The 124,273-nt window shown below is 43.7% G+C and overlaps 1 protein-coding gene across 1 annotated transcript; it reads right to left on the bottom strand.

Annotated features, from left to right (window-relative positions):
• Positions 1-2,840: 2,840 nt before the first annotated feature.
• On the bottom strand, positions 2,841-96,786 carry LOC145339429 (signal transducer and activator of transcription 5A-like; the record flags this gene model as incomplete). Its single annotated transcript, XM_080183892.1, has 7 exons — positions 96,220-96,786; positions 20,399-20,539; positions 15,543-15,684; positions 13,193-13,288; positions 10,445-10,652; positions 8,716-8,816; positions 2,841-2,989 (listed from the first exon to the last, which is right to left on the bottom strand). Coding segments are annotated over exons 2-7 (821 nt in total), but the record flags the coding sequence as incomplete, so codon positions are not given.
• Between the last annotated feature and the right edge of the window lie 27,487 nt (positions 96,787-124,273).

Genomic DNA, 124,273 nt, shown 5'->3' with positions numbered 1-124,273 from the left:
GTGAAAAAAATCAGATCATGTTAATTATAAATCTTAAATGTTTATTTTTGAAACTAGGAATGACTATGGTTTCATTAGTCAGAACATTGAATACAGGAGTTGGGACATCTTATTGTACAAGACATTAATAAGGCCACACTTGGAATACTGTGTGCAATTCCGGTCACCCTATTATAGAAAGGATATTATTAAACTAGAAAGACTGCAGAAAAGATTTACTAGGATGCTACCGGGACTTGATGGTTTGAGTTATAAGGAGAGACTGGATAGACTGGAACTTTTTTCCCCTGGAGTGTAGGAGGCTGAGGGATCACGTTATAGTGGTCTATAAAATAAGGAGGGGAATAGATCAGCTAGATAGTTAATATCTTTCCCTAAAGGTAGGGGAGTCTAAAATTAGAGGGCATATGTTTAAGGTGAGAGATACACAAAAGTGTCGAGAGGGGCAATTTTTTCACACAGAGTGTAGTGTGTGTCTGGAACGAGCTGCCAGAGGTAGTAGTAGAGGCGGGTACAATTTTATCTTTTAAAAAGCATTTAGATAGTTACATGGGTAAGATGGGTATAGAGGGATATGGGGCAAACACGGGCAATTGGGATTAGCTTAAAAAAAAGACAGCATGGACAAGTTGGGCCGAGGAGCCTGTTTCCAAGCTGTAAACCTCTATGACTCTGCATATGTTGTCTCTTTAGCAAAAGCTACTAAATTTAATTCTAAATCAACTATGTTTTCAAATCACTAAAATTGCACTTTACAAAACCATCATTTATTTATGACATACTGAGAAGATCCAGGGGTAGATTTTGTAGTAAATAGCTCTGTTTACAACTGCCTCTCAACATGTTAGGAGAGAGCCACCATGGCTGGAACCAATACATTATTTTTAAGAATCAACCTGTTTTTTGTTTTCAAAAAACTGGACATTTAGCAAGATATATATTTAAAATGTATCTATATGAAGCTCTCACGTTGTCAAATTCTGCTCCACTACATTTAGATTCTACTCCATTACACAAAAGTGGCACATTGATTGATATCTTTTTTAAAAAACCATGACCAAATGTTTGGTTACACTGATTCTCCACACATGGAACTATTTCTTTTGATTAGGGATGTGTTGCAGTTATCTATAGGAACAGTGAAGTAATTTGAAATGCTGCCTGCTTAGAGAGAGGAGGACTCTCTCTTGCTATGTAGCTCAGCAAGGAATTCCAGTGACAGTTACTATAGTATTTCAATATTAAAACCTCTGATTACCGAAATAATTCTGCACCACCAGCTCCTGTATTAGTTTGTTGACGTGGTGTTTCTATCAAGAGTTAGTGCTTGCAAATTCGCAATCACAATAATAAACACTGGTATACCGATAGATAGCTCTGAAATGAACTCTCAATACATCAAATTACAAGATACCCAGCAAATTAAGACCTTTTCTGCTGCTGGTTCAGTCCCACTCACTTCGGCTGTCTTGCACCAAAATTCCATTCTATCAGGTTGCCTGCATTTGGTGCCAGTACAGTACCTGTAATCAGTTCTACATGTGCCCAAATATCAATGTTGTGAATTTAGTGGTTTCCCACTGTCCCCTTTGACTCTGTTGCCTATTCATTCAGGCTCCCCTCACGTGCTTCAGGCATAGCATAGGACCTGTATTTCTAAACTAAGTCAGCAAGACACCATGAGTTGGAACAGTTGGCATTGTGCCGTAATGTCGGTTCTCAATGCTGTTACTCCACTGGTTAACCTACAGCACAGCAATAGTACCGATTGCTTTAACTCCTGATCTCAAGTGGTTAGAATTCCCCAAAGGGAAGAGGAAAATTGCAAAGTCTATGACGACAAGTCAAAGGGGCAAGATCTGTTGAGTCAGAATAGGAGGCTACAACAAGGATGTTGGACCAAGTTTAGAAATACAGGTCCTATGCTGTGCCTGAAGCACGTGAGGGGAACCTGAAAGAAGTAGGCAACTGGGGCAATTGTGAAGAATGGGACTGGGCCACATTAAATTTTATTGAATATTCCGAAAGTCAATGTTGATTACCACACAGTCTCCACACAGACTTTAATCTGGCAAGGCACTCAATGCATAAATATTACAAACATAAAAAATACAAACATAGATATGGGCGGCACGGTAGCACAGTGGTTAGCACTGCTGCTTCAAAGCTCCAGGGATCTGGGTTCAATTCCTGGCTCTGGTCACCGTCTGTGTGGAGTTTGCACATTCTCCTGGTGTCTGCATGGGTTTTCTCCCACTGTCCAAAGATGTACGGGTTAGGTTGATTGGCTATGCCATAAAATGGAGCCTTAATGTCCCGAGATGTGTAGGTTAGAGGGATTAATGGATAAAATACGTTGGGATGTGGGGCTAGGGCCTGGGTGGGATTGTGTTTGGTGCAGACTCGATGGGCCGAAGGGCCTCTTTCCGCACTGAAGGGTTCTATGATTCTATGAAATTCTCCACTATATACAAGAACAAGGTTGAGGTTGTTCCTTAGCAAGTGACCCTTTTGTTTGCTCTGCAGTCAAGAGGCAAATTTGAAATAACATCTAAAAATACAGATTTTTAATAAAATAATCAACTACAGGCTCATTGTTCAACGGAAAGTGATTTGGTTAATACATGCATCAAATTTCTCAAGTTATTTCTAATTCTGCAACACTGACAAAGAAATAAACAATTCATCATTCAGCCAAAATTTCTACCAGTAATTATGAACAAGTCGTTATTTCCAGTGGTCAACTGTAATTCAGTGCATCTTAATTTGACATTTTGCGCCTACGTACCAATTTATTTATAAAATACTGCGCACCAAATGGACTGAATCTGGTTCCTCACCATTCCTGAAGTGACCCCAGGTTGTCCTCAAAGTAGGCACCATTTCCTGACAGCTGTAGTCGTCGTTTCCAGTCCTGAATCATATTCAGCACAAGGCCCTGGGCCTGTTCCAGAGAGCTCACCGCTTCCAAGATGCTGTAATTTCTCTTCTGTTAAAAAGCCATTCAAAAAACCCAAAAGATTCATTGTTAGCCTTAAGGCGCGTTTACCCTATTAAGTGGGTCCCAGGGAGCAACACTCAAACAACGTCTGTCTGCTCAACGTATTTTGTGTTTGCTCTCTCCACCAGCTGTTGGAGCCAAACCATAGGACAGAGGCCAATTTATCTGTTCATGGACAGACATCTTGTGTTGCAAGATCACAAGGGTCTCTATTTAACATTTAGTGCCAGGCGAAACAAATGTAAAAAGGGAGCTACCATTCAACATGCCCAGCTTTGTTGACATATGGCTGGGCAGAGGTCTTTTTTTGGATATTGACTGTGAAAACACTATAGCACATGAAACTCGTGAACTGCAAAGCAAAGCCAAAATAATAACACAAAATAAATCAGGAGGTAAATGATAATTGGGAGGCATGCATTCAGTGGTATTACAAATTGGTTCGAGACTTCCTCTCTCCCCCCAACCCCATTCAGTTTCCTCTTTATAGCAAGCCTAAATGAATAAAGGATTTAAACCCAATTTAGTTCACCGTCTCAGTCACCATGTGGCAATTTAATTCATAAACGTTTTGCAAAGTTTCTGCACAATTTTGTAAGAACTTTGGCATCATAGTGAGAGAGAGTTCCTGTGTTCTGGAATACTGCACTACTAATACAAAAGTAAGCATTAATTAGTAGTTCACAACCATTTTAGAGTTTCTTTATGTGTACCATCATTTCCCGTCTTCCCTGCTCCCCAATCATTAACATTTTCCAGCTTCACATTGGCATGGCAAGAGCTGTTATGACCTACAAAATTCCCCCTTTCCAACCACTTCCATTTTTGTAATGTGTCCCATCTGACGTAGTGCTAAACTGAAAATTCATTATCTAATTTTTCACTCAAGCATTTTCCAGCTCTAACATGCCTATCTCCATCCATACTTCCATCCTATTATAACTGAAATATTCAATTCATGCTTTCACCTCCAAGCTCAATTTCTCAAGCCCTTTCTTAGCAGCATCCAAGATTCTTTATCCCAATAGACACACACTAACTCATCCAAACATCTGACACAGCATCCTATCTTGGGCTAAGTCGGATTCATCCATCACCCTTGTCTCAATGACACACAATACACACACACATTATACACAATACATTGATTTCAGAATCCTCAACCTTTTTTAAAGATCCCTCAGGCATGGTCCCCACAGCCATGGACCTTGATACCTACAAAACCTCCTACAGCATAATGTTCAAGTTCACAACCTCAGTTCTTTGAACTGTAGCCTGTGATCCCTCCCATTTATGAATTTTTAGTTATTACAGTCCTACAGCTATTATCTTCCTGAACCACCCACCTTACTTTATCTCTCCTATTACAAAAAACTACTCTAATGCCTTCAGTATCTTCTCCTGTATGCAGCTTAATGTCTGCTGTCTTAACCAGCCCACCCATTTTGTGAAGTGCCTTGGGACGTTTCACTATATAAGGCGCCATATAAGTGCAAGTTTTTGGCTGCAATTGCCAATTCAGTGCATTATTACTGCATCACAGTAATACTAGATACTTAGAGTAATTATTTAAAAAATGTTCACGACAGGTTCAGTTCAATCAACAAAAGCTTTTGGATGGTTGCCTAATGCAGACATAGGACATTTATGCTACCGAGACAACTGAAAGTCTTCAGCGAAGCTTTGATCACAGAACTAACTCTGATGCCTAATTTTTAAAAAAATATCCCAGCACATCAAAAGGATCCTCATTTTAAATAACTGTATAATCAAATGAACTTAATCCAGTCGTCAATCTACATATCAGACTATTTGCAATTCTTTAAACTGCTACTAGTGACAGCAAGTCAATTCTCCCTGTGCATAGTCTTTTCACTTGTTCAAAGACACCATAATGTGCCAGTTTAAAATTGTTTCTCAACTTACACTTGTAAGCAGCTAAATACATTTTTGCCAGTTCAGTCCATTTACAGTTGCCACAATGCAAAAATATTAAAACACAAACAAGGAAATGTTTGGGACCATTCTGTACATCTAGAATAAGTGTCTAATCCTTTGGCAACTTGCAAAATCAATGAAAATCTGGACCTCACTCTGGATATTGTCTTTTACATCAGGTGATGCTGTTGTTACGAAACAGGATCAATTTAGGGACAGTATACGGGGAATTAGCAATGATAAGGGCATATAATAAAGTAGCACTTTAGACAATATCCAAATCCAATCTAGAACGGGATAAAGGTTTCGCTGCCATTGTAGGGGTCCCAAATAAAACAAGCCTGGGCAGACGATAATTCCAAGTGGATGTTTCATTAACAACATAAAACATACAAGGATTTAGCAGAATTTGCCAACCTTACTCAAAAGCTTGGTAAGGGAAGTAGGGAAAAAAAAAAATCACACTGAAACAGTAAAACCTGGGGCTGATCCACACGATTAGGGGAGATTAAAATTAAACTTTGCTCTGCATAATGTTTGTTTCATGTGGATACTGGATGTGAACTATATAAACATGTTGCTACTAGTATCCTTCATCTCACTGGAGGGCAAAACAGTTGTCATTTCTTTGCATAACATGTTTAAGAATTGATGTTATTGCCCCAAGCATTCTGGATCTTATCACAAGGTGACAACCCATGTTGGAAAGTGCAGGTGACACTCAGACTCAGCAATCATGAAACTTCATCAAATAGCTTATCTAGGCTCAAACTCAAAGAACGGGTGCTTGGGTGAAGAACTGGAGGGCAGAGGTTGTCAGTGGTGCTGTTTCTCAATGGGGACAGTATAAAGGGTTAAATGAGTCAATTCTTGGACTGTGTTATAAAGGAGATTTTCCCTTCTGGGGATGGACAGACAGAAAAAGATAAAAGAACAAATGTTTTTCATGAACAACTGCCACATAATGAAGGATTGTGCTTTTCAAAAAAACTATCTGATCAAAATAGGAAAGATTAAGCAGGTAGGTATGCAATTACCTCTACACTGCTGTCATTGACCACTCACAATGTAGCTAAGGGATGGGCTCATCCAAATCAGCAGCAGCTAGAGGATATAGCCAGTTTCCCAGATGCAAAACTTTATTTGCATAAATGAAAGTTTATAATGCTGCAGTCTTTCATTTGCGCTTGGCATGAACTTACAGCCAGTGAATTAGCCATCAGATACCCTTGGAAAACGCAGTGCAGTGTGCCAAATGGTAATTGGTATGGAGGCAAAGGCACCCACCACCATACCTCACACTTTAAATTTTCCCCTGCAGTCACCCAACAGAATTGCTGCCAGTGTAAACTTTCCTGGCAAATATGCTTGCTATGCAGTCACAAATTTACCAAGTAGTACTCAAAATCATTTCTTCCATTCAATAAGCAACTTTTCTTCCTAGACTGAAGATGTATTAAACTTCTTAATTAAGTTTTTCAATATATTGGCAAGAACAGAAAATAAAAGCACTTGCAACCATCCTCTGATGCCATGCATCATTCCAAGTCAAATCAAAGCACTGGTTGCCAATGCTACTCTAAAACAGGCGGTGTACTAAGGCAACCTGAAGCAATTAGCCGAGTGACTTTCCCTCTCTTCTAAGGCAAAGAACTCCCACCAGCTCAGACTCAGAAGCAGCTTTGACCGCTTACCAACAGAAGCATAAGTAGAAGTTGGCACGCAGTAAAGAAAATTCATGTAATTATATTGCGCCTTATCATTTCTCTCAGAAACGTCTCAAGGTTCTTCACATACAATGTTTTGCTTTGAAGTGCAGTGACTGTTCTGTAGGCAAATGCAGCAGCCATTTTGCGCACAGGAAGATCTCTCAAACAGCAATAAGGTGAACGACTTTTTGTTGGTGCTGCTTGCAGAGGAATATTGACCCAGGTCACCTGGAGAACTCCCTGATCTTTTACAAATAGTGCACTTACCTGAGTAGAAAGTTTGACCCAAAGAATGACTAGCAGTGTTCACTCAGTACTACTCTGGGATGTCAGTCAAGATTTTGTGCTCAAGTCCTTGGATGGAGTTTGAACCCAGAACATTTTGACTCAGAAGAGCTTGTGACCAAATGGCCAAGGTTCACATTGAGCAGGGGTGAGGTTTTTGATTGTTCAGAATCTGGATTTCAAAGTGGGGAACAATTTTTCTTCAATGGAAGATAATAATCATTTGTAAGCAAGGCTAAAACTTCTTTGGACACTAGCAATGCAAGCAAGTTAGTGTCACATTTTTGCCAAATAATCATGTACACAAGGCATTACATATTCATACTTTTATCAGCTTCAATCCAACAACTGGAGCCAACATCAGATGAATTAGATGAAAATCCTTGGTCAAACAAGTTGCTTCCACAAATTTGGCTACACGTAGACTGCTGAGTTCCAGTCAAAATAAGGGACTTGAGCAAGTATAACGCTGCAAATGTAAAAGTAGCAGTGATATTTAATACCACTTCATTCCCATTGTAACATTGACTTTACAGGAGGAGTTCCCTGAAAGCACAAAAGATAACTGCATATACAGAACCACATCTGTCGAAATTTGACTATTCTAGATGGTCTCTTAATGACATATTTTTCAAATTCTAAGACTGGAAATGGCAGTTTAGGAGAGTATCCCAGAACACAAGATGGTTAAACAATTGGTCTTAAATAAGCCTAGCATGCAGCATTCGACTTAGATGTCTAGAACATGAAGGCACACAACATTATATAAGGCACCTTGCAACAAATGGGGTAAGAGGGTGGTGGTGGTCAAGTTGACTCCAAAATAATACACCAAGCGCTGGGAAATTGGGACCAAGTCAGCCAAATAGTGCGTTACTTGAACAGGTCCACAATAATCAACAGGGGGCTGCTGGTTAATGGTATGTGAAGGGACAATCCTGCGATGAGAGGTGTACTTCTTCCAATTGTAGTTTCTGATAAACGTGCAAGTCAACAGTCTAGCAGATGGTTTTAACCAGAAAAACAGTTTTCTGTGCTGGTAAGCTGCCTGGAGTTAATTGGTTAAACTGGGTGGCATGGTGGGTGGCACAGTGGTCAACACTGCTGCCTCACAGCACCAGGGACCCAGGTTTGATTCCCGGCTTAGGTGACTGTGTCTCTGTGGAGTTTGCATTTTCTCCCTGTGTGGGCTTCCTCCAGCTGCTCTGGTTTCTCCCCACAGTCTAAAGATGTGTAGGTTAGATGGATTGGCCATTCTAAATTGTCCCTTAGTGTCCAAAGATGTATAGGTCAGGAGGATGAGCAGGGTTTCGGGGATAGGCAAGATGCTTTTTCAGAGAGATGATGCAGACCTGATGGGCTGAATGGCCTCCTTCTGCACTGTAGGGATTCTATGGATTCCAAAGCCCGTAAGCCTGGGCTTGTCACCCAACATTCACACTCTTTGGACTTGGATAAGTAATGTGTGTCCATGTAAGAGCAGTTGTACAAATCAGGCAAATGGAAACTCTACTTAAGGATTTCAGCAGCTTGGGTTGGAGACTCTTGAAACACATTGATGGGTATCCATGTATGATAAGATACTCAGGTGACCAAAAGCTCATCTCCATAGTTTGGTGGGAAGCAGGAGTACAGAGCAAGCATAAAAGTGCTCAACTACCATGACAATGACCACAACCTCCAGGAGAAGCCTCAGATCTCTTCACATTTTCAAGGAGTTATTCCATAAATATTTCCTTAGCTTGGCCAACTGCTTCCTTATACTAACAGAAGTCAGCTCACCCTTCTGTGATCGTCCCACGTACTCTTTTGCTGGCTTGTGTGTTCCTCCCTCTTGGTGTATTCTGGTAGCGAGCTACTTGCTTGCGGCAAGTGGTGCTGAGCTAAAATGAAAACAATACTTCACTAAGACTTCACTAAGAGCACAAACAATTCCTTCCTTTCGTTCATTCATCTAACTTGACTTCTCTGCGGCTAGAGAGTACTCTGCGCTTATGGCAACTGCTCAAGCACAACTGTCCCGTGCGAGTTTCCCTGCTGGGAAACAACACAGGACTAACGAGCGTGTAGCAAAATTGAGTCCAGCCCCGATCCATAGATCAACAGAGAGTGGGTGAGAGGGGAGAGCAGGGCGAGTGCAACAGCAAGAGGACAGACAGGTAGGGGAAATCGGACCGGGGGCTGGTTGGGGCGGTGCAACTGGGTGATGTGGAGTTGTGGCATAGGGTATGCAGCACAGTCTGACAGCAAGAGACAGAATCAGCGACACGTGCATATGTGAGATGAAAATAAGGGTATGCGCTTGAGAGGGCAAGGGACATGAGCGAGCTGGACAGGCTGCAAGGAGGAGAGATAGGTCCACAGCAAGGGAAAAATGGGTGTTCACATATGGAGGGTGCACACAACAAGAGACAAAGATGCAAAAGTAAGAATGGCACGCGTGCGAGTGGCTGGGGGTGCAAAAGTCAGTCAGAAAGGCATATACACACACAAACACAACAACATGGGCAACATACATGCGCCACAAAATAAATAGCTTAGAATGACATTGAACGACACTAGAACATCTTTTTGGATTCAACACTCAACGTGGATGATGCTTCCAGCCCACTGCATTTCAAACAGCGTAACAGGCTGGGAGACATCAGCAGAGGCCATTTAGCGGGCTCCTTGCTGGGCTCCATGGCCTCTGCCATCTCCAGGGACAGGATTTCCAAAAATTGGCGTGAAAGTGATTTAAATATTAAAACTTGTATTTGAATATTATTAGCAGACCCGGGACTGAAGAAAACAGCACGACTTACTCCAGTTTTCAAGCGAATTAGGTACTTAGAATTCTTTTTGGGTGAATTGGTCTTGACATGTCCATAAAATGCAGTAACATAAAAGCCAGAAGATGTTGAACTACATACTAAAACAGTTACATACAGGTCAGATATGAGGAAAATTGTCACACAGAGTAACGAACACATGGATTAGACAACTGAAAAGGACAGTAACGGAGACAAAAATGATGGAATCACTTTAGAAACACACACATGTTGCAATGGAGAACTGTGGGATCTTCATAAATTAATTAATGGCATTTAAAGTCTTTCCTTATTTTCAATGATTATGTGCTTAGAATGTTCCACCAGAAACAGTAACTGTCCTCTCTTTCCAGGTGTCAACAGGTCTCCTTTGTGTTTCTAGCACTATCTGTTGCTAACTGAAGTTCTGATGGAAGCACTACATCTTAGTAAACCAACTATCCAATAAAGAAATTCTGCTGAATTTATAGAATAAGTGGAATTTGAATAATGAAATTATATAATGATTTTCAGGAATTTTTCCAGATGTGAAATATTCTCATATGGAATGTAAAGAATTGGTTCATTCGATATTGCCAAATTGGATTTGACTTGCCAATTTAGCAAAAGTTAGCAAGGTAAGAAATTCACCTAGTCTTCAAATAAATTTTAGATTAGATTTGTTGGTACTTTGAACTTTGTACAAGCTGCTTCATACTCACACTGGTAACATGCTGCAAGCTGCTGCTGCTCCTGGTCAGAAACTTCATTCATTTGCTGAACGGTACTGCGGTACATCTGAATGGTCTTGATTGAGTCACTCAGCAGAGTGAGCTGCTGTAATATATTTGCATCTTCCTGCTTTATCCTTTTATTATTAGTGGCCAGAACAGGTTGGGCCGGTACATTGCCAGCTGATACAACACTGGCCTACAAAACAAAACGAGGCAAAATATCTAAGACTATGATCTAAAACTGGTTTAGTATTTACTCTAATTTGAACCATTTACTGGATGAATATGCACCTTTCATTTGTACTCCTTCCATGACAGTACAAGAATTATTATAAATTCTATCTTATAAATGCTCTTATTTGAATAACTGGGTTGACTTTCCCATACCTTGTGTGGCCAAATTCCCCCTCAACTCGATTTTCAAGTTTATTGATGACACCATCATAGTGGGTCGGATCTCAAACAATGACAAGACCGAGTACAGGAATGAGACAGAGAATCTGGTGAATTGGTGCGACAACAATAATCTCTCCCTCAATATCAACAAAACGAAGGAGATTGTCATTGACTTCAGGAAGCATAGTGGAGAACATGCCCCTGTCTACATCAACAGGGACAAACTAGAAATGGTAAAGAGCTTCAAATTTTTAGGTGTCCAGATCACCAACCCGTCCTGGTCCCCGCATGCCGATACTTAGTTAAGAAAGCCCACCGACACCTCTACTTTCTCAGAAGACTAAGGAAATTTGGTATGTCAGCTACAACTCTCACCAACTTTTACAGATGCACCATAGAAAGCATTCTTTCTGGTTGTATCACAGCTTGGTACAGCTCCTGCTCTGCCCAAGACCGCAAGGAACTACAAAAGGTCGTGAATGTAGCCCAATCCATCACGCAAACCAGCCTCCCATCCATTGACTCTGTCTACACTTCCCACTGTCTCGGCAAAGCAGCCAGCATAATTAAGGACCTCACGCACTCCAGACATTCTCTCTTCTGCCTTCTTCCATCTGGAGAAAGGCACAAAACCGAGGACACGTACCAACTGACTCAAGAACAGCTTCTTCCCTGCTGCCATCAGACTTTTGAATGCATTAAGTTGATCTTTCTTTATATCCTAGCTATGACTGTAACACTACATTCTGCACTCTCTCATTTCCTCCTCCACGAATGTCTTATAGTGCGCAAGAAACAATTCTTTTCACTGTATACTAATACATTTGACAATAACAAATTAAGTCAAAATGAAATACCAGGTCTCAGACGTAGCTTGGTTTGTTCTTTGGAATTAACCTTTTACTGATCAGCAACACTGTGCCAGTTCAAACATTCACCAGTCTGACTCTTAACATACATCCAAAAGTCAACAGTCCGTTGTGACAGCGTAATTTTGGCCTCTAAAAATCTGTTTCTTCTTCCTTTTGTGACGAACAACTTAACTTTCATTGAATCCCTACAGTGCAGAAGGAGGCCATTTGGCCCATCGAGTTTGCACTGATTCTCCGACAGAGCATCTTACCCATGCCCTATCTCTGTAACCCCACATATTTACCCCATTAATGCCCCTAACCTGCACATCTTTGAACATTAAGGGACAATTTAGCATGGCCAATCCGCCTAACCTACACATCTTTGGACTGTGGGAGGAAACTGGAGCACCTGGAGAAAATGTGCAGACCCCACGCAGACAGTCACCTGGGGCCAGAATTGAACTGGGTCCCTGGTGTTGTGAGGTCATAGTGCTACCTCACTGTGCCACCCCAATATTTGAATCTGCTCTTACGCCTAAGGAGACCTTATCACACACTCCTTCAGCAATACTTAAAAAAAACCACCATTTAACTTGTAAGCTTTTAAAGCCCCATTTCTGTTTCCCCTATTATAATCTTCTTGGTCTGTCTCTGTACTCTTATGCTCAGTGTTCTTTTAACTTTCCACTCATTCTGCCAAGTTCCAAATGCAGTCTTACAAGATCACCCTGTACCTTCAAGCTTTGAAAATCGAAACTCATTGCCCCATCTCGATAATCTGAGAGCGAATAGGGTACTATGCAGCCTCTCACACACTGTTAGAGCTTAGTGCATTAGAGAGATGGTCTTGTTTCTGGGGGCTGGAATTCTTCCATCTTTCATTGGAAGCAATGCGCTGACAGGCAAGATGGTTTAGGATGGACCAGCAGCAGAAAATGTACTGGTGCTATGTTCTGGTAAGTAGTTAAAAAAAAAATCAGCAGTGCCTGTATGTGCATACTAACTTTAAACACATCAGACATTGGTAAGTGGATGTGTTCCTACAGGGAGAGAGTAAGCATTTCATATTTAGCAAACAGTGGATTTCCCAGTACCTTGGCTTGGATACTCAAATATGAAGGTCAATCTCAGATATACCCGACTGACCAAAAAACATGCAATTCCTTCCTTCTGTAATTGCACCTCTAGATAGACTTGCAGCATAATTTTGTTACCTAATACACCGATCATAGAGTTAAATTCATATCTTGTTCAAAACTCGAAAGACCTTGCCAAGAATTTCCTCAGAGTGCTCCCGTTCTGCTCTCATAGCTGCTTCGATCATGCAGCCAATGACGTTAACAGGGTTTCTGCTGCACTCAGAAGTCGTCCTCAGCCCATAATTAATCAACAAATGGCTCAGGGTTTTTTTAAAAAAACATCTGCGTTTTATGCAAGTTTCGTGACTATTACAAGGATAGAGATTGAGAAAGCATTGCAAACTTACCTGAGTTTGCCGAAGCTCCTGGAATAATTGATTTTCCTGTATCAAGAGGTAATTCATAATATTCACTAGTTCTAATGGTTGCTGATCAAATCTTTCCTGTAATACAGTAAAATACGAATTGAAGTATTATTTTTAGCAAGCTGGCACAGTCTGCCACAGAAAATATAGTAATAAAAGAAAAAACATCAACATTGCTGGTCTATCAAAATTAGGCAGCTACAGTTGTATACTCTCAATGCACCACACACTGATGGCACAGTACCTTTCCAAACACCAGCTGATTTTCCCTGGCAGATTTTTACTTGTATTACAAATGGCGAGTCAAGACTAAGTAAATTGTTTAGGCGAGTAGTAGAGGACACAGATAATCAAAATAAACACATATACCCAAGCCTGGAAGTAGCTATGGAAAGAGAAACAGAGTTAACAGGCAAGATTTTCTGCACCTGCTGTGGCGAGCCAGCCAAAAGTCCATTAACTTCAGCACTGCTGGTAACTCCCTCTGTGGATGGGACTGGAAGATCTTGCCAAATGTTTTAGGTCATGGCCTTCCATCAGAGATAACTGGACCAAGGTGAGGCACGAGGAAAGAGGACAGGGAAGGAGATAGCAGAATGCAAGGAGGAGACAAGAAACCAAATCAAATGTCACGTGGCAGTTGTGGTGGGGGAAGAGTAGAAATTTTGTCAAGTGTGACAAAAGTAGGCAGTTGCTATTAGATATACATTTTATGTTTTGGTAGAATGTTTAAAATTTCAGCTTTATTCTACAGGCAGTTGTGTGTCTGGGAAACACTTAGCTCAAGGATTGTAAAAGCAAGTTAATTACTCATTTCAGTTAGGAATTTGTTACTTTGATAGACTTTTGTTTATACAAAAGATTCTTTGGCAAGTTGATTGACAGTGTCATTTCAACTGCCCGTTGAAGTGGTGGAGGCTGCCTCGCTAAATATTTTTAAAGACGCGGGTTGATGGGTTTTTGATAGGAGAGGGGATTAAGGGTTATGGGGAGAGGGCGGGAAAGTGGAACTGAGCAGCGACAGATCAGCCATGATCTTATTGAATGGCGGGGCAGGCTCGAAGGGCTGGATGGCCTACTCCTGCTCCTATTTCTTATGTTCTTATAATGCAGTTAGTGTGTAGAGCTAGGTCTGTAGCAGTGAAAACTAGTTAGATGCTGTGCAGGTCTGGTAAAATCAGAGGTATGTGCAGTTTGTTCCTGAGAACTCTGCAATATCTCTCCGAAAGCTTCAAGACTGTTAACATAAATTATAGCAAGTATGGCTGAGTTTGCCAACTGTATTTGTTTAAAAATGGTATGGATGTATGCATAAAAGGGGCTTATTTAGAAATGGAACAGTCATGAGCTAGAAAATACAGCTGCTTCATTTTGTTTTCAAAAAATGTTCAACTGTTAATGGTTAAGCCACTTCATTTGTTGGAATTATATTTAAACTGTGTTATTAAATAACATTTGTTTACTATAAAAGATCCCAGTTTTGTCAGTGGAATCACTCCTGGAGAGAAATAACATTCTCACATTTGTGCCAAAAGAAAAATTGTTGGGGCCTAGTCTGGCTTCCTAATATAAGTTAGGGTTCTGGTCCAGTACCCCAACACAAGTTAGTACTGATCTTAATTTGAGAGGAGTTTGGACAGTTAGCTTGGAAACTATAAGAGCAACAAAAACACAAATCAAGTCATCCTTAATAGTATGCACGCTGAGTGGAAACTATCAGCCATTGCTTCTCAGGGAAACTGCAAGCTATCTAACAATTCAAAATTACCTGGGCAGTTCTGCATTTGGAATTAATGCTTGCATAATAGAATTCATTATTGCAGATTCCTATCACAGAGCCACCTTCAGGTACAACAGATAAATATTTACACTTTTAAAAATGGATTTTCCCATGGACAGAGACTGACATAGGAGTTTTCAATGTATTTTGAAATGGAATCTGTGGCCCACTCATATTTTACTGCAGAGGATGGCCATGTTCCTGGCTAAAGACCAGCTGAATATATTTGAATATTCAAGTCTACCAGCACACAATCAGTGGTGATTAGGCATAGTTAGTATTGATGCCAAGCCAACAGTTCAGAGCCAATCAGTCCTTGCATACAATGTTATAACATTACCCAAAGATCCAAGCTCATGATGCTCCACTATCTGAGCACCAAGTATCAGGCAACACTGCGGAACATTGCAAGCAGATTGATTGCCCATCTTTTTAGATGAGAATGATGAAATGATTCTGGAAACCCAAGAAAATAACCACTTCATTATCCCATTATTATCCAAATCATGTTGAAACATAAAGCACCTTCTTTACTTATTTAATAAACCATACCTTCAGGAGAACAGCATATTCACTCAGCTTGCATTTCACTGAATAGGGCACACGACTTGACATTTTCTGTAATTCAGATACCATTGTGTCCAAGAGATTTCGAGCAAGGTTTTCATTGGTAGGGTTTATGGGAATGGAGTTCCTTAAAAAAGGAAATGAAACACAAATTGAAATACAAATGGAAACATTCATTTGGAAAGGAGACCGCCATGTTAATGTAGCACATTATCATTGCTGTTAATGAACATAAGAACATAAGAAATAGGAGCAGGAGTAGGCCATCTAGCCCTTCGAGCCTGCCCCACCATTCAATAAGATCATGGCTGATCTGTCGTGGCTCAGTTCCACATTCCCGCCCTCTCCCCATAACCCTTAATCCCCTCGCTTATCAAAAACCCATCAACCCGCGTCTTAAAAATATTTAGCGAGGCAGCCTCCACCATTTCAACGGGCAGAGAATTCCAGAGATTCACCACCCTTTGAGTGAAGAAGTTCCCCCTCAACTCCGTTCTGAACCGCAACCCCCCCCCCCCCCCCCCCCCCTTATCTTGAGGCTGTGCCCCCTAGTCCTACCGTCCTTTCTGAGCGGGAAGAGTCTCTCCACCTCTATCCTACCCATCCCATTCATCATCTTATATGTCTCAATGAGATCTCCCCTCATTCTTCTAAACTCTAACGAGTACAAGCCTAGTTTATTCAGCCTCTCCTCATAGCTCAACCCCCTCAACTCTGGTATCAGCCTAGTAAACCTCCTCTGCACTCCCTCCAAGGCCAAAATATCCTTGCATAAGTGCGGCGACCAAAACTGCACACAGTACTCCAGCTGCGGCCTCACCAATGCCCTATACAGCTGCAGCAAGACCTCCCTACTTTTATATTCAATCCCCCTCGCTATGAAGGCCAGCATCCCATTAGCCTTCCTGACCACCTGCTGCACCTGCAGGCTGGGTTTTTGCGACTCATGCACAAGGACCCCAAGGTCCCTTTGCACCGTCGCCTGCTGCAGTTTTTCGTCACGTAAGTAATAGTCCTTCCAAAATGCACATACACACCCTACACCCTCAGTTGCACAAGTCGACCAGCAAAAACTGACAGAATGGAGAAACACAGTAAGAAGTTTCACAACACCAGGTTAAAGTCCAACAGGTTTATTTGATAGTAAATGCCACTAGCTTTCAGGACGCTGTTCCTTTGTCAGGTGAGTGGAGAGTTCTGATCAGAAACAGGGCATATAAAGGCACACACAGTTTACAGAATACTGATTAGAATGTGAGTCTTTACAGCTAATCTGCTATTCAAGTCTTAAAGGTGCAGACAATGTGAGTGGAGATAGCATTAAGTATAGGTTAAAGAGATGTATTGTCCCCAGGCAGTACAGTAAGTGAGATTTTGCAAGTTCAGGCAAGTCATGGGGTTTACAGATAGTGTGACATGAACCCAAGACGCCAGTGAGGCCGTCCTCACGTGTGCGGAATTTGGCTATCAGTTTCTGCTCAGCGATTCTGCGCTGTCGTGTGTCGTGAAGGCCGAAGATCAGAGGCCGAATGCCCGTGACAGCTGAAGTGTTCCCCAACAGGAAGGGAACAGTCTTGCCTGGTGATTGTCGAGCGGTGTTCATTCATCCGTTGTTGTAGTGTTTGCATGGTCTCCCCAATGTACCATGCTTCGGGACATCCTTTCCTGCAACGTGTTAGGTAGACAACGTTGGCCGAGTTGCAGGAGTACGTACTGTGCACCTGGTGGATGGTGTTCTCACGTGAGATGATGGCATCCATCTCGATGATCCAGCACGTCTTGCAGAGGTTGCTGTGGCAGGATTGTGTGGTGTTGTGGTCCCTGTTCTCCTGAAGGCTGGGTAGCTTGCTGCGGACAACGGTCTGTTTGAGGTTGTGCGGTTGTTTGAAGGCAAGAAGCAGGGGTGTGGGGATGGCCCTGGCGAGATGTTCGTCTTCATCAATGACATGTTGAAGACTCCGGAGAAGATGTTGTAGCTTCTCCACTCTGGGGAAGTACTGGACGACAAAGGGTACTCTGTCCGCTGTGTCCCCGTGTTTGTCTTCTGAGGAGGTCGATACGATTTTTCGCTGTGGTGCTTCGGAGCTGTCGATCTATGAGTCGAACGCCATATCCTGTTCTTATGAGGGCATGTTTCAGCATCTAGAGGTGTCTATTGTGATCCTCCTCATCTGAGCAGATCCTGTGTATATGGAGGGCTTGTCCATAGGGGGTGGCTTTATGTCATACTATCTGTAAAAGGTTTCATGTCACACTATCTGTAACCCCTGTGACTTGCCTGAACTTGCAACATCTCACTTACTATAGTGTCTGGAGACAATACACATCTCTTTAACCTATGCTTAATGCTATCTCCATGCACATTGTCTGCACCTTTTAAGACTTGAACAACAGATTAGCTGTAAAGACTTGCATTCTAATCAGTATTCTGTAAACTGTGTGTGCCTTTATATGCCCGGTTTGTGATCAGAACTCCCCACTCACCTGACGAAGGAACAGCATTCTGAAAGCTTGTGGCGTTTACTATCAAATAAACCTGGTGCTGTGAGACTTCTTACTGTGTTTACCCCAATCCAACGCCGGCATCTCCACAGAACGGAGAAAAACAGAGTGATCAGACCCAGAGGAACACAAGTGAAACACAGGGTAGTGTTCACTCATTCTGGAGAGACTCTCAGCTCATGTGAAAAACAAATTTCATGAGCAATGGGAACAGCTTAAATGTGACAGCACAGACTATAATTGTCATGGAGTGGTGCCCAGCTGCAAGCATGTTTACTGTTGTTAGTCCTCTGCTAGCAAGGATGGTCTTTATCATTACAGGCACAGCCCTATTTAACTGTCATTTCAATCCTGACCACAAATATTTCCTGTTGCTGTTCTCTTTCAGAGTTTATAAAAGATACAGCGTCCAACACTTAGAATGGGTATGTTGGTGTTAACTCCCACTATAAAAGATTAGAATAGATACATAATGGACCTAAGGGCCTCTTTTTGTGCTGTAAAACTCTGACTATAGGTAGCAGGGACTATAATAATACATCTATTTGAACCATGTGAAATTATTTGAAAAACAGACCCAAGGAAATAGTTTGATTGGTGTGACAAACATGTACCCAAAGACCCCACAAAACCAAATTCCACAACACCATTGTACAGTAGATGAATAATTATAACTAGGTGTGCTGCATAATATACATAGTACCATTCTGAATGCTTGTTCCCCAGTAATTAATTTTCCAATATATATCAAACAGCAGAAGCAGGCAATTATACAGGCTAGGTACAGAGAATGCTAGGCAATCCTACAACCAAAAATCAGATCACATCTCTGCCACAGACTCCTACAATATTCTGGCTGTAGTGCTAAAGACCAGCATTCCATTCCTAGCTAACTCTTTTGCCAAACTGCTCCAGTACAGCTACACACAGGCATTCACATGACAATATGGAAAATTATGCAGGTATGTCCTGCCCCCACTAGTAAGAAATCTGATAACACCAGGTTTAAGTCCAACCAATTTATTTGATAATAAACGTGTTGTCAGACTTCTTACTGTGTTTACCCCAGTCCAATGCCGGCGTCTCCACATCCTGCCCCCACTAATCCAGTCTGGCCACTGCCTTATCAGCCTACTCTCAACCATCAGCAAGTGTTAGAAGGAGTTGTGCTATTACTAACCAGCATAAAGAGATTTCTGTTTCAAAAAACAAGACATACTGAACAGTTTCGCTCTCTTATACCTGGATATTGCATGTGTATATTTAATTAACAAGTTATCAACATTTAGTAACCAAGGAAATAAAACAATCCATGATCAAAAAAACACCTGTGCATGGTTTATTGATAAGTCAGATGAAAAACAAACAAAACGAGGTTAAAATTCACACAAACGCCTTGTGGGTTTGAGAACTGAGACAGTGTTGCAAAGGTTGTTTGGCATTTCACAGAGAGGTCTGGAGGCTTGTAGGGTTCAACATCCTTTCCACAGAAACAATCACTCCCTCCATCACCGATGCACAGTGGCAGCAGTGTCCTATCTACAAGATACACTGCAGGAATCTACCAAGGCTCCTTGGACTGCACCTTTCAAACCCACAACCACTAACTTCTAGAACAAGGCAGCAGACATGGAAATATCACCACCTGGAAGTTCCTCTCCAAGCCACATGCCATCCTGACTTGGAAATATATCCTGAAACTCCCTCCCTAACAGCACTGTGGGTGTACCTACACCACATGGACTGACTGATATCCAATAACAATCCTGAAACTCCCTCCCTAACAGCACTGTGGATGTACCTACACCACAAGGACCGTAGCAATTCAAGGTAGCTCGCCACCACTTCCTCAAGAGCAATTAGGGACGGGCAATAAATACTGGCATAACCAGTGACGTCCATATCCTATAAATGAACAAAATAACGCAAACTGCTTATTGGCAGCCCATAGCAATGTACATATCCAAGGTAGTGCTTCCATGTCAGCTCCTTCCAGATTCTACTCTGCCCAATCTGCTTTCCGTGAGCGGTACTGTTCTCCAGCCCTACATTAACCCTTGCTCTACCAAACATCTTTATCCTACATGCCCAACATTGTACTTCTGATGAGTAAATGAAAGCCAATTAATCACATCAGGATTCTGAAACAGTTGCATGTAGCTAGTGGCTGATGCATCGGAAAGCAGTGATTGCTTCATTATGAACAACTTTGAGGAGACCTACAAATATATGCAATAAAAAAACCTGCAAAAGCTGGAAATTTGGAATAAAAACAGAAAACAAACTAGAAACACTGATCAAGTGAGAGAGCCTGGACTGTTTCTGTTCCATTGACTAACCATGGCTGCTGCTCTATCCATTCAGCGAGATAGTGCCTGACTTCAATGGGGAATCGTTGAGCATACAAGGCATGAAACTGAGGAAGGAACTTTTGTAGTTTCACTATTTCACTCCAGAAAGCCATCCTTTATCTTTAGTACCTGAAACAAGAAAGATATATTCTGTTTAAAATATGTCTTACATACAGTTAAGGAGGAGGTAATTGACTCATAGCACATACACTTGCATTACCCAAGAATTGAACTTTGCAGGCTGAACAAATTCAGAATTTAGGCTATCAAGGAGCTCAAACTATCCACCAGTGACTTTATCCAGCAGAGAGAACAGTTAACATTTCAAATCGATATTGTCTTGTTATCACTCAAATATATCCAATGCAATACATATTGGAGCTGATGGGTACAGTTTTATTCCACTTTTACCGTGAAAATCTTTATACAGGCAAAGGCGGCACAGCAGCAAGTATTGCTGTCTCACAGCACCAGGGATCCAGGTTTGATCCCCGACTTGGGTCACTGTTTGTGCGGAGTCTGCACGTTCTCCCCGTTTGCGTGCAGGTTAGGTGTATTGGCTGTGCTAAATTCTCCTTCAGTGTACCCAAACAGGCGCCGGAGTGTAGCAACTACTGGAACTTTACAGTAACTTCATTGCAGTGTTAATGTAAGCCTACTTGTGACACTAATAAACTTTAAAACTTAAAGCTAGTCAAGACGGTGATTATGTCCACACTGAAGGAGCAACTGAAGTTCATAGAATGTATCCGTGGTAGCTGTTCATAGGCTGTATCCACGATAGCTTCCTTGAACAGTATGTAATGGAACCAACGAGGGAGCAAGCTATCCTCTATCTGGTCCTGTGTAATGAGACGGGAATAATTAATGATCTTACAGTTAGGGATCCTCCCGGAAGAAGCAATCACAGTACGGTTGAATTTAAAATACAGATGGAGCGTGAGGAGGTAAAATCCAATTCCAGTGTCTTATGCTTAAACAAAGGAGACTACAATGGGATGAGGGATGAGTTGGCTAAGGTAGACTGGAAGCAAAAGCTTTATGGTGGGACAATTGAGGAATAGTGGAGGACTTTCAAAGCGATGTTTCACAATGCTCAGCAGAAGTATAAACCAGTGATAAGGAAGAGCTATAGAAAGGGATAGCCATGGCTGATTACCTCTAAGGAAATAAAGGAAGATATCAAATTTAAAAGAAAATGCATAGAAAATGGCAAAAATTAGTGGAAAATCTTTAAAGGTCAACAGAAAGCCACAAAAAAACCTATATAAGAAAAGCAAGATGGATTAGGAGAGTAAATTAGCTCAGAATATAAAAACAGATATAACTACAAATATATAAAACGAAAGAGAGGGCTAAAGTAAACATTGGTCCTTTAGAGGATGAGAAGGGAGATGTCATAACTGGAAATGAGAAAATGGCTGAGGCATTGAACACGTATTTTGTGTCAAATCTTCACAGTGTAAGACACAAATAACATGCCAAAAATTGATGACAGGAAGGCTATGGCAGGTGAAGACCTAGAAACTATCACGAAAGAGGTAGGTATTGGGAAAGCTAATGGGGCTAAAGGTAGACAAGTCTCCTGGCCCTGATGGAATGCATCTCAGGGTATTAAAAGAGATGGTGGGAGAAAATAGCAAATGCACTAGGTGGTAATTTACCAAAATTCGCTGGACTCTGGGGTGGTTCCCACAGATTGGAAAACAGCAAATGTGACGCCACGGTTTAAAAAAGGAGGTAGACAAAAGGCGGGTAACTATAGGCTGGTTAGCTTAACTTCTGTAGTAGGGAAAATGCTTGAATCTATCATCAAGGAAGAAATAGTGAGACATCTGGATTTAAATTGTCCTATTGGTAAGGCGCAGCATGGGTTCACAAAGAGCAGGTCATGTTTGAACAATTGGTGGAATTCTTTGAAAACATTACGTACATGGTGGACAGTGGAGAACCTATGGATGTGGTGTATCTGGATTTCCAGAAGGCATTTGACAAGGTGCAGCACCAAAGACTGCTGCATAAGATAAAGATGCACAGCGTTACAGGTAATGTATTAGCATGGATAGAGGATTGGTTAACTAACAGGAAGCAAAGAGTGGGGGTAAATGGGTGTTTACCTGGTTGGCGATCAGTGACTAGTGGTGTGCCTCAGGGATCAGGTGTTGGGACCACAATTGTTTATGATTTACATAGGTGATTTGGAGTTGGGGACCAATGTAGACTGTCAAAATTCGCAGATGACACTAAGATGAGTGGCAGAGCAAAGTGAACATAAAGAACATAAGAAATAGGAGCAGGAATAGGCCATCTAGCCCTTCGAGCCTGCCCCGCCATGCAATAAGATCATGGCTGATCTGAAGGGGGTCAGTTCCACTTTCCTGCTTTCTCCCCATAACCCTTAATTCCCTTGTCTATCAGAAATCTATCTACCCGTGACTTAAATATATTCAACGAGGTAGCCTCCACCACTTCAACGGGCAGAGAATTCCAGAGATTCACCCCCTTTGAGTGAAGAAGTTCCTCCTCAACTCCGTTCTAAAGTGGCCCCCCCCCTAATTTTGAGACTGTGCCCTCTAGTTCTGTTTTCCTTTCTAAGCGGGAAGAATTTCTCTACCACTACCCTATCTAGCCCCTTCATTATCTTATATGTCTCTATAAGATCCCCCCTTAGCCTTCTAAACTCTAACAAGTACAGGCCCAGTCTATTCGATCTCTCCTCATAAGCTAATCCCCTCATCTCCGGTATCAGCCTGGTGAACCTCCTCTGCACTCCCTCCAAGGCCTATATATCCTTTCGCAAAATAAGGGGACCAAAATTGCACACAGTACTCCAGCTGCAGCCTCACCAGTACCCTGTATAGTTGCAGCAAGACCTCCCTGCTTTTATATTCTATCCCCCTCACTATAAAGGCCAGCATCCCATTCGCCTTCTTGATCACCTGCTGCACCTGCAGACTGGGTTTTTGCGATTCGTGCACAAGGACCCCCAGGTCCCTCTGCACAGTAGCATGCTGCAGCTTTTCACCCTTTAAATAATAATCCCTCCTACTATTTCTACCAAAGTAGATAACCTCACATTTGCTAACATTATACTCCATCTGCCAGGTCCTCGCCCACTCATTCAGCCTATCCAGATCTCTCTGCAGACTTTCTGCGCCCTCCGTGCAACTTGCTTTTCCACTCATCTTCGTGTCATCAGCAAATTTTGTTACCTACACTCAGCCCCCTCCTCCAGATCGTCTATGTAAATGGTAAACAGTTGAGGCCTCAGCACCAATCCCTGTGGCACTCCACTAGTCACCAACTGCCAACCAGAATAGCACCCATTTATTCCAACTCTCTGCTTCCTGTTAGATAACCAATCTTCAACCCACGCTAACACTTTACCCCCAATTCCGTGTACCCTAACCTTCTGCAGCAACCTTTTGTGAGGCACCTTATCAAACGCCTTCTGGAAATCTAAAAACACCACATCCACCGGTTCCCCTCTGTCTACTGCACTAGTCACATCCTCATAGAAATCCAATAAATTTGTTAAACACAACTTCCCCTTCATGAATCCGTGCTGCGTCTGCTCGAACAAACTGTTCTCTTCTAGGTGTCTTGCTATTTCTTCTTTGATGATGGATTCTAGCATTTTTCCAACTATGGACGTTAAGCTAACTGGCCTATAATTCCCTGCCTTTTGTCTGCTGCCTTTTTTAAACAGCAGCGTAACATTAGCTGTTTTCCAATTCTCCGGCACTTCTTCAGAGTCCAGCGAATTTTGATAAATAATTACTAAGGCATCCGCTATCACCTCTGCCATTTCTTTCAGAACCCTGGGATGCATTCCATCCGGTCCTGGGCCTTGTCTACCTTCAGTCCCATTAGTCTATCAAGCACTACCTCTCCAGTAACAGTAATTGCATTGAGGACCTCGTCTCCTACCATCCTTCTATCTTTAATATTTGGTAAGCTATTTGTGTCCTCCTCCGTGAAGACCGACACAAAAAACTTATTTAAAGCCGCAGCCATTTCCTCGTTACCCACCGCTAAATCCCCCTCTCATCCTCCAAGAGTCCGACATTCACTCTAGCCAGTCTCTTTTTCATAATATATTTGTAAAAACTTTTACTATCAATTTTTATATTTAGAGCTAGTTTAGCTTCATACTCTATCTTTCCTTTCTTCATCACCTTCTTACTCATTCTTTGTTGATTTTTAAATCTTTCCCAATCTTCTAATCGCCCACTATTTTTAGCCGCTCTGTATGCATCAGCTTTTAATTTAATACTCTCCTTTATTTCCTTCGATAACCACGGCTGGTTATCCCTTCTCTTACAGTCCTCCTTTACCAACGGAATATATTTCTGCTGAGTACCGAAAAATCCTCCACTGTTCCTCAGCTGTCCTACCAACCAATCTGCGCCCCCAATCTACATTCGCCTCTTCTTATTATACTCCCCTCTGTTCAAACAGTGTGCAGAGGAGGCTGAAAATCTGCAAAGGGATATAGATAGTCTCAGTGAGTGGGCAAAGGGTTTGACAGATGGAGTACAATGTTGGTAAATGTGAGGTCATCCATTTTGGTAGGAATAATAGCAAAATGGACTATTATTTAAATGGTAAAAAAATTGCAGCATGCTGCTGTGCAGAGGGATCTGGGTGTCCTTGTGCAAGAATCACAAGGAGTTGGTTTGCAGGTGCAGCAGGTAATTAAGAAGGCAAATGGAATTTTGTCCTTCATTGCTAGAGGGATGGAGTTAAAAACAGCGAGGTTATGTTGCAGCTGTATAAGGTGCTGGTGAGGCCACACCCAAGTACTGTGTACAGTTTTGGTCTCCTTACTTGAGAAAGGATATACAGGCACTGGAGGGGGTACAGAGGAGATTCACTGGGTTGATTCTGGAGTTGAGAGGGTTGGCTTATGAGGAGAGACTGAGTAGACTGAGGCTATACTCATTGGAATTCAGAAGAATGAGGGGAGATCTTACAAAAACATAAGATTATGAAAGGAATAAATAAGATAGAATCAGGGAAGTTATTTCCACTAGCAGGTGAAACTAGAACTAGGGGGCATAGCCTCAAAATAAGGAGAAGCAGATTTATGACTGAGTTGAGGAGGAACTTCTTCACACAAAAGGTTGTGAACCTGTGGAATTCCCTGCCCAGTTGAGGCTACCTCAGTGAATGTTTTTAAGGCAAGGATAGATAAATTTTTGAACAGTAAAGGAATTAAGGGTTATGGTGAGCGGGCGGGTAAGTGGAGCTGAGTCCATGAAAAGATGAGCCATGATCTTACTGAATGGCAGAGCAGGGCTCGAGGGGCCAGATGGCCCACTCCTGCTCCTAGTTCATCACAATAGCTGCAGACTGTTTTTGGAAACCATGTACAGTTGACTCCCAGGATACAATATCAGTGCGAGTATTTGAATAATATGTTGAGTGTACTGCAACAGAATATGTCACAAGTGTCGAGATAACAAGCACATGAAATGGTTTATAAATAGGAATGAGGATATGATGAGAATGAGGAACACAGTGTCCATTTATACAAAGGCTAACAAGCAGAGGGGCATCAAACCCATCAGTCTTGCATCATACATCTATGTATTTTCACAAGAGCCATAGTGGGCTATTGGAATCATCGTGCTTCTTCTCTGGTTTCCTTCAAGCCTCCGTCAGTTCATGTTTCAATGTTATCTACCCATTCTTCCTCTTCTGTTTTTACTCTCAATTTCACTTTCTATTGTTGTCAGGACAAGGACATTCTGTACTTGGCCATCTTTCTCTCTCTAACAGCACTTAACAACCATTTTGATTCTTGAAATTCTATTTGAACCCACTCATTTGTCTTTCTGTCCATCCAACTGATTTGAGTATCCTCATCCATATCTACATTTCAAAGGCAGCTATCCTTCTCTCATCCTGTTTCTTCAGAGTCCGATACTCGCATCCCTAGAAGTGCAACACGCCACATTAGTGACAGTACTAGATGTTTTTTCAGTTTCATAGTGATGCTTTTGGACTTCTAGACATTACTCAAGTCTTATGGCAGTAGCATATAAAATGGTGGAATTGATTATTGTGAGTAAACTCTGGGATTACTTCCATGATAATAATCCAGCAAATAATACCTAATGTAGACTGAAAGGGTGTCATCATAAGTGGTTTGTGGCAAGCATGATAAATTTGGACTTCCAACAAAAAAAGCATTTCACAAGCTTATACATAAAACTCCATAAATAATAACATGGTGAACATCAAGGCTAAACCTGGGAATAGGTAAGCACAAGAAGCAGCAGGTACTTGTTCCAGCATTCGCATCAGAGTTAAAGGGAATATAGAGTCATAGAGGTTTACAGCATGGAAACAGGCCCTTTGGCCCAACTTGTTCATGCTGCGCTTTTTTTAAAAACCACTAAGCTAATCCCAATTGCCCACATTTGGCCCATATCCCTCTATACCCATATTACCCATGTAACGATCTAAATGCTTTTTAAAAGACAAAATTGTACCTGCCTCTACTACTGCCCCTGGCAGCTTGTTCCAGACACTCACCACCACTCCCTCTCCGTGTGAAAGAATTTCCCCTCTGGACACTTTTGTATCTCTCCCCTCTCACCTTAAACCTATGCCCTCTAGTTTTAGATTCCCCTACCTTTGGGAAAAGATGTTGGCTATCTAGCAGATCTCATTATTTTATAAACCTCTATACGATTTCCCCTAAGTCTCCTACGCTCCAGGGGAAAAAAAGTCCTAGTTTATCCAGCCTCTCCTTATAATTCAAACCATCAAGTCCCGGCAGGAATATGTTGTGTCATTCCTACTGTTTTCTCTTGACATTCTCTTGACTTGGATCCAGGAGCTCAAAACAAACTGACCAAATTCATAAATGGTAACAGATTTGGAAACAAATTGAATTTCTCAAGCTTAAAATAATAAGAACTGGAGACCAAGTGATTCATCACAGAAATCTAAGCTGGGATTTTTCTCCCTCTCTGCAGCAGTGGTTTTGTAACTGGTCTGATAATTCTCTCCGATCCTTCAACTCCCACCATAGCAGTTTGAGAATTTGAATTCAGTTTTTAAAAATATCAAATAGTGTAAGAGCCTGTCAGATTGTTGTAAAAATACAATTACAGTAGTTTAATCAAGTCCTTTTTAAGGAAACCTCCCAGTCTTGCTCCCCTCCAGTCCACACTAATGTGATTAACTTAATTGCCTAGCAATTTAAGGGCAATTAGGGAAGACCAGCAATGCTCGTATTAGTTGCCGAAATCTTGCTGCTGTTCACACTGGTGGGATCTTGCGGTCCTACCAGTGGTGAGGAGTGCATTTAACAGGAAGCCCTGTTGACAATGGCGGGACCATAAGATCCCAAAGCCAACAAGTGGCGTGCTGTCACTGCTCCACATGCTGCAGAGAGGGAGAAAAATCCCACCCATAAGAATAAATAATAAGTTTTAAGATCTCATTTGAAAGCTATTAGAAGATTCCCTCAGTACTGCACTATTGTCAGCTTAGATTTCTGTGGTGAAACCCTGAAATGGGGCTTGAACCCATTACCTTTCTCTTGGGTGAGATTGCTCTGAATTAGATTGACAGACCTCTCCCTATTTACAACTAATCACTTGGTCTCCAATTCTTCGCAACATATTCCTACGAGGGCTTGATGGTTTGAGTTCTCAGGAGAGGCTGGATAAACTAGGACATTTTTCCCTGGAGCGTAGGAGACTTAGGGGAAATTGTATAGAGGTTTATAAAATAATTGACTCCAATGCATTGCAGCCCAAAATGGATTTTAAATTCTGAAGAGGAATTTGAACTCACATTCAGCAAGTCCAGTGACGTAGCCACTATATCACTATCCCTATTACCTGTTCAAGTGGATATAAAAAAATCCTACGGCACCGCTGGAAGAAAAGTAGGAAAATTGTTAATACCCCTCAATGAACACCCCAAAGCAGATAGCCTTATTGCTGTTTGCAGGGTCTTGCCATGTGTAAATTCTATGCCTTGTTGCCTACAATACAACTTCTAAAAAAGCAAATCATTAGCTGTTGGCTGTGACTGTGATGGGGCATCTTGAGGATGTGAAAGACACAAGGTCACTATAAATACAAGTTCATTCTTTTTAGTTGCATGAATGTTGCAAATCACAGCCTGCACATGGTGTTTTTGCTACTTTAAACAGGCTGCAACCCAGCCTGCACATGGTGTTTAAAGTAGCAAAAACTTCAGAAAGTTGCCACTGTGTTACACCAAAACAGAAGTTAAATTTAATATTTTCTGAATAAAAGCCAATACCATGTTATAAAAATTAAACTGTTTGTAAAATCATTTTAATTTGTGAAAGTGCACATTACAATAACCAAAGGTCCTGTTTATTTCAATCAGGTAAAGGCCAATATGCAGGTGACAATATATCTATTTGTAATATACATAAATGACTTGGAAGAGGGAGTATGTGGTGTGATCAGCAAGTTTGCAAATGACACTAAGATAGCTGGACTTACAGACGGCGAGGAGCAGTGTCAGGCAATACAGCAGGATACAGATAGGCTGGTATATTGGGCAGATAAATGGCAGATGGAATTTAATCTTGATAAATGTGAGGTGATGCATTTTGGAAGAAATAATGTAGGGGGGGTTATATGATAAAGGGTAGACCTGTTAAGAGTATAGAAACACAGCAGGACCTGGGGGTGCAAGTGCACAAGTCTTGTGGCAGTACAGGTGGAGAAGGTTGCGAAGAAAGCTTATGGTATGCTAGCCTTTATAGGAAGGGGTATAGACTACAAGAGCTGGTGTCTACTGTTGCAGTTGTATAGAACGTTGGTTAGACCGCATTTGGAGTACTGCGTCCAGTTTTGGTCGCCTTACTACCGGAAGGACGTGGAGACCCTGGGGAGAGTGCAGAGGAGGTTTACCAGGATGCTGCCTGGTATGGAAGGACTGGGTTATGAGGGAAGATTGGGCAAATTGGGGCTGTTTTCCTTAGGAAGACAGAGAATGAGGGAAGATCTAATAGAGGTGTATAAGATTATGAAGGGTATAGATAAACAGTGGTAAGCTTTTTCCTAGATTGGAAACAAATATTACGAGGGGCCACGGGCTTAGGGTGAAGGGGGTGAGGTATAATTTGGATATTAGAGGGAGGTTTTTCACACAGAGGATTGTGGGGGTATGGAATGCTCTGCCAAGTAGGGTGGCGGAAGCAGGCACGCTGGAGTTGTTTAAGGGATACTTAGATAGGCACATGAATGGAATAGAGATGGAGGAGACTGTTTTAAATGAGGATCAAGAGCCTTGGGACATCCATGGGAATCTATTGATTCCTATGGACCTTCCAACATATTTTCTGGCTCACTTGTTTTACTTTTGAGCTTCTGGGGATTCCCTTGAATGTTTGCATAAGATGTGCATGTTATTGATGTTTTTCTCTTTTAATCCACAGGTGCTTCGGTCCACCTTGTTGTCTAACAAGGGGTATAACGCGGTGGGTCGTGCAAGGGCTGCTCTTGGATGTTTCGAGAGTAGCCTAGTGCTTCACTTTGTTAGTGTATGCTTAAACTGGGCCAGCTGATGGGCACCACAACAGCTCAGTGACTATCACTGTTTGCTGTGCAGACACATGGATTTGGGCCAGTGTCTGTGGGAGTTTGCGCATTCTCCCCGTGCTTGCGTGGGTTTTCTCCGGGTGCTCCGGTTTCCTCCCACACCCCAAAGATGTGCTCTTAGGCCGATTGGTGTAACAAACCGTCCCTAAATTAGTCTCCCCTCAATCTGGTTTCCAATGTGGAGTGCCATAAGCGCAGACAAGGGTCATGGGTGGAAGAGGGGACTCACAATGTTGAAATGGCGGCGCGGGCTCATTGGGCCGAAGGGCCTATTTCCCGTGCTGTGTTGTTCTTTGAAAGTATAACATAGAGCTGTGCAAAGTGGGATTCAGGAAGATTTGGGGCACATCTGAGGAAAAAAAAGGAACTTTTTTTTTGAAAACTCTGAGGTTGTCAGTGACGACTTGTAAAACACTAAACTGTTTATGGCCTTTTCTTTTTAATTTTACAATAAAGGTTCATATTCAAAAGTCGTACAGCTGGAAGAAGAATTTAACTACCTTCATACAAATTGCTGCTAAAGTGGCAGTTTATAGTGAGGTAATGCAGTAAATATTGTGGGACAACGCACACATCCGTCAAGGGCATAAAAAAGGCGCAAATGACAGTCACACATGCATCACCATCCATGACACTCAATATGCGCATAAATGTCTGAAAATAGCAATAAAGCAAAACATATATAAAGAATCTCAACATGTATCTATTTGTAAAGGCATCAGTGAGCTGCTGCAAAGCCTAAATTTTGATACATTTAATGATTCGCAAACACCTATGTTTACCATTTTAACCATCATTGTGTAAGCAGAACTGAGTCTCAAAACTAAGTTGACTTAAAACATTCCTAATCAGACGAGTATGACTTGCTTGGACAGAGAGCATGAATTCTGATTTTAATGGATGGAAAGTCAGCTCCTGTTGTTCAAAGCCCTATTCTAGGTACAGCAAGCCATAAAAAACCTATATAAAAACAATCATTCTAAATGACACTTGGTCAAAGTTAAAACTAAATTCATCAGAAATTGACCGCAACAACATGAAACATTTTCCTATCTCAGGTCAATAACTTGTTGAAATCCAGCTCAGATCACAAGATCAAGCCCTTGTAAAAGTTGAAATAGAAATAAAAATAGAAATTGCTGCAAGAACACAGCAAAACAGTCAATATTTTGGCCTTGTATGAATGCAGAGGCCCTCCTCTTCCAGGGCCTCTACTGATCAAGCTCTTGCACAAGAACATGACAATGCTTTTTGTTGCACAGCGTATCAGCTAAATATCCCAAATCTCTAGTATAAAAGCAAAATACGTGGATGCTGGACAGCTGGAATAAAAATAAGTGCTGGGAAAACTCAGCATGTCTGTTGGCACTCATGGAGAGAGAAACAGAGTTAATGTTTCAAGTCCAATATGTCTCCTCTTCGAAATATATATATCCCAATAATTCTTTTTGTTTGCTTTTGCTATAACCTTTGGTGTTATGGTTATGGTGAACATCTCTAAATGACCAAAGTCTCATCTCTTAAACTAATTCAGAGCCCTGTTCATTATACACATGCTTGTCACTAACCCAACTTAATACCTAATATACATACCTGCATTCATCTACATTAAATATAATCTGCCAGATACCAGCCAGTTCTCTCCCTCACCCCTACCCAGATCAAGACTGCAATTATTTTTCCTCCTCATCGATTCTGTCAGCAGCACTAAACTTTGTGTCATTCGCACACTTGCAGACAGTACCATCAATCCTTCATCAGAACACATGCAGATTATGAAGAGCGACAGTCCCAAAACTACTCCCTGCAGAGCTTCACTTGCAATCAATTTCTTTGGATTGCTTCCAAAAATGCTGTTATCAATGATAAAGGCTGTTCTTCCTGTCCCTCATTTCCTCTATTAGGATCTCCAGGGAAGCAGAAGAAAAGTAGGAAGTAGCACTGTGTCTCGTCAGTCTTGCTATTTAGTCTTAAAGTTGTCAAATGTAAAACACAAACAGGGAATGCAACTGAAGTGGGGAAAATCACAAAGATGGGTACCTAACACACACACACTGGTGACCTGAGAAAGAGACATTAAGCAGGCACTGACTTTAGCACAGACAGTTATTTAAAGTTAAACATGCAGGAATCAGATACTGCAGGAAGCCAGTAAAGAGCTTGAGGCACTTTAAAGATAAGGACACACTCAGGACAATAAGGACTGATAAAGAGATTAGCCATAAATGGGAACGGAAATACCTAAATGTAGGAAAACCAATTACTGTACATATAGACCAAAACTAAGTCATTGATAGTCACTGATAGAGGAAATGTATCCATTCTATGAAACAATGCGATGTTAAATGCTAATGTCTGTATATGTCAAATTGTAACGATCCTACTCAACTACAACAATGCGTTAAATGGCTAATGTCCGGACTATCCATTGCCTGAAAGGTATAAAAATGACCAACTGCTATTGTATTATTGAGAAAGCAGCTGCCAAGTACCGCTGAGTACCAGAGCTTTCTCCCCAAAGGTTTGTGTCCGAAATAAAGCTGTACTTTTGAACCTCCAGCCTGACTCCGGTGGTAATTTTCCCACAACACAAACTCAAAAAGGTGCATTCTGGTTTTAAGTACACCACAAAAGGCATGCAATAAATTGTATGTCTCAAGCAAGCAGGCTGCAAAATTGAGCGCGAGAGAGAGAGAGCGAGAGAGCGCGAAATTGGGACCACAGACCATTAATGTAATTCATTAAATTATAATCAAGTTAAAATTACTCAAACCCGAACACCAAAGAAATCATTGGCCCTGTGTGTTAGCTGCCCGATTCCTGCTCTTAATCCAGGGCTGAGACATTAAGACTAAGGACTTTTTGAATGTTGGGGCTTCCCACCCTCCATCCCAGATGATACTGGCTGCTGTACTGCCACGTAACACTCCATGGACACCTGCCTCTCGGCTCAGGAGGAAGACTTGACTCAGAGCTGCAAGCCAGATTGGCTGGCGGCCTGATAACTCCAGCAGCTATAAACTTTGCTGGCAAGGTTATCGCTGATGGGCACAGGAGACCCCAAAAAATTGTTCCCCCACCTTTTCCGACAGTAGGTCACCCTGTAGAAACTGCCAATCTACCCACCTAACATGGACCTCCATGGGTATATAGTGGCAGCATGAGTCACTTAATTGGCCACTTAAGGGCCTCAATAGGCCCATGGCAGGCAATCCAATCCCCAGCTTGTTCTGAGCTAGGTCAAGGTCAGAGCAGCAGTTGGGGTGCTGCAATTGAACTCAGGTCCCTTAACCAAGAAAAAGAGACACATCAACCAGGGCTTTTGTCTTCTAATAGGATCCAGCGATCTCCTATTAACATGAAAAATGGCTACTTGGGTGAAGGAGCTGAGGCTGACAAATGCCCATGGTGCAGTTTAAGGAAAGATATTATTTCATTGGAGGCAGTACAGAGAAGGTTTGCTAGGAACCCGGTATGGAGGGGGCTGTCTTAGGAGGTAAAGGTTGGGACTCTACTCATTGGAATTTATAAGAATAAAAGACTTGATCCCATTGGAACACACAGGATTTTTAAGAGGCTTGACAGGGTAAATGCTGAGAGGATGTTTCCCCTCATGAGAGAGTCCAGGCCTAGAGGGTATCATCACAGAATAAACGGGTGTCAATTTAAGACTCAGATGAGAAGGAATTTCTTCTGAGGATTGTGCATCTTTGGAACTCGTTGCCACAGAGGGCTGTGGGGGCAGAGTCCTTGTGTGCATTTAAGGCTGAGCTAGATTTTAAGAGAATAGCCAGATAGATCAGAAAGGGAATTAAGGGTCATGGGAAAGTGGACATGAGGAATGTCGGATCAGCCATGATCCTACTAAAGGGCCTATTCCTGTTCCTATTTTTTATGATCTATCCTTACACAAGATGTTACAAAATTCTTCAGGGCATTTGATTTACTGCCATCTTCTACAGATATGCCAGCTTTAGAAACTTCTGTCCCACTCTTATTTCAGACTTCACCTCACTTGGGAACTAAAAACTTTCCTCCTCCTCTGTTTCTCAAGAATGGCATATTCATATTGTTGTTGAATTAAAAGAAATCTCAAAATTATTCAACTTATAACTGTAGTTTATTGTATTATCAGAGGATCTCTATTTAGATAAACTTGAGAGATAATTGCTTCTCCACCCACTCCCCCATTACCTACCTATTTCTCATTCAGTATGTGGGTGGCCCAACTAGAGAGGGGGTTAAACTTGACTTCCTCTTGGGAAATAAGGAAGTGAGGGATCACTTTGGGGCCAGTGACCACAATTCTATTGGTTTTTAAGATAGCCATGGAGAATGATAGGTCTGGCCCAAAAGTTAAAATTCTAAATTGGGGCAAGGCCAATTTTGATGGTAGCAAGCAAGGACTTTCAAAAGTTAATTGGGGGAGTCTGTGGGAAGGAAGAGGGATGTCTGGTAAGCGGGAGGCTTTCAAAAGTGTGTTAACTAGGGTTCAGGGGAAGCACATTCCTCTTAGAGTGAAAGGCAACGCTGGCAGAATTCAGGAACCCTGGATGACTCAGGATATTGAGGCCCTGGTCAAGAAGAAGAAAGAGGCACATGACATGCATAGGCAGCTGGGATCGTGAATCCCTTGAGGGATCCCTATAGTGGGTGGAGGAGTAGAATTAAGACAAAAATCAGGAGGGCAAAAAGAGGACATGAAATTGTTTTGGCAGATAAGGCAAAGGAGAATCCAAAGAGCTTTGATAAATACATAAAGGGCAAAAGAGTAACAAGGGAGAGAGTAGGGTCAACAAGGTCATCTATGTGCGAATCCACAAGAGATGGGTGAGATCCTAAATGAATATTTCTCATCAGTATTTACTGTTGAGAAAAGCATGGATGTTAGGGAACTTGGGAAAATAAATAGTGATGTCTTCAGAAGGAGCTGCTGGAATGCATCAAGGTAGATAAATCCCCAGGACCTGATGAAGTGTATCCCAGGACATTGTGGGAGGCTAGAGAGGAAATTGTGGGTCCCCTAGCAGGGATATTTGAATCACTGGCAGTCACAGGTGAGGTGACTGAAGATTGAAGAGTGGCAAATGTTGTGCCTTTGTTTAAAAAGGGCTGCAGGGAAAAGCCTGGGATCTACAGGCCAGTGAGCCTCACATCTGTGGTGGGTAAGTTGTTAGAAGGTATTTTGAGAGACAGAATCTACAGGTACTTAGAGATGCAAGGACTGATTAGGGACAGTCAGCATGGCTTTGTGAGTGGAAAATCATGCCTCATAAATTTAATTGAGTTTTTTGAAGGGGCAACCAAGAAGGTAGATGAGGGCAATGCAGTTGATGTTGTCTATATGGACTTTAGCAAGGCCTTTGACAAGGTACCACATATTAGGTTTTGCATGAGGTTAAATCTCACAGGATCCAGAGTGAGGTAGCTAAATGGATACAAAATTGGCTTGATGACAGAAGCCAGAGGGTGGTAGTACAGGACTATTTTTCAAACTGGAGATCTGTGACCAGTGGTGTGCCTCAGGGATCAGTGCTGGGTCCACTGTTATTTGTCATTTATATTAATGATTTGGATGAGAATATAGAAGGCATGGTTAGTAAGTTTGCAGATGACACCAAGATTGGTGGCATAGTGGACAGTGAAGAAAGTGATATTGGATTGCAACGGGATCTTGATCAATTGGGCCAGTGGGATGACGAATGCAGATGGAGTTTAATTTAGATAAGTACAAGGTGATGCATTTTGGCAGACTGAACCAGGGCAGGACTTACTCAGTTAATGGTAGGGCGCTGGGGAGAGTTACAGAACAAAGAGATCTAAGGGTGCAGGTTCATAGCTTCTTGAAAGTGGAGTCACAGGTGGACAGAGTGGTGAAGACGACATTCAGCATACTTGGTTTCATTAGTCACAGCACTGAATACAGGGATTGGGATGTTTTGTTGAAGTTGTACAAGACATTGATAAGGCCACACTTGGAATACTGTGTACCGTTCTGGTCATCCTATTATAGAAAGGATATTATTAAACTAGAAAAAGAGTGCAGAAGAGATTTACTAGGACGCTATCACTGACTTGATGGTTTGAGCTATAAGGAGAGGCAGAATAGACTGGGACTTCTTTCTCTGGAGCGTAGGAGGCTGAGGGGGTGATCTTATAGAGGTCTATAAAATAATGAGGGACATAAATCAGCTAGATAGTCAATATATTTTCCCAAAGGTAGGGGAGTCTAAAACTAGAGGGCATAGGTTTAAGGTGAGAGGGAAGAGATACAAAAGTGTCCAGAGAGGCAATTTTTTCACTCAGAGGGTGGTGAGTATCTGGAACGAGCTGCCAGAGGTAGAGGGGGGTACAATTTTGTCTTTTAAAAAGCATTTAGACAGTTACATGGGTAAGATGGGTATAGAGGGATATGGGCCAAATGCAGGCAATTGGGACTAGCTTAGAGGGTTTAAAAAAAAGGGTGGCATGGACAAGTTGGGCCGAAGGGCCTGTTTCCATGCTGTAAACCTCTATGACTCTATAAATTGGTACAGGTAAATACCAACCATCCTATTTATCTACCCTGATCTGAGGTGAAGATGGCAGTAACTATGCTGGACAACACATACCTCCATGTTAACCTTATTTCTGTACAACAGAAACATCTTTGGTGTTAGATTAGATTTTACACCTGTTCGTCGCACTTTGAGAAACTGTCCTAATATATAACAGTATATTAGGACAGAAATCAGTTGGTGCATGTGTGGTGAACTCTATTCCCTATAGAAAATAGGAGCAGGAGGAGGCCATTCGGCCCTTCGAGCCTGCTCCACCATTCATTATAATCATGGCTGATCATCCAACTCAATATCCTGATCCTACTTCCCCATATCCTTTGATTGCCTCGACTCCGAGAGCCATATCTAATAGCTTCTCGAAAACATTCAATGTTTTGGCCTTAACTATTTTTAGTAGTAGCAAATTCCATTGGCTGACTGCTCTCTGGGTGAAGAAATTTCTCCTCACCTCTGTGCTAAACAGTCCATCCTGTATCCTCAGACTGAGAGCCTGGTTCTGGCCACTCCCACCATCAGGAACATCCTTACAACTACCCTGTCTAGTCCTGTTAGAATTTATGGCTTTATATTAGATTCCGCCTCATTCTTTTGAGCCCCAGCAAATACAACCCTAACCACTTAATCTCTCCTTATACGCCAAGTCCCACTACCCAGGAAGTAGTCTGGTGAACCTTCTCTGCACTCCCTCTAGAGCAAAAGCATCCTTCCTCACATAAAGAGACCAAAGCAGCACACAATATTCCAGGTGTGGTTTCACCAAGGCCCTGTATAATTGCATCAAGACATCTCTGCTCCTGTATTTAAATTCTCTCACCATGAAGGCCAACATACCATTTGCCCTTTTTACTGCCTGTTGCACCTGAATGCTTACCTTCAGTGACTGGTGAACGAGGACACCAAGGTCTCGTTGCATGTTCCCCTCTCCTAATTTATGGCCAGATAGTAATCTGCCTTCCCATTTTTGCTACCAAGTAGATAATCTCATATCTACTGCCAATCATTTACCCATTCACTCAACTTGTCCAAATCACACTGAAGCATCTCTGCATCCTCCCACCCAGCTTTGTCTCATCTGCAAATTTGGAGATATTACATTTAGTTCCCTCATCTAAATCATTAATATCATGAATAGCTGGGGTCCTGGCACTGATCCCTATATATAAAAAGGAAGAGGCTGGCTAGGGTGAACGTTGGACCCTTAGAGGATGAGAGGGGGGACTTAGTGGTAGGGGATGGGGAAATGGCTGAGGTCTTGAATAACTTTTTTGTTTCGGTCTTCACGGAGGAGGATGTGAATAATTTGCCGGATGTTAGAGTTGGAAAGGTGGTAGGACTGGAGGGTCTCGATGACATTACTGTTACTAGAGAGGTGGTGCTCGACAGACTGGAGGGGCTGATTGTGGACAAGTCCCCAGGACCGGATGGAATGCATCTGAGGGTCCTGAAAGAAATGGCAGAGGTGATAGTGGATGCCTTGGTGGTTATTTTCCAAATGTCGCTGGATTCCGGGGAAGTGCCGGAAGATTGGAAAACAGCTAATGTTACGCCGTTGTTCAAGAAGGGTGCCAGGCAAAAGGCGGGGAATTATAGGCCTGTTATAGTTTAACGTCTGTTGTAGGTAAAATGTTAGAATCCGTCATCAAGGAGGAAATAGCGAGGCATCTTGAGGGGAACTGCTTGATAGAGCAGACACAGCACGGTTTCGTTAAAGGGAGGTCGTGTCTGACAAATTTACTGGAGTTCTATGAGGATGTGTCTAGAGGAGAGCCGGTGGATGTGGTCTTTCTTGATTTTCAGAAGGCGTTTGACAAGGTACCTCACAAGAGGTTATTGCAGAAGGTCAGGGGGCATGGAGTTGGGGGTAGGGTGTTAGCGTGGATAGAGGACTGGTTGTCAAATAGGAGGCAGAGAGTGGGGGTCAATGGGTGCTATTCGGATTGGCAGATGGTGACTAGTGGAGTGCCCCAGGGGTTGGTGCTGGGGCCTCAGCTATTTACCATTTATATAGATGATCTGAAGGAGGGAACCGAGTGTAGGGTGTCGAAATTTGCTGATGACACCAAAATTGGTGGAAAGGCAAATTGTGCGGAGGGTGGTGAGAGTCTACAGAAGGATCTAGATAGGCTGGGCGAATGGGCCAGGAAATGGCAAATGGAATTTAATGTTGGCAAGTGCGAGGTGGTCCACTTTGGTAGGAATAATGGTAGGAAGGATTATTACTTACGTGGAGAAAAACTGCAGCAGGCGACGGTGCAGAGGGACCTCGGGGTCCTTGTGCATGAGTCGCAAAAACCCAGCCTGCAGGTGCAGCAGGTGGTCAGGAAGGCGAATGGGATGCTGGCCTTCATCGCGAGGGGGATTGAATATAAAAGTAGGGAGGTCTTGCTGCAGCTGTATAGGGCATTGTTGAGGCCGCAGCTGGAGTACTGTGTGCAGTTTTGGGTGCCGCACCTGCGCAAAGATATTTTGGCCTTGGAGGGAGTGCAGAGGAGGTTTACTAGGCTGATGCCGGAGTTGAGGGGGTTGAGCTATGAGGAGAGGCTGAATAAATTAGGCTTGTACTCGTTAGAGTTTAGAAGAATGAGGGGAGATCTCATTGAGACATATAAGATGATGAATGGGATGGATAGGATAGAGGTGGAGAGACTCTTCCCGCTCAGAAAGAATAGGACGACTAGGGGGCACAGCCTCAAGATAGAGGGGGGGGGCGGTTTAGAACGGAGTTGAGGAGGAACTTCTTCACTCAAAGGGTGGTGAATCTCTGGAATTCTCTGCCCGTTGAAGTGGTGGAGGCTGCCTCGCTAAATATTTTTAAGACGCGGGTTGATGGGTTTTTGATAAGAGAGGGGATTAAGGGTTATGGGGAGAGGGTGGGAATGTGGAACTGAGCCACGACAGATCAGCCATGATCTTATTGAATGGCGGGGCAGGCTCGAAGGGCTAGTTGGCCTACTCGGCCTACTCCTGCTCCTATTTCTTATGTTCTTATGTTCTTCGTTTCCTGTCTGCCAATCAGCTTTCTATTGGTCTCAATACACTACCCCCAATCCCATGTGCTCTAATTTTACATGTTACTCTCTTACGTGGGACTTTGTCAAAAGCCTTCTGAAAGTCCAAATAAACCACATCCACTGGCTCCTCCTCATCAACTCTACTAGTTACATCTTATAGCACTGGTGGTATACAAAAACTGGGTGATGAAATATTGCTGCCAGAGGAAGGTTAAAAATTAAACCAACGACAGTTTTTTTTTTACAAACAAAATACATCAGCCAGCCCTCACAAAGCAAGGACGATCAACACAAGAAAACCATTCAATAGGAGATCACCAGCGGATGAAAACAGTGACTTATTTCAGCAATCTCGGTTTGGAAGATGGAGCCTGCATGCCTGCTTACTAGACGAAAAACAGATCCCCATGCTGTGACTGAACTAAAGGGAGCTCTAAAGACCTCTCGAACATGCACACACCCCTTACATTTATTGTCATATGTATTAGTATACAGTGAAAAATATTGCTTCCTGCACACTATGCAAACAAAGCATACCCTTCATAAAGAAGGAAATGAGAGAGTGTCAAATGTAGTGTTACAGTCACCGCTAGGGTGTAGAGAAATATCTGCTTAGTGCAAGATAGGTCCATTCAAAAGTCTGATGGCAGCAGGGAAGAAGCTGTTCTTGAGTCGGTTGGTACATGACCTCAGACTTTTGTATCTTTTTCCCGATGGAAGAAAGTGGAAGAGAGAATGTCTGGGATGTGTGGGGTCCTTACCCCCGCACCCAGCATTAGAGCTTTCAGAAGAGCCAAGAACATTAATGTTACATTTATGAGTTATAAATACTAAATAACAACGTTAGATCCTTTCTTTGCCCAAAATAAAGGTACAACTAGTGGGCAGCTATCTTTGCAGGCCTGGTAGATAAAAGAGATCAGCCACACCGCTCAGAGCAGTTCTTTAGTGTTCTACATACCTCAGATGTTAATTATTCTACATCACGTTCAGACCTTGGAGGTTTAAATCTTCTGAGGTGTTGTTCTGTTTGGAGAGTGGGAAGTCAATAATTCATTCTTTGCACAAAACATGATCTGTGATCAATTGATCAAGATCCCATTGCGATCCAATATCACCTTCTTCACTGTCCACTACGCTACCAATCTTGGTGTCATCTGCAAACTTACTAACCATGCCTCCTATATTCTCATCCGAATCATTAATGTAAATGACAAACAACAGTGGACCCAGCACTGATCCCTGAGGCACATCGCTGGTCACAGGCCTCCAATTTGAAAAACAACACTCTACAACCGTCCTCCGGCTTCTGTCATCAAGCCAATTTTGTATCCATTTAGTTACCTCACGCTGGATCCCGTGATGCCTTTATCACCCTTTACAGAGGCAGATGTTTTTGGATTCTACTCCTCTCAGAAGTTACTGCTGCAGGTATTTCAAATCTCTATGGTCATTTACTTTAACCTTCCCGAAACAAAATGTTTTCAGCTAAATTTGTCACTTGGCAGGACCAATTTTCCACAGCCACACTAACTGTGGGCGGGATTTTCCAGTCTTCTCTCTCTCCCCCTCCACCAGAAATTCATGCCCGAGGCCAACAGACTTTTCAATTGTCTGCCAAACTGATTGTCCTGCTTGTGTGGATAACCGTAGTGGGTGGCACATGAAAATGTACTTATGTTTTAACAGAAACAGGCTGTTAGCAAACTGCATGATGGGCTGTCCTTCTGTCTCGAGTCCAAAATGCCCTATACAGCTGCAGCAAGACCTCCCTACTTTTATATTCAATCCCCCTGGCCTTCATAGCGAGGGGGATTGAATATAAAAGTAGGGAGGTCTTGCTGCGGCTGTATAGGGCATTGGTGAGGCCGCAGCTGGAGTACTGTGTGCAGTTTTGGGCGCCGTACTTACGCAAGGATATTTTGGCCTTGGAGGGAGTGCAGAGGAGGTTCACTAGGCTGATACCGGAGTTGAGGGGGTTGAGCTATGAGGAGAGGCTGAATAAACTAGGCTTGTACTCGTTAGAGTTTAGAAGAATGAGGGGAGATCTCATTGAGACATATAAGATGATGAATGGGATGGATAGGATAGAGGTGGAGAGACTCTTCCCGCTCAAAAAAGACAGTAGGACTAGGGGGCACAGCCTCAAGATAAAGAGGGGGGGGGGGGGTTTAGAACGGAGTTGAGGAGGAACTTCTTCACTCAAAGGGTGGTGAATCTCTGGAATTCTCTGCCCGTTGAAGTGGTGGAGGCTGCCTCGCTAAATATTTTTAAGACGCGGGTTGATGGGTTTTTGATAAGAGAGGGGATTAAGGGTTATGGGGAGAGGGCGGGAATGTGGAACTGAGCCACGACAGATCAGCCATGATCTTACTGAATGGCGGGGCAGGCTCGAAGGGCTAGATGGCCTACTCCTGCTCCTATTTCTTATGTTCTTATGTTCTTAAAACCAAAACCTGCACTGGCAATGTTTGGGGCTGATGGGAAGTTTTTAAAACTGCATTTGGAAACAAAGTTGTTTTTCAAAACGTATATGAAATTATTCTTTTTAACCCCTTGTACAACTTAAGGAGGCAGGTGGTCTGTTATCAAGGGCTTAACCAATGTCATTCATAAGTGGAGTTACAATGAGATTCACCCACTAGCTTCTTTTACCGTCCCCCATGGACAAACATCTATCTGCCAAAGTAATGAAACTGAAATCAATGACTGAACAATTAAACCCTCCTTGTGTGCATGTGCACATGGACATACCTGCCTTTTGATACACTGAAACACCGAATCACAAAAGCTTTAATAAATCCAATATCGATATTCACCACCTCTGAAATAGATATTTCAGAAGTGGGTGAGTGAATACATGGTGGCAATAGGTAGCACAGTGAGGTACAACACTGGTTTTTTAAAATTGTGGACCTGAGATTTGTTTCCAGAGCCTGGTAGGACAAACTTCTCCTCTCTCTACAATTTGCGAGAATCCTAAGTTAAATGAACTTGGAAGTTTCAACCCAATTCTGAGGCAAATACAGGATTCAAGCAAAAACCTCAAGTCTAATTTAGCATTACCACCTCACTGATACAAATGTGTTGCTGGGCAGTGGTGCTGTTATTTTGTTACAAGTTCACAGGATATGGTTTGCTACAATGTATGTTTTGTAGTACAGATTTCACAGTACTCAGGAGGCACACACAATGATGGTCATATATAATTAGGCTAATTAAACAGCATATCATTAAACTGATAGCAGTTTAAACCATCTCTTAGGGGCTTCTGCCATGGTTATGGTGGTCAATCAGGAGGTTCCCTATGGATGGACCACAGCGGTTCAAGGAGCAACTCACCACCATCTTCTCAAGGGCAATTGGGATGGGCAATAAATGCGGGCCTAGCCTGCAACACCCATTTCTCTTGAACAATTCCCTTAAAAATACCCCAGGTTTTCCCCAATAGTTATTGCTGTCTAGCCTGCCAACATGTATCATTTATGCTCACGTGAAAAACAGTCATTTGAGGGCACCTGTGGAGCTATAGCTCAGTAATAGTAAACACTATCAGGAGAAAATTGGAAGTGCTTTGGATTGGGGCAGGGGGAGGGTGTGGTGGTGTGTGTGTGGTGGGTGCTTGGAGAAATCAGGAAATACAACTTCATAGAATATTACCGCACAGAAAGTGACCATTCAGCCACAAGTCTATGTTGGCTGTTTCAAAGAACAATCCTGTAAATCTAGCCATTCGTTGTGTAAAAATGCTTCTGCTCATGTTACATAGAACATAGAACACTACAGCACAAACAGGCCCTTTGGCCCACAAGTTGCGCCGATCACATCTATACCTACCAAGCCATAGAACTATCTGTAACTCCCAATCCCATTAAATCCCACGTACTCATCCAGAGGTCTTTTAAAAGACCCCAGTGAGTTTGCCTCTACCACCACCGATGGCAGCAGATTCCACTCACTCACCACCCTCTGAGTGAAAAACTTACCCCTAACATCTCCTCTGTACTTGCTTCCCATCACCTTAAACCTGTGTCCTCTCGTAGCGACCATTTCAGCCCTGGGAAATAGCCTCCGAGAATCCACCCTATCTATTCCTCTCAACATTTTATAAACCTCTATCAGGTCGCCTCTCAACCTTCGTCTCTCATTGGAGAAGAGACCTAGCTCCCTCAACCTATCTTCATAAGGGATGCCTTCCAATCCAGGCAACATCCTTGTAAATCTCCTCTGCACCCTCTCAATAGCTTCCACATCCTTCCTATAATGAGGCGACCAGAACTGCGCACAGTACTCTAAGTGGTGTCTGACAAGGGTCTTATAAAAGTTGCAGCATTACCTCCCGACTCCTAAACTCAATCCCTCGATTAATGAAGGCCAGTACACCATACGCCTTCTTGACCACATCCTCCACCTGCGAGGCCAATTTAAGAGTCCTATGGACCCGGACCCCAAGATCCTTCTGCTCCTCAACACTGCTAAGACTCCTACCCTTGATATTGTACCCTTGCATCCCATTGGCCCTGCCAAAATGGACCACTACACATTTATCCGCGTTGAAGTCCATCTGCCACTTCTCCGCCCAGTCTTGCATCCTATCTATGCCCCGCTGCAACTTCTGACATCCCTCCAGACTATCAACAACATTACCTCTACTTCCTTTACCAATCACGCTCAATCTTTACCCTCTGCTATTAACCCCTCAACCTCGAAAACAGCTTCTATTTATTTGCTCTATCTGAATCCTTCATGATTTTAAACACCTCCATCAAAACTCCTGCTAGCCTTCTCTGCGCTAAGATCCTTTGTACCCTTGTGAAAATAATGGTAATTATGTCTGTTGAGCAAACAGGATTAGAATAAATGGTTGCCATAATAATTAAGACACACTGGAGAAATCTTAAAGTTTATTTATTAGGCACAAGTAAGGCTTACATTAACACTGCAATGAAGTTACTGTGAAATTCCTCGAGTCTCCACACTCTGGTGCCTGTTCGGGTCAATGCACCCTAACCAACACATTTTTCAGACTGTGGGAAGAAACCAGAGCACCCGAAGGAAACCCACACAGACACAGGGAAAATGTGCAAACTCCACACAGACAGTGACCCGAGCCGGGAATCGAATCTGGGTCCCTGGTGCTATGAGAGAGCAGTGCTAACCACAGTGCCACCCCTTCTGCAAGGTTCTCCCAAATAATGCGCATAACCAAAGCAGAAACCCCTAGGAGATGGTGTGAACTTTTATTATTAACCATCCACACTGTTTCTCCAGGATTCCCTGGATCTTCAGCCAAAGTTGTGGTGGGAGATCAAGAAAGGGCCTGCAGAAATTCCAGACTGCTTAAGAAAACACACGCACATACTGATGCCCCGACTGAAGGTGAAAAAACTGCCAGAGCATTGTGTCAAACATTCTGACAAGAAAATTACACCTCTATTTAGCAATTTTATATTTGGTCAGTTGTGCCCACAGTCAGGCGCATGCAGGCTTCATCAAAATTGCCATGTGAAACAAAAGACAAAAAAAAGAGGTGGAGCAGCCAAGCATCAGTGAGCAAAAACTTCTCTGAAAGGGTGGCACTTTTAGCTAAGATCAAGTGTAGCATTGACGTGCTGTACTTGAAGTCATTAGATTACATCTTAACTTCATTTGAAGCAATTTTTAAAAGCGGCATCTCGGCCTTTTGGCTAAGATGCAAATGAGATCAAGCCTTGGAGGAGGAACTACACCTACTCCAATCAGCTTGGATCATGTAGATCAAGCCCAAGACAGGAGGTGAGAGCCCTGAATTGTTAGCTTGGATCAGGAATGTCTCAACTTGTTGAGACTCTGAATTGGAATAAAAATTGAAAAGAAAAGGGTGGCACAGTGGTTCGTACTCTGCCTCACAGTGTCAGGGGCCTGGGTTCAATTCCCGGATTGGGTCACTGTCTGTGTGGAGTTTGCACGGGTTGCGTGGGTTTCCTCCGGGGGCTCCGGTTTCTTCCCACAGTCCAAAGATGCACAGGTTAGATGGATTGGCCATGCTAAATTGCCCCTTAGCGTCAGGGGGGAACTGGCTAGGGTAAATGCACGTGGTTATGGGGATAGAGCCTGGGTGAGATTGTGGTCAGTGCAGACTTGATGGGCCGAGTGTCCTCCTTCTGCACTGCAAAATGCATTCAATGCCCATCCCACCTGTCTCCCCTCACCTACTGTTAATTTAGGAAAGGAAAAGTCAGAGGTAGAAATCGCATCCAGGCTGCTCTCATATCTTCTGATGGTCGACTCAGCAGTCTGGCCCAAAGATGCAATGGAGATGGTAGGTAGGAGGGGGACTACCTCACTTCTAGCAATCATTTTCAACAATGGAAAACAAGATCAACAACAGGCAGGGATTTTATTTTCACCGCACATTAAAAATCACAACAGGAAATTTCAAGAGTGAGGAATTTGCACCATATTTGTGAATTTCAATTTCCTTGACAGAAATAAAAGATATTTTTAAAATACACAAGGAATTAGCATCAGTATGTTGTCCACAGCTCAGTTCCATTCTTTCCAATACATTTTTTACTATTCAAAAACTGTACTGTATTGGTAACATAAGAACATAAGAAATAGGAGCAGGAGTAGGCCATCTAGCCCTTCGAGCCTGCCCCACCATTCAATAAGATCAAGGCTGATCTGTCATGGCTCAGTTCCACATTCACGCCCTCTCCCCATAACCCTCAATCCCCTCTCTTATCAAAAACCCATCAACCCGCGTCTCAAAAATATTTAGCGAGGTAGCCTCCACCACTTCAACGGGCAGAGAACTCCAGAGATTCACCACCCCTTGAGTGAAGAAGTTCTTCCTCAACTCCGTTCTAAACCGCCCCCCCTTTATCTTGAGGCTGTGCCCCCTAGTCCTACTGTCCTTTCTGAGCGGGAAGAGTCTCTCCACCTCTATCCTATCCATCCCATTCATCATCTTATACGTCTCAATGAGATCTCCCCTCATTCTTCTAAACTCTAATGAGTACAAGCCTAGTTTATTCAGCCTCTCCTCATAGCTCAACCCCCTCAACTCTGGCATCAGCCTCTGCACTCCATCCAAGGCCAAAATATCCTTGTGTAAGTACGGCGCCTAAAACTGCACACAGTACTCCAGCTGCGGCCTCACCAATGCCCTATACAGCTGCAGCAAGACCTCCCTACTTTTATATTCAATCCCCCTCGCTATGAAGGCCAGCATCCCATTTGCCTTCCTGACCACCTGCTGCACTTGCAGGCTGGGTTTTTGCGACTCATTCACAAGGACCCCGAGGTCCCTCCGTACCGTCGCCTGCAGCAGCCCTTCGCCACGCAAGCAACAATCCTTCCCACCATTACTCCTGCCAAAGTGGACCACCCCGCATCCGCCAACACCAAATTCCATCTGCCAGTTCCTGGCCCACCCGTCCAGCCCATCCAGATCCCTCTGCAGACTCTCCACACCCTCCACGCAATCCGCCGCTCCACCAATCCTGGTGTCACCAGCAAACCTCGACACCATACACTCGGTTCCCTCCTCCAGACCATCCACACAAATGGTAAATAGCTGAGGCCCCAGCACCGACCCCTGGGGCACTCCACTAGTCACCAACCGCCAATCCGAACAGCACCCATTGACCCCCACTCTCTGCCTCCCACCCGACAGCCAATCCTCCATCCACGCCAACACCCTACCCCCAACTCCATGTCCCCTGACCCTCTGCAACAACCTCCTGTGAGGCACCCCGTCAAACGCCTTCTGAAAATCAAGAAAAATCAAGAAAACATGTATTATTATTTGTGCCATTCCTGCCATTTCTGTTTTCTTTTAAACTTTCTCCAATACACTTTGACAGGAAAACAGTTCAAGACGACAATGCCTTTTTTCAAGGGATTAAAAAAAAGCGTGGGGGACATTTTCATTTAAAGAAAAGGTTCTTAGAAACCCTCATTGAAATGACAGGAATTGAAACAGAAACTGGAGTGCTCCTCTCTAAATCAACAATTAACCACACCCTACTCCTACTTCTTAATCAGTCAGTCAGCTTCAGCAAGTGCATTTCCAGTAAAGCTATACACAAGAAACTTCAGAAAGGAATGCACAAGTCTTTCATCAACTCTTCTGCTTATTACGGGGAAAAGCATGCTCAGAACAGCACATTTTCAAACTTCCAGGATTCTGTGCAAGTAATAGGCAATCCCAGGACAGGTACAGCACGGGGTTAGATAGAGTAAAGCTCCCTCCACACTGTCCCCCCATCAAACACTCCCAGGACAGGTACAGCACAGGGTTAGATACAGAGTAAAGCTCCCTATTACTGTCCCCATCAAACTCTCCCAGGACAGGTACAGCATGGAGTTACAGTTAAACATTGGATATCATGCAGAGTTATATGTGGGACATCTCGGAGCTGAAGTTGAAGACTGAATCTCCTTGTACCTTGGATAAGTAGGCTTCTCAACATCAATAGCTTGCCATGGTGTGGAGTGTTGTAAACCAGAGGACGACAGAATCGGAACACTGACAAAGGTCCCTTGACGCTGTCCCATTCAACACGAGTCTGGTACAGTACGAATTATATAAGTATGCAATGAATACCAACTAGAAAACTGATAAATAGCTTAAGAGAACCACTATAAAGCTGATAATTCAAGAATTATCCTGATGGCAATCCCATGCCATGAAAAGTAACTATATGAACTTTTAAATCTTAGTTCATCACAAGTACTGAGCAAGTAAAAATACATACAAAAAACCCTGAAGAGAAAACATTGTTGTTACATTTGTGAGAGGTGGGATTTCAGGGAAAGGTTCACCTAGATCATTTCTACATTTTTAACATTTGAACTGTCACATTCTAGTTCCAATCTGCTCTGTTTAGAATGATGCTCCTTCCCACTTACACCCTTCAAAGAAACTGGGCACTCCTCCCTACTTAACCCCTCCAACTCAACCCTGCACTCTTGCTGACCTATTCCTTCCAATTCAGCAATGGCAATGTCATTGACTATCAAGAGGAGATAGTTACATTTTCTCTTGTTGGCTATGGTCATTGCCTGGCACTTGTGTGGTACAAATGTTACTCGCTCAAGCCAGAATCATCTCCACATCTTGCTGCACATGGACACAGATTGCTTCAGTACTTGAGGAATTGCGAATTTGTGCTAAACATTGTGCATTGTGACATCCCCACACCTGAGCTTTAAATGGAGGTTAGGTCTATTAATAAACAGCTGATGACGGTTGGGCCTAGGACACCACACTGAGGAGCCCCTGCAGTGATATCCTGGAGCTGAAGTGATTGATCTCCAACCACCACAACCATCTTCCTTCGTGGTAAGATTCCAACCAGTAGAGAGGACTCCCTCCAATTCCCATTGACTCCAGTTTTGCTAGGGCTCATTTGATGCTATACTCAGTCAAGTCCTGCCTTGAGATCAAGGACAGTTACTCTCACCTCACTAGTTTAGCTGTTTTGTCCATGGTTGGAACAAGGCTAGAATGAGGTCAGGAGCTGAGTAGTCCAGGAGGAACCCAAATTGAGTGTCAGTGAGCAGGGTATTCCCACTTGATAGCTCTGTTGAGCACACCTTTCATCAACTTTCTGATGATCAAGAATAGACTAGACTAATGAGGCTGCGAATGGCTGGGTTCAATTGCTCTTGCTTTTTGTGTACAGTATATACTGGCAATTTTCCACATTGCGGGGTAGGTGTCAGCGTTGTAGCTGTACTGAACAGTTTGGCTAGGGACCCAGCTATTTCCAGAGTACAAGTTTTCAGTACTACAGCTGGAATCATTCCATGGCCTACAGCCTTTGCAGAATCCTGGCTGTATAATTGTAGGGTAAAGATCTCTCTGCAGTACCACCAAGCATTTAGAATTGAGGCTAATTACTGGTAATGCAGAGTGTTGAGGTCACTTTACTAATTCACCACTATTTATAAGTTGTTGGGCTACACAACTGGTCGTTGCTTCATGGGCAAGTGGTGCAGAGCACTGATGCACCAACATATTCCATTTTGCAAGGTAGGGTGCAAGTTCACACCTGCGCTTTCCTACACTGTGAACTTCCTGATATGAGCCAGCATGATAGGCATCTCACCCACAAGAGCAGAGGAAAGGCAAAATTAACAAGAGGTTGAGTTAACCTATGCCTGCTAGAAAGTCTTCTGACAGTAGCAAACCATAGGCCTATTCCTGAGGGGGACAAGCTGCATGATATGAAGCTGTTAAACGGGGAGGAAATAACAAATACTGTAAGATCAAAATAGAACTGAAGAAAACATAACTCAGTTTGCTGTCATAAACCCATCACGTTGCAGCACAGATTTTGCACTGGAAGTCTGGATGAAAATTGACTGTATACAAAAGAAATGCTCTCATTAAAAAAAGTTATTACAATCTTTCCACCAAACACTTCCATCAAGTGCATTTCCATTGTAAAGCTTTTGAAAAATAAAATAGCTAAAAGCCCTTTTCTTCTTACTAATACTCATTGTTATTTAAGCAAGTTACAAAAAATACTTTCGAGAGATTTCTCTATTTTGTCAAACCCTCTCTAACCATTGAGCAAGAGGAACTGGGACCGGAAGAGGCCCCAGCATATTTTTGCAACATGCCTTGTGCATGGCAAGGAGCAGGAGTGCTCTTTTCGGGCCCATCAGAAAACCTTGGGCCCACCTGCACTGTGCTCCCCTGACCACATTATATTCGACTCCCATTTTTTCCTACCACCTATCCAAGTGAAACGAGACGGTTCCTTCAGGTTCCGCAATGCTCTCCTGCCATTTCAAAATCCCATTCCTGTTTGCCAGACGGACAGTTAGTAATTCTCACTTAGTTCAGGCAAGAGACTCATTTCGAGGATCTAGATCATGTTAAAATTTGCTGATGACAAAGTTAGGGATATGACAAACACTGACTGTAGGAAGAAATAGCCAAGCTAGAAATGGGCAGACAGGTGACAGATGCAACTGACACATGCAAAATTGAGAGGTAAAGCATTTTAGGAGAAAAGGAATGGAAATATAAACTCAGTAGAAAGATGCTTAAGGGTGAGAAGGAACAGAGACTTAGGGATTCTTATGCACAGTTGCTTATGTGTGGGTATAGGTAGGTGAAGCCATTAGAAAAGGTCAAAAATAGTTTAAGTGCAAAGCACTTGTTTTCAGGTGTGGCTGTTCCATTTAAGAACATTGAAGCAATAGAAAGCATACAGCATAGATTCCCCAGGATGATGAGAACTATAATTATAAAGTGAGATTTTAAGACACTGGGACCATTTCAACTTAAGTAGAAAATATTAAGATGAGGTTTCTAAATTCATGAAAGGATCAGATGAACAGGAAAAGACCAATTCTTGTGTTTAAAGGACACTACCAAGGGACTTCCAATTTGAAATCCTTAACAAGAGAATGAGGACATGGGCCAGGAGAAATTGATTTGAGTTGTTAATATACAGAATGCTTTGTCACAGGGAGTGGTTAAAAACAACCAGAGACTGCCTTGAATGACCTCCTGATTGTACAGTACTTGGGTGGGGGAATGAAATATTTAAGTCCTAACTTGATGCCAGTCTTATTTTTAAAGAAAGGACAGTAAAACTTGAAATAAGCACTGTGGCTGTATGAAGAAACTGACAATATTGTATACTGCTTCCTGTACTTTGCTCCATGTCTCTGCATCACTGATCATGGCTTCACGCAACAATAGTCACAAGCAATGGTCCGATTTCCTCCAGGAGCAATGACCTGGATAAAGGGACTGAGTGTACAGTTGCTAAATTTGTTGATGATGCAGATATAGGTAGGATAAGGAGGCTCCAAAGGGAGATAGATGGATTAAGTGAGTGGGCAAAGATATGACACGGAGACCATTGACCAATGTGGGAAAATGTGAAATTGTCCATTTTGGCAGGAAAAATAAAAAAAGCATATTTCTAAATAGGGAGAAATTGCAGCACTCGAAGATGCAGAGGGATCTAGGGGTCCCACTGCATGAACCATAAAGCAATTAGGAAAACTAATACGTTATTGCTTATTGCAGGGAAATCGAATACAGAAGTAGGAAGGTTATGTTTCAGTTATGCAGCACTTTGGTGAGATCACGGGCCAGATTCTCTGACCTCACCCGCAGCCAGGATTCTCCCGTCCCACTACAGTGAACAGAGATTTGCCCGAGCGCTAAATTCTCCATTCTCACTGGCAGCAGCAGTGAAGCAAGAATGGCCAGAGAATTCCAGCCCACATCTGAAGTATTAAATACAGTATTGACCTCCTTAGTTATGTAAAGGCATTGGTAGCAGTCCAGAGACAGTTTACTAAATTAATGCCTGGATTGGGCCAGTTGCCTTATGAGGAAAGGTTAAGCAGACTAGGTTTGTATCTGCTGGAGTAGAGGTGACTTGACTCAAGCCTTTTTGTATAGGGTGGATGTTGAGAGGTTGTTTCCTCTTCTGGGAGGATTTAGAATTAGGGGTCACTGTTTATAATAAGGGGTCACCCTCATAGGACAGAGGTGAGGAGAATTTATTTTCTCTTGGAGGTTGGCGAGTCTCTGGAGATCTCTTCCTCAAAAGGCAGTGGAAGCAGAGTCTTTGAACATTTTTAAGGCGAAGTTAGATTCTTGATAAGCAAGGGGGTGAAAAGTTAATCAGGGGCAGGTTGGAATGTGGAGTTGAGGTCACAATCAGATCAGCAAATGATCTCGTTGAATGGTGGAGTAGGCTCCAGGGGCCGCGTGGTCTACCCTTGCTCCTAATTCATACGTTCGTAAAAAATCTTATCAAAATGAAGAACCAAATAATTCATTTCCAACCAAGTTCCTTATTATTGTAGATGATGCAATGTTTGTTCCTGGATGACTGCCACCAAACTCACTTTATATTTTTCCTTTTCAACAAAAGAATTTTATATGTTTGTGCATAGGTTGACATTTGAAGCCTTCCAAAAGTAGGCACTGACTTAAAATGTAAATCACTGGTATGCATAGTTGTCATTTTAAGACGTTAAAACAGGCAGTTAAATCAATTTTACATAGTTTATTGAATAAATTAATTGTGCAATGATACCTTTAACAATAATAAGAGATTGAAAATCTGTCAAGTTCATTGCCTTTGGCATCCGATGCAAAGAGTGTATCAAATTAATCCCCAGTCACTTTGGCTATGGCACCATCACAAGAATCTTGCTCTGGATCAGAAGTGGTGCTTTGCTTCAGAATCATCTCTCCACAACAAATCATCTTCCTCTCCACCCACTGAATTGGACAATGTGCATTCTTTGAACTAGCTAATGACAGTTGGTGCACTAATAGCACTCCGGGATTAGGTGGCAAAACCACACGAAATAGCAAGTAGGGCAGCATGCGTTTCCACGTAAGGTTTTTCTCCATATATCATCTACTTATTCTACTTGGTGCGAATATGATCCTTGAATGGTTTGTTGAGGCACACACCCAAATGTCGAGCTACAGGCATTAGGCCCCTGATATGACTGCAATATGGGTGTTATTTCTTTGTAGGTACCTTGTTGTCTCATTGGTTATATGGATCGGAGCATGTCCCACACTAAAACTGCATTCTTTACATTATTACAGATTGGCTGGAAAATTCCAGCCCTTCCTGCCGTCGTAATCTTCCAGTCCCACCAATGGCAGACCCTTGTTGGGGGTTTCGCCCGGCAGTAAGGGTGCAAACAATGGGAAACCCTGTTGACAGTGGCAGGTCCAGAAGGTCCTGCCACCAGCCAATGGCGCGCCACTTCCACAAATCATGCCACAAGGAGCGTGGTAAATCCCACCCATGATCAGTTCATAATTTCACTCCAACCTCATCCATCCAACCGTTGTCATGGAGTGCACAAAACTCCTGTGGGGAGCTGGATTTGCAGCGTGGTTTTACTTTTTGAAAATCAGAGGCTTTAATTTTGTTCCATTTGACTATGCAAACAAGTTTTATGAATTTTGTCTTCTCATATCCTGCAACTTTCACTTTGTTTTTGAAACTTTCCACTCCACAGTGAGGTTGCTGGCCATATAATCCATCTTACCGATGTGGTATACATAATGGGTCCTCGTGCTTTTGGCGCCGTCTGCTGAAATCGTTGGTAAATGGTAATTTTGGATCAAGTTCTTTTAGTAATCACTGAGCAATTTAGATCTTCTGTCACAACACCAGATATTTTCATTCCATAAAGTGGCCCCAGCAGCTAGCTGTTGATTTTGCTGGACTCTGGGTTTGATTTGACCCACTTAAGTGCATATATATTCATTGCATTTCTGGTAACAATGAAATTATTCTGACAATTTGCAAGTACCCATTCCAATATATGTTCCTCAAGATCAGACCAGTAGCTGATCCCTGTTTCCATGGTGCATTTGGTCTTGGGCATTTTCTTAGGGAAAGATTCCTCCTCATTCCATTCTCTCAGTTTTCCCTAACACTGAAATCCCTTGCTGCAGCACAGTTATTTGACTAATTAACAAATTTTACGAGTTTTAGCTTGAAACCAACTTTGTAATTCATTAATTTTGTTCAACACCCATTTCTCTTTGTTATTTGTTATGGGGGGGGGGGGGGGGGGGCGCAGGGGAGGTAAGGGTAGGGTGGGAATGTGTGTCTGGGTGTCTTACATACTCTGGCACATCTTTGCAACTCAGCCAGGAACACCTACTCGATCTCGAGAGCAGTTATAAGACACCAGAGAGTAAAACATGCATTTATGGGGTGAAAAATTGAGGGTGATCACTAACATTAGTCCAGCATGCTGTGACTGAAAAGGGGGCTTGACTTACAGGTCAGGAGCATATGCAAAATATGATTTTAGGGACCAGAAAAATATATACCAGATCAACTTCAATTCCACGGGTGGAAATTTATGGCACCGTTCTAGCGGGGACTGGGCAAATGTGACAAGCTGTTCAAAACTCCTGAAGATCCCATAAAATTCCACCCGTGATCTACAACATTACTACAGTCCCTTAATACCCACGTTTCTGATTTTAGTTACTAAAATCATAGTAACATAGTTATTAAGTTACACAGAGGAGCAAGACAATTCCTCAAGTCTCCTGGATAGCTACACCACTGCAAATTGGAGTGGCAGGAACCTCAGCAAGAAATCCATAACTCACCTTGAAGAATGTTATGTAGAAGGAGGAGACCACATATATAGATAAAAAGTAAAACGTGATCGGAAAAAGTTTTTGGGTAGAGGCAAGAAGGCAGGGGAGGGGAGTAAGCATACATGCACCAAATAAAAGCAAAATATATGCATATCTGTTACCAGGTCCTGTTGTCTGACTTTTGAGATCCAGTTTACATGTTAAATTCTAGAAGGATGAACCTGTTGAAGTTGTGCTGTGCATTTATAGATTCTGGATCTCTGTTGAATTACCTCCAACATCTCTGCAAATTACATTCAAAAAAGAGCTTGGAGGAGGACTGTATATGCAGCTAGTTATCAGATTATACAGTGGGAATTTTTGAATCTTTCGAATAGTGATATGGCATTTGGACATATGAAGTTAAGACAGTGTGTTCGATTAGAGTCGACTATACTGTAGAAATAGCCAATGTGCCAAACCATGCAATTAAATAAATACTCTTCTGCCCTTGTTCAATCTCTTAAGACAAGTCAAACAACGACAGAGTTCCTTAATGGTTCATTATATAAATGCACCACCTGGTATGTCATGGCCCAGGTTCAATTCTAATTTATGTTGAATTAGCCAATCCAAATTGCTACAGGATGCTACAACTGGTCACCATGTCTCAAGGTTGAGAAGGAAGAAACTAGGAATTTCACTTCTGATTGCTAGCCAGTGTCCCCTGCTAGACAGTGGACATTAAGGGTGAAAACGATTGGGCTTGGCGATGACGTTCCTCACAGTAGAATAACTAGCTCTCAATCATTGCCCATATTCATAGATACAGAATGGCCACGTGGTTGAAATTCAAGCTCAAACATGTCTTCTCACAATGCAATTGATCAACAGTGGCAGCAGCAGGCAGTAGTATGAAGTGACTCATATGCATGAATGTGAGATACACACTCATGAATCTCATTGGGCCCTCCTGGACATTTCAAGAGAAGAATGGGCGGGAGTCTGAAAGTCACTTATTAGCAAGCCCCAGCTGCTAAAGGTGCAAGAACCAGTAAAATCAGATGCATGGGAAAGTTAGAATTGCTGAGCAAATGCAGCTATGTTATAGACCTTGGGTAAAAATTGAAAATGCTGGAAACACTCAACAGGTCTGGCAACATCATGGCGAGAGAAATGGTTACCGTTTTAGGTCAGTGACCCTTCATCAGAACAGATCCCTGGAGCGATGGTTAGGGGATCAGGGTTATATTAGCCTGATCTCTGACGTGCTTGGCCTCAATAAGTTTGTCTTAATATTAGAAAATTAGAATTCAATTATTCAAAGCAATAAAAACAAAATAGCAATAGCAAATATGCAACTATGGGCGTGATGACTTGGAATATGAATATAATTACAACATTACAATGCAAATCTGAAATCAATTAGAACACCAAAGTATTACACAGCATTACAAATATGTGAAGGAATGGGACCCAAGTATTTAAAACTAACCGTTGCTGTGACACAAATCATCTCACTCAGACCAGGAGCTTCCTGATCTGTATAGCTCCGAAAGACATCAATATATAGGACCACTGAGCCACCTGGGAAACTGACATGTTCCCATACCGAAATGAAGACTCAACACAAGGTTCTCCCACCCTCCACCCAAGTAAAATTCCTCTCAATGGATTCACTGCAACTTTTATGCTAGCCAGCTGATAACACAGATAAACCATTAACATTAACACTTGTGACAAGCGTATTAAGTTTTATTTTTCGGTCTTCTATCACACGGAGCCATGGCTCACTTGCCTGAGTCAGACTGTGCTAGCTTGAGTCTCATTTCAGAGATTTGAGCATGCAATCCAGGCCAACATTCCCAGTGCAGTAGAGAGGAAGTACTGCATTAGGTTTCATTCTGAGAAATTAAAAATCCCATGACACTACTGAAAGAGCAGGGGAATTCTCCTGTGTCCTGGTTCCATTATTTGTCCCTCAACACATCATCTGATCATTGTCACATTGCTATTTGTGGAAGCTTGCTATGTGGAATTGGTTACCATGTTTCATATGTCATAACTGCACTTTAAAAGTTCTTATTGGCTGTAAAGAATTTTGGGATACCCTGTGCTCATGAACAGTACTACAGAAATGCAAGTTTTTTTTTCCTCTACTAGCCAACTTGCAAAACGTTTTATTGTGTTGACTCATCTTGAATCTAAATCCAGCTCCTAGCAAAGGCCTTCTTAAAGCCAATACGTTCCGTCGTGCTTGTGATTGACTAATCTAGTTGAAATGTTTTAAGGCAAAGGTGATGAAAGGAGTCATCAACAGCACTTATCAAGTGACACTTACTCAGCAATAACTTGCTCACTGATGCAAATCAGCTCCTGACCTCATTACAGGTTTGGATCAAATATGGACAAAAAAAAGTGCTGAACTCCAAAGGTGAGGTGAGAATAATTTCCCTTGATATTAAGGCAGCATTTAACCAAGTGTGGCATCATGGAGTCCTAGCAAAACTGATTGCGGTTATTGGAGGTCAATCATCACAGTTCTAGGAGGTCACTGCAGAAGTTCCTTTGGGCACTGTCTAAGGTCCAACCATCTTCAGCTGCTTCAATTACCTTCCCTTCATCATGTCAGAAATGGGGATGTTTGCACAATGTTCAGCACATTTGCAACTCCTCAGATACTGAAACAGTCCCTGTCCACATGCAGTAAAACTGGGACAATATCCAGGCTTGGGTTGATAAGTGCCAATTAACATTCGCATGACACAAGTTCCAGGCAATGGTTATTTCCCACAATAGAGCGTCTGAACATCTCTCCTTGACATTACCATTGCGGAATCCCTCATCAACATGCTGGGGCTTACCATTGACCAGAAATTGAACTGGACCAGACAAAGCAGCTCACTTGATTGCTAACCCTGCCACAAACATTCACCCCCTCCACCACTGACACACTGGCAACAGTCTGTACCATCTGCAAAATGTACTGCAGGAACTCACCAAGGCTCCATCAACAGCATCTTGCAAACTCACAAGCACTACCATCCAGAACAGTGGTTCCCAATCTTTGCAGTAACATGGCATAACTCAATTCCCATGGCACACAACATTTTTCCAGCTGAATCGATTGCTCAAAAATGCCCCACAGTGCAGTATAGAACCAATAGTGGCCAATCACATACAAGCGGTGGGTGATAGGGTGCACCACAATTCAGCAATCTGCAACAAACAAAGCGTTTCCTCATTGCACGACCATTCATTCTGTGTGCTCAGTTTAAAAGTCAGCATTTGGACTGAACTTCAGTTTAATTTAAAGCCATTATACTCAGTGCAACAATAATTCCAGTTAAAATGCTAATTAGGCATTAGACATAAAGATGTACCAATCAATGCCAATCAGAAAACCAAAAACTATTGTTACTCTGTAACATGACTGGTGCCCACACTACATGAAAACAAACTTTCTTACATTTACCAAGTTAAATATCAAATCATTAATATTCATATTAATATTAACTAGTCTGATTGATTGACCTGAGCCAGAAGAAGGAATGCTTGCCTTGCTCCATTTAGAAACCTGGGATCTCTCACTTTCAGCATTTCCCTTCAACACCAGCTACCCACACCCAACACTAACTTTATGATAGAGATTGATTCCTAGGGGCTACGGTGACGGCGACCTCGAACTCTCACCCAAATTGCTGTTCCCGCCTAACAGTTTTGAGCAGAAGGCAGCCGTGTCAAGTGCTAATGAGACTGGGAGCTGAAAGGGAGTGGATGGAGAAATTATGCATAATTTGGTGGGGGGAGGGGGTGGCAGTGGTGGTGGTGATCCCTATCACCTTGTATTCTGCTCATCCCACTGTGAGAACCCATTTCCAAATTAAAAGCAATCCCATCTTGTCTGTAATTTCCACAGATGCCATCTGACCTGCTGAGTACTGGCAGCATTTCCTGGACTTTTTGTCACAGATTTCCAGCAATGCAATATTTTGCCATTTTTGTACCACCCAAATCATACGATTAAAAGGCACCTTGCACAACTTGTAATTTGAACATCATGAATAAAGCAGCAATACATTCTTGCAAATCAGAATCACTGTGGCCATTAATCAATAACACAAAATGTAATATTTTAACCCATTTAGAAAACAATTTTAAGAATGCTGTGTCACCTACTGGCTGAATCTGCCGTAGCCAAGTCTCCTTCTTGTCATGACCTGGCAGAGGGTGCAATCATTGTTGCTGGTGATACCAATGGCATTAAAACAGGCTGGAAGCTCAGCACAAAACTGTTTCCCTGGTGGGACAGCAGAAGGTCTTTTTTTTTGGTTGGGGGGGGGGGGGGGGGGGGAGAGAGAAAGGAGGGAGGGAGGGAGGGAGGGAGGGGAGAGGAAGGAGGGAGGGAGGGAGAGGAAGGAGAGAGAGAGTGTGAGCGAGCGCCATGGCTAAAGATTGAGATAGAGAGAAAGACAGAGAGACGTTGAACCACTTCACTCCTTGGGCCGCAGGATAACAGTCACCAAGACCAATCAAGACAGCTATTGGGAAGAGTATGCAGCATTCAAGCAATGACATTTGACACTAAATGTTGCTCAACAATTAAAAATGATCCCATGTGCAAGGCACAGATATTGATATAACTTTCTGAATTAAAATTTATTCTTGTAGAATGAGCTGCTTTGCTGCAAGTGATCAAAGATAAGGGGACACAAAGAAAAGAACATTCATTCAGTCATGGTCATAGTGTCAAGAGATCCGATATATTGTAGGATGGCGTGGTAGGACCCTGGTCCAGGTCACTTTGTTGCACCCCATCATGAATGGCTAGAATATAGTATTGGCAAATCCTAAGTGCAACCTCTCAATCAGTAAAGGCGCTGGGGCTAATGGAAAGAAAATAGGAAAAAAGGACACAAGAGAGAAAAAAAAACACTTTTCAAGACAAAGAAGCCCACTGGATTAGTATCACATCCACCACAATAAATATTCACTCCCTCCACCAATGACACACAGTGGCAGCAGTGTGCACCATCTACAAGATGCACCACAGCAACTTACCAAGGCTCCTTTAACATCAACTTCCAAACCCACGATCCCTACCACCTAGAAGGACAAGGTGCAACAGATGCATAGATACGGTTGAAGTATTTGCAGCAATCTTCAGCCTGAAGTGCCGAGTGGATGATCCATCTCAGCCTCCTCCAGTGGTCCCAGCATCTCAGATGCCAGTCTTCGGCCAATTCAATTCACTCCATGTGAGATCAAGAAACGGCTGAGAACACTGGATGCTGCAAAGGCAATGGGCCCTGATTACATTCTAGCAATAGCACTAAAGGCTTCTGCTCCAGAACTTGCCACTCCCCTAGCCAAGCTCTTCCAGTACAGTTACAACACTGGCATCTACCTGACAATGTGGAAAATAGCCCAGCTATGTCCTGTACACAAAAAGCAGGACAATCCAACCCAGCCAATTACCACCCAGTCTACTCTCAATCATCAGTAAAGTGATTGGGGTGTGTGTGTGTGGTGGTCATTGACACAGCTATCAAGCAGCACTTGCTCAGCGACACCCAGTTTGGGCTTTGCCAGGGTCACTCAGCTCCTAACCTCATTACAGCTTCAAACATGGACAAAAATGCTGAATTCCAGAGGTGAGGCGAGAATGACTGCCCTTGACGTCAAGGCCACATTCAACCAAGTGTGGCATCTAGGAACCCTGGCAAAATTGAATCAATGGGTATCAGGGGGCAAACTCTCCGCTGGTTAGAGTCAAACCAAACGAAGATGGTTATGATTGTGGAGGGCCAGTCATATCAGCACCACGATATCTTTGCAGAAGCCCCTCAGGGTTAGTGTCCTAGGCCCAACAATCTTCAGTTGCTTCATCAATGACCTTCCTTCCATCATAAAGGTCAGAAGTGGGAATGTTCACTGATGAATGCACAATGTTCAGCACCATTCACGACTCCTCAGATACTGAAGCAGCTCATGTTTAAATGCAACAAGATCTGGACAATATCCAGGCTTGACCTGAAAAGTGGCGAGTAATATTTGCGGTACACAAGTGCCAGGCAATGACCATCACCAATAAGAGACACTCTAACCACTTGATATTCAATGGTATAACCATCACTGAATCCCCCACTGTCAACATCCTTGGGGTTACCATTGGCCAGAAACTCAACTGGACTCACCACAAACACTGTGGCTACAAGAGCAGGTTAGAGGCTAGGAATACTATGGCGAGTAACTCGCCTCCTGACTCCCCAAAGCCTGTCCACCATCTACAAGGCACAAGTCAGGAGTGTGATAGAATACTCCCCACTTGCCTGGATGGGTGCAGCTCCAACAACACTCAAGAACTTGACACCATCCAGGAGAAAGCAGCCTGCTTGATTGAATGTTTGTGGATGTGGTGCCAATCTCTCCATCACTGACGCTCAGTAGCAGCAGTGTGTACTATCTACAAGATGCACTGCAGCAATTCACCAAAAGATCCTTAGCCAGCACCTTCCAAACCCACGATCACTTCCATCTAGAAGGACAAGGTCAGCTGACACATGGAAACACCACCACCTGCAAGTTCTCCTCCAAGCCACTCACCATCCTGACTTGGAAATATGTTCCTTCACAGTCGCTAGGTCAAAATCATGGAATTTCCTCCCTAACAGCATTGTGGGTCAACCTACAAAACATGGACTGCACTGATTCAAGGAGGCAGCTTACCACCACCTTCTCAAGGACAACTAGGGATGGGCAATAAATGCTAGCCAGCCAGACACACCCATGTCCCATGAATGAATTAAAAAAAAACACGAGGAACATCGCCACCTGCAAAATCCCCCTCCGAGCCACATACCATCCTGATTTGGAAACATATCAGCCATTCCTTCACTGCTGAGGGGGTCAAAATCCTGGCACTCTTTCCCTAACAGCACTGTGGGCATTCCTACACCACATGAATTGTAGTGGGTTCAAGAAGGCTGTTCACCACCACCTTCTCAAAGGCAATGGGAATGAGCAACAAATCCTGGCCTAGCCAGTGACACCCACACCTCACAAAGAAATACATTGAGTCACATCAGGAGATATTAGGTCAGATGAACAAAGTCATGTCAAAGATTATTAATGATTTCAAAAGGAAATTGGGAAAATTGAGGGAAATAAATTTGCAGGACTATGGGTATAGTGCAGGGGAATGGGACTGACTGAACTACTCTACAGAGCAAGCCAGCATGCACTTGATTGGCCAAATGACGACCTTCTGTGCCATAATGGTTCTATGTCTATGATTCTACAACTAAATGGAGGTAAGGGAATGCACCACAATACAAGGTTGGGCAGGACACTAAAAAACATCAGCCTTGTAATTTTCATAAAGCTCTTTGCCTTGTTTTTTCCTACACTGACTTGCTTCAGCTCAGCATGAGAAAGCTGAGAGAGGTGGAGAGCATGGACTCTCAGCTCTGGCGATATTTCACAATCAGCTACATCATTACTAGGAACTCAAAGATACACAGTGCAGCAGGCTTGCTAAAGGCAACCGGTAATGGGGAGATAGGCAGAATTTGTTCCCTGGGTTGGATCATATGGTAATCACGATGTGGATTTTTCAGTATCTTGTCTGCTTTTGGATTATATGCACAATGATCACAACAGCAGAAACATCAACTTCAACTGATCGGTCAGTGATACTGCATAGTAGAACGTTTCTTGTTCTTGATGTTATTTTCATGCAACTGACATCTTAATCAACATGCAGATCTTATCACAAGTGTCTTGTGACCTCAAATAAAAAATATTGCTATTACAATGGGGTACAGAAGTGTATTGGTTACCTCAATGAACTAGCCAGAGGTCTCAACTAATAACCTAGACAATCAGAATTCAAATCCAACCATGGCAATTTAAGAACTGAACTCATTTTTAAAAGACTGGAAATAAAAAGTTGGTTTTAATACAAGTGTCCATGAAGCTGTTGGATTGTCAATAAAAGCATAACTGGCTTACAGATGTCACGTCAGGAAAGAAATTTGGACATTGACACTAGCCCGCATTAACTGCTTTCTAAAACTACTCTGCTTTATCAAACTGCTTCCTAAATTGCAGCCTACCACCAGCTTTTCAGGGTGGTAAATTCTACCCAGATTGTAGAAACAAATAATATTTTAAAAATATCCCCAGTGTATAACAAGAGTACCTGGAAATCATGAGCATGGCATGCTACACTGCAAAATAAGTGTTCTGGCACAATTTACACTGAAACAGATGTGAACGTCACCAACATTTAAAAAGTAATAGGTATTTGTGACTACATGGCACTAATGTTTAGTTTGAAATGATTTTAGGAGTAGGGAAGATCAAGGGAGTTAGGAATTCCACACTTTTGAGAACTTGGGAAGAATGGGTTCAGATAGAAGACAGTACAATGGGTCTTTTCAACACAAGGAAGATGCAGGGAGGAGCATGAAAGATGGTGCACTTGCAACTTTAAAAGTAAAAAGGGAGAAAAGTTCAGAGGAGCTCTCACCAACATTTAGATAAGCCTCTGCTATTAATCTCAACAAATGTATTTTAGGATCACTAAAAGAGACATCCTAGCTTTGTTGCTTAATACGTGGCTGAAGGATTGGTGCAGGATGGAGGATTTTACTTTTGTAGACCATTGGGAAGTCTTTGTGAGGGAAGGGCACCTGTACAAGTGGGATGGGGAACATTTAAATGGGAAGGGTACAAATATTTTAGCTGGGAGGTTAGCTGGAGTGTTTCTGCAGGGTTTAAACTAATATGGAGGGGGGTGGGGAGGAGACAGATAGCTCAGTAGGCACTGGGATTGGGAGCGAGTTGGGTGACAGGGTAAGTATAGATGATAGGAAAATCTCCCAGGAGGAGGAGGATCCGAGTGAGCCTGTAGGTCTTCAGTGCATCTGTTTTAATGCGAGGAGTGTGACGAGTAAGATGGATGAACTTAGGGCCTTAATGTTCACAAGGAATTTAGATGTGGTGGCAGTGACGGAGACATGGTTAAAGGAAGGGCAGGACTGGCAGCTAAATATTCCTGGGTATAAGTGTTTTAGGCACGACAGGAGAGGGTCGAAAAGAGGAGGGGGAGTGGCGCTGTTAGTTAGGGAGCACATCACAGCAGTGCAGAGGGAGGATAATATAGGGGGGTTGGGCATTGAGTCTCTGTGGGTGGAGTTGAGGAATAGGAAGGGAGCGATTACTATGCTAGGGGTGTACTACAGACCGCCCAACAGCCCGCGGGCAGTGGAAGAGGGTATATGTAGAGACATTTTGGATAAGTGTAGGAAGAACAGGGTTGATGTAGTGGGAGATTTTAATCTCCGTGGGGTGGATTGGAAGGTGCCTAGAGCTGGGGGTTCGGATGGGGAGGAATTCGTAAGATGTGTATTGGAAGGGTCCTTGCAGCAGTATGTAGATAGCCCGACTAGAGAGGGGGCTATACTGGATTTAGTTCTGGGCAATGAGCCGGGTCAGGTGGTTGAGGTTGCGGTAGCGGTAGGTGAACATGTGGCTACTAGTGACCACAACTCTGTCTACTTTAGGATACTAATGAAAAAGGATGAGTGCTGTCCTAAGGGGAGGGTGCTAAATTGGGGGAAGGCTAGATACAGCCGGATTAGGCAGGAGCTTAGGGCTACAGACTGGGATAGGCTGTTGGAGGGCAAGTCCACATAAAGCACGTGGGAGTCTTTCAAGGAAAAACTGAAATGGGTGCAGGAAAGGCATGTGCCAGTTAAGAGGAAGGATGGGAAAGGTAGGATTAGAGAGCCGTGGATTACTACAGATATTGAGGACTTGGTCAGGAAGAAACGAGAGGCGTATGTTAGGTCTAAGCAACTGGGAACGGAGAGAGTGTTGGAGGAGTACAGAGAGTAGGAGGGATCTCAAAAGGGGAGTTAGGAGGGCAAAAACAGGGCATGAAATGGCTTTGGCAGGTAGGATTAAGGAAAATCCAAAGGCGTTTTACTCCTATGTTAGGAACAAAAGAGTGGCTAGGGGAAAAATCGGTCCCCTCAGGGACAGAGGAGGGGAATTGTGCTTAGAGTCTGAGGGAATGGGGGAGATCCTGAATGAATACTTTGCGTCGGTATTCACGAAGGAGAGGGGCTTGATGTCTGGTACAGTCTTTGAGGAAGCTTTAGACCAATTGAAGGAACTATCCATTACAAGGGAAGTAGTGTTAGGACTTCAAGGTAGCATTAAAACTGATAAATCTCCAGGGCCCTATGGCATTTATCCTAGGCTGCTTAAGGAGGCGAGAGATGAACTTGCTGGGCCTCTGACGCAAATCTCTGTCTCTTCTTTGGACACAGGTGAGGTCCCAGAGGACTGGAGGATAGCGAACGTGGTACCGTTGTTTAAAAAGGGTAGGAGGGATAACCCTGGTAACTATAGGCCGGTGAGTTTGACGTCAGTGGTAGGCAAGTTGATGGAGAGGATTCTTAGGGATAGGATGTATGAGCACTTAGAGCGTTGTGATCTGATTAGGGATACGCAGCATGGCTTTGTAAAGGGGAAGTCTTGCCTTACGAATCTGGTAGAATTTTTCGAGGAGGTGACAAAAACGGTCGACGAAGGATGAGCCGTTGATGTCGTCTATATGGATTTCAGTAAGGCGTCCCTCGTGGTAGGTTGGTAGAAAAGACTAAGGCTCATGGGATACAAGGCCAAGTATCTAGATGGGTTGAGAACTGGCTTGCTAAGAGGAGTCAGAGAGTAGTAGTGGAAGGGTCCTTTTCTAGCTGGAGGTCTGTCACTAGTGGTGTGCCGCAGGGCTCAGTACTGGGACCTCTTCTCTTTGTAGTATATATAAATGACTTGGAAGAGGGAGTAAGTGGTGTGATCAGCAAATTTGCAGATGACACTAAGATGGTTGGATTGGCGGGCAGTGAGGAGCAGTGTCTGACAATACAATGGGATATAGATAGGCTGGTATATTGGGCAGATATATGGCAAATGGAGTTTAATCCTGATAAAGGTGAGGTGATGCATTTTGGCCGGAATAATGTAGGGGGCAGTTATATGATAAAGGGTAAGCCTATAAAGAGTATAGAAATGCAGCAGGGCCTGGGGGTGCAAGTGCACAAGTCTTTGAAGGTGGCAGTACAAGTGGAGAAGGTTGTGAAGAAAGCCTATGGTATGTTAGCCTTTATAGGCAGGGGTATAGAATATAAGAGCTGGAGTCTAATGTTGCAGTTGTATAGAACGTTGGTTAGGCCACATTTGGAGTACTGCGTCCAGTTCTGGTCACCTTACTACCGGAAGGACATGGAGACTCTGGAGAGAGTGCAGAGGTGGTTTACCAGGATGTTGCCTGGTATGGAAGGACTGGGTTATGAGGAAAGATTGAGCAAATTGGGGCTGTTTTCCCTTGAAAGACGGCGACTGAGGGGGGATCTGATAGAGGTATACAAGATTATGAAGGGTATAGATAGAGTAAACAGAGGTAAGCTATTTCCTATGTTAGAGGCACACAGTACGAGGGGCCACGGGCTTAAGGTGAGGGGGGAGAGGTATAACACGGATATTAGAGAGAGGTTTTTCACACAGAGGGTAGTGGGGGTATGGAATGCTCTGCCAAGTAAAGTGGTGGAGGCAGGCACGCTGGAGTTGTTTAAGAGTAACTTAGACAGGCACATGAGTGGGTTGGAGATGGGAGGATATCGGAGATTGTTTTAAATAAGGTTCATTAGCATTGGGACGTCCCTGGTAATGTAAAAGGATGTGGAATGATTCTAATGGTTTTCTCTTTTAATTCACAGGTTTTAAGTCAGTCCGCCTTGTTGTCCAACGAGGGGCATACATGCAATGGGTCGTACAAGAGCTGCTCTTGGATGTTCGAGAATAGCCTGGTGCTTCATGTCGTTAGTGTGTGCTTAAACTGGACCAGATGCTGGGCAACATGACAACTCAGTGACTATCACTGATTGCTGTGCAGACACATGGATTTGGGCCAGTGTCTGTGGGAGTTTGCGCATTCTCCCCGTGCTTGCGTGGGTTTTCTCCGGGTGCTCCGGTTTCCTCCCACAGATGTGCTATTAAGCTGATTGGAGGTAATAAATTGTCCCTAAATTAGTTTCCCTCAATGTGGAATGCCATAAATATAGACAAGGGTCATGGGTGGAGGGGGGACTGGTAATGTTAAAATGGCGGCGCAGGCTCGTTGGGCCAAAGGGCCTGTTTCCCGGGCTGTTTTTGTTCTTCGTTTTGTTCTTCTCAGAAGACAATTTTAAAGGTATTCTCATAACATGGCAAAATACACCCACTTCAGAAATTTAGGATCAAAAGTCTAGGCTGACACTTAGTGCAGTATTGAAAGGGCATTGCACAGGCAGAGGTGCTGACTTTCGGTCCAGCCAACAACTTATATAGCAACTTTAATGCAATGCAACGCCCCAAAGCGTATCATAGGAACATTATGAAACAAAGTATTATACCAAACCACAAGGAGATATTAGGTCAGATAACCAAAAGCTTGGTCAAACAGGTAGGTCTACCTGGTTATTCCTTCCGAAACTTGGGTCAATTTAACATGGCCAATCAACCTAACCCACACATCTTCGGACTGTGGGAGGAAACCGAAGCACCCGGAGGAAACCCACACAGACACAGGGAGAATGTGCAAACTCCACAAAGACAGTGACCCAAGCCGCGAATCGAACCCTGGTCTCTGGCACTGATATTTGAAAACAAAAAGTTAGCAATCAAGATGCTGCTTGACTGGAAGCCAGTGTAGGTCAATAATCACAGGGATGAGAGGAATGGAACCTGCTGCTATTGAGTTGTAGCAAGTAGAGTTTTTGATACCCTTAAATTTACAGAGGGTAGAACGCCAGAGACCAGCCAGGAGTGCACTGAAAGATCAAGTCTAGAGGTCACCAAGGTTGAATGAGATGGAAATAGTAGCAATGGTATAATGTAGTCAGAAGTTCATCTCAGGATCAAATGTGACAGCAGAGTTGAGAACAAACTGGTTTAATCTCAGACTTTTGCCAGGGAGGGAGAAGGAGCCAGCAGGTAGTAAATGGAGTTTGAAGCAAGGATTAAAACTAATGGCTTCAGTCTTCCCAATATTTAACTGGGGAAAATTTCTACTAATCCAGTACTTGATGTCAGATCAGCAGTCTGATAATTTAGTAACGGTGGAGCAGTTGGGAGAGATGGTGAGGTAGACCTTGGGTGTTGTCAGCGTACATGTGAAAACTAATGCTGTGGTTTCAGATGGTGTTGCCAAGGGGCAGTATGTAGATGAGAAACAGGTGGTGGTTTAGGATCGGGGGATGCCAGAGTGTAGGAGCAGGAAAAGAAGCTATTGCGAGTGACTTACTGGCTATGATTAGACAAGAATGGAACAGAACAGGCCAGATCAGGTAAGGATGATTTCCTTCCCTCAATGAGATTAGTGAAGCAGATGGATTTTTACAGCAATTGACAATGGGCAGCATGGTGGCATAGTGATTAGCACTGCTGCCTCAAAGTGCCAGGGACCTGGGTTCAATTCTGGCCTCAGGTGACTGTGTGGAGTTTGCACGTTCTCCACCTGTCTGCGTGAGTTTCCTCCGGGTGCTCCGCTTTCTTCTCACAGTCCAAAAGGTGTTGGGTTAGGTGGATTGGTCATGCTAAATTGCCCCTTAGTGTCAGGGAGATTAGCAGGGTAAATATGTGGGATGCAGGAATAGGACCTGGGTGGGATTGTGATTGGTGCAGACTTAATGGGCCAAATGGCCTCCTTCAGCATTGCAGGGAATCTATGATTCTCCAATGATTTCATGGTCATCATTAGGCTTTTAAATTCCAGATTTTAATTGAATTCATAATTCACTATCTGCTGTGCTGGGATTCAAACCAGGCCTCCAGAGCATTACACTGGGTCTCAGGATTACTAGTCCAGTGACAATACCACTATGCAACTGCCTCCCACTTTTTGCCTCTTACAAGCAAAGCCTCCGTGACTGGTAACTATTTGGGCACACATAGACTGACTGATCTATAGCATGACACCAGGAATCCAGGGGCATTTAAAGTTTAAATTTATGTCCACACAAATTAATCACCCTGCAGTACAAGCTGTCTACTTAACTGGATTCCAAGAAATGGCATCTGGGCACTGGTTTTGTGAAGCAGGGCCAAAGACAAGTCTTCTTGAAGATATTCAGGAAGGACTAACTAGGCTAGTGGACATAGTTCCTGGAGTAAAGATGACTGTGCACTCTTCTTTCTGGATCCTTCAGGAACTGCCCTTCTTCCTCCAAATCTGGGAGAACCACTGGAGCTTGTAATTAAAAGAATTCCCATCTTGTCCACTTCTGTTGCTGGGAGCAAAGACGTATAGAAATAAAAAAACAATCTTGCAACACAAAAAAAGTGACCTAAATGGCCACACAAAACGCATGATGAAATGAGAAGGTAAAGAAAGTACACTGAGAACACTTTACAACCAAAGAGTAAAACAGGGAACTTGCCTACTCCTACAGGTATCCATATATTGCAGTGTCTGTGACAGTGCTCTCCACTTAGAATTACTGCACAACAGGAGTCAGAATATCTTGGATCTGATCCACAAATATGGCAATTGTCAAGTTACAGCAATATTTTACTACTCATAGCAACAATGAGGTTTAAAAATCCACTCAAGTAGCATCACAGCTTACTCAACCTTCTTTCTACAACAAACAAACATTGACTCCCAGAAACCACCTAGCAGTTATTTGGTCTAAGCCATGTCAGTTGACAGATAGAAAAAGCAAGGTATCAGGACATGTTAAGGTGGCAAAAACACACGGGACACTTTCCTTTTGTAGCCAAGGTACAGAGCATAAGAGCAAGGAAGAACTGAACTGTACAAAACACTAGTTAGATCACAGCTAGAGTGCTGAATACAGCTCTGGCTTCATTATAGGAAGGATGTGATCTGGTAAAGAGGGTAGAGAGGAAGAGGTTTACAAAGAGGTTGTTAGGAATAGAGAAATTTAGCAATGAGGAAAAGATTGGATAGGCTGGGGTTATTTTCTTTGAAATATAGGAAGTTGAGGGTACATAAAACTGGGAGGTGCCTTGACAGAGTTGATAGGAAGGATCCATTTCCATTAGCAGAGAAGTCAATAACCAGGATTCATAGATTTAATGTAACTGATAGAAGGATTGGGGGTGGTTGGAGAGTTTGTTTCCCTTCAGTGGGATGGGGGTCTGGAAATCACAGCCTGAAAGGATGGTGTGTGGTACAGGCACATTTTTAAAAATATACTTTCATATGCACTTGAAGTGCTGTAACCTACGATTTAAGAGCAGGAAGCAGGATTAGGTTGAAACACCCCTTTTCAACTAACACATACATAATGGGCAGAATAGCCTTCTTCTGAACCACAAATTTTCTGCGCTTCTAAAAACAGAGCTTGTGACTAATGTAGGATAAACATGTCTAGCCTGGACATACGTGGTACTTCAAAATGCATAACAGCCTTGATCCAAACATGTACAAGAGCTGACTTCTAGAGATGAGGAAGTCTGACTGCCCTTGACATCAAGACAGTATTTGACTGAGTGTGGCCTCAAGGAGCCCTAGCAAAATTGAAGTCAATGGGCGTTATCAGGGAATCTATTAGTTGGAGCAGTCATACCTGGCACAAAGGAAGATTGTTGTGGTTGAAGGTCAATCATCTCAATTCTGGGACATCGTTGCAAGAGTTCCTCAGGGTAGGGTTTGTTAGGCGCAACCAGCTTTGACCTCTCCAACACAAGATCAGAAATGCTAATGGTAGCATTTAGTACCATTCACAGCTCCTCATATGCTGAAACAGTCCGCATCACATGCAGCAAGACTTGGACAACAGTCAGGCCTGGACTGATAAATGGGAAGTAACATTCATGCTGCATAGTGCCAGACAATGAACCTTTCCATCAAGAAAATCTAACCATCTTCCTTTTGACATTCAACTGTATTATCAACATCCTGGAGGTTTACCATTGACCAGAAATTTGAGCGGACCAGCTATGGAAATACAAGGCTACAAGGGCAGGTCAGAGGCAAGGAACTCACCCGATTCCTCAAAGCCTGTCCATCATCTACAAGGACACGAGTCAGGAGTGTGATTGAATACTCTCCACTTGCCTGAATGGGTGCAGCTCGAACAACACCCAAGAAGCTTGACACCGTCCAGGACAAAGCAGCCTCGCTTGATTGTGTTATAAAGTGGGGGTTGATCCCCCCCTCTGAGAACTAACACTAAAACACCCAAAGAAGAGTACCTTGCCTTCTAATCTGTAAAAAGTGAAAGAGGAGTGGAATGACCTGCGCTTCAGCAACTTTTAGTGGGGGGGGGAAAATAGAAAATAAATCCCTGACACTCATTCTAAAATCAACACGTAACAATTTATTTATCTAACAGTGAAAAAATTAACTAAACTATTAACAAACCAAATAAATTCCTCCTAACTATTAACTATACCTGAATAAAACAAGATCATAATGGAATGCTATTCAAATAAATACAATTCCCACTCAACAAAAATAGAATTTAGTCACACTCCAAATTATGACCAGGTTTTGTGTCTTCTGGAATATTCTGGATCTTCTCTGTTGATTCTTTTGTCTGGAACTTCTTTCTTCTTTGATACCTTTGCTTTCTAGGTGGTGCTTTGAGCTGTGGCAGGTAGCAGTTGCTTTCTCCTTTTTGTCCCACTGGCCTCTTTTATGCCTGTGATGACCTATCAATATTTCCCACAATAGGATTGGTCCTAGGTTATCAAAACTATCAAATTTAAATTTAATAGATTCTTGGTATTTAAGTGCCTAATTCAAACTGATTGGCTACATTCAAAAGCCTGTTTTGTTAAAAACTACTGCTTGGCCTTTCGATATAAATGTTTCCATTTGGGGCTCCTTATGTGCTTGCATTTTTTTAAGCCCTCTAAGCTCAGAAAAAGCACCACCTTTTAAACAGATCATGTAATGCTTCCTCCCTAGCATTTTACAAACATCAACCTATAATTATTCTATCCAACGTCACAACAATTGGCACCCAATTCACCACTTAAAACATTAATTCCTTCCATCACTGGTGCACAGTGGTACCAATGTATCACTTGCAAGATGCATGCAGAAACTTGCCAAGGTTCCTTTGATGGCACCTTCCAAACCCATGACCTCTGAAAACTAAGGGCAACAAACACATGGGAACACCATGTTTTCAAATACCCAAAAATCATACACCTGACTTGGAACTATATCCTTCACCCACTGGGTCAAAATCCTGGAACTTCCTTCCAAACAGCACTGAGTGTATTTACACTGCAGGGGCTGCCGTGGTTCAAGAAGTTGGCTTAACACCACATTCTCGAGGGCAATTAGGAATGGGTAATAAATGCTGGCCTTGCCAGTGACATTCACTGCCCAAGAAACAATATTAAAAAGACTAAATCTCTGATTTATAGTGCCTTTTCAGATAACCTAGTGAACAGCTTAGTGTATACTGTAAAACAACAATGAATCATCCAAAGAAGCATTTAACATTGTTGTTCCTACACTTATACAGATCAATAATTAACAGAGTGGAGGCAATGCTTTACACAAATACTTTTCTAGTAAAAAGAGCTCTAAAGGATAAAATGACAGGAATTGGGAGCTCCAACTCACTAAACCATATTCATACAATCCCTACAGTGCAGAAGGAGGCCATTTGGCCCACTGAGTCAGCACTGACTCTCCGACAGAGCATCCTTCCAAGGTCCACCCCATCCCTGTCGCCCCTCACATTTACCTCACTAATCCCCCTAATCTGCACATCTTTGGATACTAAGGGACAATTTAGCATGGCCAATCCACCTTACCTACACATCTTTGGACTGTAGGAGAAATCCGGAGGAAACCCACACAGACATGGGGAGAACATGCAAACTCCATACAGACAGACAGTCACCCAAGGCCAGAATCAAACCCAGGTCCCTGGTGCCATGAGGCAGCAGTACTAACCACTGTGCCAGGCCATATTGTGGTACTACATGAAGTAATGTTACAATTCCTTGCACAATAGTGTTATGGTAATCTTTGGGCTTTTGCTTGGCACTACTTCATCTTCTCTAACAATTTCAACATCTTTTATTGCTTAAGAACATAAGAACATAAGAAATAGGAGCAGGAGTAGGCCATCTGGCCCCTCGAGCCAGCCCCGCCATTCAATAAGATCATGGCTGATCTGTTGTGGCTCAGCTCCACATTCCTGCCCTCTCCCCATAACCCTTAATCCCCTCTCTTATCAAAAACCCATCAACCCGCGTCTTAAAAACATTTAGCGAGGTAGCCGCCCCCACTTCAACGGGCAGAGAATTCCAGAGATTCACCACCCTTTGAGTGAAGAAGTTCCTCCTCAACTCCGTTCTAAACCGCCCCCGCTTTATTTTGAGGCTGTGCCCCCTAGTCCTACTGTCCTTTCTGAGCGGGAAGAGTCTCTCCACCTCTATCCTATCCATCCCATTCATCATCTTATATGTCTCAATGAGATCTCCCCTCATTCTTCTAAACTCTAACGAGTACAAGCCTAGTTTATTCAGCCTCTCCTCATAGTTCAACCCCCTCAACTCCGGTATCAGCCTAGTAAACCTCCTCTGCACTCCCTCCAAGGCCAAAATATCCTTGCATAAGTACGGCGCCCAAAACTGCACACAGTACTCCAGCTGCGGCCTTACCAATGCCCTATACAGCCGCAGCAAGACCTCCCTACTTTTATATTCAATCCCCCTCGCTATGAAGGCCAGCATCCCATTCGCCTTCCTGACCACCTGCAAGCTGGGTTTTTGCGACTCATGCACAAGGACCCCGAGGTCCCTCTGCACCGTCGCCTGCTGCAGTTTTTCTCCACGTAAGTAATAATCCTTCCTACCATTACTGCTATCAAAGTGGACCACCTCACACTTGCCAACATTAAATTCCATTTGCCAGTTCCTGGCCCATTCGCCCAGCCTATCTAGATCCTTCTGCAGACTCTCCAAACCCTCCGCACAATTTGCCTTTCCACCAATCTTGGTGTCATCAGCAAATTTCGACACCATACACTCAGTTCCCTCCTCCAGATCATCTATATAAATGGTAAATAGCTGAGGCCCCAGCACCGACCCCTGGGGCACTCCACTAGTCACCAACCGCCAATCCGAATAGCACCCATTGACCCCCACTCTCTGCCTCCTATTTGACAACCAGTCCTCTATCCACGCTAACACCCTACCCCCAACTCCATGTCCCCGACCTTCTGCAATAACCTCTTGTGAGGTACTTTGTCAAACGCCTTCTGAAAATCAAGGCTTCTCGGCCTTTTAGCTAAAATCAAGTGTAGTATTGACATGCTGTGCTTGATTGAAGTAACTAGGTTACATTTCAGATTCATTTGAAGCAATTTTTAAAGCGGCATCTTGGCCTTTTGGCTAAGATGCAAATGAGATCAAGCTTGGAGGAGGAACTACACCTACTCCAATCAGCTTGGATCATGTAGATCAAGCCCAAGACAGGAGGTGAGAGCCCTGTCTTGTTAGCTTGGATTGGGAATGTCTCAACTTGTTGAGACTCCGAATTATACTTGATTTGATTGAATTGGAATAACAACAAAAAAAAGTTTAAAAAAAACAGTTTAAAAAAAACTGGAAGCGCACAGCGACTACCAATCCAGAATTCAAAATAAATAAAGGTTGAGGATCCTGAAAGTAGGAATATATTCTAATGTACCAAGTTGCAATTTCTGGACTCTGGTGCTGGATTCAAGAAATCAAAAAGGAAATCCTCAGTTTTGATTTCTTGACCCATATGGTAATTTTAGTTCATCCCATTCAGTGAGAATGGGCAGTTGCACATTAAAGTTGCTGCCCACTCCTGTCCATTTCTACCCATTATCACCTTGAACTGAGTCTTGTTTTTAAGGCAACCAAGGTACCCATCTGACCCCATGCTGGAGTCTCATTAATACACTTGATTCTGGATCCTTAGGACTGTGAAGGCAATTTAACTCCTAACTAATTGGGCCAACTGGTCAAAGAAGAAACATTTCACACCTCTGATACTTGTTAAAACATCACATTGCAGTATCATCTGTGGAATCAGTGACTATGCAGTAACATGCTGGCTTGTACAGTTTGCAATCTGCAGGACATGCTTTATTCACTGGATCTTTGTTCAAGCAAAAGGTATACAGGATAGATCCAAAGTGATTGACAATACAATCCACTGACTTTACAACTCACAGCAAGTAACTATGACTTCTCCCATTTAGTTTGTCTTCTCTCCAGTTGTTTCCTAACATGGCAGGGTGCAGTGCAGTCCTTCACTGTCTAACTAGGTTTCTCAATAAAATAATTCAAAGCACTGTAGTCACTGCAAATTGTTTACTTTAACGTAGGAGCGAGGCTGCCCTCATAAAACGTTGACCCTAGAGATTCCTAAGAATGGTTTACATAGCGACTTTGTTTATTGCCCAGAACGTAAGCAACAGTTAGTTGTGAGGTGCACTGATAATCCATTCCTGAACCTGACTGGCACGGTTGGCACAAGGAAGAACTTGTTTGGAAAGGTGGATTTGTTTAGTGCTAAACTTTGCAGTACAGCTGGTTTGTAATTTGTTGACAATGGTGAAGCATTGCAACTTAAATTGAAATACTTAAGCACATGGATGTTGAGTGACAAGTGACAACAGAATCAGGTCTAACAGCAATTGCCGAATAGCATTTTGGCTGTCAAAAGCTCATTCATAATGGTCACCTTGGTGAGGTACCAGAGGACACCTAGGAACTGTATCCTAGCAAAGTCGGCACTTACCTATTTATCCTCTGCTCATTAAATAAATTCGAATTTTGGCACTGTTTATACGATATGATTCTACCAAAGTTAGAAAACTTGTTGGCAAATTTTGCAAGTTGACCATTTAAATGGCTTTTATGTGCTTTACGAATTACTGATACACCCTGAAAACAAGTTAATAAGCCAAAGGTTCAGATTTTTGTCGTGGGCAAAATTAGTCGTCAATTTTTTTTTCTGGTTTGATATGACACATTACATTAAAAATCAGGAAATTCCTGAGGCATTTGTTGATTTTGAGATTTGTCACCAAAATTCTGTTCAGTACGAGACTAGTTAAAACGTCATCTGGACTGAAATCACCTTTGATTCTGATTGGTTAATACAGAAACAAAGGTCATAGCTCTGTCAAAACAGGGCAAGCGTGGTCATGGCGTCAGGTACTTTATGGTAGTCTCACTATACAGACACATCAATGCACAATAGACATGAACAAGATACATGCTATGGAAATAGGTATATTGAAATAATATTTGTATTTGCTAATTAAGGATAAAATTATCCACATCTGTATTTCCAATTAGTCACATGTGCAATGCTGCTCAAATAGAAATAGCTACGACACCTCCAAGAACCCATATGGTAATTTTAGGTGACAAAAACGGTCGACGAAGGACGAGCCGTTGATGTCGTCTATATGGATTTCAGTAAGGCGTTTGACAAAGTCCCTCATGGTAGGTTGGTAGAAAAGATTAAGGCTCATGGGATACGAGGTAGGTATCTAGATGGGTTGAGAACTGGCTTACTAAGAGGAGACAGAGAGGAGTAGTGGATGGGTCCTTTTCTAGTTGGAGGTCTGTCACTAGTGGTGTGCTGCAGGGCTCAGTACTGGGACCTCTTCTCTTTGTAGTATATATAAATGACTTGGAAGAGGGAGTAAGTAGTGTGATCAGCAAATTTGCTGACGGCACCAAGATGGCTGGATTGGCAGGCAGTGAGGAGCAGTGTCTGACAATACAACGGGATATAGATAGGCTGGTATATTGGGCAGATATATGGCAAATGGAGTTTAATCCGGATAAATGTGAGGTGATGCATTTTGGCCGGAATAATGTAGGGGGGAGTTACATGATAAAGGGTAAGCCTATAAAGAGTATAGAAACGCAGCGAGACCTGGGGGTGCAAGTGCACAAGTCTTTGAAGGTGACAGTACAAGTGGAGAAGGTTGCGAAGAAAGCCTATGGTACGTTAGTCTTTATAGGAAGGGGTATAGAATATAAGAGCTGGAGTCTAATGTTGCAGTTGTATAGAACGTTGGTTAGGCCACATTTGGAGTACTGCGTCCAGTTCTGGTCGCCTTACTACCGGAAAGGCGTGGAGACCCTGGAGAGAGTGCAGAGGAGGTTTAGCAGGATGTTGCCTGGTATGGAAGGACTGGGTTATGAGGAAAGATTGAGCAAATTGGGGCTGTTTTCCCTTGAAAGACGGCGACTGAGGGGGGATCTAATAGAGGTATATAAGATTATGAAGGGTATAGATAGGAAATAGCTTACCTCTGTTTACTCTATGTTAGAGACACACAGTACAAGGGGCCACGGGCTTAAGGTGAGGGGGGAGAGGTATAACACGGATATTAGAGGGAAGTTTTTCCACACAGAGGGTAGTGGGGGTATGGAATGCTCTGCCAAGTAAGGCTGTGGAGGCAGGCACGCTGGAGTTGTTTAAGAGTTACTTAGACAGGCACATGAGTGGGTTGGAGATGGGAGGATATAGGAGATTGTTTTAAATAAGGTTCATTAGCATTGGGACGTCCCTGGTAATGTAAAAGGATGTGGAATGATTCTAATATGGTATGATAATAATGTTTTTTCTCTTTTAATTCACGGGTTTTAAGTCGGTCTGCCTTGTTGTCCAACGAGGGGCATACACGCGATGGGTCGTACTTGGGCTGCTCTTGAATGTTCGAGATTGGCCTAGTGCTTCATGTCGTGCGTGTGTGCTTAAACTGGACCAGATGCTGGGCAACACGACAGCTCAGTGACTATCACTGTTTGCTGTGCAGACACATGGATTTGGGCCAGTGTCTGTGGGAGTTTGCGCATTCTCCCCGTGCTTGCGTGGGTTTTCTCCGGGTGCTCCGGTTTCCTCCCACACCCCAAAGATGTGCTATTAGGCTGACTGGAAGTAATAAATTGTCCCTAAATTAGTTTCCCTCAATGTGGATGGCCATAAAACAATAGATAAGGATCATGGGTGGAGGGGGGGGACTGGTAACGTCAAAATGGTGGCGCAGGCTCATTGGGCCGAAGGGCCTGTTTCCTGGGCTGTTTTTGTTCTTTGTTCTTAACCCCTTATTTGACTAAAAAGCATTTTGGAGTTCTTATGGGTTCATCATACTATGGGAGAGTAAGATGCAGTTTCACTGTTGTGACAGTGTAGTCTCAACTGTGCTTTTGTGAAGATGTTGAGCAGGACTAGAGGGAAAACAGCAGGGGAGTGACACTAGCTGAATTGCTCCTTCAGAGGGCCAACACTGACAGGACAGATCAAATGACCTCTTGTGCTGTAACCATTCTAAGGTTGTAACAGCATCTATTATCTTTCACTGTTCTTGGTCCTTCCTTTCACATGGTGGCAGTGAGTTAGTCCTGCTGCCTCACAGCGCCAGGGGCCTGGGTTCAATTTCAGCCTTGGGTTGCTGTCTGTGTGGAGTTTGCACTCAATCTCCCCATGTCTGCCATGGGGTTCCTCGGTGCTCCGGTTTCCTCCCACAGTCCAAAGGTGTGCAAGTTAGGTGGATTGGCCATGCTAAATTGCCCCTTAGTGTCCCAAGATGTTTAGGTTTGGTGGATTAGCAGGGTAAATACATGGGGTTATGGGGATTCGGTAGGCCTGGGTAAGTTGTTCTGTTAGAGAGTTTGTGCAGACTCGATGGGCCAAATGGCCTCATTCTGCACAGTAGGAATTCTATGATTCTCTCAGATTTCTCCCCACTCTCTGTCCTTAAAGATATTACCTCCTTGCTGGATACAAACTCCATGTATTTCCCTACCTCAGCCAAGTGGCCACGATTCATGCTTTGTTCTTGAGAGTCTCTTGTGGGCGATTCAACCACAGGATCACAGACACAAAAACCATTTTCCAGCAGGCATCAATGGACAGCGACTAGAAGCAAGAACATTGCTGAATGACTTGCTCATTTCCAGCAGCAGCATGGAGGTCATTTGCAGCAGCCCACCACTGCCTGTATGGGTCAATTCACACAGCACAGAGGGGAATCTCTGCTCCATTTGCTAACGCCATCATGAAGTACTTCGAAAGGTTAGTCAAGGCACAAATCAATTCCTGCCTCCCAGATTGCCTGGATCCACTGCGGTTCATTTATCGCTGCAACAGGTCAATAGCGGACACCATCTCCCTGACCCTACACTCAAAACCCTGGAGCACCTAGATAAAACCTATATCAGACTCCTATTCATAGACTACAGCTCTGCCTTCAATACCATTATTCCTATGAGACTCATCTCCAAACTTTGTGGCCTGGAGTCAGGCCCTCCTTCTGCAACTGGATGCTAGACTTCCTAACCCACAGACCGCAGTCAGTAAAGACAGACAACAACACCTCCTCCATGATCATCCTCAACACCGGTGCTCCGCAAGGCTGTGTCCTCAGCACCTTACTATAGTCCTTATACACCTTTGACTGTGTAACCAAGTTCCCCTCCAACTCGATTATCATCATGTTTGCTGGTGACATCACCATTGTGGGTCGGATCGCAAACAATGACGAGACAGTTTATAGGAAAGAGATAGAGAATCTGGTGAACTGGCGCAACGACAATAATCTCTCCCTCAATGTCAACAAAACGAAGGAAATTGACTTCAGGGAGAATAGTGAAGGGCGTGCCCCTGTCTACATCAATGGGGACGAAGTAGATATGGTCAAGAGCTTCAAGTTTTTAAGGTGTCCAGATTACCAACAACCTATCCTGGTCTCTCCATGCAGACCTATAGTTAAGAAAACCCACCAACTCCTCTACTTTCTCAGAAGACTAAGGAAATTTGGCATGTCCACTACAACTCTTACCAACTTCTACAGATACACCATAGAAAGCATTCTTTCTGGTTGTATCACAGCTTGGTATGGGCTCCTGCTCTGCCCAAGACAGCAATAAACTACAAAGGGTCATTAACAAAGCCCAGTCCATCACTCAAAGCAGTCTCCCATCCATTGACGTTGTCTACACTTTCCGCTGCCTCGGCAAAGCAGCGGAAATAATCAAGGACCCTACGCACCCCGGACATTCTCCCTTCCATCGAGAATATGATACAAAAGTCTGAGGTCACATCCCAACCAACTCAAGAACAGCCTCTTCCTGCCGCCATCAGACTTTTGAATGGACCTACCTTGCATTAAGTTGATCTTTCTCTACACCCTAGCTATGACTGTAACACTACATTCTGCACCCTGTCCTTTACTTCTCTATGAATGGTATGCTTTGCCTGTATACCACGCAAGAAACAATACTTTTCACTGCATATTAATACACGTGACAATAATAAGTCAAATCAAAATTGCACCTTTGTGAAACACAGTGGGATTTTTTTTCTTGATCAAAGGCATTATATAAATGCAAGCTGCTATCTTCGCTCAAACATTGGTGCAACTTTCACTTGGATAGTAAAGAATGGTTGACATTTAACCACAAACCAACCCAATGAAAAAGTTGCATCTTGTTGAAGAAATGGTTTGCTGAATGCCGCTCATAACACACAAATAATTCTCAGGTACCTCCCCGCTACCAAGAGTGTTTGAAAAATAGAGACAAAGCAACCCAGAAACCCAACAGATGAATAAATCTCCTGAACACATTAAAAAGTCTCTCTTACTCAAACACAAATATACAGGTTACAATTTCCATCGTTTCTTCTATACAAATTACAGTCTCTATCTCTCCCTCACTGATCAGGAAGCCCAAACGTATTTCTTCAAACATCCCCTTTTCATAAAAGGGGAAAAAGATCCTACACTATTATTTGCATATCTATATCCAAGAAAGTCATCATACACAAAGAGAAATTGATCATGAAGCAGAAGCCATTTTATCCACCACAGGGAATACGGTGTCAGGAGTGTGCAGTTAGAGCAGACTTTGATAGCTGGAAGAGAGACTGCCACTGTGAGAAACAGCAGAGAACTAAATTTTATTTCTGCAATTTCGCACAGGATGTTGACTGCTGGGTAAGTCACTATGACTTTGAATATTCCAGTACTGGCTCTTATAGAGATGAAGACAGATTTGAAAAAGAATTGAAAATTCTTCCAGTCTCAATGGCAGAAATGTGAAATTGCCACAGCGTTAAACAAGAAATCTAAACTTCTGTTATCAGTGCTGGGGAGAGATGAGGAAAAAGAATCCCCTCATCTCAGCTGCAATAAGTTAAAATCTCAGACTGGTAATTCTTCATGCACCTGAAGAGATTTACAGTATTTCGCATGACACCAAGCCACTGACTGCTGACAAATCCTAAAAAGTTACAACAATGTTTTCACAAGTCTTGAACATCTTCCAGGTGAAGATCACCTGGAAGTAGATTAAGAGTATGTGGCCAACTCAGCATCTTCCAAGGAAAGTTACAACAGCCCTCAAGTTCTGTCTGGAAGATACAACAGGGGAATTAGAAAAGATGGGAGCAATTGAGAAAGTGACAACTCCTGGAGACTGGATTAGCAGCCATGTGAACACAACACAACCACACACAAAGCTTTCTAATGGTTACTAGCATTGTAACATTTGCTGCTTTCAGCTAAAATGTCGCAGCATGTTGAACATCGAGGGTGGCAAGGGTGCAGAATGCACTCTTGGTGAGGGACTTCAATGCCTGACACAGTGTGGCTCAATATCACCACCAAAGATTGATCTGGCTAAGTCCTAAAGGGCATAGCTTCTAGCCTAAGTCTGCGGCAAGTGGTGATGGAACCAAGAGGGAAAAACATACTTCACATCCTCCTCACAAACTTTCCTGTTGCAGATACATCTGTCTATGACAGTACAGGTAGGAGTGACCACCACACAATCCTGTGGAGATGAAGTCCCGTCTTCACTGCGGATACGCATTATCGTCTTGTGTGGCATTACCACTATGCTAAATTAAATGGATTTCAAATAGGCCTAAGCTGGGCAACCATGAGTTGCTGTGGTTCATCAGCAACAGCAGAATTGTACTCGAGAAGTGCAAGAGGGCATGCCAGGAACAGTACCTGGCATATCTAACAACATGCTGTTGCCCTGATGAAGCTAAAACACAGGACTACTTGTGTGCCAAACAGCATAAACAGCAAGTGACATATAGAGCTTAACAATTAGACAGCCAATTGATCAGATCTGGAGTACTGCCACATCCAGTCATGAATAGTGGTGGACATTTAAGCAACTCACTGGAGAAGGAGGTTCCACAAATATTGCCACCCTCAATGATGCCCAGCACATTAGTGCAAAAATAAAGCTGAGGCATTTGCTTTGGAGGTCCCCAGCATCACAAATGCCACCCTTCAGCCAAACTTGATTCACTCCATCTGATATCAACGAAAGGCTGAAGGCACTGGATACTGCAAAGGCTATGGGCCCTGACAATATTCCGGCAGCAGTACTGAAGACTTGTGCTGCAGAACCTGCCGTGCTCCTAGCCAAACTGTTCCAATAAAGCCACAGCACTGGCATCTACCAAGCAGTAGGAGATGACAATGGCATAGTTGTATTGTCACTGGACTAGTAATCCAGAGACCCAGGGTAATGCTCTGGGGACCAAGGCTTGAATCCCACCGAGACAAATGGTGAAATTTGAATTCATGAAAAAAAAACCTGGAATTAAAAATTCTAACAATAATCATGAAAATATTGTCGACTGTTGTAAGAACCCATCTGGTTCACTAATGCCCTTTAGGGAGGAAAAATTGGACATCCCTACCTGGTCTGACCTACATGTAATTCTAAATCCACAGCAATGTGTTTTGACTCTTAACTGCACTTGAATCTGACCATCACCCAACATGCCATTCAGTTCAAGGACAATTAGGGATGGGCAAGATGGTCATCTGTCTATTCTCAATCATCAGTAAAATGATAGAAGGGGTTATCAACAGTGCTATCAAGTGGCACAGATTCATCAATAACCTGCTCACAGACACTCAGTTTGGGTGCCACCAGGACCACTCACCTCCTGACATCATTATAGCCCTGCACTGCTGCCTCACAGCTCTAGGGACTACGATTTGATTCTGAACTTGGGTGACTGTGTGTGGAGTTTGCACATCCTCCCCCGTGGTAAATACACAGGGTTTTGGGGGACAGGACAGGGGGTTAGGCCTGGGTAAAATGCTCTTTTGGAGAACTGGTGCTGACTCAATGGGCTGAATGGCCTCCTTCTGCACTGTAGAGTTTCTATAGACAAAACAGCAGAACTCCAGAGGTGAGGGGAAAGTGACTGCCCTTGATATCAAGGCAGCATCTGACCAAGTTTGGCATCACGGAACCCTAGCAAGACTGGAGTAAATGGGAATTAGTGGGAAAACCTGGTTGGATTCATACCTAGCACAAAGGAAGATGGTTGGTTTATTGGAGGCCAATCATCTTTGCAGGAGTCCTTCAACAAGAGAAAATCTAACCGTTTGACATTCAACAGTATTACCATCACTGAATTCTCTACCATCAACAACATTGTTGCTGCCATTGACCAGAAATTGAACTGGACTAGCCATATAAATACTACGGCTAAAAGTACAGGTCAGAGGCTAGGAATCCTGCAGCAAGTAACTCATCTCCTGACTCCCCCAAAGCTTGTCCACCATCTGTACGGCATAAGTCAGAAGTATGACAGAATAATCTCCATTGGTTGAATGACTGCAGCTCCAACAACACCCAGAACAAAGCAACCCCCACTTGATTGGTACCCCTTTCACAAACATTTAATCCCTCCACCACCAACTAACAGTGGCAACTGTGAGTACCATCTACAAGACGCACTGCAGGAGCTCACCAAGGCTCCTCCTAGAACAGCTTCCAAACCTATGACCATCTAGAAGGACAAGAGTAGCAGAAACCTGGAAAGACCACAATCTGGAAGTTACCCTCCAAGTCACTCACCATCCCAACTTGGAAGTATATCGGCATTCCTTCAATGGCACAGTCAAAATTCTGGAATCCCTAGCAGCACTGTACCTACACTTCAGAGACTGAACAAAGAAAATTACATCACAGGAACGGGCCCTTCGGCCCTCCAAGCCTGCACTGATCGTGCTGCCTGACTGAACTAAAACCCCCGACCCTTCTGGGGACCATACCCTTTATTCCCATCCTATTCATGTATTTGTCAGACGCCATTTAAAAGTCACTACCGTATCCCCTTCCACTACCTCACCCGCCAGCGAGTTCCAGGCACCCACCACCCTCTGGCTAAAAAACTTGCCTCGTACATCTCCTTTAAATCTTGCCCCTCCACCTTAAATCTATGCCCTTAACCATCCAAAATTCAATGGCGTTACCATCACTGCAGCAGCTCAAGAAGACAGTTCACCACCATCTTCTCAAGGGCAATTAAGAATGGCCATAAATGCTGACCTAGCCAGCAACATCACAGCCCATAAAATAAATTTGAAAAATTTAATATTGCTACTTTGAACAATTGAATTCTAATTTTCTGATATTAAGACAAACTTATTGAGGCCAAGCACGTCAGAGATCAGGCTAATATAACCCTGATCCCCTAACCATCGCTCCAGGGATCTGTTCTGATGAAGGGTCACTGACCTAAAACGGTAACCATTTCTCTCGCCATGATGTTGCCAGACCTGTTGAGTGTTTCCAGCATTTTCAATTTTTACCCAAGGTCTATAACATAGCTGCATTTGCTCAGCAATTCTAACTTTCCCATGCATCTGATTTTACTGGTTCTTGCACCTTTAGCAGCTGGGGCTTGCTAATAAGTGACTTTCAGACTCCCGCCCATTCTTCTCTTGAAATGCCCAGGAGGGCCCAATGAGATTCATGAGTGTGTATCTCACATTCATGCATATGAGTCACTTCATACTACTGCCTGCTGCTGCCACTGTTGATCAATTGCATTGTGAGAAGACATGTTTGAGCTTGAATTTCAACCACGTGGCCATTCTGCATCTATGAATATAGGCAATGATTGAGAGCTAGTTATTCTACTGTGAGGAACGTCATCGCCAAGCCCAATCGTTTTCACCCTTAATGTCCACTGTCTAGCAGGGGACACTGGCTAGCAATCAGAAGTGAAATTCCTAGTTTCTTCCTTCCCAACCTTGAGACATGGTGACCAGTTGTAGCATCCTGTAGCAATTTGGATTGGCTAATTCAACATAAATTAGAATTGAACCTGGGCTATGACATACCAGGTGGTGCATTTACATAATGAACCGTTAAATGTAAGTTTAATTGTATTTATTAGTGTCAATTAATGTAAGTAGGCTTACATTAACACTGCAATGAAGTTACTGTGAAAATCCCCAAATCACCACACTCTGGCACCTGTTCAGTACGCTGAGGGAGAATTTAGCACAGCCAATGCCTCCTAACCAGCACATTTTTCAGACTGCAGGACGAAACCAAAGCAACCAGAGGAAACCCACACAGACACAGGGAGAACTTGCAAATCCCCACAGTTACCCAAGCCAGGAGTCAAACCCGGATCCCTGGCACTCACCTGATGAAGGGGCAGTGCTGCGAAAGCTTGAGGCTTGTACTACCAAATAAACCTGTTGGACTTTAACCTGGTGTTGTGAGACTTGTTACTGTACCTACCCGAATCCAATGCCGGCATCTCCACATCATGGCTATGCAACAGCAGTGCTAACTACTGTGCCACCCCAAATAACTCTGTCATTGTCGAACTTGCTCTTGTCTTAGAGAGTGAACAAGGAAAGAAGACTATTTAATTGCATGGCTGACACTGGTTCAAAGTTTTGGAACTCTGTCCCTAATAGGTGCTGAAAAGGCTGTCATGGCTGCTTGCTGGCTTGTGACTCGGTGAGGGGCACGTTGCTGCAGTGTGGCCCGAGTCCACACAGCTGCTATGAACATGTATGCAAGGAAAGCAGTTGTTAAAGGGAAAGAAAAGTAAGATGGGAACTAAATATGCTCTGTATGGTCCAGAGGTTTGTAAGGACACTGTCATTTTGACCACTCATGCTGTGGGAGTCAATATCTACTGGCAAGGCAAAGATCCAGAACTGCAGCCAGCAAGTACCCCGAGTGGTTGTTTACGCTGTACCTTGGACCCCCAAATAATTAGATGAACTGGACCCAGAATCTTGGGAATACTGGAAAAGGAAAAAGAAAACAGCATACATGACAAGACGAAAGTTCACAAAGGAAATAAGTTCTAGGGAAAACATATGGACATCACAGCCCAAAGATCCATTTCATTAAAACGAGGATTGCAGTCTGAGGAGAGAATTCAAGTTGCAGCCACACAAATGCTACTTACACTTCAAACCAACACAGTACACAACGCAGTGCTGTGAAGGGATTGAGCCTGGGTTCCTCAGCTGTATGTGACATGAATTAGATAATACTATCCAGGGAAAGTATGTTTAACATTTTGATTTACTGGTGAATGATGCAGAATAAAAGTAGCAGTTTTCTCAAAAAACAGCACTGTGGGAGTACCTCCACAGTAAGAAGTCTCACAACACCAGTACCTACACCACATGGGCTGTAGCAATTCAAAGCAGCAGCTCACCAGCACCTTCTCTAGGACAATTAATGATGACCTTGCCAGTGACACTCACATCCCTTGAATTGATAAAAAGAAAATGTCACAAGAGCTCTGCTTTTAACCTTCCCCGCAGAGAGAAAACAGGCAATGTTTATGGGTGCAGTACGTGTGTGTGCCCCATATCAGTACCAGTTTACAGCACAAAATTTTATTTGCCAAGATAATAAAATACATTTGGGAGATTTTGAAACAATAGTCACCTGGAGATTGATGCTGAGACTCCCAATCATTCTGGGAGGGTTGGCAATCTTACATTGGAAATAGAATACACCCTCCTAACAAATTGACTACACTATTTCTGTATCACTACCTTGTGACACCACTGGTTCTAAATAATTACAGGTTATTGTAATGTTGATTATTGTGGGTATCTTGAGTGAAACTGTGAGAAGCAGGGAACTAAGCTCCTGCCACAACCAGTCACTTCCCTGTAGAAGTTAACAATGTGTTTTATCAAAGATTCTTTTCTCCCTTTTTACGTATAAAGTTTTTAAAATGCCTCGAATGCCAGAGAAATTGCATAATCCAAAACATACTCAGGAACACTCTACATTTCAGTATAGAGCTCTAAGGAGTGTGCAACATTCTCACGCAAGGTACAAAGCTTATTACTTTAGCCAAGATATCACACAATGCTACTATATTATTGCAGTCAAAACGTTGCTGACAAAATTATTGTTATTAGCTGCTAAACTTTCTAACAATACAACCAAAGTAATTTAGGATATTTTACTAATACGCATTGTTAATAATAAAACATAACACATTCTGATGGCATGGCACTGGAACTGGAACTATTTTAACAGAGGTATTATCCCATTTAGAACAAACAAATTAACATTAAAATAGCACACCCTGCAAACATTTAAGACAAATCTCCAGGACCTAATGATTTCCATCCCAGATTATTAAAAGAAACAGATAACGAAATTGCAGGTGAGAGATCATATGGGTGGTACAGTGGCATAGTGGTTAGCACTGCTGCCTCACAGCACCGGGGACCTGGGTTTGATTCCCGGCTTGGGTCAGTGTCTGCGTGGGGTCTGGACGCTCTCCCCGTGTCTGTGTTGGTTTCCTCTGAGTGCTCCGGTTTCCTCCCACAGTCGGAAAGATGTGCTGGTTAGGTGCATTGGCCATGCTAAATTCTCCCTCCGCGTACCCGAACAGCACCGGAGTGTGGCAACTAGGGGATTTTCACAGTAACTTCATTGCAGCGTGAATGTAAGCCTACTTGTGGCACTAATAAACACACTTAAACTTTGTGACATTAATAAACAAACTATAATTTTCTACAACTCTCTAGAGTCAGAAATTGTGCCTTTGGATTGGAAAACTGCAAAGAAATACGTATGCAAAAATTCAAGACATGTAGTGAGGATGGCAGGTATAGGAGAAAAATAACTTTTCCAAAGCTCTCCAGCACTGGGTTTTCCTTATGTAATTTATGGGTCTGTTGAAAAGGATAGTTATTAGTTAATAACTCCATTATTGCTGTAACATACAATTAAGAGTGGCAGGAGGCCAGTTGGACTTTGATTTTTTTTTAAATCCAACAAATCCTAAATCACTCTATTATTTAAGAAAGAAACCAAGGAACCACAGGTCTGTCAGTTTATCAGTAGTGGAGAAGTTGCTGGAATCTATCTGCAGAGAGAGAGAGAGAGATTGAGGCTGAGCAATTGCGCAAACATAAGCTGATTAAAGATAGTCACAGGATTACATTGCACACAGCATAGAACAGGGTATTCAGCACAACCAGTCCAAGCGGCATTCCTGTTCCACTTAAGCCTCCTCCCATTTCAAAGTGGATTTGTGAAGGGCAAGTCAAATCTGATTAAGCCAGTTGAATTTTTTGAGTATGTCACTAGCAAGGTGGAAAGGAGTGTGTATTGACATATCCGATACCCTGAAATTCATATTGGCAAAGATTCTGTGCAATAAATAATTAACAAAAATGAAAGCACAGGAGAATGTGACATGGGAATGGGAGGTAGAAGACAGAGTGGCCAATTATCATAGAACATTTTGTTAACTCAGACTAAAAGCAGGGTCAGTGACTGTTAATACTGACAATCAGACCGCTATAATTTTCATAGGGGCCTATTGCCTGAATCAACCAATCTGCCTCAGGAAATCTGGGTCCTTCGACACAACCAAGACCCATTTGAGCGCAGCTTGCAAATTGAATACTTTATTCATGGGTTGTAGCATTCCAACCATTGGCTCCATACTATGGTCAGCTGCCAGCCTTGCCCTGTCTCTGTATCACGCCCTCTACCTTCCTCATAACACCTATCCACAAGCCTCTGCCAGCATTCCAAAGGCTGCAGAACAGCGACAGGATATCCACAGCTTGCCTGCCAAATTCAAATTAAATGAGGGCCTCAAAATTACAATGCCTCTTTGTAACACCCGTGAACCCATTTCAGCAGCAATGTTTGAAGGCACAATAAATAGTGTGGATGGGAACAGAAAGTTATAATAGGACTTTGATAGACTGAGTGGGCAAAATTGTGGCAGATGGAGTGAGGTCATCCACTATGGACCAAAGAAAGATAGATCAGAATACTTCCTAAATATCGAGAAGCTAGAAACTGTGGACGAGCAACAGAAATTGGATGTCCATTCAGGGAAATCACTAAGCCAGTAGACATGGCTCAAATAAATATTCTTTACCTCAATGGGTAAGAGAGGGTGATGCTTTAGTGTAGACCCTTGGTCAAAACCTATCTGGAGTAACTGTGTTCAGTTGTGGACATCGCACCTTAGGAATTATAGAGTGAGCTTGGAAGGGGTGCAGGAGATTCACCAGAACGTTTAGATGTTGAAATATGAGGAAAGGTTGCATACATCATTGTATCCCTATAGTACAGAGAGAGGCTATCCAGCCCATCGAATCTGCACTGACTCTGAACAATCATCCCAACCAGGCTCTCCCTGTAACCCCTCACATTTACCATGAAATAACTTGGGCTTGTATTCCCTTGAGTCAAAGAGTGAAGTAATGGAATTTTTAAAATAATAAAAAAGGATTCAATAAGGTAGATACAGAGAATCTCTGGTTGAAGGATTCACACCAGGAATTTGATTTATTATTGTCATGTGTATTGGGATACAGTGAAAAGTACTGTTTCTGGCGCACTATGCACACAAAGCATACTGTTCATAGAGTACATCGGGGAGAAGGGAAGGAGAGGGTGCAGAATGTAGTGTTACAGTTACAGATAGGGTGTAGAGAAAGATCAGCTTAATATTTGATTTGATTTATTATTGTCACATGTATTGGGATACAGTGAAAGGTATTGTTTCTTGTGCATTATACAAAGCATGCCGTTCATACAGTACATAGGGAGAAGGAAAGGAGAGAGTACAGAATATAGCATTACAGTTATAGTTAGGGTGTAGAGAAAGATCAGCTCAATATAAGCAGGCTTAATATCGGAGAGCTTAATCACAAAATTCAAAATTGTTCATGGGTAATGTCAGGAAGCACTTCTTCACATAAATAGTGAAAATCTGGAACTGCCCACCCCCAAAATGCAGCGGATACTGGGGAATAGTTGAAATTGTTATGACTGAGATCAGAAGATTTTTGTTAGCTAAGGATTATGAAACAAAGGATTATGAAACAAAGTCTTATGAGTTAAGATACAGATCAACCATGATCTAACTGAATAGCAGAATAGTGTAGCTGAATGGCCTATGTTCTTAAAATAGGTGGCATCACAGCAGCACATTAAGTCAAATGGTGTGACTCAAAGGCTGTGCTGCTTATCAAAACTGGGAGCTTTCAAGCAGCTTGCTTTGCTCAGTTTGAGTCCCCAAGGCATGACTCAATTGTTTAGTTGATGGTAAGCTAGGCACCCAGGCCTTGGAATTTGTTTGTGCCAGTATGAACTAAGCATGAGGAATGACACCTGCATTGAAACGGGTAGGTCCTAGAAACAAACTATGGATCTCAGACCTCAAAGTTAAAATGGTGAGTTGAGGAATGTGGGGTGGGGAGTTTAAACAACGAATTTATTGTACCAAAGCTCAAAGAAATGGTATTTACAGGCTGAAACAAAAATAAAGGTGCTTCACGGAATAGTCAGTTTCTTAAAACTGAGAGCAATATCCAAAGGTTGATTAGGCCACATATACAGTAATCTGAATGCAATCAGACTGGTATCAACTGTGTTCAAGCCAGTTCAATTTCACATCAAGGCCTGAAAACAGAAGTTAGGCTGCCCATTTCTGTTTGTATTAAAAAGAGACTGAAACAACAGGGATCTGCTACTTGCAACTCATTCTATTCATTTCAGCAGAAATGCATTGATTAATCAGGAAAAAACCATGGCACAAATTGGTCATGAAGAATATATATCGTGAATCCTGAGGCATAAAGACAAATGAAATATTGAGTCAAGAGATCTGACTGCCAAAACAATTTTACCCAGAGAGTGGTGAGAATGTGGAACTCGATACCACAAGTAGTTACATTTAAGGGGAAGCTTGATAAACACATGAGACAGAAAGGAATAGAAGGATATGGTAATAGGGTTAGATGAAGTGAAGGTGGAGGATAAACAGTGGATCATTTTCTGTGCTATAAACTCAAATGTACTTCTATGTAGACAAGAAAGCAAAACGTTATCATGCAACCACAGGTCACCAACTGATAAAAGAATAGTTCCGATATAATGCCGCACATTGTGTCACTGCAATGGTTTGCGCATTACAACGTAAGAGAGAAAGTTGTGTAACTGCAGTTGAACCAGCATCAGTTATTCAACAATTTGGTTTGGGACCACCTCAGAGATTTGCACTGCATGACTTTGCACAGCTGGAGCAGAATGATTAAAGCTAAGTTAACCTTTTAATTTTTAAAAATGGACTGTAGAACTGTATTTCATCACCATAGCAGAAATATGGAGAACAAGAATAGGCCATAAAGCCCCTCGAGCTTGCTCCACCATTTAATGCCACTTCATGGCAGCTGCTCTTCAACCTCAATGCCACTTCCCCACCTAATCCTCATATCCCTTTATTCTCCTAGTATGTAAAAATCTATTGATCTCACAGTCTTAGATATACTCAATGGAACATCCATAACCACACCACCCCCATCAAGCCCTCGTTCAATGAGTTCACCTCTCGCTCTTTTAAGTTTCAGGGAATATTGTCCTGAGAATCAGTCTGGGTGAACTGTGATTGCATCCCTCCAAAGTTAGACCACAAGATAGAGCAGAATTAGGCTATTTGGCACAGTGAGTCTGCTCTGTCATCCTATCATGGTTGGTACGATTCTCATCCCCATTCTCTTTCCTTCTCCCCACAACCCTTGATCCGCTTATTGATCAAGATCCTATCAGTCTTAAAGACACTCAATGACCTGGCCTCCACAGCCCTCTGTGGCAACGAGTTCCACAGATTCACCACTCTCTGGCTGAAGAAATTCCTCCTCATCTCAGTTTTAATGGAGTGTCCCTTCAGTCCGAGATTGTGCCCTCGAGTTCTAGTCTCTCCCACTAGTGGAAACATCCTCTCCACATCCATTCTATTTAGGTTTCTCGGTATTCTGTAAGTTTCAATTAGATCCCCCTCATCCTTCTAAACTCCAATGAGTAGACTCAGGCTCCTCAAATGACACCCTTCATTCCTGGGATTGTTCTTGTGAACCTCCTCTGGACCCTCCTCAAGGCCAGCACATCCTTCCTTAGGTATGGGGCCCAAAACTGCTCACAAAATTCCAAATGGAGTCTGACCACAGCCTTATACAGCCTCAAAAGTACATCACTGCTCTTGTATCCTAGCCTTCCAGAAATTAATACTAACATTGAATTTGCCTAACTGCAAACTGATCCTGCACATTAACCTTAAGAGTTAAGTCCATCTTTCCTTGGTCTCATCAAGAACAACATAATTGCAGCAAGAATTCTCCTGCAATGAAAGCCAGTATACTAGTTCCTTTCCTAACTGTTTGCTGCGCCCGAATACTGCCTGTGGTTCGTGTACAAAGACACCCATATCCCTCTGCATATCAACATTTACCAGTCTCTCACTGTTTAAAATAATATTCTGTTTTCCTATCCAACTGGATAATTTCACATTTCCTCACCATATACTCCACCTATCTTGTCCATATTCCTTTACAATCTCCGTGTCATCTAGTTTACTTTCCAGCAAACTTGCAACATCCCACCAGTTACCCGAAAGTGGTTCATCTATTCTTACTTGATTTTCTGTCTATTAATCAATGTACAACCCAAACTAATACAAGTAATATTTAGATTATGCTATGCCTGGTTTTTAAAACCTGTGGACTATCACTACTTTAATCACATATAAGTGAAACAAACTCATTTAAAGGCATGCTCTATTTTAATTCTGCTCATAAATAGCGCGCTCTTTGGACTTTCGAGCCTGTCTGCCATTCAAGAAGAACATGACTGAGCTACTAGTGGTCTCAAGTGTAAACTGGGTCCCCTAGTTCTTCTTTTCATATGGGACAACAAACCGTCAGTCAGGAGCTTCAGAGTTGTAGATTTGATTCAGCAAAATTAGATTAGTATCTCATATTGTAATACTTTGTTTTCCCACATTTGTGATCTACTTTGCCATCTTCTACAGCATGAATATTGTGATACATTTCATATGTCAGCCAGGATGGTAATTGTGCTACTACAATCGGCCTTAGTGCACCAGGCTAGGAAAGGGACCATCAACCACAGCTCCTGGTCTTGATTCTTGCTGGAGTGTGCACACATGTAAACAACGGACAAGAGCAGGAATGATGCCTGTATAGTTGACCAAGCAACAGTCACTGTCTAGGTCAGTACATTTACTGAATGATGGGAGCTGCATGTTAAGCAAGTATGCTTGTGGGGTACATTTACTTGTATTATGTGAGTATACAGAAGGCATTTTCTACCAAAATTAGTGGTTGGGCTACAACTGTAGCAATCATAGAACCCTACAGTGCAGAAAGAGGCCCTTTGGCCCATCGAGTCTGCACCAACCATAATCCCCACCCAGGGCCTACCCCCGTACCCCTACATATTATACCCACTAATCCCTCTAACCTATACATCCCAGGACACTGAGGGGAAATTTTAGCATGGCCAATCAACCTAACCTGCACATCTTTGGACTGTGGGAGGAAACCGGAGCACCTGGAGGAAACCCACGCAGACACGAGGAGAATGTGCAGACTCCACACAGACAGTGACCCGCGCCAGGAATCGAACCCAGGTCCCTGGAGCTGTGAAGCAGCAGTGCTAACCACTGTGCTACCGGTCAGCAATTTTTAAACAGCAAGTTAGGCACTGATCTTGGTTTTTTTAAAAATTCATTTATGGGATGTAGATGTCACTGGCTAGACCAGCATTAATTACTCATTCCTAGTTGCTCTTCAGAAGGTGATGGTGAGCTGCCTTCTTGAATGCTGCAGTCCCTGAGGTGTAGCCCACAGTAGTGTTAGGACAGGGATTCCCGGATTTTGACCCAGTGATTGTTGGGGAATGGCGATATATTTCCAAGTCAGGATGGTGAGTGATTTGAAGAAGAATCCCCAGGTGTTTCTGTTCCCAAGTATCTGCTGCTCTTGTCCTTCTAGATGGTAGTGGTTGTGGGTTTGGAAGGTGCTGCCAAAGGAACCTTTGAGAATTCCTGCAGTGCATCCTGTAGATGGTACACATGGTTGCCACTGTTTGTCAATGGTGGTGCAGTGAATGTTGAAGGTGGTGGATGGGGTACCAATCAAGTGGGCTGCTTTGTACTGGCTGGTGTCTAACTTCTTGACTGGAGCTGCACTCATCCAGGCAAGTGGAGAATATTCCATTATACTCCTGACTTGTACCTTGTAGATGATGTTCAAGGTTTCAGGATCAGGAAGTTGATAATGGAATTAAGGATGGTAATGCCATTGAATGTCAAGGGACAATGGTTAGATTCTCCGTTGTTGGGGATGGTCATTGCGTGGCACAAATGTTAATCATCACTTGTTAGCCCAAGACTGGATTTGTATACACAAAGAATGGATACTTGGGCAAAGAACAAGTGGCCAGAATACATGGTAGTGTCTTTAGGTATTGTGCACCACAGAGAGAGAACAAACATTTAAAGGAGTCAGACTTATGGGGGAGGCAGGGAAATGGTCAGGCCACAGTCAGGTCAGCCATGATTTTACTGAATGGGGGAAAACAGGCACATGTAGCCAAATGGCCTATCTGAATGATACCCATCCCACTATTGATGCACCACGACAGCAGTGTGTGCCATTTACCAGATACATTAGTCAAAGTTCCTTTGACATTATATTCCAAGGCCAGGACCTCTACTACCTAGGAGGACTCAGGGCAGCAGATGCACGGGAACACCACTAGCTGGAAGTTCCAAACCACACACCATTCTTATTTGGAAATATATCATTGTTCTTCCACTGTTGTTGGATCAAAGATTAATCGTAGTTGTCACAGTGCAGGAGGTGGCCATTCAGACTGCCTTGTCTGCATGGATTCTGCAAACAAACTCACCAAGTGTCATTCTTTTGCCTTTTCCCTATAATCCTGTATGTTTCCTTTTCAGATAATCTAATTTCATTTCGAATGCTTCAGTCGAACCTGCGTCCATCATATATTCAGGCAGTACATTCTAAACCCTAACCACTTGCTGCTTGAAAAGTTGCTTCTTTTACCAATTAATTTAAATCTGTGCCCTCTCATTTGCTTCTGTCCAGATCCCTCATTTTTTTAATACCTCTATCAAATCACCTCCCAGGCTTCTTTTATCTAAGGAAAACAATCCCAACTTCTCCAAAATCCTGGAACTCCCTTTCTAACACTGTGGATGTACCTATACATGATGTGGGTATGCTGGCGTTGGACTGGCGTAAACACAGTAAAAAGTCTGACAACACCAGGTTTTAATCCAACCGATTTATTTGATAGTAAACGCACAAGCTTGTGCGTTTACTATCAAATAAATCGGTTGGATTAAAACCTGGTGTTGTCAGACTTTTTACTGATGTACCTATACCACATGAAGTGCAGCAAATGAAGGCAGTGGCTCACTGCCACCTTCGCAAGGGCAATTAGGGATGGCTAATGATGCCAATACCTCATGAAGGAATAAAACGAATGATATGCATGTAAAAATTCTGACATGACCAGAAAAATGTAATGGCGTGAAAATCTGCCGTTTCTTGTTCCTACAAGCACTATAACGAAAAATAATCAGTCTGTAACCTGACTCTTGATCATGCATTCCAAGGTGAACAAGTATTTTTCAATGGCAGTAACTGGTCACCTAATCACTCAACTTAAAAATGTTTTGACAAAAGGTAAGCGACCTGAAAGATTAACTGCTTCCTCTCACTACTGATGCTGCCCGACCTGAGTACTTCCAGACTTTTCTGTTTTTATTTCATACAAGTCCCATGTTTGGTTAATGCTAGGTAGCCATCATGATTGGCATTTAGTCCAACCGATCGGAGTGGAGGAATAGCCAAATGGAGGGGGGTGCTATATCGTGTGCTCACCCAATGATCTCTCGACAATATTTGCCTCAACAGTAAAGAATTCTTTTAAAAAAAACTTTTAAAAAATCGTGAAATAGCATCGAAAATCCAAATTTTCACCCAAGTTGTACAACTACTTCTGAAACACGTTCGTTTCCCTTTCTCTGAAGCAAACATTCAGAATTGCGTTCAGTTTGTTCGAAGACAACTTTTTGACCAAATGTTTTCAGCGCACAAGCAGTTTTGCGACGAGCGATTTTTTTTCTCTAAAGCCGCTCAAACGAGTGTAATCGGGATCTCAAACTAGAAACAGGCCTGGTTTCTTTCCTTTTTTTCCCCCCTCAACTATTTCGATTCGGGGAGGACGAACGAAAAAGCCTGAAAAACGAACTCGCTCGCTTCAGTCAAAATGAAAGTCCCAAAGTCTGCTTTACCTCACACCCAAAGCGCAGGCGAATTCTTTTCCATTTAACTCTTGCGCGGGTCTTCTGGACTTTTGGAAGGCTGCTTCGACGACGTCTTCAACCAAAAAAAAAGAGACCAAAAAAAAATATTTTCCTGCCCGTCGTCCGCTGTGTTTGTAATTTGGGGAGGGAGATGAGAGTGCGGACGGCGCTGCCGCGCAAAGCTCGGTGGGTTTCCGCTTGTGTGGCACGAGTTCCTCCCCGGGCCGAAAGAGCTTGTTTTCGCTTTTCTGGTGATTGGTTGAGAATCCAGCAGCAACACCACACTACACCCAAAAAAAACACACACCCCAACGCTGTCAACAGCAAAACAGGGCCAACTTCTTCACCCCAGAACTGTCAACAATCCGTCAGCAAAGCGACAAAAAAAAAACACATTTCACCGAACGACGATTTGACAAGTGTGGTCAATTTTCTTCTTAAAGCGAGGAAAACGACTTCGTACGAAATAGGAGCAGGAGTAGGCCATCTAGCCCTTCGACTTCCCACATGGAGACAGTGGCATTTAAAATCAAACCAGTTATAGGACGGATGTCAGAGGTAAGTTCTTTACCCAGAGGGTGGTGAGGGATTGGAATGCCCTGCCTGCTGCAGTTGTAGAGGCGCCTAGTTTAGAGGCGTTTAATAGATCCGTGGATAGGTTTATGGACGAAAAGGGTTTGGTTTAGGTTAGTGGGTCATTGCTTTTTAACTGGTCGGCGCAACATCGTGGGCCGAAGGGCCTGTTCTGCGCTGTAATGTTCTGTGTTCTATGTTCAAAGGTCATCAATCCGAATTTTCTTTCTCTCACCATTTTCAGATTTCCAGCCCCCTCCCTCCCCCAACTTGGCCCCTTTTAAGGTCAAACCAAACTCAAGTTAAGGGAAAAGGAAATTTTTAACAAAAAATTTTTGTTAATGCCACTGGGACCTTTTTTAACTCCCCAAAAGGAAGGGGGAGCAACCTGAACAAAGACAAAAGTACAAAGGAAACTTAAGACACATCGAATCAAAATGTGATTATTAAGGTCAATAATGCAGCCCCCAGCCCCTGCAGTCCCCAATGGAAGACACCCGCTGTACTTGGTCCTCTTTTAAGGTCAAACCAAATAGACAAACTCAAATTAGGATAAAGTAAAAGGAGCAGCTCCCCAAAAGGAAGGGGGAACAGCCCGAACAAAGACAAAAAGTACAAAGGAAACTTAAGACACACTAAATCAAAATGTGATTATTAAGGTCAATAATGCAGCCCAGCCCCTGCGGTGCCCAATGGAAGGTGCCCGCTGTACTTGGTCCTCTTTTAAGGTCAAACCAAATAGACAAACTCAAATTAGGACAAAGTAAAAGGAGCAGCTCCCCAAAAGGAAGGGGGAATAGCCCAAACAAAGACAAAAAGTACAAAGGAAACTTAAGACACATCAAATCAAAATGTGATTATTGGGGTCAATAATGCAGCCCAGCCTCTGCGGTGCCCAACGGAAGGAGCCCGCTGTACTTGGTCGTTACTCAAATCACTAGTTAGTTTAAACACATAACCACAACCTTTATTTGCTCTGATGAAGGGTTACCAAGACTCAAAACGTTGGCTTTATTCTCTCTCCACAGACACTGCCAAACCTGCTGAGGTTTTCCAACATTTTCTGTTTTTGTTGAACGAGTGCATTTTGAAAAAAGGTCCCAGTGGCATTAACAAAAATTTGACAGCCACACAAGGAGAAATTAGGACTGAACACTTGGTCAAAGAGGTGGGTTTTAAGGAGCAGTTTAGAGGAGAGAATTCCAGAGTTTGGGATCTCTGTAGCCAAAGACACTGCCGCCAACATGGCATGCTAGAAATAGAGATGCAGAAAAGGCTAGAATTGGAGGAGTGCAGAGATTTCAGAGGGTTGTGGGGGATTATAGGGACCGAGGATTAGGCGGAAGGAAAGGCAAGGTAGGCCATGGTGAAAATTTAAATTTGTAGGATTATCATACATCATATAGGCTGCGTTTTAACTGCCAATTTCTCTCCTGAAAGTGATGACTTGTGTTGAGATGGGGCACGCAGTAATGCCTCACATAAGTAGTCATTTTTCATGTGTGAATTTTAACAGCAGGAGTTGGCAGATTACTTGACCAGGGGTGGGGCAAGACAGCTGCATCCAATCCTGTCCTCATCCAGTGCAAGAAATTGTTGAGGAAGAGTTGTAGATGGGTGAACTGGAATTTCACAGACAAGAGAGATGTATTGAGGGCATACTTATACAAAAGGCCTAAAGTGGAAGATCGTGACGAGAAAAGGGATTTAATAGAAGTCATGGTTTCACATATAGAACAGAAGGAAAGGGATTGTTAATTGTATCAATTGAGGTTCAGTGCAAACAGTTGAAGTACGGCGAGTGGCTGGTTACTTAGAGCACATATAAAAAGACATTTTCTGACACTGGATTAGAATGAGGATATACATGCACTCTGCCTTGTTTTACTCTGTAAGTAAAATTTATTGTTAGTCACTTTCTGGCACAACCTTTGGAAATTCAAGAATGTGTTGGTTGCATGTTCTGTTGCACATTTTTTTGTGACAATTATTAATCCAAAAGATTCTTTAAACAAACTTAATAAATGACTAATGCCTTGCTCAGTTCTCAGAAATACTATTCAACAGTGAATTTTATACCATTGAAGGGACATGGGTGCTCAAGTGTTGAGGGCTCTGGGGCACTGTTTATACAGTAAGAAGTCTGACAACACCAGGTTTAAGTCCAACCAATTTATTTGATAGTAAACTCAAGCTTCTGAGACCTCTGAAACCTCGAAAGCTTGTGACTTTACTATCAAATAAATCGGTTGGACTTAAACCTGGTGTTGTCAAACTTCTTACTGTGTTTACCCCAGTCCAACGCCGGCATCTCCACATCAGCACTGTTTATAATCACGGAATATAATGATGCTATTCATGCCATGAAAATTATTTTTGTTACATTTGGTATCTTCTACTAATGAAGATTAGATTTCAATCTTCCTCAAGCAAGTAATTTCACACACAATTAGTAGCACGCCTCCTGACTAACATTACAGCTTAATGTTGGTATTGGTGTTTCAAGGCAATAATATTAATTTAAAAGATATAAACACAACAGGAAATGACATCAGGCTCTGCAATTACAATGTATAACTTGTAATTAAACAATGCTTTTAACATAGAAAAACATCCCGAGGCATACTCACATTTATAATTATTTTGTGAGTATGCCAGGAAGGGAGATGTAATTAGTGGCAAAGGTGCAAAGTGCCTTTTATTTCTCTATCACAAAGTTGGAGATTTTGTTGTAGATTGCACGACCAAAGGGATCGAGGATGGACTTTTTGGAGGAGGGCTGGTGTTTTATTTCCAGAGCTGGTGCTCTCACTCAGTGGGCCTGATTTTTCAAACTGTGTTTAGATAATGCAATCAGCTTTCTTGTTCCAAACCTACTCACCTAATGTACTGGTGCTAAGAACCTTCTGTGAGAAACTTGTATTCAGGCAGTACAAACTAATAGATGGGATGGCACGGTGGTTAGCACTGCTGCCTCTCAGTGCCGGTGACCTGGGTTCCTGGCTCACTGAGGTTTCTGGTCTCAGGTGACAGTCTGTTTGGAGTTTGCATGTTCTCCCGTGACTGCGTGGGTTTCCTCCCATAGTCCGAAAGATGTGTAGGTTACGTAGCTTGGCCATGGTAAACGCGCAGGGTAACAGGGATAGGGCAGAGGGCAATGGCCTGGGTGGTAAGCTCTTTCAGAGAGTCAGTGCAGAATCGATGGGCTGAATGGTCTCTTTCTGCACTGCAGTGATTTTATGGTGTGATATGGCTGGTTTTGAGATGAAGGATATAATACCAACAGGGAGAGAACAATGTAAAAATCAATGAAAAAAGGCTAGAAGCAATTTAATTGTTTTATTTCTCAGTTTGTTCTCCACATCACTTGCAGGTATTAACTTTTGTTGAGATACAGTTACACAGAAACTAGTATCCTTTGAGCATAAACAATGAAGTAGCTGTTCAACTGTGAAGGCCATCATAGCTGAGTCCAATTTGTCTTCCTATGTACGGATGTGACCTCTCCAGCAGCAATATCTGGATTTGATACTCTGCCAACAGAAGTACAACTAAATCTGTCTTTTTTTCAGTATGACTTGAACTTTTGAAGATTGTGGGAGTTTGTTCTCTAGCCCCCTCTTGTGTTCAGTAACTTAACAACAAAGTGCATATACCAGCTTAATACAAAGGATGTTGGAAATCAGAGGTAAAAACAGAAAATGCTGCAAATATTCAGCAGGTCAGGAAGCATCTACGAAAAGAGCAATAACATTAATATTTCAGGTCAATGTCCTTCTATCAGGATCTGCATTTAGTCTCTTACGGAGGAGATTGCATTGTGAGCAGTGAGCACATATGCTAGATTGAAACTACAAGTAAATCATAATCTCACCTGCAAGGAATTTTTGACACCCCGAGTGGTGGGAAGGTGAAAGGGCAAATCTTGCATCTCCTACACTTGCAGATGCCCCAGCTGGGAAGGTTTTGGGTGATCTGTTTGCAGGAGACTGTCTTTTAGTCTGCAACATGATTCGCACCTTCTGTCATTTTTATTCTCTGTCCCACTCCCACCTCTCTGTCCTTGGCCTTCTGCACTGTCCCAATAAAGCTTGAGCAACAACATCTCATATCATGATTAGGCACCTCCAGACTTAATACAAAGTTCAATAATTTAAAATCATGATCACTGCCCCCATTATTTTGAACAGCAATTGTGGGTGTAATTTTTCCCAAGTTACGCCTCCTCAAGATCCACCTTTTGCTTCTTGTGTCATTATTGTTCCCTTTCACCATCGTTCCTTTTGCCATCCGCACCACCTTTCCTTCTATTTTCCCTCTCTTTCTGTGCATTTCCTTAAAATCGCTAAGATTTTCCAGTTCCAGTGAATGGTCATTAACCTGAAACGTTAACTCGTTTTTCTCTCTCTACAAACGTTACTGCAATTAGCTGACTGAATTGCCAAGAGCGGAGAAAATGACCAAATTGTAATCTAAAAAGGGTGGCCGGACATCCTGGGGTCCTGACAATTTGTTCAAGATCGTTCAAACGTCCCAGTTTTTTTTACCCAAAGTTTGGGTCAACTTTAAACTGTATCAATGGGAACAAGGTGACAGCAAAATACTACCAGTATATAAAGCGAGATGTAGCAGGGCTTGGTGGGGGGACATCTCGGGATGATTGTCAGCTAATTCCAGGAAAACGTGTGACCTTTGCTCCAGGAGCTTTTGCAAGGTCTGTCCAGGCCACTTTCCCAATATGGTGTTGATAGTATCTCTTAGTGACCGTGAGCTCACTGATGGTGGGGGATTTGTGGCAGGAGGTACGCCTCAAGGTAAAAACATTCAATGAGGGGGTTGGGGGGGGGGGGTAAGCAGATCAGTACAACACTGGAGTGCAGCACATCCACACAGACTGTCAAATCCCACTAATGTGAAATTCAATATTACTGTACAATGGACAACATGTCTAGGTTTGGATTTTTTAAAATAGGAATACCCTAAAGATAAATTACAAATCAATGTACTGGATGTAAACAGCAGCAGAAAATCCATAAAGCTGATTTCACTTGATTACAGAACAGTTTAATTCAATATACAGACATAATCAAACATGCAGCAGTGCATTAATTTTTTTACATTAAAGCACGGACCAGTCTTATCTAATGTATCAGCATCTAGATTAGAGTCTCTAACAGGATGGGCTCAGAAGAATTGACCAGCTGAGATCTAGGACAAATGAAATGAAAGTGCTCTCCTGACCTCTGCCCAGATTCAACCCAAAGGTTTTGACAGCAAAATGTGGTTTGTTTGAGTGGTTTCAGTCCACACATATTTGCATTGCAATATTGCCTTTCATTCTCAGAGATCATTGTCTATCCAAATTGTTGCATTCATCTGTCACTGAAGTGATGATTTTCTAACCAGACAAATGTGTTTCCATTTCAACACGGAGAAAACAAGACTCTCTCCTCACCAGTAGTAATCAAATTTAAACTGAACAACCACCTCTCGCAAATAAATGTTTTCAAATGTGTCAGATTTCCCTGTTCATCATAGGTTCCAGGTCTAATACCCAATTTGTGCTGAGTTAGCTGATCTTAAGCAAGGTGCTGGTAAGAGCTCTCATCTCGTTACAGCCGTGAACACACTTCAAACATGTGGCTGTAAAACATGATAGGGTGTCCTCAGCTTATAAAATGCAGATCTTTATTTTACAATCAACCTGTGTAAGGAGACTAAGACCTCACACTATATATTTTTATAAAATATATAAAGATATCCTCAAGGCTAATTTCGAAAAACTGGACAAAAACCTTTTTAAAATAGCTGTAGCTATGTCTGTCTGTGATCCTTGAACAAAAAGAGGTTTTTGGCAATTATATACCTTGCTGTCTCTGAAGATGCAGTAATAACTCCCTGGGGGCTGCAGAGAGACAACATTCTCAGAGAAATATACAAAGGCTATCTGCATTTCATAAGCCAGGCTGGCCAACTGGAGCCTATTTATCTAATATGACAAAGGACCCCACAACCTTCCTTTCGAGTGTTAATGATTGGAACATTTAACCATATCAGGAACCCAAACAGGGGATAAGCAGCCTTGTGGAGAGGTGGGAATCACGTGACATGAATTTCTAGCTGGTGGAACCAGTTATATTGCCTTGCTGACCTGAAAACTTGTCTGCCATTTGCCCATCTACTAGGAGTAGCACGAAAAGGGGGCTCTGTCTGGATTGAATAGCTCCCATCTACACTTCTTCCTACTGGAACTTCCGCATCATTGCCTACAAGAATAATTCATCATTATACAGCATCGATTTTCAGCTTGCCGACCTTTGTAAAGGACTGTGATTCTGGGCATGCGTGAAACAATCATTCTTTTCTCTCTGGTCTTTGCCCTGTGAATCTTTTTTCCTATCCCTCTTTTACTGTACGAGTGCACAGAGGGCTATATGGTGACCCACCTCCCATCTTTTGAGGGTGTGCAAATAATCATAGAACCCTACAGTGCAGAAAGAGGCCCTTCGGCCCGTCGAGTCTGCAGAGAACACAATTCCACCCAGGCCCTACTCATTATACCCACTAATCCCTCTAACCTACGCATCCCTGGACACTAAGGGACAATTTCTTAGCAAGGCCAATCAACCTAACCCGCACATCTTTGGACTGTGGGAGGAAACCGGAGTACCCGGAGGAAACCCACGCAGACACGAGGAGAATGTGCAGGCTCCACACAGACAGTGACCGGAGGCCGGGAATCGAACCCAGGACCCTGGAGCTGTGAAGCAGCAGTGCTAACCCACTGTGCTACCCACAAAATAAACGATACCTTTGAGTTCATCGTATCACACACTTGCTGTGGGTTATTATTAGAGGTTGGATCCCGCCAAAAGCAAGCGATTGGGAAGCAGGGCACTGCTTATATAAAAGAGGGAGCAAATCAAAATACATTTCTGTTTTATGGACAGGCGGGGAGAGCAGAAATCAGTGCTATTTAAATTAAACTCCCTCCTGTTCATAACAAAGGCTGCTCTACAGAGACAAAACAACCTGAACTGGAACGTGGACTTTGGATGGGAACTGAATCAGGTTTGACTGCGATGTCTCTCACTATGGAACAGCACGCTACTGTCTACTCTGGAAACAGTAACTGCTGGAAAAGCTCAGCAGGTCTGGTAGCATTAATTGAGAGGAAAATATAGTGACTGCTTTATCCTTTGAAAAAGAATCATACAGACTCACAATATTAACTGTTTCTAAACATCTTTAAAGTTAAATGTTTATTTATTCGTCACAACTAAGGCCGACATTAACACTGCAATGACGTTACTGTGAAATTCCCCTAGTCGCCACACTACCGGTGCCTGTTCAGGTCAATGCACCTAACCAGCACATCTTTCAGATGGTGGGAGGAAACTGGAACAGCCTGGGGGAAACCCACGCAGACACAGGGGGAATGTGCAAACTCCACACAGACAGTGACTCAAGCTGGGAATCGAATGCAGGTCCCTGGCGCTGTGAGGCAACAGTGCTAACCACTGTGCCACCTCATCTTTGGAACTGTCACTCAGCAAAACATCAGTGCCTTCAGTAGAGAGAGAACGTTGAAGCCAGGGAGGGAGGAGAGCAGCAGAATCATAGAATCCCTATGGTATAGAAGAAAGCCATTTGGCCTGTTGAGTCTGCACCAACCACAATCCAATCCCACCCAGGCCCTATTCCTGTAACCCCACACATTCCATAGAAACCCTACAGTGCAGAAAGAGGCCATTCGGCCCATCGAGTCAGCACCATCCACAATCCCACCCAGGCCCTACCCCCGTATCCCTACATATTTACCCGCTAATCCCTTTAACCTACGCATCTCAGGACACTAAGCGACAACTTTAACATGGCCAATCAACCTAACCCGCACATCTTTGGATCACCCGGAGGAAACCCACGCAGACATGGGGAGAAAATGCAAACTCCACGCAGACAGTGCCCCGAGGGCCGGAACTGAACCTGGGTCCCTGTGCCTATGAGGCAGCGGTGCTAACCACTGTGCCACCCTAGCAGGGAGACAGAGCTTATGGTCTTTTTCACAAGTTAAAAAATCGCATTCAACTAACCAATTTTGCATGACAAGTCCAGCACACCAGTAACTTAACTTTTGGTTCTAACCAGGATGTTGATCTTGACTCTTGTGCAGTAAGAACGTGACTAATCACCCCTCCATGTTTAAATTGGGACTGTCAGAAATACCTTCAACCAGACAGCAAATGTCACAGCACTTAGTAAATCAGCATTCTGCCCATACACTGGTTATGTGGTTAAATTGCTATGAATGTGCATAATTGGGCCATTCAGGCCTTACAACCTGTTTTGCCACCCTAATTGGCTGCTTTGTATATTAACCATGGGCTCAGTGAGGCGGAAAAGTATACTAGCAAACACATTAAAATATTTTGCAATTAATCAACTAATTATTTTGCTGAAACCAGTAGTTCCACAAAAGTGACTTATTCGCAGTGATTAGACAACTAGCTTTAGCACTCAGGACAAGAGTGATTCACCAGAGCCCTTGCCTCCCTCAGAGAGGAAATCTCCCTGTCACCCCGCCCTCCTCCACACTAAATTTCCTCCCTTTTATTTCCTGAAAGTGATATGCAGTTCTACAGCTCCAAGCGACCTGCCAGTATATTCAGAAAGTATGATTCTGGACAGTCAGTGCCTTCTGGCTGTTTTACAATGGGGAAGAGTGGGGTGTATTGTTCCTGTGCTGGTTTCATCTGACATCCATTTTACAACAGGGGTCCCTATTTCCTAACTGGCATGGTAGCACAGTGGGTTAGCACTGCTACTTCACAGCTCTAGGGACCTGGGTTCGATTCCTGGCTTGGGTTACTGTCTGTGTGGAGTTTGCATATTCTCCTGGCTGTGGTACAATGGGGAAGAGTGGAGTGTGTGGTTCCTGTGCTGGTTTCATCTGATATCCATTTTACAGCAGGGGTCCCCCATCCCTAACTGGCATGGTGGCACAGTGGGTTAGCACTGCTGCTTCACAGCTCCAGGAACCTGGGTTCGATTCCTGGCTCAGGTCACTGTCTGTGTGGGTTTCCTCCCACAGTAAAAAGTCTGACAACACCAGGTTTTAGTCCAACCGATTTATTTGATAGTTTACTATCAAATAGTAAATTTGATAGTAAATTTATCTAATTTCAAATTTACTATTTTATCAAATTTACTATTTGATAGTAAACCATCAAATAAATTGGTTGGACTAAAACCTGGTGTTGTCAGACTTTTTACTATGTTTACCCCAGTCCAACGCCGGCATATCCACATCATTCCTCCCACAGTCCAAAGATGTGTGGGTTAGGTTAGTTGACTATGCTAAAAATTGCTCCTTAGTGTCCTGAGATGTGTAGGTTTGAGAGATAATGATATGGGGGTAGTGCCTGGGTGGGACAGTGTTCAGTGCAGACTGGAAGGGCCTCTTTCTGCACTGTAGGGTTTCTATGATTCAAATTTAGCAACCCAGTCACTACTTCAGCACAAAGTAGGCAAAACATCTGGGATATTCCTGCTTCAGATGGTATCATAGTGTGATTATTTAATATCAGGCTAGACCCCTGCATGTTTTAAGCAAAGGAGTAGAATTCAGGGCACCGTTCTGATGTGCATTTTTGTCCAAATCTGAAGCCCCAACCCTCACGCAGCGGTGCAGCCTAAACGTTCTGCATTTCTAAAGCGCCTTCCACGGGCTCAACAGCCACTTCTTAAAGCGCTGCTGCCAACAGGGCAGCCAAGATTCACAGTCAGTGTCTGTTTTTATTTTGTGTGAAAGATTAACATTGGCCGGCGGATCTTTGGCATGCAGCCGGGGAGGCAGAGGGAGAATCAGGTCGCTGAAAGGGAGGGCACTCCAGAAGAGTGTGGGTTTGATGGCTGGGGTGACATGGAGAGTGCGAGGCGTTCCCCCCTCTCCTCCTTTGTTGCAGCCCACGCTGCAGTCCCAGTTCCAGCGTGCAGGCTGCTGCTAGCGTTGCAAAAGCTCCAGGTCGCCTCTGCAACCACCAGTGTGATCTACTTTGCAAGGGGGACCAATAAAGAGACGGATGCCACCCAGCCAATCGGCACACACACCGTGGGCGGGATCTTGTGAAATTGACGGGTCATTTCTCAGAAAGTCGAGGCTGACTTACTGTAAAGTTGCGAGTGTTTCCGGGACTTCCCAGAAAAAGTAACCGCTGACAAAAGGTGGAAAATGTGAATCGGCTGCAAGGTCGCGGAGACGCGTGAAAGCCAGCGAGCGGCACACCGCAATCTTCAAACAAGGAGTCCTGGACAGCAGCCCATTCTAGCAACTCGAAATTTGCATGAACTCGATTGCTCCCGCATAAAACAGTGCCGGTGTTCACCCGTCGGCGCATTTCTGCTTTGGAAAGCCACTCGCACTATTGCAAGTCGAAACAAACACAACATTTTACTCACGCACCAACCCCCCCCGCCCCCCCCCTCCACCACCAGCAGAAATAAAACTGACCCTCATATAAGAATTGATAATAAATGATTGATGGCTAGGTTTTCAGTAATTCACTTCTGCATGTTGTAAGAACATAAGAAATAGGAGCAGGAGTAGGCCATCTAGCCCTTCGAGCCTGCCCCGCCATTCAGTAAGATCATGGCTGATCTGAAGTGGATCAGTTCCACTTTCCCGCTCTCTCCCCATAACCCTTAATCCCCTCGCTTATCAAAAACCCATCAACCCGCTTCTTAAATATATTTAGCGAGGCAGCCTCCACCACTTCAACAGGCAGAGAATTCCAGAGATTCACCACCCTTTGAGTGAAGAAGTTCCAATGTGTCATAGCAGTCTTGGGTGTTTAGCTGACAGTCCAGGGTGGGGGGGGGGGGGGTGGGGTTCTTTCAGGTCAAACCAAGTAACCAAACTCAAATTACATTAGGGCAAAGAAAAATGGGGGGGGGCGGCTCCCCCAAAAGGAGGGGGAACGGCCCGCAAACAGAAATGAAAAGTACAAAGGAAACTGAACACGCATCAAATCAAAATGTGACTGTCGGGGTCTATAAGGCACCCCTGCGGTGCCCAGCGGGCACGGAAGGTGTCGACTGTGCCCGCAGACACTGCGCGCCCCCTCTCCAGGGACACCCGGCCGCGAACCTAGCCACGGTAGAGAGGCAGACAGTCGGGATAGACGCCCTCCGCCCCCCCGATCGCCCGCTGCGTGAACCTGTTGATGGCGCGTCTCGCCAGGCCCGGGAGCAGGTTCACGAGGAGATCGGCATCCCGACCCTCCGCACCGGGTGTCCGTAGATCAGGAGCGTGGGACTGAAGTGCAAATAAAACATCAATAAAAGGTTCTTCAGAAAATCAAAAAGGGAGTGCAATCTATAACACAAAACGTGGTCCACGGACTCCTCCAGGCCACAGAAAGAGCAGTCTCGGGAGCCCGCGAACCAGTGAATCCTACGGTTGTACGGCACTGCTGCGTGCAGCAGCCTCCACCCCAGGTCCCCGAGGGGGAGATCCCTCTGTAGAGCGACCGCCGGCAGTCCTGGGGTTACCCCCAAACTTTTTTTTAATGGGTCATGTCTCCGATTTCGGTTTTTGGTCTGTAGTGAATTATTTGATCGCAACCAGGATGTAATGATTGGGCCAATGTAAAGAATGGAATATAACATATTTCCAGAGACTCTTGGAGCACGTTTGCAAAGGTTTTGGCAGATGAATTAATACACTATCCTTTAACTGGAGAATTCGGCTACGTTCGTGGCCGGGTGTCCCTGGAGAGGGAGCGTGCAGTGTCCGCGGGCACAGTCAACACCTTCTGTGCCCGCTGGGCACCACAGGGGCTGGTGTGTGTTATAGACCCTTACGATCACATTTTGATTTAACGTTTTAAGTTTCCTTTGGACTTTGGTTTCTGTTCGGGCCGTTCCCCCCCTTCCTTTCTGGGCCCCTCTTAATTCGTCCCTAAGTTAATTTGAGTTCATTTTACTTGTTGGGTCATTAAAAGAACTACCAAGTGTGGCCTGACAGAATAAGCCTGTCTAAATTGGGTACTAATTGGCACTCGATGAGCGAAGTTGTAAAGTGCCCCCTTAAGGGCTGCTTGCTCCCTTTGCCAATTAGTTTATTTGATCAAATGTTGCTGTTAAAAGAATGTCACGGGGTGAGGGGAGGTGGGGGGTGGGGTGTGCTGGAATAGTGTCGACTGTGAACTGAGTTAATAATCTCGTTAACAAAGAAACTGACTGTGTTATTCTGCCTGTTTGTGAAGAAAAAAGGCTGTAAGTCAGGCTGACGAAATGGCCACAAGTTTGGGAGATGGCAGATTACAGTGTACTGTCTGTACTGTGAGGAGTAAGCCACACTCTCCAGCCACACTTATCAGGAAATTGTGGTTATGCTAATTTAGTGGACAAAATTGGCCATTAATGGGGGAGATTGGTAACATAATATTATTGTCACTGCATTAGTCATATAGAGTTTAATTGGGTTTGCCAAAAACCATGGACCAGTAATCCAGAGACACAAGAAGAAAGGGATTCAAATCCCCACCGTGGCAGCTGGTGGAATTTGAACTCTGTGAATAAATTCTAAAATTGAAAACTCTTAGTCACGGTGACCATGAAACCATTGTCAATTGTTGCAAAACTGATCCGGTTCACGATCCTTTAGGGAAGGAAATCTTACCTGGTTTGACTGACACATGACTCCAGAGCCACAGCGATTTAATTTCGAAACATAGAAAAGAGAAGTAGGGATAGGCCATTTGGTCTTTGGAACCTGTTCTGCCATTCATTAAGATCATGGCTGATCGTCAAATTTGATATCCTGATTCCTCCCTTCTTCCCTTTTGATCTCTTTAGCCCCAAGAGCGATATCTAATTTCTTCTTGAAATCACACAACGTTTTGGCCTCAACTACTTTCTGTGGGAGTGAATTCCACACATTCCCCAGCCTCTGGGTGAAGAAATTTCTCCTCACCTCAGTCCTAAAAGGTTTACCCCTTATCCTCAAACTATAACCCCCTAGTTCTGGACTCCCCCCACCATCAGGAACATTCTTTCTGAATCTACCCTGTCTAACCCTGTTAGAATTTTATAAGTTTACCCCTTATCCTCAAACTCTGACCCCTCGTTCTGGACTCTCTCACCATCGGGAACATTCTTTCTGAATCTACCCTGTCTAACCCTGTTAGAATTTTATAAGTTTACCCCTTATCCTCAAACTCTGACCCCTAGTTCTGGACTCCCCCACCATCGGGAACATTCTTTCTGAATCTACCCTGTCTAACCCTGTTAGAATTTTATAAGTTTCTATGAGATCCCCTCTCACTCTTCTAAACTCCAGTGAATATAATCCTAACCCACTTAGTCTCTCGTATATGACAGACCTGCCATCCCAGGAATCAGCCTGGTAAACCTTCACTGTGCTCCCTCTATAGCAAGGACATCCTTCCTCAGATAAGGACACCAAAACTGCGCACAATACTCCAGGTGTGGCCTCAACAACGCCCTGTACAATTGTGGCAAAACATTCCTATCCCTGTACTCAAATCTTCTCGCTATGAACATACTTTCTTTACTGCCTGCTGTATCTGCGTGCTTACATTCAGCAACTGATGCACAAGGACTCCAAGGTCTCACTGAGTATCCACCTCTCTCAATTTACACCCATTCAAGTAACTTATATTCCTATCATAGCTCCCAAAATGGATAACCTCACGTTTATCCACATTATACTGCATCTGCCATGCAGATATCCACACACTCAGCCTGTCCAAATCACACTGAAACATCTCTGCATCCTCCTCACAGCTCACCCTCCCACCAAACTTTGTATCATCTGCAAATTTGGAGATAATACATTCAGTTCCCTCTTCCTAATCATTAATATATAATGTGAACAGTTGGGGTCCCAGCACAGATCTCTGCAGAACTCCACTAGTCACTGACTGCCAATCAGAAAAAGACCCATTTATGCCAAATCTTTGCTTCCTATCTGCTAACCAGCTTTTTATCTATCTAAGACACTACCTACAATCCCATGTGCTTTAACTTTACATAGTAGTCAGTTGTGTGAGACCTTGTCGAAAGCCTTCTGAAAGTCTAAATAAACCACATCCACTGGTTCTCCTCAGTCAACTCCAGTAGTTACATCCTCACAGAATACCAATCAATTTGTCTAGTATGAATTCCCTTTTGTATATCCATGCTGACTTTGTCTGATTATATCACTGGCGGCCAAGTTATGAAATCCTTGGTAATAGACTCCAGCGACTTCCCCAGTACCGATGTTAGGCTCACTGGTCTATAGTTCCCTGTTTTCTCTCTACTTCCCTTTTTGAATAGTGGGCTTACATTAGCTACCCTCCAATCTGTAGGAACTAGTCCAGAGTCCAAAGAAGTTTGGAAAATAACCACCAAATGGATCTACTACTACAGTCCAAAGATGTGCAGGTTAGGTTGATTGGTCATGCTGAAATTGCCCCCTAGTGTCCTGAGATGTGTGGGTTAGGGGGATGAGTGGGTAAAATAAATGGAGATCGAGGGGTTAGGGCCTGTGTAGGATTGTGGTCGGTACAGACCCAATGGGCTGAATGGCCTCTTTCTGTACTGTAAGATTTCTAATACTTCCAGGGCCACTTTCTTAATTCCTCTGAGATGAAGAATAACAAGACCTGGAAATTTATCCACCTTCAATCCTATCAATTTCACCAAAACCATTTCTCTACTAATGCTGATTTCCTTCAGCTCTTCACTAAAACCTGTTTCTCTCAGCACTTCTGCTCCATTATTCATGTCTTCCTTTGTCCCATGTATCGGGGTACAGTGAAAAGTATTGTTCCTTGAGCACTATACGGACAAAGCATACTGTTCATAGAGAAGAAAAAAGAGATGGTGCAGAACGGAGTGTTCCAGTCATAGGTTGCAGAGAAAGATAAATAGAATGTGAGGTAGGTCCATTCAAAAATCTGATGGCAGCATGGAAGAAGCTGTTGGTTGGGACGTGACTTCAGACTTTGGTATCTTTTTCCTGGCGAAAGAAAGTGGAAGAGAGAATGTACGGGGGCGTGGGTGGGTGGTGGGTACATGGGGTCCTTGATTATGCCGGCTACTTTTCCGAGACAGTGGGAAGTGTAGAGGAGTCAATGGGTGGGAGGCTGGTTAGCGTGATGGATTGGACTAGGTTCACGACCCTCTGTAGCTCCTTGCAATCTTGAACAGAGCGTGAGCCCATACCAAGCTGTGATACAACCAGAGAAAGTAAGAGGTGTCTATGGGTTTTCTTAACGATAGCATCCGAGTGGACGGACCAGGACGGGTTGTCGATGATCTGGATATCTATAAACCTGAAGCCCTCGCACCATTTCCACTTCATCCCCATTAATGTAGACAGGGGCATGTTCTCCAATATACTACCTGAAGTCGATGACAATCTCCTTTGTTTTATTGACATTGATGGAGAGACAATTGTTGCCACACCAGTTCACCAGATTCTCTACCTCATTCCTGTACTCTGTCTCATCATTGTTTGAGATCTGACCCACTACGGTGGTGTCATCAGCAAACTTGATAATCGGGTTTGGCCGCACAGTCATGGGTGTATAAGGAATATAGTAGGGGGCTGAGAACACAGCCCTGTGGGGTACTGGTGTTGAGGATGATTGTGGAGGAGGTGTTGTTGCCTATCCTTACTGATTGTGGTCTGTGAGTTAGGAAGTTCAGGATCCAGGGAGGAGCCGAGGCTCACACCACGGAGTTTGGAGATGCATTTTGTGGGAATAACGGTGTTGAAAGCTGAACTGCAGTCAATAAATAGGATATAGGTGTTCTTATTGTCTGGGTATTCCAGGGTTGAGTGCAGGGCCAGGGAGATGGTGTCTGCTGTGGACCTGTTGCGGCGGTCGGCGAACTGTAGTGGATCCAGGTAGTCCGGGAGGCTGGAAATGATTCGTACCTTTCTGAAGCACTTCATAATGATGGATGTCAGAGTCACAGGCTGATAGTCATTAAGGCACGTTGCCCAGCTTTTTCTCAGTACAGGGATGAAAGTCGTCTGTAAGGAGAGGTTAAAGATAAATGGGTATACTCCCGCCAGCAGATCCATACATGATGTGAGTGCTCATCCGGTACTCCACCTGGGCCAGCTGCTTGTGGCTGACTCTCAGTTCGTTGGCAATTAGACAAAGGCAACAAGTGTGAAGTGTTACTGAAGGAGTCTTGGTGAGTCACAGCACTGCATCTTGTTACTCTGTCTCAAACCCATGCTGTATCTGCACTGAGGGAGTTTAATGGGACAGTGTTGTCATATCTTTACTCTGTAACGTGCACTGAACATACCCTGTATGTGTTTCATGGAGATAGCGCAGAGGGAGCTTTACTCTGTATCTAACCCCGTGCTGTACCTGTCCTGGGAGTGTTTGATGGGGGGACAGTGTAGAGAGAGCTTTACTCTGTATCTAACCCCCATGCTGTACCTGTCCTGGGAGTGTTTGATGGGGCGGACAGTGTAGAGGGAGCTTTACTCTGTATCTAACCCCGTGCTGTACCTGTCCTGGGAGTGTTTGATGGGGGGGACAGTGTAGAGGGAGCTTTACTCTGTATCTAACCCCGTGCTGTACCTGTCCTGGGAGTGTTTGATGGGGACAGTGTAGAGGGAGCTTTACTCTGTATCTAACCCCGTGCTGTACCTGTCCTGGGAGTGTTTGATGGGGGACAGTGTAGAGGGAGCTTTACTCTGTATCTAACCCCGTGCTGTACCTGTCCTGGGAGTGTTTGATGGGGACAGTGTAGAGGGAGCTTTACTCTGTATCTAACCCTGTGCTGTACCTGTCCTGGGAGTGTTTGATGGGGGGACAGTGTAGAGGGAGCTTTACTCTGTATCTAACCCCGTGCTGTACCTGTCCTGGGAGTGTTTGATGGGGGGACAGTGTAGAGGGAGCTTTACTCTGTATCTAACCCCGTGCTGTACCTGTCCTGGGAGTGTTTGATGGGGGGACAGTGTAGAGGGAGCTTTACTCTGTATCTAACCCCGTGCTGTACCTGTCCTGGGAGTGTTTGATGGGGGGACAGTGTAGAGGGAGCTTTACTCTGTATCTAACCCTGTGCTGTACCTGTCCTGGGAGTGTTTGATGGGGGGGACAGTGTAGAGCGGGATTTCAGCCTTGACCTTGGGAAGAAGTCCCCTCTGAAAGATCTGCCAGCCAATCTGATTGCCCTGCAGCTCTCTGTGCAATGACGAGAACTGCAAAGAGGAAGTGATTCAGAACTGAAATCCTGAGTCCCAACGGCAAGGTAGGTTTTTTTTTTACCCCAAGGCGGGTAAGCAGGGAAGGGCGGAAAGTAGGCAATTGGTTTGCTGGCCGAGTCTTCTGATCGAAGCCCCCGCCCAGCCGTAAACCCAATCACGATGAAGGAACAGCGCTCCGAAAGCTCGTGATTCCAAATAAACCTGCTGGACTTTCACCTGGTGTTGTGAGACTTCTTAAAATGATGGAAGAGGACATGAACAGAGCTATGAAACCGCACTGACTCGGTAATAACCTCTCTCACTTTGGGATCCACCAAGGCCATGCAGCTCCTGACCTCATAAGAACATAAGAAATAGGAGCAGGAATAGGCCATCTAGCCCTTCGAGCCTGCCCCGCCATTCAATAAGATCATGGCTGATCTGAAGTGGATCAGTTCCACTTTCCCGCTTTCTCCCCTTAATTCCCCTGTCTATCAGAAACCTATCTACCCGTGACTTAAATATATTCAGCGAGGTAGCCTCCACCACTTCAACAGGCAGAGAATTCCAGAGATTCACCACCCTTTGAGTGAAGAAGTTCCTCCTCAACTCCGATCTAAACTGTCCCCCCCTCTTATCTTGAGGCTGTGCCCTCTAGTCCTGCTGTCCTTTCTAAGCGGGAAGAATCTCTCTACCTCTACCCTATCCATCCCCTTCATTATCTTATACATCTCTATAAGATCCCCCCCTCATCCTTCTAAAGTCCAACGAGTACAGACCCAGTCTATTTAGTCTCTCCTCATAGTCCAACCCCCTCATCTCCGGTATCAGCCTGTTGAACCTCCTCTGCACTCCCTCCAAGGCCAAAATATCCTTGCGCAAGTGCGGCAACCAAAACTGCACACAGTACTCCAGCTGCGGCCTCACCAGTGCCCTGTACAGTTGCAGCAAGACCTCTCTGCTTTTATATTCAATCCCCCTCGCTATGAAGGCCATTCACCTTCTTGATCACCTGCTGCACCTGCAGACTGGGTTTTTGCGACTTGTGCACAAGGACCCCCAGGTCCCTCTGCACTGTAGCATGCTGCAGCTTTTCACCCTTTAAATAATAATCCCTCCTACTATTATTTCTACCAAAGTGGATAACCTCACACTTGCTAACATTGTACTCCATCTGCCAGGTCCTTGCCCACTCGCTCAGCCTATCTCAGTACAGCCTTGGTTCAAACATAGACAAAAACCCCAGAGGTGAGATAAGAGTGGTTGCCCTTGACATCGAGGTAGCATTTGACTGACTGTGGCATCAAGGAACCCTACAAACCTGGAATCAATGGCTATCAGGGGGCAACTCTCACCTGGTTAGAGTCAGACTTAACACAAATGAAGATGGTTTTGGTGGTTGGACGTCAATCATCTCAGTTCCAGGACATCAGTGCAGGAGTTCCTCAGGATGAGTGTCTGAGGCCCAACCATCTTCAGCTGCTCCATCAATGACCTTCCCTCCGTCATAAGGCCAGATTTGGGGATGTTCGCCAATGAATGCACAATATTCAGCGCCATTCGCGACTCCTCAGATACCGAAACAGTCCCTGTCCAAACGCAGCCAGACCTGACTAAGGTGGGGGGGGGGGCGTTTAAAGGAGGGAAGGACAGAGATTAGACTGGAGGTGTGGGGGAAGGAAGAGGCATAAGTGAGACACAGCCCTGGAGCAGTGCACATCAGAGCCAGAAAGCGAGTGCTGTTCTGGGGCTACGCGTGACATAGTACCTTACATGCACACCCTAGTCCCAGTCCGGGAGAGAGACAGGGCCTGTCTGTCCGTCCTGTATCACTTATGCACAGCTTGGTGTGCAGGGCCTGGTCAGTCCCTCACACATCCCGGTCCTGGGCGTTGGTGGTTAGTGCTGGGCAGCAGGTGGCACAGACACAAAGAACAAAGAAAATTCCAGCACAGGAACAGGCCATTTGGCCCCTCCTAGCCTGCACCGACCATGCTGCCCCTGTCTGAACTAAAACCCCCTACCCATCCGGGGACCATATCCCTCTATTCCCATCCTATTCATGGATTTGTCCAGACGCCCCTTAAAACTCACTATCGTATCCCCTTCCACTACCTCCCGAGTTCCAGGCACCCACCGCCCTCTGTGTAAAAAAATCTGCCTCGTACATCTCCTTTAAACATTGCCTCTCACACCTTAAACCTGTGCCCCCCTGCGTAATTGACTCTTCCACCCTGGGAAAAAGTTCCTGACTATCCACTCTGCCTCTCATAATCGTGTAGACTTCGATCAGGTTGCCCCCTCAACCTCCAGTGAGAACAAACCAAGTTTCTCCAACCTCTCTTCAGAGCTAATGCCCTCCATACCAGGGGCAACATCCTGGTAAATCTTTTTTGTAACCCTCTCCAAAGCCTCCACATCCTTCTGGTAGTATGGGCGACCAGAATGGAACACTATATTCCAAGTGCTATCAGGGGAAACATCTGCAATCTGTAAATGGGGAGCTGGTTCATAAGAGGAGGGGTTTCTTGACAGGTCATTGCGCACAGGGCCTCAAGATGGGGAAAACCAGGGCTACATGGGGCGTTGGGACATCCACGGGAAATGATTCATGGGGAAGGACGGGAATACGTACAAGAATCACAATGGTCTCCAGGAATAAAGGGGAGGAAAGAGAGTGCTCCAAGGGATGTATACTTGTACAGGAAGCATGAGGCTATTCCAGGACAATAGGAGAGACTTGCTCAGTCACGGCATGGGGGGATGGAGAGGGGGAGAGACGGCGTTGGAAGTTGTCAAGCTTGCTATTCAAAAAGGGAAGTAGAGAGAAAACAGGGAACTATAGACCAGTGAGCCTAACATCGGTACTGGGGAAGTTGCTGCAGTCTATTACCAAGGATTTCATAACTTGGCAGCCAGTGATATAATCAGACAAAGTCAGCATGGATTTACAAAAGGGAATTCATGCTTGATGAACCTATTGGAATTTTTTGAGGATGTAACTACTGGAGTTGACTGAGGAGAACCAGTGGATGTGGTTTATTTAGACTTTCAGAAGGCTTTCGACAAGGTCTCACACAACTGACTACTATGTAAAGTTAAAGCACATGGGATTGTAGGTAGTGTCTTAGATAGATAAAAAGCTGGTTAGCAGATAGGAAGCAAAGATTTGGCATAAATGGGTCTTTTTCTGATTGGCAGTCAGTGACTAGTGGAGTTCTGCAGAGATCTGTGCTGGGACCCCAACTGTTCACATTATATATTAATGATTAGGAAGAGGGAACTGAATGTATTATCCCCAAATTTGCAGATGATACAAAGTTTGGTGGGAGGGTGAGCTGTGAGGAGGATGCAGAGATGTTTCAGTGTGATTTGGATAGGCTGAGTGTGTGGATATCTGCATGGCAGATGCAGTATAATGTGGATAAACGTGAGGTTATCCATTTTGGGAGCTATGATAGGAAGACTGATTATTATTGAATAGGTGTAAATTGAGAGAGGTGGATACTCAGTGAGACCTTGGCGTCCTCGTGCATCAGTCGCTGGTACAGCAGGCAGTAAAGAAGGCAAATGGTCTGCAGCGTATCCACATAATTTTTGTTTTCTAAAGGAGACCATGGTAGAGAACAGGAAGATGAAGTTAAAAATAAACGTGTATATATACATATATAAATTTGAATCCTTGATTTTCCATACTTGTGGTCCCAATACTTGTGGTTCATAGCGAGAGGATTTGAGTACAGGGATAGGGTTGTTTTACTGCAATTGTACAGGGCGTTGGTGAGGCCACACCTGGAGTATTGTGTACAGTTTTGGTCTCCTTATCTGAGGAAGGATGTCCTTGTTATAGAGGGAGCACAGCGAAGGTTTACCAGGCTGATTGCTGGGATGGCAGGTCTCTCATATGAGGAGAGACTAAGTCGGTTAGGATTATATTCACTGGAGTTTAGAAGAGTGAGAGGGGATCTCATAAAAACTTATAAAATTCTAACAGGGTTAGACAGGGTAGATTCAGAAAGAATATTCCCAATGGTGAGAGAGTCCAGAACTAGGCGGTTATAGTTTGAGGATAAGGGGTAAACTTATAAAATTCTAACAGGGTTAGACAGGGTAGATTCAGAAAGAATGTTCCCGATGGTGGGGGAGTCCAGAACTAGGGGGTTATAGTTTGAGGGTAAGGGATAAACCTTTTAGGACTGAGGTGAGGAGAAATGTCTTCACCCAGAGGGTGGGGAATGTGTGGAATTCACTCCCACAGAAAGTAGTTGAGGCCAAAACGTTGTGTGATTTCAGGAAGAAATTAGACATCGCTCTTGGGGCTAAAGGGATCGAGGGATATGGGGGGGAGGGGGATCAGGATATTGAATTGGATGGTCAGAATGAATGGTGGAACAGGTTCGAAGGGCAGAATGGCCTCGTCCTGCTTCTAGTTTCTGTGTTTCAGAACGGAAACAGGGCAGTCGTACTTTGCCAGCCGACGGGGTTGATGCAGTTGAAAAATGAAGTTGGAAAGAATTTCCAGGGAAGAGGTCTGAGGGTTTGTGGGAGATGACATTGTTGAACCGATTAACGGGGCAGCCTGATAATCTCTGTCTCAGGTCGTGGAGAACAGTGCCTCGCTGAGAGGTGTTAAGAAAACTCAACTGAAGAATTTGGATACCTTAATTCAAGGCGTACATTCTTGCAGGAATTCATAGCAGCTTTGGGGCCAACTGTTGATTGGATTTGAATGATCATTTGCCTCTGTCCTGGTAATATGTAAAGGTCAGAAAGATCTAATCTTATGGGGGAAAAGGCTAAAGTGCACATTTAAAAAGCTCCAAAGATTCTATGCCACAGTCCAGAGGTTCAGGCTTAATGTCTTACAGTCGTTAGTTCAAGTTTGGGCTACTCCAATGGAGGCAGCCTGACAGTGCCCGGCCTGAGGCTCCTGGTGTTTGGCTATACTTATCCAGATCCAAGCCCCCTCTGTGAAAGTGCTGTCATTCCTGGGGCATCATTCAGAGAGGGGCAGCTTCCACTCTTCCTGAGGGCTGTGTAGCAGCTGGGTCTGGTGGTGGACTGTCTGGAATGGGGGCAACCCAAGGGCTTTACTCCCTGCCTTGGTGAGGGAAGGTTGCAGTGTTTAGTTCGATCGTGTCTCTGTTCGGTTTTCCCGCAGAAATGAGGAGGAGTGCACAATGGAGGCAATGCAATGCTGCCTCTTATGGCGTTGAGGAGGAAAAGAGGTGCCTGGAGCAGTAACAGTCCACATTCAAACACGCCAAGAGCTGGACAATATCCAGGCTTGGGCTGACAAGTGGCAAGTAATATTCATGCCATACAAATGCCAGGCAATGACCATCACCAATAAGAGACACTCTAACCACTGCCCCTTAACATTCAATGGTGTGACCATCACTGAATCCCCCACTGTCAACATCCTTGGGGTTACCATTGATCAGAAACTCAACTGGACTCACCACATAAACACTGTGGCTACAAGAGCACGTCAGAGGCTGGGAATCCTGCAGCGAGTAACTCACCTCCTGACTCCCCCAAAGCCTGTCCACCATCTACAAGGCACAAGTCAGGAGTGTGATGGAATACTCCCCACTTGCCTGGATGGGTGCAGCTCCCACAACACTCAAAAAGCTCGACACCATCCAGGAAAAAGCAGCCCCACTTGATTGACCCCCCATCCACAAACATTCACTCCCTCTGACGCTCAGTAACAGCCGTGTGTACCATCTACAAGATGCACTGCAGCAACTCACCAAGGCTCCTTAGGCAGCACCTTCCAAACCCACCACCACTTCCATCTAGAAGGACAAGGGCAGCAGATACCTGGGAACACCCCCACCTGGAGGTTCCCCTCCGAGTCACTCACCATCCTGACTTGGAAATATATCGCCGTTCCTTCACTGTCGCTGGGTCAAAATCCCTCCCTTACAGCACTGTGGGTGTACCTACACCACACAGACTGACTGATGTCCAATAACAATCCTGGAACTCCCTCCCTAACAGCACTATGGGTGTACCTACACCACACGGACTGACTGATGTCCAATAACAATCCTGGAACTCCCTCCCTAACAGCACTATGGGTGTACCTACACCACACGGACTGACTGATGTCCAATAACAATCCTGGAACTCCCTCCCTAACAGCACTGTGGGTGTACCTACACCACACGGACTGACTGATGTCCAGTAACAATCCTGGAACTCCCTCCCTAACAGCACTGTGGGTGTACCTACACCACACGGACTGACTGATGTCCAATAACAATCCTGGAACTCCCTCCCTAACAGCACTATGGGTGTACCTACACCACACGGACTGACTGATGTCCAATAACAATCCTGGAACTCCCTCCCTAACAGCACTGTGGGTGTACCTACACCACACGGGCTGACTGATGTCCAATAACAATCCTGGAACTCCCTCCCTAACAGCACTGTGGGTGTACCTACACCACAGGGACTGTCTGATGTCCAATAACAATCCTGGAACTCCCTCCCTAACAGCACTGTGGGTGTACCTACACCACACGGACTGTCTGATGTCCAATAACAATCCTGGAACTCCCTCCCTAACAGCACTGTGGGTGTACCTACACCACACGGGGATAGACTGATGTCCAATAACAATCCTGGAACTCCCTCCCTAACAGCACTGTGGGTGTACCTACACCACATGGACTGACTGATGTCCAGTAACAATCCTGGAACTCCCTCCCTAACAGCACTGTGGGTGTACCTACACCACACGGACTGACTGATGTCCAATAACAATCCTGGAACTCCCTCCCTAACAGCACTGTGGGTGTACCTACACCACATGGACTGCAGTGTTTCAAGGAGGCAGCTCACCACCACTGTCTCGAGGGGGGACTAGGGATGGGCACTAAATGCTGGCCAGTGACCCCCATGTCCCACAACTGAATGAAAAGAAAAGACTGACAGGCAGGGCATAGGGTCTCACCCTGAGGAATGTGGCGGGGGGAGGGGGTGCCCATGAAATCCCAGAAGCCGAGGAGGAGAGGCCAATTCAGTGGGAGATTCTTGGCGCGACCCGGAGTACATCAAAGCCAACTCTCGTACTTGCGGATGAGCGAGGGAGAGCTCTGGAGAGATCTCCACTTGTCAAGGGATGTGTTGGCTCACTCCTGCCGTGTTCTTTGGGACGTCACAAAGCCGGGGTGGGGCCATGCGTTGTCAGTGGTTCCAAAGGTGACCGATGCCCTCCTCCATTTTGAGAGTAATCCAAGGCTTCACTGGAACTCTCTGTGGAAAATAGGAATCCTCCACTCATAAGTGCATCCGAGCAGTTCTCGATGCCGACACCCCATTTGACAGGGCGGTCAAGTTCACCCGGTCCTCCCGGGATGCAGTGGGATTTGAAGAAAACTTCCCACAGGTTTAAGGTGCCATCGACTGCACACGCGCGTGGCTTTAAGAGTTCCCACTAGGCTTCGTCGATTAAAAATAGCTTCCACACTCTCAGCATGCAACCACCAAAAGCAGATTACGCAGATCGGGTGTGTGATACCTTGAGAGTTCCCACACCTCTTGTATTTTGAGTCACTCACAGGTGCCACAGATCTTCAAAGGCACCCAGGACTAACTCACTGTGAGAACAGGCTAGTCCCAAAAGACATGATGACTGACGAGTGGCCACAAAGAGGAGAGGTGCATTGTGACTCATCCCGTGACATGTTCCTTGTTTGGGCAGATAGTTGACCTGTTGAAGATATGTTCAACGTATCCGTAGCCTGAACACATCTCTGATCTTGTGTCGTCATCACTGTTGAGCAGACAAAGTGCTCCCTCGGTGCGTAGCTCTGCGTCTTGCAGGTGGAGAATGGGAACCACCATACACGCCTGTCATATCATAGCACACATTGCTAGGAGTGTCTAAGATCCCCAATTGTTACTCGAAATGTAACCCACACTCAAGACAGACTGACATTACATGGAAGCCATTTAAAGATACACCAAGTTAGATTCCATCATTAAAATCGAACAGATTCACATAAACCTTGCAGCAGCAGAATAAAACATAAGAACATAAGAAATAGGAGCAGGAGTAGGCCATCGAGCCCTTCGAGCCTGCCCCGCCATTCAATAAGATCATGGCTGATCTGTCGGGGCTCAGTTCCACATTCCCGCCCTCTCCCCATAACCCTTAATCCCCTCGCTTATCAAAAACTCATCAACCCGCGTCTTAAAAATATTTAGCGAGGCAGCCTCCACCACTTCAACGGGCAGAGAATTCCAGAGATTCACCACCCTTTGAGTGAAGAAGTTCCTCCTCAACTCCGTTCTAAACCGCCCTCCCTTTATCTTGAGGCTGTGCCCCCTAGTCCTACTGTCTTTTTTGAGCGGGAAGAGTCTCTCCACCTCTATCCTATCCATCCCATTCATCATCTTATACGTCTCAATGAGATCTCCCCTCATTCTTCTAAACTCTAACGAGTACAAGCCTAGTTTATTCAGCCTCTCCTCATAGCTCAACCCCCTCAACTCCGGCATCAGCCTAGTAAACCTCCTCTGCACTCCCTCCAAGGCCAAAGTATCCTTGCGTAAGTGCGGCGACCAAAACTGCACACAGTACTCCAAATCAAACTGCAAAATTGTGAGGCCACATGATATGATTTTCTGACATAAGCATTGCTGTAGTAGGGAATGCTGAAATCTTTGCCGTTAAGAGGCTTTTAAACAAAGTAGACTAGTCTAAAATAGAGACTCCCTGAAAGTTGGCACCCGGGTTGATAAGGTTGTGAAGAAGGCGTACGGTGTGTTAGCTTTTATTGGGAGAGGGATTGAATTTCGGAACCGTGAGGTCATGTTGCAACTGTACAAAACTCTGGTGCGGCCGCACTTGGAGTATTGCGTACAGTTCTGGTCTCCGCATTATAAGAAAGATGTGGAGACATTGGAAAGGGTGCAGAGGAGGTTTACCAGGATGTTGCCTGGTATGGTGGGAAGGTCTTATGAGGAAAGGCTGAGGGACTTGAGGTTATTTTCATTGGAGAGAAGAAGGTTATGAGATGACCTAATTGAGGCATACAAGATGATCAGAGGGTTAGATAGGGTGGACAATGAGAGCCTTTTTCCTCAGATGGTGATGGCTAACACGAGGGGACATAGCTTTAAATTGAGGGGTGGTAATTATAGGACGGATGTCAGAGGTAGGTTCTTTACTCAGAGGGTAGTAAGGGCGTGGAATGCCCTGCCTGCAGCAGTTGTGGACTCGCCAACTTTAAGGGCGTTCGAATGGTCAGTGGATAGGCATATGGATAACATTGGAATAGTTTAGGTTAGAGGGTCATTAGATTGGTTCCACTGGTCGGCACAACATCGAGGGCCGAAGGGCCTGTACTGCGCTGTAATGTTCTATGTAATGTACCTTGTATATATCAAAGGTATCACAATATGTCCCCTACATATATTATATACTATAAGGTATTGCCTTAACCACATATGTAACCAATACATTTTTAACAAGTATTGTAACTTTAAAACAAAAGCAAAAAATGTTGGAAAACCTCAGCAAGTCTGACAGCATCTGTGGGGAGAGAGTCGAACCAACGTCTCAAGTCTAGGTAATCCTTTGTCAGTCTGACAAAGGGACATCCAGACTCAAAACATTAGCTCTGTTCTCCGTCCGCAGATGCTGTCAGACCTGCTGAGGTTTTCCAGCACTTTTTTGTTTTTGTAACAAAATGAATGGAAATGGGGTGAAGGTGGAGGGCAGTGTTCTCGCTCTGAAGTTGTTGAACTCGATATTCAGTCCAGTTCTGATGAAGGGTTATCTAGACTTGAAACGTTGGCCCTACTCTCTCCCCGCAGCTGCTGGCAAACCTGCTGAGGTTTTCCAGCATTTTCTGTTTTTGTTTCCGATTCCAGCTTTCGCCTTCGTTGTGACTTTAAAATGTAGTTTTAAAGGTTGTTCGTGAGCTTTGACCAAAAGCAACTTCCCAACAGCAGAACGGGAGAAAGCAGAACCGGACAGGCCACGTTCAAATAGAACAACGAAGTACCGAACTTAGCCAACGAAAGGCTTTGGAAGACCTTGCAGCTGTTAGGGACTGAGTAATGGAATAAATAGAAAGATTGAACAGCTAACTAAAAACAACATTCCACTCTTCACTGATAAGGTATCGTCAGTCAGACAGGATGATTCATTCGTCTTCACAGTATGTAGGAGCGAACCTTGAACCTGTCAGACGTGCATAAGCAAGTTGCTAGGCAATGCAG

Source organism: Carcharhinus amblyrhynchos, unplaced genomic scaffold (assembly GCF_965287045.1).
Source record: "Carcharhinus amblyrhynchos unplaced genomic scaffold, sCarAmb.v2.hapA scaffold_460, whole genome shotgun sequence".
Classification (NCBI taxonomy): Eukaryota; Metazoa; Chordata; class Chondrichthyes; order Carcharhiniformes; family Carcharhinidae; genus Carcharhinus; species Carcharhinus amblyrhynchos.
Note: the sequence above shows the minus strand (reverse complement) of the source record. Positions and strands in the feature narration are given on the sequence as shown.